The 133538-nt window shown below is 36.4% G+C and overlaps 3 protein-coding genes and 1 long non-coding RNA gene across 5 annotated transcripts; 1 reads left to right on the forward strand and 3 right to left on the reverse strand.

The window, feature by feature from the left end:
- The first annotated feature begins 17028 nt into the window (after positions 1-17028).
- On the forward strand, positions 17029-18208 carry LOC114357595 (uncharacterized). The gene is made up of 2 exons (XR_003656315.1): positions 17029-17105; positions 18162-18208. It is a non-coding gene; the product is annotated as an uncharacterized LOC114357595 (long non-coding RNA).
- A 44600-nt stretch (positions 18209-62808) lies between these two features.
- On the reverse strand, positions 62809-67980 carry LOC114357594 (maltase A1-like). The gene is made up of 10 exons (XM_028311298.1): positions 67905-67980; positions 67610-67758; positions 67234-67413; positions 66979-67136; positions 66294-66872; positions 66083-66190; positions 65851-65998; positions 65395-65590; positions 63794-63931; positions 62809-63081 (listed from the first exon to the last, which is right to left on the reverse strand). The coding sequence occupies exons 1-10, from the start codon at positions 67907-67909 to the stop codon at positions 63012-63014; spliced, it is 1731 nt and encodes a 576-aa protein (XP_028167099.1). The 5' UTR covers positions 67910-67980; the 3' UTR covers positions 62809-63011.
- Positions 67981-70261: 2281 nt separating this feature from the next.
- Positions 70262-76376, reverse strand: LOC114357592 (maltase 2). 2 transcript variants are annotated; one of them, XM_028311296.1, is made up of 11 exons: positions 76139-76376; positions 75566-75745; positions 75098-75255; positions 74746-74871; positions 74063-74518; positions 73558-73665; positions 73003-73153; positions 72180-72278; positions 71253-71349; positions 70808-70945; positions 70262-70381 (listed from the first exon to the last, which is right to left on the reverse strand). In XM_028311296.1, exons 1-11 carry the CDS (start codon positions 76305-76307, stop codon positions 70315-70317), a joined length of 1749 nt encoding a protein of 582 aa, XP_028167097.1. In that variant the 5' UTR covers positions 76308-76376; the 3' UTR covers positions 70262-70314. The 2 variants fall into 2 exon arrangements, with proteins under 2 accessions (XP_028167097.1, XP_028167096.1); XM_028311295.1 differs by lacking the exon at positions 72180-72278 and having other exon boundaries at positions 71253-71457.
- A 2117-nt stretch (positions 76377-78493) lies between these two features.
- Positions 78494-108327, reverse strand: LOC114357593 (maltase 2). The gene is made up of 12 exons (XM_028311297.1): positions 108316-108327; positions 107677-107835; positions 106433-106612; positions 104943-105100; positions 104540-104665; positions 103611-103867; positions 93575-93773; positions 92905-93012; positions 90800-90950; positions 86827-87022; positions 78907-79044; positions 78494-78563 (listed from the first exon to the last, which is right to left on the reverse strand). The coding sequence occupies exons 2-12, from the start codon at positions 107831-107833 to the stop codon at positions 78494-78496; spliced, it is 1740 nt and encodes a 579-aa protein (XP_028167098.1). The 5' UTR covers positions 107834-107835; positions 108316-108327.
- Between the last annotated feature and the right edge of the window lie 25211 nt (positions 108328-133538).

Consider the following 133538-nt stretch of genomic DNA (forward strand, 5'->3'; position numbering starts at 1 on the left):
CACGCTTACAAAACGCGGTCGGCACAATAACCGCCCCTAATTATACAGCCGACTGTACTCAATCTCACTAATGGCCACTAGACCAGTTTACACGGCCAAGCAACGTCAACAAACTACTCCAAGATTAGAAGTTAAGGGTGCAGGCCAATTAAAAAATTAAGGGACTACTTACTAAGTAAACAACGAAATGCGTGAGGTGTTTACGAGCAAATCGTCAATGACCTTATTTCTTTCAGTAGAGCATGGTGGTAATGGCAGAAATCATGTTATGCCTATATTTAAAAAATACTCAATGGGTACATCATTTATGTTATTTCTAAATTAAATAAACATTAACTTGAAAGTTTTCAAGTCCGTAATAATAATATAAATGCGAAAGTAACTCTGTCTGTCTGTCTCGCTTTCACGCCTAAACTGCTAAACCGATTTTGATGAAATTGGCATAGAGATAGTTTGAGTCCCGGGAAAGGACATAGGATAGTTTTTATCCCGGTTTTTGAAACAAGGACACAGTTTTCTGTGACAGATAAAATTCCACGCGGGCGAAGCCACGGGCGGAAAGCTAGTACAAAATAAATAGACATACAAAATTACTTGAAAGAACTTTATTAAAAGTAAGTGTCAATACTCATTCATGTCGTATCTACTCGTATTATCTACCAAATACAATAGTTAATAGGTAATGCATGCATCATTTGAGTGTAGAGCGTGCCAATAACGAAAACCACGGGAAATGCAGTAATAAAAGCCAAATAAGGTAATTAAGTCTGATATTATAATGTAGGGTTTACTTTTTACCAAAATTATCATTTTTATTTGTTTTTCAAAAATAATTAACTAATAGTTTTATGGAAAAAAACACGGAATAATTAATCTATGTGTTTTATTTCAGTGACAGTGTCTCTGACCGATCAGTGAAAAATGTGTTGTGTGAGACTGTGAGCGGTGTAAGTGCAGTGAACTAAAAATGGAGAGGAAACCGGCCAAATCGCCGACTGACGGGCAGGAGGGGCAAGTGCGACCTATGACTGACCAGTCACCGGACTTGTCGCCCGACCCATCGCTCGATGGGTTAAGAATCCGGTGCGACAGTGCCGCCACCATGCGGGAGATCGCGTCAAACCCAGCGACGCACGGCAGCGCCACTCGACAAGTGGTTAGCGGGAAGGTTTTCAAGAAGTGCAAAAGCGCTACGTTTCAGATAGATGGCGCCACTTACACCATTGGTAAGTGAAAGTTTTGCGATCAGTTTTCAAATGCGTTGTTTTCTAAACTTTGGGAGATTCTTTAAAGCCAGCAAGTTGTTTTCAATTTGAATGGAAAATGTTTTTTCAGGTATCGATCGATATTGGCCTCATCGTGGAAGTGGTTGATATTGAACACCATTCACCAATAATTCTAAAGCACAACTTTTTTAAAAATCATTCGAGGTGACGTTATCGACTTGTATTGCTCTATAAAATCTATGGTAGTCTCATTTCAGCAGTTTTAAAAAGTACGTCAATTGATTGGTAATGTCAAAATAATACGATAATGCAGTATGACCACCATAATGTGCGTTCATTCTGTCCATTACATTCTGTATAAAGCGACTACTGCCTGTACTGTATACTTAAACTAATAATTCATTATTAGTACCTATTTATAAAAAATAATTTGAACTGTGTGACTGAGTTTCTAGCGTTGCTTTTTCTCAGCACTGGCAATAAATGACGTCCCAGTATTAATACTGGGACGTGTAAAAGTGCTTTTTAAATGCGTACTTGCATAAATAAATGAGTTTCATGAGGGTATTTATAAGTTTTTTAATACCTAGTAACATCCAACAATGATTTCTCGAGTCGCTAGAGTAAATATTATCAGGGAAAACCAATATATTTGTCAATAATAAAAGATAATATTGAAGTTTCCATGTCATAATCGTAACTTTGAATAAATTGAGCATTGTTTCATTATTAGTTTTCTCTTATGTTATGTAATAAATAACAATAAAAGAAATTGCTTTTACTGAATTATTAGGTAAACATGGAAATATAAGTTGAAAATTCTTACGTGTTTAGGACACATTTTTGCCTTACCAGAGACTAGCTCTGCTTGCGACTTCGTACGCAAAGTAATTTGAATATTTTTTCTCGTTTTCGCGACATTTTTGTCGTAACGTGATGGCACATAGTCTGTCTTCCTCGATAAATGGGATATCCAACACAAAAAAATTTTTTTTTTTTCAAATTGGACCAGTAGTTCCTAAGATTAGCGCGTTCAAACAAACAAACTCTACATATTTATAATATTAGTAAAGATTTATGTGCAGTGATAGATTATCAAGGTGTTATCTATGTTATAATAATGTTTTGGATTTCATACCATTAAAGGGAACCAGGAAACTCCTAAAAGAAAATCCCAAGTCGTAAACGGGTTCTCACATATTTTATTCAAATCCCTGTGCGATTTATGCAGATTGAAATTCGACTGCTTCAAAATTGTTTACTGTTGAAAAATATACTTGAGAAAACCTTTTGTATAGTGGCCAGCCACAAGACTATTATGGGCCCTTTCCCACGACCGTATCCCGTTTTCTGCAGGTACGGCTTTTTGCGGTATTTGCAAAAAAAATGCGGGAATAGCTATTGGGAACACTTCTAGTAAACAATACATGTAATCAGACTGGACCCTTTTTACTGGACCAGTTTATTGACATAATAAAAATCCAAATTCGAATGAATCGTTTTTTTGCAGGACAGTGCAAACGGGATGTTCGTGTGAATATTGAAGCTGAGTTGCACCACCTAACTTTAACGATTACCTGCGTTTTTTGTATGGAGTTTGACAGATTTTTGACGATTGTCAATGTTAAAGTATTTATATATTATATATTATATATATATATATAACTTTTCTTTTCAAAGGTTTTGAAGCCAACAAACAAATTGACAGTGTTTATACCGACTTTCGTAAGGCTTTCGACAGAGTGGATCATATGATACTTTTGGAAAAGCTCGCTTTCAATGGGATAAGGGGCAACCTTTGGCGTTGGTATAGGTCTTACATCTCCAACCGAACTCAGAAGGTAGTAGTTAAGGGTTTCGAGTCAGAATATGTCAATGTTAGCTCTGGGGTACCACAGGGTTCGATACTAGGACCACTTTTATTTATTATCTTCATCAATGACATAAGTGATTGCTTCCATAATTGTAATTTCTTGTTATATGCAGATGATTTAAAGATATACTGTAGAATGGAAAACCATGAAGATCACATCAAGTTTCAGGATGACTTGAATCGCCTTTCTAATTACTGCTACAGAAACAAACTTAATCTTAGCTTGGAAAAATGTAAGGTAATCACATTTACAAAAAAACGTAAAATAAATATATTCCCNATAGGTAAGCATGGAAATATTAATTGAAAATCCTTACGTGTTTAGGACACATTTTTTCTTTACCACAGACTAGCTCTGCTTGCGACTTCGTACGCAAAGAAGTTTGAATACTTTTTCCCGTTTTCGCGAAATTGTTGTCGTAACGTGATGGCACATAGTCTGCCTTTCTCGATAAATGTGATATCCAACACAAAACATATTTTTTCAAATTGGACCAGTAGTTCCTGAGATTAGCGCGTACAACCAAATAAACAAACTACATCTTAATAATATTAGTCGAGTTTCATGTGCAGTGATGATATTATATGAGGTGTTATTTTGGATTTCATACCATTAAAGGGAACCAGGAAACACCTAAAAGAAAATCCCAAGTCGTAAACGGGTTCTCACATATTTTATTCAAATCCCTGTGCGATTTATGCAGATTGAAATTCGACTGCTTCAAAATTGTTTACTGGTGAAAAATGTAGGTAGCTTGAGAAAACCTTTTGTATAGTGGCCAGCCACAAAATTATTATTAGCCCTTTCCCACGACCGTATCCCGTTTTTTGCAGGTACGGTTTTCTGACGTATGCAGGAAGCGAAACACTTCTAATAAACAATACTTGTATTACACTGGAGCCTAATTTTTACTGGTCCAGTTTAATAACAAAAGAAAATTCCTCAGTTTTTTGTAGAACACTGCATACGGGATGTTCGTGTGAATATTGAAGTTGCACCACCTAACTTTAACGATAACTGGCATTTTTTGTATGGAGTTTGACAGATTTTTGACGATTGTCAATGTTAACGTAAGATGGTGCAACCCAGCCTTAGTATTAAAACACGTATTACTATTAAACGAGATCCTGCAAAAAACAACTGCTAACCAACACTATAATTTTGCCGTCTAACGTACAACGCTATTTGGATGGTAAAAAGCCTAAAAATAAAAACAAAATACAACTGTTGGGAAATTCCACAGCGAGTTTATCTAGTAGAACGATAATACAAATTGTTCGGCCGAACTGAATGGCTAGCCGCACGCGAACATTGGCTTACCGTTGGGGTAGTCCAAATAGAACAGCCAACCTTTGCCTAGGGGCGCAAAAACTAGGAAGAACAAAGCCTCGATCAAAATATTAATGTTACGAAATCTTGTAACTGAGAATGATGTTTATTTGCTACACCATAATATTGTCATTTAAACTTTACTGAGGGTGAGTTGCACCATCTTACTTTAACTTTGACAAACGTTAAAAATCTGTCAAACTCCATACAAAAAATACCGGTTATCGCCAAAGTTACGGTCAAATTTAGGTGGTGCAACTCAGCCTAAGTATCTACTCTACAATCTACATTTTTACATTTATATGTAATTATCAGTAGTTAGGTAAGTAGGTTATAGCTAGAGATGATACAGTTTATTTTTCTACTCTCCTCATAATTGTAAACAAACTTCCAAAATGTGTTTTTTTTTCTCTATGTTACTTAGTGACCTACATGTATACTTTTCTTGTACCTCTACTATGTACCTCTGTTCTAAAGGAGAATATTAGGGGTAGCCAAGGAAAATAAAATCATTTTCACAATTTTCCGACTCCGTAATTTGCAGTTTTGTTGATTAGAAAGAAAAGAAAGAAAGAAAAAATATTTATTTGGTACTAAATGATACACATTGACATTACAAAGTAAAAATAATACAATTGTTGTACCAAATTGGTCTCTGCTCAGTATGAGGCCATAACGTACTCGGGAGCACGTTACGGCCACTGGTATTCTGCAGACACCATGAGAGGAGGGGCACGTGGCCCACAGCGAATTAAACCACATCAAATAAATTTAACTTTAAATTTGGCTCATCTCTTTACTCTGTGGTGCTGACCAATTAAAAAGCCTGTGTGTAGTGTGCCTACATGAGTTTTTGTAATTCGTGTACTGTAACTAAGTCATTGTTTACGTGAAAAATACTGCCGATGTTTCACAGAAGCTTCCAATTACGTCTAACACTTTTACGGGAAATCCTCTGTAATTGAATGATCAAACGAACTTACCAAGTGAAGTTCGATCTAAATTATCCTGACGACATATGTCACAACAGGTACGACTGTATCGAGTTGACTAATGAAGTGTATTATAGAGTGCCTACAAAAGCAAATATGAGATCTACACGTTGTAATGAGTTGTTCTCAACTACAGCTTGTCGAACTAATGCCGGACTACGATGTCCCATAAACAGAATGTCATTAACGCACAACAAACTTTTCAATGATTTGGACATTTTTGCCTCTACCGTTGATAAATATAGGAAACTTGTCACAGACACCCTAATTGCCGAATTAGACAAATAAACTTGACTAGCTTGTATGTATCACTAACTTTTGAGTTGTATAAATTAAATGGTATTAGAACGAGTAGAACTAGAGTATGCGCCGGATGCCTAGACAGGCTCCGCCCCATTAAACATTTGTAATCTTAAATTGTGACCAGCGTTGTTGGATTCATGATAAGCACTATCCATAAAACTAGCTTTTAAGAATACATATTGTGAATCTGTTTGCAGTCCAAATTAATAAATAAAAAAAATAAAAAAAAAGTTAGATGGTGAAACCCAGCCTTAGTGTTAAAATACGTATTACTATTAAACGAGATCCTGCAAAAAACAACTGCTAACCAACACTATAATTTCGCCGTCTAACGTACAACGCAATTTGGATGGTAAAAAGCCTAAAAATAAAAACAAAACACAACTGTTGGGAAATTCCACAGCGAGTTTATCTAGTAGAACGATAAAACAAATTGTTCGGCCGAACTGAATGGCTAGCCGCACGCGAACATTGGCTTACCGTTGGGGTAGTCCAAAGAGAACAGCCAACCTTTGCCTAGGGGCGCAAAAACTAGGAAGAACAAAGCCTCGATCAAAATATTAATGTACTAAATCTTGTATCTGATAATTAATGTTTGTTTGCTACACCTTAATATTGTCATTTAGTAGGCGCGCACACCGTTGATTTTTAGTTGGCCGATAGTTGTGCCCGATTTTAAATTGTATGAAGAATCGGCCAAATCGAATCGGCGTAGTGTGCGCACTCCCATACATGCCCATACTGATCAACTGCCCGACTAAACTATCGGCTGACGAAAAATCAACGGTGTGCGCCTACTCTTAAACTTTACTATTTCCTCTACAATCTACAATAATACAACTTTTGTCAGTAGGTACCTATGTTATAGTTAAAGATGATTTATAGTTAATTTTCCTACTCTCCTCATAATTGTAAACAAACTTACAAAACGTGTTTTTTTTTCTCTAATATGTTACTTAGACCTACATGTATACTTTTCTTGTACCTCTACTGTGTACCTCTGTTCTGAAGGAGAATATTAGGGGTAGCCAAGGAAAATAAAAAGATACAGGCCAAGAGCTTCCCCGTTGCGGATAAAAAAAAAATTACAATTTTCCGACTCCGTACTTTGCAATTTTGTTGATTAGATTAAACCACATCAAATAAATTTAGCTTTACGTTTGGCTTATCTCTTTACTCTGTGGTGCTGACCAATTAAAAAGCCTGTGTGTAGTGTGCCTACATGAGTTTTTGTAATTCGTATACTGTAACTAAGTCATTGTTTACGTGAAAAATACTGCCGATGTTTTACAAAAGCTTCCAATTACGTCTGACACTTTTACGGGAAATCCTCTGTAATTTATTTTAAGTTACTTTCATGATCGATGAAATTTATTTAAATGTTAACATATTTTATTTACGTTCTCCTAATTTGATAGGAATGCCATTTTTACAATTTGACTAGCTTTCCGCCCGCGGCTTCGCCCGCGTGGAATTTCGTTTGTTAAATTTTCCTGAATTTTCTTTGCTGTAAACCTCACGGAGCCCGAGACCTTTCCAACGAATGCAAAACCGTGGAAATCGGTTCGTGCGTTCTGGAGTCAGGAAGGAAAACCCGACTTATTTTCACATTAGTAGTTATACTTATAAAGATAGACAGATAATACTTTATTGTACACCACAAAAAAATAAGAAACAAAATTAATAGAGGCTGACAAAAGTGACTGAGCCATAATGTTTTCCCGAAGTGGTGGTAGGGCAAGTTATACATATTTGGCAATTTGGGATGTGTATATAAGCACCCTGGAAAGGGCCTAAGTACTGAATAAATAATTTGATTTGATTTGATTTGAATACACAAAAGAGACAGCACAATTTAGGCGGTCTTATGACTACGAAGCGATATTTTCACGACTGTATATGGAAAGGACATAGTTTTTTAAAATTTAATGTGTTGATTGCCAGCACAAATTTTAATAGAGAGTCCAATATCTACTTGGTATGTTAATTACTTATAAGTGCTAGGATCTTACTCTTATAATTTATTTTATTCCAAGGGCTCTCCTAATTTATGTTTGAATCGGAGTGAAAAAGAAATGGAAATGTGAGGTAAAATGTAGAAGAAGCAAAAATTAAGGTCTTGAGGTACGCTTCGTCGGCTCTTCAGAAAAGTATCTAGATTTTACGAAAATGTTACCTGAAAATTCAATATATGTAAATTCAATTTAATTTATATTATATATGTAAATTCAATAATTCAATTTATGTAAACTGAAAATTCAAAAATTTTTAAAGTATTTTTCTAATCTTATTTAAACTCTAAAATAACCCCTAAGTAAAGTTTCATTAAAATATTGACACTTTTTTATTCTCGTGTGTAAAGGGTTAAAGCTTTTTACTAATGGGACTTGATAAGGTTTTTTTTATTAAAGTGAAGATCTTAATAAATATTATTATTAATAGAGATGGTGAAGCTTTTTAGTTTTAAGGTAAGATCTTACTCAGCATTATGTGAATATTATCTAGCTAGATCTAACATATTATGTTACTTTCTTTATAAATACACTCAGCGGCACGGAATTTGGCCCAAGCCTAAATAATCAGATACGAGGCCAAATAGGTGTTGTATGCCTAAGTTTCGTGTGACATGTTAACGAAACATTTGTTTTTGTTAATTTAAGAGGCTAGATTCATAAAAAAATCTTCTGTTTAACTTTTGTGACTCTAGAAACGCATTTCGTTGTTGTAGCGCAAAGAGTACGGGTAAAGTTTAAATTCGATATTAAATGTTGTAGGGGTTGGGCGTTTTGTTTCTTGTTTTTAAATTAATTTTAGGGTTATTCTCGTATCCATTATTTGAGAATAATGCCCATTACTCCAGCTCAAGTTGCTCAAATAGTGTTGCTTAGAAGTCGAGGGCGTATGCAGCGGGAGATGGCAGAAACTTTAAATTTATCGCGTAAAAACTTAAAATATGCGTTAAAAAGGCATGGCCAGATAGCCCTTTACACAATAAGACCAAAAAGTGGGGAATTAAGGTGTATGTCAGCGCGCGATGACCGGGTTATCGTACTTGCAATATCAAGAAATCGGGTTCTCAGTACGTTTGAGATACGCCAGCGTTTACAAACAGCAAGCCCAATGAATGTCAGTGAGCACACAATAAGAAGAAGGGTGGAGCAACGTAACCTGCATACTTGAAGACCAGCTCAAGGACCAGAAAATCTCTGATACCTTCGCGAAGTGTGACTTAGGTTTCGTAGAGAACATGCAAATTGGACACAAGGCTAATGGAGTAAACTCTTTATGAAAACTGTCTGTTTGCGTAGTAACTCTTCTCCGCACCTTCTCCATACACTTCCACGGCCGTCTGGAGCTCTTAAGGTGACTCTGAAATCATCGATCCATACAACTTGACTCCATTAGTCTAACGTCCAATTTGCATGTTCTCTAGAAAATGTAAGTCGCACTTCGCAAAGGTATCGGAGAAGTTCTGGCCCTCGAGCTGGTCTTCGAATATGCAGGTTACGTTGCTCCAACCTTCTTCTTATTAGGTATGTGTTCACTGACTTCCCTGGGCTTGCTGTTTGTAAACGCTGGCGTATCTCAAACGTACTGAGAACCCGATTTCTTGATATTGCAAGTACGATAATCCGGTCATCGCATGCTGACATACACCTTAATTCCCCACTTATTGGTCTTCTTGTGTAAAGGACGATCTGACCATGCCTTTTTAACGCATATTTGAAGTTTATACGAGATAAATTTAAAGTTTCTGCCATCTCCCGCTGCGTACACCCTCGACTTCTAAATAACACTATTTGAGCAAATGGAGCTGGAGTAATGGGCATTATTCTCAAATTATGGAAACGAGAATAACCCTAAGATTAATTTGAAAACAGAAAACAAAACGCCAAAGCCTTACAACATTTAATATCGAATTTAAACTTTCCCGTACTCTTTGCGCTCCAACAACGACATGCGTTTCTAGAGTCACAAAAGTTAAACAGACGCATTTTTTTATGAATCTAACCTCTTGAATTAACAAAAACAAATGTTCTGTTAACATTTCATACGAAACTTAGGTATACAACACCTATTTGGCCTCATATCTGGTTTTTTAGGCTTGGGCCAAATTCCGTGCCGCTGAGTGTATTACTAGCGGCCGCCCGCGACTTCGTACGCGTGGATCCCGTTTCAGCCCCTAAGGGGTGGAGTTTCGTAAAATCCTTTCTTAGCGGATGCCTACGTCATAAAATTTACCTGCATGCCAAATTTCAGCCTGATCCGTCCAGTGGTTTGGGCTGTGCGTTGATAGATCACTATGTCAGACAGTCAGTCAGTCACCTTTGAATTATAGTATGCCTAGTTTGTAACAAATATCTATAAATCTAAATTTAAATTTACAATGCCCTAAATACTAGTAAAGTAATGAAAATCATTACAGATGCGTAAGCGAATTTCAATTCTATTGTTTTGAGAAACAAAACATCATCCCATTAACTATTGGTTTTACTAGAAAATCACTTTCAACAATGGAATTAACCGATCAAACTGAAGGGTAACCTAATCCAGTTTTCTTAACCCATCAATCAAGTTGTTTACCTCACAATTTCCCTAGAAACCAATTTCATTTTATCTGTTGTAGCACAATGATAATAATTTTATTGTGGCAAGTGCGTCACTAAGTAATAAAGTCACTTTGATTCAAAATTAATCACTTTAGTGGGTGTTGTGACGTAATTACACTCGCCGGCTAACGAGGTTCCTGGCCATTTTGCCTAATTGTTTTTTAAGAATTTTGTTGTTTTTCCCACCATTTTGTGGCGCTTACAATCCAGCTTGAATAATAAATAAGTGCCTAACAAAAGTAATGATAAAGATCTCAAATACACATCATCTACACTTTGGACTGGATTTGGACACAATTTGGATTTAACTAGGCCTCCCACTAGGTGGACCGACGATCTAACGAAGGTCGCGGAAAGTGCCTGGATGCGGGCAGCGCAGGACCGATCATTATGGAAATCTTTGGAGGAGGCCTTTGTCCAGCAGTGGACGTTATTTGGCTGAAACGAACTTTATTTTGGGAATATTTTTTATTCTAATTTGTTACCTTTTAAATGCTAATGTTGCTTGCCTATTAGACGATTATTGACATCTCTCAAACTTGACAAGCTAAAATATTTGCAAACGGAGCCGCAAGCAAATGCTTTTATAATAAATCAAGTTATTTACATACCAAACATGACGTTAATTGACTCTTATTGTTACCCCATTATACTGCCTTCAGTCAACGATCTCACGAATACACGTGAAGTCTCTACAAAGCATTAAATTAGACATAATTTATCCATGTGAAATATGTATGTGTGTGTATATTGGTCAAGCGATATAATGGATTTTTAACAACATAAACTACAACATAACTACTTACAACAATAAATGCTTTGGAGGATGATTGCAGGCGCTATTTATTTACAAGGACGTACAAATATGACTATATTTTTTTATATTATTATGTTGTGGATTTTACTATCATATTTTTTAAGGTGTTCTTTTGGATTTATACCCTGGTGATAATGCCACTCACTCGTACTTACAGAAGTACTTTACTAAAGGCAAATGGAAGCAAATGGCTTATATTGTTTGGGGAGCCCTTATATTCGCATATTTGTCCCATAATTGCTTTTTACGACATCCACGGGAAGAGTGGGGTTTTTAACCGACTGCAAAAAAGGAGGAGGTTATTATATGTTCGACTGTATTTATCTTTTTTTTGTTATACTCTGCTGGAACGACACAGGTTAAATATATTAGGGCTGGGTTATGGCATCATTTTACTTTAACTTTAACAAACGTCAGAAATCTGCCAAACTCCATACAAAAAACACCGGTTATCGTTATACTTAGTTACTGATAAAGTTAGGTGGTGCTACTCAGCTTAGAACTTTTAGATTTATCTACTAAGGCTGAGTTGCACCACCTAACTTTGACCGTAACTTTAACGATTTTGTATGGATTTTGACAGATTTTTGACGTTTGTTACAGTCAAAATAAGATGGTGTAACCCAGCCTTAGCCTACAAAATGCACTGTAAAGGTAGGTACTGACTGACGTTATAAGGCGTAATGTAACATATTACAAAGCGAGCATACCTACGTGTAGTCAGTACGGGGAAACTAGCCAGGAACAAGCAGGTTACACAGTTTTTTAGCACAGCGTAACGTATCATGCTTGCTTCTAAAGTTTTATTAACTTTGTGGATAAAAAAAAACGCCGGTCAGTACCTACCCTATAGGTCTAGCGCCAGGCCTGTTCATCTCCGCGAGTTTACATCGAAAACAAAACACGCATGATGGCCCACCTACAGGATACTATTCGACAAGGCCTCACATACGAGAGAACATTGACTCACGCACGCGTATTCTTGTGTATGATGGAAGAAAATAAAGAAAATGGTGTACTAAAATAGGTACTGTGTAGTATTTAACTGCCTAAATAATAATAAAAACACAGAATGTACTTTTTTAAGTTGCCTCAAGATACTGAGAGGTAAATAAGTAGTTAATATTATTCATGATAATTCATGCTAAATCATGTATTTCCTCCGCCATTTTCCGCAGTTTGGCACCTCACGTCACATCATTTTACCGAAGTCAGCCATATAGCTTCGGCGCAGTGCCGATCACTGACGTTTGTCAACAAAATGGTGCTTGACTCTTGAGACAAGCTAAATTACACCATATTGTTAATGACATTGAGCATACATTTTTTTAAATACCTTCGCGAAGTAAAACTTCTGTACGTAGTACTTATTATTATTCTGTGCTAGCGCTTAAATCAGTCAGTGTCTGAGGTATAGGAACGGCACGGGAGGGTGCTTTTGGAACGTCAAACGTCAACGAGACTTCAAATGCGCTTCAGATTTGTATGCTCTGTCACGTCATAATATCCCAATGTCAACGTTCCCGTGCCGCTCCCTACCTCAGTACGGCTAGCACGAAAAACTTTCGAGTTCGAATCGTTTGCGTTTTTGAATCGCCATCAAAAGATTTAGAACAAAAACTACAACAGCGCCCTTGTGAACGTGTCGTAAAGTGAAATTAGTATGAGAAATGGTTGCACGAAACTTACGAGTATTTTGAGAATCAAAATTGTCACGTTATCGTTTAATTCGATGGTTGAGTATCGAATTTTGTTGAATACGCAAACGATTCGAAGACGAAAGTTGTTCATGCTAGAATTAAGCACTAGACCTAAAATATAGCTTATATCTCTCAAACAAATACACTAGCACTTCTTTTACCACAGTAAATTAAGTATGGTCATTATCAGTCCCATTTATCACAAGTACAAAGGCTCGTTATTTATACCGATCGTTTGCTATTGTTGAGACTGTTTGGAATGTTTTCTCGCCTTAGGCTATACTCAGCTAGGGTTACCATCTAACCCTGAGTTTTATTGAAACTGTAGTAAGTTGAAGCACGCTATCATCTTCAACATCATCATCATTGGCTTTTCACCGAACTAGTATCTTCATCATCATCATTTCAGCCATAGGACGTCTACTGCTGAACATAGGCCTCACCTGATTTCTATAATGACCGGTTGGTGGCGGCCTGCATCCAGCGCCTTCTTGCTACCTGTATGAGGTCATATAGGCCTTTACGAGGTGGTCGATCTACCTCTATAAATAGCACCAGCAAGAATCTCATCGAGTGTATTTCCATGAAAAAAGTGGGAGTGTCAGTGGTCCTAACGCTCTGCTGGAACAACATACTCGTAGCGAACTTAAAAAATAATGCTTATCAAGGCAGGTGTTTGACCACAATCTCACCTGGTGTTAAGTGGGATGCAGTCTAGGATGGTACATTATCTACCCTGTAAGTGCCTATTCCCTATAAACGCCTTGAAAAGGCCCGGATTATAGTCTTCGGGAAAGACAGAAGCAGGAAGCAAATTCCAGTCCCTATCTGTTCGCATTATAAAAGAGTCATCAAAACGATTAATGCAAGCTGATGGCAGGTGAATATTTTTCAAATAGTGAATTTAGTTTTAGTTAATTAAGACAGTGGATAAAACGTAGTATTTTTTTATCTGAGATAATAAGCCAGGCTTTATTAGATGAGATGTTGAACATCCGGAGAAATCCTATTAAGTACTAAGTGCTAACCCTGTCCACAGACTCTAATTACATTTAAACTAATATCACAATCTCTTTTAATGCCAAAGCGATCACGATTTCGATAGCTGTGCTCAAAAATTTATTTGTTATCTTCATTTATGACTACTACTACATGCTTTATGTCTCTTTTACTTGATAATAACAAAATGTTTTTCATTTCAGGTAAGCCAGTTCATTTGGATCGAAGCACAACTTGCAACTCACTCGTAAGTCTATAACAGAGGTGGCCAACTTGATTAGGCATAAGATCCATTGTTTACTAACGAAACCCTGTGCAGTCTACCACTTACATACTTCTTGAAATCCTAAATGAAACATCATAGTTTAGTACACATCATGTAGTAGTTCACATCACATCAAGCGCGAAGCTAAAGACCGAACGCGATGAAGGACTTTTGTGGACGCCCTCTGCCCATCTAGGGGACATACTATGTCCTATTAGGACCTTAATGCCCGTTTTCACCATCAATCCCTATTTTTTATGTGACCCCTATGTAAACAAAATTCCTGTTATTTGTTACCATAGAGGTCACTTAAAAATTAGGGATTGATGGTGAAAACAGGCATAAGTCAAGTAAGTCATGTAGTAGTTGGTAATTACGTTGCGTAGTCGACCGGTTGGCCACCCCTGGTCTATAAAGTAGTCCAAAACAGGTACTGCCATCAGTTTTATTTTTCGTTTTGATGAAATACTTAATCAGACAAAAACATATCCTAAAGCAAGATTCTTATAATCTATTTTAGAACAACAACCAATATCAATTGAAAACTCATATCGTTTGTAGAATTGCTGAAAGCCCGATACTCGAGTTGTTAGCACGCACTTCTCGACGAGTAACAACTTCAACTTTGTTAATACAGATCTGAACTTTTGATATAGCTAGTTCAACAATGTAGGTAGGTGGGAGTTTGCTTGAGAATAAATATAACTTTATCCTAGGCTCTAGGTATAAGGTGAGAAAGAAAGAGAGAGAGCTTCAGTGATAATATTTCAGTTTAAAGCCAGACAGCTTTTTATACAGCGAGGTTACCAAGTTTTTTTAAGTAGTGTTTTATGTAGCTTAAACATTCCTACTTTATATGTAAACAGAATGTAAGAATCTAATAAGAATATCATACAAACAGAATATTTTTTGAAAAGAATAACTTGCATTCTTCTCTCTTTCAGAATTTTTGAAATTGCTTTCATAATACTTTGTTTTCCCTAAGTACAATTCGTACTACAATTATTTTCTATAATAAGTAGGTACCTTTAATCATATTCTTGGCATATTCTTCATAGTTAATTATTCTGTTTTAGTCCATAATTTAAATAAGTGGATCACGAACTGCAAGAATTTTGGTAAAGAAAAATGCACTTTAAAAAGTATTTGTTGAATGCAAATAAAACAGTTGACTAACGACTTCGTTTTTTGAACCGACGCCAGCATTTCGCATTAACGGTTTTTGGTATGTCAATTACACTGCAGTGGTACAATGCATTAAAAAGAAAATATACGAGTCAACTCGGAAAGGGATCAAAACCGTATTGCCTTTCACGAGCTGTCATCGCCTTTCGCGCGCTGTCAACTGGGAGGCGAGACGTTTACGTTGCGGATAAGTGTGCATTGCAGACATACCGCCTTGAGTTGATACGGTTACGGTCCCTTTCTGGGTCGATAAATATGCTACGTCCTGAATTATTACTACTTCCTAATCACGTTCATGTTTTAACAAACTTAAATCTTAACACAAAGAAACTAAACACAAATTCCTTTGTTACCTCAATCTCAGCTGAGGTCTGATACAAAAGTTCGAATTTTTACATTGGCGTTCAAAGCAGTCAGTTTTATAAACAGTCCCGCTTCCAACGGAGCAGCATGGCATGATGATGGGCGCACTAGAATTACAAATCCCAGTTGCGGTCGCAGGTTGGAATATCAAAGGAAGCCAATTAGGTGATGAGCTCGACAATGGAGTTAGATGTTTGTTTTTTACCGAAAAAGATGCAAGCTCTACTTAGCTAACGTTTTTCTCCTTTCCTCTAATTTATTACTGTGCCCGACGGGGCCTCCATACTGACTTATATTATTTTGAATATAAATAAATAAATAATAAATATTCTAGGACATTTTGCACTAGGCTTCTAGTCCCAAACTAAGCAAATCTTGTATTAAGGGTACTAGACGACGGATATAAACATACTTATATACTTTTTTTTGTAAATACATACTTATTATACATAGTAACACCCAGACCCATCACAGAATTAACATTAACATAATTAACATCCTATTAATTTTAATGTGCTATTCCATAGCAATAAGGAATTTGAATTTGAACGACTTAGTAATCACACACAGATTATTACAAAACTATATTACTACGTTCTTGATAAAATAAGCTTAAAATTAAATATTAATATTCTTTTACTATACTCACTTTTCCAATAAAAGAAAACAGCGAGTCAACCGACGGTAAACAATTAACAACAGACTAATTCATCACTAAGGACATCGAAGCTAATGGATTTTTTGTAATCTATTTAAGCTTTATCAAGTGTCTACTATGGCCAATTAATTAACTGAGTACCGAACCCAAAATACCTTGAACTAGAAAACCTTTTTAGTACATTTCCAGGAATCCCTAATCTGTGAAAAGTTTTTCAATAAAATAAGGCATTGTGTATTGTTTCAAGATACGCAGATGAAAGGTTATGTTAAATCCTTAACAAGATCGTTATCTTCGAGTTGTAATGCTTATTGAAGTTACAGGTAATGAGGTTGCTCATCAGAGATGTTCCAATTTATTGTATTTGAATTTGAAATAGGAATCGGATAATTCTTTTTTGTTAACGTCAAAAATATAAGTTACATCAGTCACAAAGCAGTCAACAGAGTGTAATGCATAACACTCAAAATCGAATGACAACCAATCGAATAAAAGCTGTAACATGCTTTGAAAAGTATTCTCCGATACAGAGCAAAGTCCTTCTTATCAACGCTATTTTTACGCGAAGCCCTAAATACGAACATTACTGGCCAGATACAAATTCCTCGATGTCCCGGGGATTTGAATTTGGAACTACAAGTGCTCAGTAGGAATCAACACCTACCTGTGGCGGCTGTAGCATGTGGCTCGGACGACAGTCGCGCGCAGGCTTCCACGCGGTGCGGTTGTGTGCCGTTATGCCGCCCTAGGCCGTACGAACCTCCGACCATGTTTCCCACCCGTGGTAGGTTACAGCTGGCCGGAAAAATAATTGCTAAATTAAAAAAAAATACAAAACTTTTTTCGAAATCATGTGACGAGTGCGTGTGTTAGGAGAGCGTTTTTTGGGAATCCACACCACCTGTTGGTAGCGATTTGGCCAAGTCAGATGGACAACGTCACAAAATGTTTACAAATGGACTCCCCCCACCCTTGAAAGTGACGCAACGTTTTTATGGGCACCGTGAGCGTTACCATGGCGGAAAAACAACTCGCGTGAAAATAGATTTCCGTGTTTCCACCTGTGTTGGACGTTCATTGCAGTTGGAACTTGAATTATGGTCCTTCCAACTCGGGAATTCACTTGGTGTATAATTCAAAAACTCGTCGGAAAATTTCGTAGTTACATTGTTTCAGAAGGAATTCCAAAAGTTTGCTTCACAAAATGTTAATGAACAGCCGACAGGGCCCCATTGATAGTTCATTAACATGCGGCTGGTTTGGATAAACAAAAGAATTCTTGTTCCGTAGTTTTGCAATTACGATGGACAGTTAAGTAAATCTAATGGAAATTAGATGAAAAACATATGCCAAAGCTAGTTCTGTTAGCAATTTGGAAACGGTAAACACTATAAGTAAAAACTTTAAGGGCAATTTAAATCATGCAAAAACCATATCTAATTATGTATATTTTCAAATACAAGTACCGGTTCATGGACTTGAAACAGTTTAATATCGCAGATTGGTTTGACGCAACAACCAGTAAAACCAGTTACCGATAGATTTAACTGTACAAAAATAAATAACTATTACTATATCATGGGGCAATTTTAACTTGATTAATTTTAACTGTCATTCACGAGTAGTCGATAATTTATTATTCAATTTAAATAATGTCTAACAGACTTTATTGCCATTACCGTAATACGTCAATTTGCGAAATTGAAAAGATGTTTTATTTATTTGAAATGACCTTTTTGGTGGTTTCATTCCAATTTTAGATCATTTACGCAGATTGCGTCAAAAATAGCCCGAATTATAATCGCCGTTAAGCTGTTAATTTTTATTTTGTTTACATTAGAGTGGAGCATTGATAACTAAACGCAACTATTTACGAGCTGGCTGTAACATATCAAAATAGTATTAATAGTAAACATATCTGGCGCGTGTGAACACGAATTTTAGTGAACAACAACAGTGACGAGTGATTGTGATTGATAACGGTGTTATTTGTGACTATTTGTGATTGTGGAGGTGATTTTTGTGATTGTGGCGGTGATTTTTGTGATTGTGGCGGTGATTGTTTGTGATTGTGGAGATAGCGTATGATGTGATGATGCGACGAGGGAAAGCCTTGTTGGAGGGGAGCAGGCAAGGGTCTGTCGACGGCAGCAGTAACGTGGGCAATGATAAGGAGCTGGTGCACAAGTGTCACAGTGATCCTGGGGGCGGGCGGGCGCTTGGGGCGGCGCCCCGGACGATAAGGCACCGGTCGGCGTCAGGCGCCCCGAGGAAATGCGTGCTGACGCTGGATGGGTATTCCTATGTCATTGGTAAGTCTCATTTGTTTTTAGTTCGAACTGATTCTTGAAGCCGTAAGGTTTTTAACGCCTTTTCTATAAAAAAAGAACATGATAAACGGGACGAGAAACGCTGAGCTATCCATAAATATATCGCGACATTCTTTATCGATAACTCTTCTTTGGTCTATTCTACAGCTTCAGCCTGTAAATGGTTATTGTTGACCGATGTCAATATACAAAGGTAATTGTTTAACTTGGCCGCTGCGATACAAGCTTTCTAGCTGAGTGCAGAGACCGCCAGAATAAATTGTACATGTGACATCTTTTAGAAATAAATTATTTTTACTTTTACTTTACTTTGTAATGATAAAATCTACTCTTACATCTGCTCTACTACAGTGTTAAGCTTTCTCATATCGGGCTAGTGATGTGTCAACGAATCGGGCTCCCATTTTTTTAGAATTTACTAGGTCAATTGGTGAAATGAATTTTAACACAAGATGTTGCCTAATAGTCCAGTCATTAAAGCATTATAGATGGAAAACCGTGGAACACAATTTCTGACCTCGGGACTTTATTTAGACTAGTTAGGAGGTGAACATAGCAAAAGTCCCCGCCCTTAGCCCTTGAGCCGGCGGGAAGAGGGGGGTTTAAAGGTACCACTTTTCGGTTTTTTGCTTAATCCTCGGAAACTATGCGTCCTAGTGACATGACTACAATGAACCAAAAAAAGCTTATTGAATTTGCTACAGGTGAGATCGTCAAGTTTTTCTATATCTTGTATAGTTTTCGCGGTATCTACTCTAGAAGGTCTGTAATATTGGAAATTTTATTTTTGTCTTACATGTTCCCATCGACTAAATCAACATTGAGCAAATATTTTAGACATGCGGAAGCATGTTAAGCCTAGTTCCAGGGAGGGGACTGCACCGTGCGTATACTTAGACGAACCACTTGGAGCCACTTTTGACTCCTCATCACTCAAAAAGTACTGTGTGTTAACACTTCAAATTTGGCTCATGTGTTGAGACTTGCAAAATAAACATCAGCTTCAAATTTCATAAATATACCTCAAACGGTACTTTAGGTATTGACGTCCAAAAATCTACATGGCTGACCTATAAGACCAAATTCTAACCACTTCCAGGTGACCTAGAAGGTTCAAATTTGGCATCCAGATAGGTAGTTGTGTAAATACAAAGGAACAAATAAAAAACCAGTAAATTTTAACATTTCACAGGTGATAGATAGATTTGAGTGTCCTAAACGTCGATTTTTGAACGTCAATACCTAAAAAACCGTTTGAGGTATATTTATGAAATTTGAAGCTGATGTTTATCTTGCAAGTCTCAACACATGAGCCAAATTTAAAGTGTTAATGCACAGTACTTTTTGAGTGATGAGGAGTCAAAAGTGGCCCCAAGTGGTTCGTCTAAATATACGCACGGTACAGTCCCTTACCTGGAATTAGGCTTAACATGCTCCCGCTTGTCTAGAATGTTTGCTCAATGATGATTTATTCGATTTTCTCCTGTTAGGAACATGTAAGACAAAAATAAAATTTCCAATATTACAGACCTTCTAGAGCAGATTACGCGAAAACTATGCAAGATATATAAAAACTTGACTCTCTCACCTGTAGCAAATTGAATAAGCTTTTTTTGGTTCATAGTAGTCATGTCACTAGGAAGCATAGTTTCCGAGGATTAAGCGAAAAACCGAAAAGTGGTACCTTTAAACCCCCCTCTCCCCGCTGGCTTAAGGACTAAGGGCGGGGACTTTTGCTTTGTTCACCTCCTAACTAGTCTAAATAAAGTCCCGAGGTCAGAAATTGTGTTCCACGGATTTCTCTCTACACCGTCGTTAAAGCATTCATTGACTGGACTATAAGCTCAAAATAATCCCAGATTCTAATGTAAACAATGAATTACAGAAACAACTTATGTGCGACGTTATACTTTAAGTAACTATATTGAACAAGAATGTAGTTTAATGCCTTGATTAGAGTGATTTGATTAGTAGGTTAATGACTTCATCAATTGAAATGTTTTTGATTAATTAACTTGCGTCGTATCAAAATACTTATCGAATCATTAACTTAGCATGTTTAAAGCTTAGTAGGTAGGTAAGGCTACATACTGGGTAGCAAATAAATAAACATTAGTGACCCTGACTTTTTATGACGCCTTTTAGGTAGATCGATGCATTACTAGAATGAATCGTAAATATTTCAAAAGTTGGCTTATCTGAAGTATTATTACTAAAATCGTTACAAATATTACAGCTGATTATGTAAAACAGGGACTTTCGTATTATATCAAATGCTTGTAGTTTCCTAGCGTTCTTCAAATGCGTATATATGCATTGTTTATGTAAAATGTTAAATTAGACTTGCCGTGCTCTACATTTTTTCACTAATTCTCTAAAAAACACAAAATTCACACGTCAATAAACTTATTTCAGTAAAAAATAATAACCAATAAGAGCAGCTTCAGAAGCTCAGTTTAATTAAGCCATAATTATAACTTTTCAAAGCCCATCACCCTAATTATCAATTATAAAACTTTGAGAGGGGAAAAGGAATCAATCAATTCGGGAAGAGATGCTTACATCTGTAATTGGCAAGCGTACTTAATTTTATATTATCTTTATGGAATAAAATTATTCTCCCAAAAATATTTGTTTAGACGTTGTCCTTTTGGCTCTGCATTGGTATAAGATTTTAAACTTTCGCGGTCCATTTTAACTAAAATAAAAAAACACGGGTCTCAACGCGACATTTTTTTTCTCACTCACGCATAAAGATCCCGCGTTGAAACTTTGAAACCCATGTTTCTCTATTTTGTGCATTGGTAACCAATGAGTTGAACAAACTATTGCATGATTAATTACATTTAAATAAACATTAGATTTGGCATTGATAAGGATTAATATCAATATGAAGTAAAAGCTGTAATCTGGTAAGCGAAGTAAACGACCTCTAAAATCAAAATAAAAAAAAAACTAACATTCATGCTTGTAGAGTTATTGAATAAAGCTTTCCCAAACTAGAAAATTCACTCCGAATTCGACCTTTTGGTACACAAAAACGAGAAAAGTGACATAGACATTTCCACTCTAATATTATAAGATAGCCAAAGTGTATCCTTCAAAAAATCCACTCACGCAACTCATCCCAGCCTAGGCACGCAGCCCTCTAGGGAGAGAGTTGCTTCAAGCAATAGTTGGGGATATATCTAGGGCTTTTTGGGGCAACTTATGTCACTCGCACGTTCGTGACGGTCAGTCGTGAATCCCAGTGGTGAATGGAAAAAATTTGTGACGTGAGTTTTGTTTTTTGTCGGATGATTTTTCTAAAAATAAATAGGGACTAAGAGCAATGTTTTTCAATTACTACTACGAGTATATAAATAAGTACAGTAATGTAATGTCATATCGTTCCAATTTCACGCAAAAAATGTTTTTAGGTTGGTCCAAAAGCACTATCATGCCTATATACTTAACTAAAGTAAGAATCCCTACTCAGCAGTTATGCCTTATTTATTGCAGATTCAAGCTTTTCCTATACAAAAGGTACACAATTAAACGTAAAAGCTCTCGGTTACTCTCTTATCGAAATCCCTTTGCAAAGTGTTTAGACTTATTTAATGAGCAAAGGCCATTATGCAACGAATATACCTTACTAAATTATTAATAAACATTAATAATGCCTTGTTGCTCATCGTGCAAATATTAATTGCTTGGTGGGAGTCGAACCTTTGACCAACCTTTGTAATCCCGGCCTGAAACCACCGAACCAAGCGGCCATCTTTAAATATTCACACTCTGTGTCGGTTTTACCTGTTGTAAATGTATAGCCAAAATAAAGCCAACGCAATTTCAAATAATACCTACCTTGCTCTGTTCACATTCATATTCATTCGGTATTTAGGAGCTTTCTAAGTAGGTATACTTCATTTATTTCAGTTTCTAAGGTTATTAAATGTTACAACTTCAATAAGATGTTTAAAATAATAGTTCACTTCTGGGCGTAAGCCTTCCTCAACAAATGCAACATAATATACTATTTCAAATTATGTTTGTCGAATCAATTCATTCAAAGGTTCCATTAATGACACCTCAATTGAATCCTCAAATCAATCAAACTCACTCACTGACTGACTGACTGATCAGGGGTATTTTTGGGGTATTTAGAGGGGAGAGGGGTAAAATTGTTAATGTTTGTTTTAAACTAGATTTTTCGACTGCCAGCTTTATTATATTTTTTGAACCAAAAAACAAAATGGCGGCACTTTTTGAAACACCAACTTTTTTGTTTTCAGTCCTGAATTTTTTCTTTTTTGGGAGTTTGTTGGGGTTGCCAAGGTGTGCTAAAAAAATTGAGAAAAAATTAGAAAAACAAAATGGCCGCGCCGCCATCTTGGATTGAAATTGCGATTTCGGGGTGTTTTTAGGGAGGTGTCACTCCGAGATGCGCCATTTTTTTTTTAAATTTCTTTTGAGTTTTTGTGACTTATATAGTCTGCTTTAAGGCCACATTTACAGATTATCAAAAAACAAGATGGCGGCTGAGCCGTCGGCCATTTTGTTGCGATCAAAAAATTCCCAAACTTTGGTAGCAATTTTCCGGCAGATGGCGACACCGGAGTGGGGTACAATGTTCCGGGCGATTGTTGGTCTGTTATTCGAGTGTTGCCATGAATCGGAAAAAACTACCATTTTGGAAGAAAATTTTCCACCACGGCCCCGGATAGTAGAAAATGGAAATTTCCAGAAATTCCAAAAACTTGGTATGCAGTCTGGTGACATTTGGGGACCCGAATGACATTTCACCATTTTTATCAAAAAAATCTGGCAACACTGAAAGTTATGGGGAAAAGTTTTTTTTGCGACATGGGTGTCTTTAAAGTTAGTGACAGACAGAAAGAATAATGGTAGAAAAAAAATAAAAATGACGTTTGGTCGGATATAGATTTATGCCATTTGATGCACCCGATTTTATAGTATTTTCAAATTAATTTTTCATTTGAAGATTGAAGATAGATATTTTTTCTTTTTCACACAATAATAGTACTATGTTTCTTCTTAAGTATAAAGTACTTTATGTTGCCAAATGACTTTTAGATTATGAGATGTGACCTGTTTTCTTGCAGTAATTTTTTCGAATTTTGACTATCTTAGACATGATAAAAATGCATTTTGATGAATTAAACATCAAAATTTTCTCAATACACTTTCTTCTTCAGGGTATGCTTATTCTAATGAATACATTCTATCTTCTTACTTAGAAATAATTTTGTTGTAATATTAGTTCAAAGTTGTGCCTTCGCGAGATACCTGGAAATCGGGCTTTCGAAATTTGCTGTTTTCGTAGGCAAAAATCCAATTTGAACGAGATTTTGTCAATAGACATTCCGTAAAAACGTATGATAATTACGATGATATAAGTCAAAAGAAGCTATAACAATAAATTATATGACTAAAATCATTTCGAAATCTGCCAAATTCTCGATTTCTGCATGAAAAATGTGACAACGCTCTTAAGTTTTCCAGGTACCTATTTGATTTTTCATATTTCACTAAGATAGCCACTTCTGTGATTCTATTTGAATTAATAAAACCCACTCTGAACTCGTACTTGACCAGTTTTAATCACTTTTAAACTGTAAGAAAAAGCGCAACCCACATTCTAAGAAGTTCCCAACTCTAACATGACATAAGAAAGTTTGTCTAGATTTATCTACTTTTGCTCAGCAGCGATTTGTTTCAGTCTCATTCTTTGAACAGGATAAATCGACTCACCTTCTTTATTGTAGACTTAAGAAGGCACTTTTTATTGAGTATCCGATTTGATTCTTTGGAAACTACTGGAAATACTAAATAGGTTTAAGAACAGATAGCATAATACTATTTTTAGCTTACTCTTTTTATCAAAACACTGATAATATCTGATAAAAAAGCTTTCTTCTTTTCAGTGACAGAAAAGTCCCTATAAAATCCATCATTACTGTTGAAGTGAATGCTAAGAGTACTGAGAATTTTCTTTTCAGTATTAGTTGAGAGATGCTCTTTAAGCTAATGAGCTTTTAAGATCAATTTTAATAATTATTTACTCGTATATATTAGTTTTACTTCTGTGTTGTATGACTTGATATATCTTTACCAACGTATAGTCATACATATCATGGATCTCTAAGACTGGGTTGCATCATCTTACTTTGACTGTAACAAACGTCAAAAATCTGTCAAACTATACAAAAAGCACCGGTTATCGCTAAAGTTACGGTCAAAGTTAGCTAGTGCAATCCAGCCTAAGTTTATTGATTCCAATAAGCTGAACTAAATAAGCTTTTATTTATCCACAAGCTAGACACACATCGCTTCAAAAACGCGCGTAAAAGCAACATTTCTATGCAAACCATCGATATCTGTCGCATGGTGTTTTATCCGAGCCATGTAAATCTGTAATTATTGCGTATCTATGTGACCGAGATGACGTCACCGATACGGTTATCAGATAGCAGTGATGAACCGTTAATCGTGTCTGTTTTGATCTACAATCAACAGCACATGAAACTGTATATTTTTATTGCAAAATCAACTTTATTGCAACTGTATTAGACACATAGTGTAAGCTTGATATGTCCCTGTCTGTACCCTTTGAGGCGTAGAGATACTGTCTGTTTTCATTTCGGTATCATTCGATGTAATTAATATCGACTCGTCAATTGAGTGTATCGATTGAAGTTTGAATTACAAAAGCCTTTGAACAGCCAATATTTTTGCACGTGCGATGTTTGGTAGAGCTCGAAGCGATGTGATTCTGGTTTCTGTACACTTTTAATTCAGGACAAACTTCTATGTTTATTTTTCTAATCTATCTTTATTTTGGGACTTTTGTCCGAAAACAATTTCATGTCAGTCCCAGCAGCTTTGCTTCATGGATAAGATAAACTATTAATAAGGACGTACATCGTATATGATGATTTCAAAAAGCTCTAAACAAACCCAATATTGATTAAATATTTTTGATCACATCAAATTCATTAAATTTCGAAGGCTAACTTTGCAACTTGATCTACATACAGTAGGTATGGTACAAAAGTGCCTAATTACAGTCACCTGCAATACAAATTAATTTGACCTTTATATGTATCGAAATAACGCCCATTGCGTAACGATTGTAAGTCCAATTGCGAAATGGTATCTATCTATCAAGTTGATAGTTGATATTAAAAGCAACCTTCCTTATACGGAGGCTCACTTCCCTCGCATACAATGCAACTAGTTTTGGTGTTCTAATACACGTTGTAGGCATCCATTGAAATAAAATATTATTATTTATTTTTAACTAGCTTTTTCCTGCGGCTTCACCCGCGGAAAATTTAGTTTGTCACAGATCGTCATAAATTATAGCCTATACCTATGTTATTCTGGGTTATAAAGAATAATACTGTAAAGTTTCATCAAAATCCGTTCAGTAGTTTTTGCGTGAAAGAGTAACAAACATCCATCCAGACATCCAAACTTTCGCATTTATAATATTGAGTAAGATATTTCCTAAGATTTTTTTAATCAGTCTGCAGATTTAATCAAGTTAATGTATTTCGAACGTGAATCGTTAGATGTGCCAAACTTATTCTTCAGTATAATATTGCCTAAAGACAGATGTAAACTTTTAATCGCAGTGGATGCGACACTATACTTCTAGCGGGTTCCACTGCAACTAGCCACTATGCACACGTATCAAGTGTCACTCTTCGCAATGCCATTGCTTTACATTTGTGCCAAATGCACAGGCTAACAATACTCACATCGTAACAAGTTTTAAAGAGAGCTGGGTTGCACCATCTTACTTTAACCGTAACTATAACGATAACCGGTGTTTTTGTATAGAGTTTGACAGATCTTTGACTTTTGTTAAAGTTAAAGTAAGACGGTGCAACTCAGCCTATGTCTTTATTCACATAGAGCTTGGAGTGAAGCCAGTGGCAAGCATTATTTTTCAAATTGATTCATATTAATAAGACACTATTCATATTTCATCTATTCATTTTATAAATTACTACACGTGTACTAACAAATAAGTATAAAACATTCATAAGTTATTATGTGCTACAGTTCATACTCATTCATAAAACATATTTTTACATACGATTAACACTTTAAAAGAGTATTGTGTTCTGGTTTGACAGTAGTACCATTATGACATACCATCTTAAAAATTGTTAAACAAAAATCGACTGCATGACCAATTAATTCGTCGAACAGTTACTACAGTATGTATACTTCGATGAATAGCTTTACACATATTAAAATTGACACAATGTAAAACAATAAGTAGTACCTACTTACATACATACTTCATGTTGTTATGGCTACGTCATCACAGTCAACGTGCTGTTGACATAAATTATAAAATACTAGCTTACCGTCCGCGTCTTCGCCCGCGTAGAGATTTTCGGTTATTTAGTATAACCTATGACAATCAACAATAATGTGGCCTAAAATGGTGAAAGAATTTTTAAAATCAGTTTAGTAGATCCCGAGATTACCCCTTACAATTTAACAAATATACAATATATTTGTACCTCTTTATAATATAAGTATAAGCTAACTAAGCTTGGGGCTAAGCTAAGATTGGGGCTAGCTCACCGCTCAATTTGAGTCTCGAGGAATTAGTACGTACCTAGTTCCCTGAAATTCGATCATTTGTAACGAAAAAAACTCTATTTTTGTCTGCGTTAAACTATAAAAAATAGTGCGGATAAGTTAATAGCCAATTCCACTTCTTAAATCCTTTCCTAAAACTAAACTATAAATTCAAATTAACTGATGCCTTGCTAGCATATCTATATAACTCTTATGGCTCTAGTCTAGGGGATAGGCTCTATGCATTTCCATTATAATTATCACGATAATGAAACGTGCGAATCTTCTCTCTTAACAATTCATCGACTGCTACTAAACACCTTCTCGCTCTTAGACATATGTATGAGAATACGTATCAAATCTGAGGTTAATAAAAAATTACCATTTAAGGAAAACTTGATAAATATTTGAGAGTTATAGGTACTTTTTATATGTCAAATACCAGAAATACGAAATTTTAACAGCACGATTCGACAAAAAGAGTAAGACTGCACCATTTTACTTTAACTTTAACAAACGTCAAAAGTCTGTCAAACTCCATACAAAATACACCGGTTATTGTTGTAGTTATGGTCAAAGTAAGTTGGTGCAACTCAGCATATTCGAATAACATTCTGAAGTTTAGTAAGGTAATTGCTAATTTATTTGAACGATCAATGGAAACAGACACTCATTACGCGCTAGCACTGCATGCAACACACAACAATGGGCCAGCGCTACCCAACAGCGGTATCTACAAACGATACCGCATTATATGCTAAATGACATTCATTATATTCATATGCCTATCGAATACGTACTTAATGTGAGCTTTTACGCAATCCGTACGTCATTAGAAGCAGGTTAGATAGCCCGGTTTTGAGTTCAATATACGATATAAATGATCGTATCTAAACTATGATACATTTAACTCGTTAACAGGATATCTTTTCGTGATCTTTTTTGTTTTGTTAATGGAGATACATTTTTGAACCTCTGAAGATATACTATTTGCGCCAATTCCTCGTGATGATTTGTACAGTAGTGTACTGTCAATTGAAATACTTTTATGAGTTTTACATAACGCTTAACCTTTTTTGTATGGCTAAGGATCTATGACGTCACCAGTGAGCACGCGCAGAGCAATCAATAGACTTATCGTTTCATTTTTTGAGAACAATTTTTCTTTCTAAGAAAGAAAACGGAATTTCAAAAATTCAGTCGTATTTTTTTAAACACAACATTTTTCAACTTTAGTGTTTAGTGATTCAGACCAATAACTTTCTGCCATTCTGCTTATTTAACTTTTTGGATATCAGTAGGCTATTGTATCTATTAAGCCACTCAAAATAAGGCCTTAATTAGTCTGAAGCTACGATCAGAAATAACTGAAGTGGCTAAAGGAAATTCTTATAATAATTGTTATTGTTTTTGCGAAACATTTCAGGAATACTACAGTGAGACTCAAAAGATTTTAATTGAATTAATTAAAGCACGGACTTTGTAAATTAACCGCTTGTGTTATGGTGTAATTGTGAAGCATTTTAATGTTCTTTAATAAAACATTTAACATACCACAATTGTTTTTGAGACTGATGAGTTATGCGTTAATTAGGTCGAAATTGAGATGACGAAGAAACTTATTTTATTTTTTTTTGGATTGAACAACGAACAATATCTCCATCTTTAGGTACCTACATGAATCCCTTAAAAGCATTATTGAATGGTTGATTACTACCTTCGAACTTAAAGAGGTTATTTCCTTCAAAGATGGACCGATGAGCTCATCAAGGTAGCAGGAAGGAGCTGGATGCAGGCCGTTACCAATTGGTCTATATGGAAATCATTGGTGGAGGATTATGTTCAGCAGTGCACGCCCTTGCTTAGCCTGAAATGATGATGATAAATCGCCTCAATAATATCATCATCATCATCATCATCATCGCCTCAATAATATAGCACTACCTGATAAAATCGAGAGATCGTGCTCTTTGGCGATCCTTCGAATCGGATATAACACGTAATCTATCTACCATTGAAATCTAAAATACATACAATTCCATTTTCAAAATTACCATTTTCATCTGTCTTCTGTATTTGTATACTTCAAGTCCTAATCTGGCTACAACCAGAATAAATACTAAAGCTTTAAGCTTCATGCACTTAACTAATGAAAAACAATGTTTCCACTTCAATTTGAAATGAAATCGAATGAAACTTCCAAAGTTAACCGGTCGGTTTCATAAAGCGGAGTGGCCACGGGTAGAGTTGGAAAACAAAAACAAACAAGGCTAGAAATTGTCAATCTAACCGCCGGGAAATGCCAGCGAAAGGTCGCGTGTGCACGGAGCTTTACTGCAGTTGATGCTTTAAGGCTTTTCTAATGAACTACCTACATAAGGAGGAGAAAAGGCACCAGTGGATAGATTACTTGACTTTGAATGGTCTACTAATTTTGTGAAGGTTTTATTTAATTAGAAACCTTATTTTATTTACCATGCTGGGTAAAATTTACCTTGATTTTTATAGACCTCTTCTTCTTTTAGAGATTTTTGCCAAACTCTATAATTAGGATTAGTCGAAACATTAACACAACAGCGAACTAAATATTCCCTAATTAACTTAATCACTTCAGCCTTTAAAATAAATACAAAACGAATAAATAGGTACGTAAATATAACAAAAATAGCGCGAATAACTAAACTGTTGTTTACACAAAATTGTTATACGCGTTGCCCTATTCGATACTGAGAAAAGAAAAACATACAAAATGTAAGCGTTTAAAACAACAGTCCATAAATTGAACAAGCAACTTTTTCTGTTGAATTTTACCCAAAAGGGCACAGTAACACGGGTAAATTAATACGAAATTGAAATTTTGGGGTCAGCGGGTAAATTGTACCCGAACTGTTGACCCTCGACGTTCTCCATTAACCTTTGTGATGGGTCCACAGTGGATCTGTTAAACGCAGGCTTGAATAAATCTAGCTTCTGTCTTTTGATACAGTAATTAGGTCGAAATTGTAAACAATAGACCTGTGACTTATCATCAATGAATCGCCTTTGTGGTCTAGTGGTAAGACCACCTGCTTCAAACGCAGAGGTCCCGGGTTCGATTTCCAGTGGGAGCAAATTTCTTTTGTTCGGTTTGGTTGGCGGTAGGGCTTGTTCTAAGTCCGCCTGGCTAGCTACCACCATCTTATCTTGTATTCCGGCAGTTAGAGGTAAGATAGCCAGTTCCTCCGTGGTTGAGGATTCCGGGTGAAGCTCGCTTCCATCTTCGGCCTAATCGTCACTTACCATCAGGTGAGATACAGGCCAAGAGCTTCCTCGTTGTTGTTAAAAAAATAATAATATTGGTACAATTTGACTCCTTATAAGCCGCCCAACGTGCCTATCGGTTTCACTCTACTTGATCAGATTAGAGCTTTTGTCTTCTCATTCGTTTCATTCTTGGTAGAGTTGCATTATCTAGACACGTTCGCATGAACAGATTTCTAAATAGTCAAAAATAGCAACAATACCTATCTTTGCATTCTGACAGTTTCTATCACCATCAATTGACAGAACTGCAAAAAAACTTACACGCTCATAGTGCATAGCTTTACTGCTTTTGAGTTCAAAGCGCAAAGCCAGTGAACTAAGCTAGTTTAACTGAAAAACTAACCCGTACCTAAAAACACTGCAAACTTGGAACGCAAACTGTCTGGAATAAAAATCCCTGGTGGAACGTTACAATCGTAGTAAAGCACAGTTTGAAAACTGTTATTGAAGTTTCGCGCTTACTGCNTTTACTGCAGCCGTGGGACCTAAGCTTTGGCAGGCTTTAAATCACCCGTATTAGACCCGTCATGCGGATGTAGGTACCTATTACGTACTTATTATTATTCTGTGGTACTACTAACGAGTATAAATACCTATTACTTACGTTTGTATGTCTAATCAAAGCTAATATTTTTTCAGTTGCGTGAAAAAATATTCTTATTCATAAATTTTCATTAATGTTTGTTGATTATGTATTTACCTTGCTATAATTATGATAATGAGCAACGTGTGTGAGCTTAAGCACTCTCATTAGCTAATTAAGCTAATTCCTTGTCTAATTTAAAATTAGCGCATTCTATTATGGTTTTCCGATCCAATGGGGGCTGTGAAACGACTAATACTTGAATGAAATTTAATCCTTGATATGGTCAATAAAATTTAAATCTGAACTTTTAGCTAATTAAATAAAAATAAACTTACATACAGGATACATAAAACAAAACCGGTAATAGAGATTTACTATTTATTTAAGCTCTCTGCATACTACCTTTTATGTATTCTTTCTTATTTCGTACGTTCGTTCGTTTCAGCCGAAAGACGTCCACTGCTGGACAAAGGTCTCCCCCAAGGATTTCCACAAAGACCGGTCCTGCGCCGCTCGCATCCAGGCGCCTCCCGCGACCTTCACCAGATCGTCGGTACACCTAGTGGGAGGCCTGCCCAGTGCCCACGCTACGTCTTCCGGCTCGTGGTCGCCACTCAAGAACTTTCCTGCCCCAGCGGCCGTCAGCTCTACGAGCTATGTGCCCTGCCCACTGCCACTTTCTTATTTATTTATTTAATAGTATCAAAGTTTTGTACTTACCTAGACAACAGAAATATCTCGCACAAAATTCGTTGTCCAAATATGAACGGAGTATCAAATTCTGGGTCACGTGATACTTCACAGTAACGTTGTACGCGGTTTCGAACGCATTTTGTTTAATGAACGGTCTAATGACTGTCGAGCCTGCCATACGAGTAGGCACTAACAACAAACTTTTATGATAGGCTTTATGGGGCCGTGATAAGGTTGCTTTTGTAATTGGACGTCTTTGTGCTATATTTAGAGAAATAGTGGTTAAGTAAGGGTAAAAATAAATAAGCGAAGAAAACATGAAACTATGTACTATCATAATAATATGTAGTAATAACTTTCGAAAAAAAATTATATATTAATGTAGGTAGGATTATCATCAAAAGAAAATGTTAAATAACTAAAATAAGTACATAAAATATTGGTATGACGTAACAAAATTTTCAACTCTTACATTTAGTTAATTCTAAGTTTATGTAACAAACATCACACTACTCATATTATTTTTTGTTGCCAAGTAACAACTTATAAAAGCTGTGTTTATTTAAATTTGAATTCGTTATCTAGCCACACTTTTAATCTCTAACCCCGATTTAAACACTTTTGATTATCGTTATTCAGTTTTTGTATAGTAAGCAAACAGATGCTAATTTTCTAAACGCATCACTACTATTGGAATTAGTACAATCTAAAAGCACTCATAAACCCCTATTTTCAGAATGCATGTTAGCATGATTGGTAATTTGCTAAGCCGTCACAACACTCGATTATTGCGTCCCGTCGAGTCAAATATAGTCGCCACTCGATTCCTATTATTAGGCATCGAGCTAGTATCGATACTGTTGGAGTATCAAGTTATTATTAGCACAGTGTGATGGCTGACTGTCGATTGCTTTTTGATGCTTTTTCAAATCACAAACTAGTGAGGGAAATTGAATAAGTCATCAAATTGTGTGGTTCTTTCTAGTCCAATTTGTCAAGGAAGGGCTTTCATGAATAAATTCCATTTGGAAAGTTCAATCTAGAGGTCTCTACATACCAAGCCCGGCGGCTTGGTGTCGACGGCATCACTACATAGTTTAAAACAAAGTTGCTTTCCAGTCTGTCTGTCCCTAAGTCGTATGTATGCTTAAATCTTTAAAACTACACAACGGATTTTTTATGCAGGATTTTAATAGATGAAGTGATTTAAGGTGAAGGTTTATATGTTTACTTAGCACCCGTGCGAAGTCGGGGCGGGTCTCTAGTTATTTACAAAAGTATCATGTTGTATAACTTTTGACAACATGTCAAAAGTCGACAACGGCCGGTCAGCGAGCTTGGTGTCTTGACTGCATAAGGTCAACCCGTTCATAAAGAAAATTGAATAGGCCTTATGTGAACAAACATTGTCGTCAAATTAAAGAAATGTTGATAGTTAATTCCGTACCAGCCTTCCCCTTCATGACAGTCATAATAACACATTTTAATTAGCTACAAGGGGCTCAATTATTATGAAATTGATCTAGCTGGGCGTAGTTGTATCAAATTACAACCCAGTCATTATACAAGAGAATATGGTTCAGTTCTCTCACTATGTATAGGTACAGTGTGTTTTTTTATACTTTATTAAACAAAAAGGATTGATTGTGATGTTCAAATGCAACAACTTTTCCTAAGGGAAGGTGCAAATATTTGAATAAAACCTATCCATATAAATTATCATCGGCAATCCGTCATATTTTAGTATGGGGATGTAAGTTTATTTTTATTTTTTGAGAATTTGATATTGGTCCTTTATAAAAAGTAGTTGTATGTAACTTATTAGTAGAATTCACCGTTTTTGTTTGATCAACTATTTTAAAATATCATGTATAAAGCTTCTACTCCTGCGAGCTTTTGGTGTAACTTTCGACCGAGAGGTTATTTAAGAAATGTTAGGCTGAGTTGCTCTACCTACTTTTGACGGTAACTATGACGATAACCGGTGAATTTTGTATGGAGTTTGACAGATTTTTGACGATTGTTAAAGTTAAAGTAAGATGGTGCAACCCAGCCTTAGAGTTGTCTCAGTAATTTCTAGTCCCATGCATCTTTCGGGACAAATCCCACCTCTTGTTTCTATCACTGCAACTCCAGGATCTACAATTAGTCTGCCAATTAACTCAACAGTGAAGATTAATTAGTCTTGAAGATAGCTAACATTCTTGGAACCCGCAACTAATCAGAAGGAGGAATTTCAAACTAAATATCGTCTAATCTAACAAATACGAGCATAATATTACCTTATACGTAAGTATTGACTAACGTCATTTCCCTGAATTAAAACAAGGGTTCTATTCCAGTATCGTGGAAAACCAGCTCATATCGCAAAACCATACTGTTAGAGGCTGGTAGATCTATTCTCATAAATAAAACACTGGATACTTAACTTTCACTTTATATTACCTCATTTTAAAGACAATTTTATCACTTAGCAACAAAAGCGCGTGGAGTCGTCCGCGCGCGTCCCTCTATTCTGACGTTTCTAATGTGACATTGACACTACGTCAATAATTGGCAATAACGACACCGTTATTTTCGCGTTTTAGGCTAAGTTGCACCACCTAACTTTGACCGTAACTATGACAATAACCGGTGTATTTTGTATGGAGTTTGACAGATTTTTGATGTTTGTCAAAGTTAAGGTAGTACTAAGAAGAAATTATCAGTGTTTCTACAAGTTTTTAAAAGGTACTACTGTTCTTAATTTGATTACGAATATTACGATCATAATAGGTAACAGTTACATGGCATTCATCTGTCACTTACGTCTTGCGTATAATAGAAAAGGATATGTAGATATTTATACGTAAAGTGGGCCTATTGTGTTCACCTCCCTATATTTAAACTATGAGTAGGTTACGCGGTCAATTGCACTGTGCACCGCAAAATCGAGCCCTTATTAAAGTTTAAGTGCGTGGAACTGGCCGTATAATAGCACTCTAGGCTAGGTTAAAACGGAATTTGCTTTTCGAAACTAGATCTAATTTACATAAGAATTGCTGTAACTAACCTCTTTTATAATGTTAGACAAAATGCCCGTTTTCACCATCAATCCCTAATTTTTAAGTGAACCCTGTGGTAACACATAACAGGTATTTTGTTTTCATAGGGGTTACTTAACCGCTTAAGTCCCAGACGGCATTCATTAATGTCATAACAATTGATTATCTATTGTGTCTAGATTCGCGGGCCTTGAAGGATTAAAAATTAGGAATTGATGATGAAAACGGGCATAAAGCTGGGTTGCACTATCTCACTTTGACCGTAACTATAACTGATGGTGCAACTCAGCCTAATCAATTTAGTTTTCACTAATCGTCGAAATAATGCTCTTAGAGAGCTTTGACATGTCTCATTATTTTTTTGCCGTAGGTACCAGAGCTTCGAGTCAAACATTTAGCAAGTGCTGAAAAGAAGCTCCGCAAGAAACTCAGTCACCACTGTCTGCCGGTTTGATTATAACAAAAGCAGGAGCTTAAATAAAATACGTAGGTCGAATTATGAAAAGACGTAATTGAATCAATTTTACAGGAGAGACATTTAAAGAAAATTTGAAGCATGAAAAATGCATTTCGGACCCTTTTTAAGTGTCAATATGGCTTCCTGACAAAGTTAATTCAGTTACGATGTTTTGTGAAGTTATAAAATGCATGTTTTTAATAACACGGTGTGTCTCAAAACCGCCATTTTGTAAGATATGCCTTTTCGTGATTCGACCCACGAATATATTCAGTGTACCTACCATGAGTTTACGTTAGATGTGCTCGCTAGCGAGTATGTCAAAAATCTCTATGAAGATTTTGTTTCTTGAAAGTAGCCGCTAGGGGCGCTGCACAATATGTCATACAATGAATGTCATTTTTTTACGCAGTCGCTAGCGAGCACACCTAATGTAAACTCATGGTAAGCACACTGAATGGACTACTTTTACTACATTGTCTGGATTGAATGAACTTCTTTTACAAGAGAGTCATGTTGATTCAAGTTAGAAATGGATTTACAAAATTGGAAACCATCTCAAAGAGATTTGTCTGCCCTTTTCTCACCCTTAGGGTCGGGGTCTAACTAGGCCACGAAGGTGTGAACCCATATTGTAAGCAGGGATGTTATGGATATCCGTAACCGTAACCGAAACTATCGGATATCCGAAATAAAAAAATATCCGTAAACGTAACCGAAACCGATTCAAAAGTTTCGGATAAAGGCGGAGTCTAAATCTGTTTTAATAGGTATCTGTTACTTGTCTGGCATTCCCTAGCACAATCTGATATCCCAGCCTGTTTCACCTTTATCATAGGTGCCGTCATAGTACATAAAGTGGATATGTGGGTCGCGCAGCATCTTGCTATTTGAATTTTACATTTTTATCATTCTAATATCCGTAACCGAAATTATCCGAAGCTTTCGGATAATCCGAAATGATTTCATATCCGTAACCATAACCGTAACCGAAACCGGTATAATAGTATTCTAATATCCGTAACCGTATCCGTAACCGAAACTTCATATCCATAACATCCCTGATTGTAAACACAAATAGAGTCCGCCCTTACTTTTGGTGGAGATATAGCGGTTATTGCTTGCTTTGCAATTTGCAATCCTAGTGTAGGGTAAAAGGTAACTGATGTCTAAATTACAGGCTTGTTGATTTAAGCTTATTTTTCTTTTATCATTACTCATGAAGGGAATGAAATATAACATTCATTTGTTAACATGAATGTTATTTTTCACTTTTAACGTCGTAAGTGGCTATTAGGATTCGTCAATAATACTATGGTTTTGAATTTATTTACCATCTGGGAATCGAACTTAGAGCTTTCAAATAAAGAGTTCAACCGTGGTTCAACTCTCTTGGTACTAAACCACAATAGAAAACAAATACCTACCTACTACTGATAAAAAGCTTCTCAGCATTTTTCAAGCTTTTCATTCTCGGACTTTACTTAAATGAAGAAATATTTAGCACCTTCATTATCGCCTATACCACGTGGAAGAATAAACCAGATGGTTCGCCACTTTAAAACACAACTGGAAATAAGTTTTTCTACCTACAGAATCAATAACTATTTTGAAATAAAGAATGAAAGAATACCCAATTAACCTTTACGTTAGAACTAAACAAAAGAATACTCAATTAACTCTAAGTGCACCCCAATAAATTTCGAGTGCACAATTATTGGCGAGCTTGACAGGTGTGACGCAATGCGTTGTGCAATCGGCGCAACACGTGCGATGGACGATAGTAGAGGTGTTAGGCTGCGTTCACATTTAAGGCATCGTCAAAAACGGAATATGAGCAGCTTCTCTAAATAAATTAACAATGTGACAGATATAGTCGCAGGGAATACTTTGTCAATTAAGTAATGTGCAGTAGATAAAGTAAACTGTGACAGATACAAGTCCGTCTTAATTTTGTACTTGTGTAATTTTTAGCAATCGCGAAATTAAATCTGTCACAAAATGGTACTTTTTCTAGAGGTCAGGGCTCGCCATGAATCTATGGTGTAGGGATAGTCAGCTAGAATGCTTCACTTTTACAATAAATTGTGTATCGTGGGAAAAGAAACGTGCAACAAAAACAATAATATTGCATTATGGCAGGCTTTCTTTTGAAATTTTGGCGGATTACGAATTATCTTTGTTAATAGAAAGGCAAGCAAAACCCTTTTGCAACTGTACAGTCGATAGCACATCAGAAATTACAATTTCGGTACCAAAAAGCATCCCTTTAGCGTTATATCTGGGTGAAATATCGTATTTAATAAAAATGCCGAAACCAATTTGTTCACATTCGATCTGATCACCCGTTCAGTGTGAACAGAGTCTAGCGGTTATAACGCTGGGCAAGGTTATGTGAACGTGGTCAATAGGTGGGTACTTCGTACTATAGGACTGCTTACATACTCGTAATGAGTGCATGCTTTTTAGCGTTTCTGCTTTAAAGTTCTGCATGCCTATTTATTTATCAAAAGAAGGTAAAACGAGGGTTAAGGTTAATTTAATTGAGTAGTTAACCCCTTTAATCCTGGAAACCTAATTAGTAATTAGTTTTCTAGTAACTCAAAAAATTGATTTCGCTTTCAAAACAAGTGATTAGTCAATTGAGTTCACAAACAACTGACATCAAAGTTGTTGCTTTCAGAAAATAACTGTTGCTATACAAAATGTATTCGGAATTTTGGACAGCTTACAAAAAGGTAAAATTGATCAGTAGAGACCTGCCGAAATGAGCGGGTGATGCTTTTTATTAATAAAAAAGAATAGAGTCAATATTTTCATAGACAATATTTTAGTTTCTATTATTATTATGAGTAATAGCTTCGTTATAACCATGACCACCTCTTTCTAAATTAATCATGAGAGTGCAAGTTACGATTAATTAACCTGCAAAGATAATTACGTCATATCAACACACGTACCTACATTAGCGCTCTATTATGGCGTAAAACATGACGTCAACATGTACAATATAAGACATGTTTACCTTATTCATTGCAAATAAAACAACATATTTATAAATAAAAATGAGAAGAGCCATAAAACGTAAAATATCAAATTAAACATACGTAGGTAAACATATTTTTTTCTTTTTCTTGTGAGTTGTAAAATAAAGTGTGTTCTGTCCTATAGGTTTAATACTATTTTCTTTGAGATGAAAATCATAGATTTTTATCATGAAAAATCTCTTCAAATCTCCTTACAACCATTCGAACATACACATCAAAGAATATTCTATAAATGGGAATAGCAGAGCAAATTATCTAACCTTCAATATTTCAATCTGAACTATAATTACTTCTTTGTACAATCCTGTTTAGTTGAAGATCAAAAGTGTGTTTCCAGCACTGAGGTCTTCATTTTCGCCTTTGCGAATGTCAAAACAGTGTGTGAATTATTCAAAGGAATTAATTACAGTTCTTCTGAATCAGTGATTATACAGTACATATTAAATCAGATGAGTGAGTAGGCATAATACAGGGCCCTGAGTAATTTTGCATTTAAATTTTCTTATTCAGACTCTATAGGGATGTGACGTGTACCGTTCGTTGTGGAATAACGATAATAAGAACGATGTACCTTCGACTAGTCGCGTGGTCAAGTCACGTGCAAGCAAGCTTCTGGTATTTTTCCTTAAGAATCAATTTGTAAGATGTAACACCATCTGCGTTTGAACGGTGATTTTTATGAGAAATGAAGAGAATGTTATTAGATTTTTAGTTATGAATATCGTTTATCCTTCGCTTGTTGATAATTTTATACGTTTTACTAACTTGATTCTACTTCCTTAAATGCATTACGGAGTTTTAATCATCCCGCTTTGAGAGAGCACGTGAAAATTCTATAAGACATTTCACATTATGTTTTAGTAACGTAATTCTACTTGCATACGAAGTTTAAATTCATGATGCTATAAGAGAGCACGTGAAATGTACTCTACAAGACCCGTTTTCACGTTCAAAATTAATGAGTTAGCATTCGTAATTGACTTCATCGTCAAGTCAAAAAGCGCACATCACTAATTCTCAGCCAAGTTGCCACGCAGCAGCATTTGCATGATTAAGACGGTAGGGTAGTCATTTGTTTATTTGACCGAGGTGGATTGCTGTCGTAATTAGAAATTGCAAGCCTACCTTACCTTTTAGAGCGGCGCAACCTGTTCCGAGTAAAAACTATCGAAAGCTGCAATATCACACGGCAAATTCATTAACCGTTATAGTTACGAGCGTGGACTTATTTGGAATGATTTGTGATTGGTCTTTAAAATTTCTGAGGTTGCTGCAAGATGTTAGATTATTAAAATTAAATAATAATAACAGTAGATTTATAAATATGACAGTATAGTAGATTTTGACATTATTATTGATACCAATAGGATTTACGAATAATGTTCCTTAGCACATTAATTAGCAAGGAAAATAAAATACCTAAATGTTGAGGCCTAAAAAAATGTAACTTCTTTTTTTTAAACATTAATAAAACTAAACTGAAGTTTGTCAAAGCTCACTGCTTCTCAGAGGCAATAAATTCGTAGGCAACAACTGAACATTCTCAAACTTAATTATTGCATGCCTTGTTTGTAGAGCCAGTAAAAAGCATTCGCGGCATGTGGCACTAAACGTTCGCATAGCGCGAAGGAGTCTGGTGTCTAGTTTAATTACACCTGATTTATGGACTGAGATCTATTCCAGATGAATTGTCGAATTTAGATTTATTTTCGATTCCCTTTCGAGAAGTCTTGTAGACAATTTATGGCCGCTACAAGCTTCTGTCGTCTATTTATTATTCGGTCTTTCTTTTTGTCTGCAATAAGAACATTCTAGAATCAGTAATGTCAGCATGGCTCTTCACATGCCCATTTCGTTGCGGGTCCAATGACAGTTTAACATTCTCTTCACTGTTTGGGTTTTTATTGGCGGTCAAGCTGTAAATCCTGGCTACACGGGAGTTGCAGCGGTGGGTACGAGAGGTGGGAATACTCCCGTAATTCCCAGTTGAAATAGTAATCGGTAGACCAAATCGCTTACAGATGTATCCATATCGGTAGATGCGGTGGACTGATAGTCGAGCTACTGAGCTAGTTCTTTATGAGCTGCTAACTATGGAAGGCCTAGCAGTGTGTTTAATGTTTCTAGAATTGCAAGAAGCTAATGATGTTGATGATGATGCGTCTAAAACAATTCGAATCAGACCGATCTGCTTAGGACTTTTGAATCACCGTCTAGCAGTAAATATCAGGCGAAATATCTACCATGACCTAAAAAATTGCCTAAAAGGTGATTATTATGTTTATTATTAAAACAAAGCATAGGATAAGGCAGAAATAAGAGTAGCTTAGGCTTACGTGCTCCGATAGAGGTCGGAGAGCTTATCTTTGCCGAAATTTGTTTTCATACAATTTAGGTTATTTTTTGCGATACACCCCGATTAAACCTGTGTTAAGAATGTTTGTGTAACGTAATATTTTCTATTTACACTTTAAGCATGTTTTTAAGCGTAACCTACATAATAATGAGACTGTAGTAAACATTCTTGGATGAATAAACTAATTTAGTCTAGAAATATACGTTCGGCTTCGCTTAATGTGTTATTTTCATAATATGAAAGCATATTATGAATTTAAAATCTGAGATACGCCATTAAATGTAGCTCAATCGCTCTACTGAACTCAGGCCCATATTATGACTGAGTTTTGGCAAAATCTTTCAATGTTTGTTAAAATATTAAAATGTTTCTGACAAATATCAACCTGGTTGTGAACTTTATCAAATACAGTGAAGCGTACCATCAATACTGCTTGACGCACACATGAACATAAACATAGCCCCTCTAGCAAAACAATTTTCAGTTTTAGTTTTCAGCAATTACTCGAAAAAATTAATTTGCCATCAACATTTTTGTAATAAAACATTATTCAACGTCAAATTGGACGTCCGAGAATTTCGCGAAATATTTTCCTTTTAATGTCCGTTTTTTTATTTACTCACGCTTAGTAATTTGTTAAGAAAATGTCATTTGAATTTTCATTTTCAGGGCAAAAAGCCGCCTTCAGAAGGTAATTATTTTCGCGTCGCAAATAATTTTCCTCATCGTAATATTAATTTGGGAAACTAAAACTTGTGGCCTAAAGTAATATCGTGCTAGAGGATTTGACATCTAATCTATACTAATATATTCTATACTATTCTATACTAATATTATAAATGCGAAAGTAACTCTGTCTGTCTTGCTTTCACGCCTAAACCACTGAACCGATTTTGATGAACTTTGGCATAGAGATTGTTTGAGTCCCGGGAAAGGACATAGGATAGTTTTTATCTCGGTTTTTGAGACAGGGACGCGCGCGATAGTTTTTCTGTGACAAACAAAATTCCACGCGGGCGAAGCCGCGGTCGGGGTGCTAGTAAAATATAGTTAAAACATAATTTGATATTAATTGCATTTCGAATAGCAAGTGGACGGTCCATAATTGTGTTTGCTGGTTTCTGCCCGCCATTGGGGTTTCAAAATTGGATATGTCGCATTAGATCGTGTAGGCAGAGCTTATATTGAGAACGTACGATAATAACTACTTTTATGATTGCGATTCGGGTAGGCGTTTGTAAACCATTAGATATCTAATCAAATGAAATGATAAAATGTCAATCTCATACGATTTAACCAAGTTTTATGACATTTAACTATCGGGTTACCTTTCTATCTGAACATTAAGTGGGTAGTTTGTAAATACACTCGACAGCAAATAAATCGCACCACCCGCGACAAGCACTTTCAAACGTATGCATCCCCACTTCACGCCAATATTGGTACCATTCAAAAGCCTAGTTCTAAACTTCATTTCAGGAAAGGTTTTTACCCCAAAAATGTTTCTTTAGAAGGATCCAGAGTCACTTCTTCAAAAAATAGATAGTTACGCTTGAGCCAACTTTTATGGCTATAAAACTGTTAAGTTGGGATTAATCGCTATCCATCTGTTAAAGAGGACACGTATGATCATTATTTGGTTTTATAACCATAAAATTTGGTCTAATTGATCCCAGAGGTGAGCCCAAATTGAGGTCCTTTTTTAAGTCACATTTATGGTATATGTTAATCATTTATTAAGAAATTAAATGTGTTTTTCTTTAAGGATATTTTTGGGCTTTCAAATAACACCAATATTGTTGGGGCACCATTATTGTGTCAAAAGAAAATCTTTAAAGTTCGCGTCGCGGGTGGTGCGATTTATTTGCTGTCGAGTGTATTACTGTTGATTCGAAAACTCCTGATCAGATTTTAGTTTAAATATTTCTTGAAATCACATTGCCTAATTTAAAATTATGGGTACAATAAAATTATTTGAATCGATAATAATGTATAATTCTCTGTTTTGTCTAATTTTCTGGTTAGCTGGAAGAGAATGCCACATGGCATTAAGCTCGCGTGTTGTACCACTGTTTTTTATGTGTGCAATAAAGATTTTAAATAAATAATGTAGAGCCTGAAGTTTAAAGCTGGACTCTTTTACAGGATGAACTCTAATATTAATGGGAAATATTAATTAAACAATACACTAATAACGATTCCTATGGAAAATTACATTTCAATGAAAGGGAAATTACTGAGAAAATTCTCTACATTTCTCACAAATAATGTCAAACTATTAGGTACAACAACAATGGCGTAAATACATCTATTGTGTAACATAAATCAATACAGAATGCGAAATATTTACCAGTAACTATGCATTCATCAATATTTAATTTGAATTTAATATTTATATCCATTTGTGACATTTCCAAGGGGTACAATCATGATTTATTATTCTCATTTAATTAATTTACTTGCATTCATGCTTATTGTTTGAGTTGTAATGATTTTAATTAAGGTTTTCCCACTTTATAATTAAAGTAGCTAATGATTATTCTCAGAGGTTTTATTTATGAATTCATTGTTTTGTAGAAACTTATTATTTTTAAGACTATTAATAAATATATTTTCATAAAGATATTTACAGAAGATTTTGTATTCATTTCAAATACTTAAGAGCCGTGGCAACCCACTGCTTGACATTTAAGTCCTAAGGGGTTACTTAAATGTCTAAGAGCATGATCTCCCGTTTTTTCGTCTGCCCACTGTCAGCTATCTTCGTGAGGTCATCTGTCCATTGAAAAGGTGGGCGTTCTTTGATATCGTTTCGATTCGATCAACTACATACGAGTGACATGAAATCTGACACCAAAGGTGTTTCGGCCCACAGCATAGACAACGGTAAGACACCTTAAAATAGTGTTGACCTTTCAGTCTTTACCTAGTCATAGTCCTTGTACTTCTTTAGATCAGCAAAGAAGGATTAAAATTGCGCAAGATAGGTATACCTTATCCACTAATCTCTTTTGAACTAACATCTTGTTTACAAAACTGACAGATTTTTAACATAAAAATAACTTTATCGATAAGACCGTGGAACTATACCATTTAGACTCTCTAAAGAATTTAAAAAATGTTCTTTTCTTTAGCAGGAAAAGTCGTGGAATATTCGTCATTATAGGATTTGCCACATTGCGTGCGATCTGCGATCTGCGGTCTGCGGTCAGATTAAAGTGAATGCAGCCCGCATCATGTATAAGCTAAAAGGTAGCTAATAGCTCATAAGATAGGCCCCCTTAATTAATGTTTATCGTTCGTGGGTTTTTACCAGATCGCAGAACGCATTCAGTGGGGCAAACCCTTTAACAGCGTGGGAAGGGGTAATAAAGAAATCTTTTCAGAAATGCCCCTTTGTGAATTAATAAAGTCTTTCTTATCAACACTGGGGCCAGAAATATTAAATTGACTTCGTTAGAGATGGGAATGAGAAAAAAGCATTTTCCGGCTTTACCAGTAAGCCGGTTAAGCCAAATAAATAATCCATAATCCAACCCTTTCGTTAGTACGATCCTGAATACTTGAAATAATAAACTGTGTGTCCGATTTAGCATTTCAGTACCACCGGCTTAAAATGGATGTGGAGTATTAATATTTAGTGATATGCCCTACCTAAGCGCCAATTTGTTTTTCATTATTATTGGGGCGTAAACATTTTCAAAAACGTTTTCATGCCTTGACAGATACTTAGATAATTTGTGAGAGAGAGAGTGAGAGCCCTGAAAAGAGCCTAAATTATTAATTTTAAATCTAAAGTAGTGATGTCTAATTTGAGATGTCCAGTAAAGATGCCTTGAACAAAAATAAATATGAATTCACATTAAAACATTTAGGTACTACCTTTGCTTTTTACCTATCTCATAGATTTCTTAACCCCTCTTTCGCCAATACTGAATTTTCCAAAGTTGTTTCTGAAATATTTTTTGTGTCATATTATTCATATTGTTCAAGTTCGAAAAGAATATAACACATTTTACAACAGTCTAAAATGAGTTATTTATTATTTTAACATGGCTTAAATTTTTCTTCCATATTTCTTCAAAGTTTTCTCAAGTTATGATGTATCGAGGACCCGGGGAATGAGCGATGGGGTGTTTTCTTTTATAATAAACTTGCAATTTTAAATTAGAGCTTTATTTGCTTTGGCATTATGTTGAAATTTCAACGACAAACATTTTTATAAGAAACTTTACTTTTGTAAAGAAACAGTAATACGTACACAAACCTAATTAAGATTTATAGACATTATAGACTGAATGTAATCCAAGTTCGAGAATATCAGCCTGAAATAGCAAAATGTAGTCAGTAGCTTATCTTCTACACTAATATAAAAAATAGGCGAGTTGTGATCGTTTGTTTGTACTCGTATTGATTAAGCTCCGAAACTACTGGACCGATTTGAAGAATCCTTTCAAAATTAAATTCTTGTATTATCTCTGATGAACTTATTGTGTGGTACAAAGTTCGCAGAGTGCTAGTTTTTTGTATAATTTTAAATTCACTGATGACATACAAACCACAAAATTAATATTACTAGTTCCAATTTCAACCCATAATTTCTTGGCTCTCTTAACTCTTCAACGTAACTTGGCATTAAAGTGTCTAATTAGTATTAATTTAATACTGACATACACAAGATACTCGGACACACAATACCTCCAACATCTTTTGTCTTACATTTTACACTATAAAACGTCATTATACTATAAAGCGAAGCCAACAAAGTAGGTAATGCTAAGCCGCTACAATTCACTTACCGGTTCACAAAGGCGGCTTGGCGTGAAACTAAAGGCTTAGCATAAAGATTCGCGGGCTAATTATACTTAGAAAATATTGTATTATTATACAATTTATTAAAGAGTTAGTTGAAATTTTTAAAGTCATTGGGGGTTATTGTTGGCGCGTATGATTGTTCCCATTGACTAAAATGTTGCAGTGAAGACAATGCATTTCGTAATAAGCGTCTCACTAACTCTTTTTTAATGGAATTGGAATTTGCTGCATGCTGATCTTACTCGAACACATACAATGATGGCAGTCAGGCCTGCCCTAGTCTGCATTAAAAACATTTGAAAACAGACTTTGAACAAGCAGAGGATTTATTATAAACAGTTATCAAAGAAAGAATAGATAGATTAGATTCTGTAGAGGTAAATAAATTAATCATTTAAAAAACTAAAAACACCTTTGTAATAATTATTACTGCATTAAAATTCGCTGAGTTGCCTTCCAGTCCCGTCATCAGACCAGCTCGATGGTACCTCAATATTGTACTGTCATCTAATCTACATTTATTATTATTATAATTGCCAAGTATCATGGTGATACAAAAATTAGAACTGCGTGTAATTCAGATTCTTAGATTCCATTACATAGTTACATACACGACGATCTAATAAAATGGTATTAAAAATTGTAATAAAACATAATTCAAGAGCAACGAACTTGCTATTCTCAAACTTTTGCTATTTATTCTACGCCAAGTAATACAAAGACGCCTTCAAATTCACTTACTACCCCGTAACCGTTTATGTCTAGCTCACAGAGGAAGGATTAGCAGAAGATTTGCGACATGTTCAAACTTGGCAAATGGGTGATATCTTCTCGAAGCGAGAACGTGCCAGCTTTAGTGGTTTCTAAAGTGTATTCTAGGAGAAACTTTTACAGATGTTATATTAGCATAATGACAAGATTTGCAGTTTTGCACTTTTGCAATGTCGCTTACTTTAGAGTAGCTACTTTTACGTGAAAAAGGTTTGTACCTAGTATAAATTATTTTTAAAGAATATAAGATATAATCCCGAAAACCCCTTGTGGTAAGCTAAGTATCCTTCATCATCATCATCATTTCAGCCATAGGACGTCCACTGCTGAACATAGGCCTCCCCCAATGACTTCCACATCGCACGGTTGGTAGCGGCCTGCGTCCAGCGCTTTCCTGCTACNGTAGCAATATGTAGTCAGTAGCTTATCTTCTATACTAATATAAAAAAAATAGGCGAGTTGTGATCGTTTGTTTGTAATACTGGACCAATTTGAAGAATTCTTTCAACATTAGAATCCTATATTATTTCTGATGAACATAGGTGGTACGAAGTTCGCCGGGTCAGGTAGTTCTTTATATAATTTAACATTCACTGATAACATACTTACAAACCACAAATAAATAATTTAATGGTTCCAACTTCAACCCGTAATTTCTTGGATCTCTCGTAACTCTTCAACGTAACTTACGCCCGTATTCACAAACATTACTATGAGGTCTCACAGTGCGCGTGGACGCACAGGGTGACACACGAACCAATCATAGAGCTCTATTCAACGCTGTGCGTTCGATTTGCTGCTTTACTTAAGCAAGCATCGTTTGTGAATACGGGCGTTTGCCTTATAGTGTATATTTCGACATACACAAGATACTCGGGAACACAATACCTCCAACATCTTTTGCCTAACATTTTACACTATAAAACTACATTATAGCGAAGCCAACAAAGTAATGCTAAGCCGCTACAATTCACTTACCGGTTCACAAAGGCGGCTCGGCGTGAAACTAAAGGCTTAGCATAAAGATTCGCGGGCTAATTATACTTAGAAACTATTGTATTATTATACAATTTATTAAAGTGTAAGTTGAACATTTTAAAAAGAGGGTTATTGTTGGCGCGTATGATTGTTCCAATTGACCAAAATGTTGCATTGAAGACAATGCATTTCGCAATTAAGCGTCTTACTAACGCTGCATGCTGATCTTTCTCGAACACATAAAATGATGGCAGTCAGACCTAGCCTGCATTAAAAATGTTTGAAAACAGCTTTGAACAAGCAGAGGAATTATTACAAACAGCTGCCAAAGATCCGTTGAGTGAATTGTGGGAAAATATAGAGTAGAGATAGATCAAATCAGATTTTGTAGAGGTAAAAAAATAGACGGAAATAGACGAAATAGCCCAACGGATTAGCAAGCTGAAGTGGCTATGGGCAGAGTATAATATAGTAAGCAGAACTGACGGCCGATGGGGCAGCAAGGTTCTGGAGTGTAGCCCACGTACCGGAAAACGCAGCGTGGGACGTCCATCCACAAGGTGGACCGACGACCTCATAAAGGTAGCGGGAAGGCGCTGGATGCAGGCTGTCACCAACCGGCCATTGTGGTAATCATTGGGGGAGGCCTATGTTCAGCAGTGGACGTCCTATGGCTGAAATGATGATAATGATGATGAAAAAAAATTGAATAAAACATCATTCAAGAGCAACGAACTTGCTATTCTCTATGCTCAAACTTTTGCTCTTATTCTACGTCAAGTAATACAAAGACGCCTTCAAATTCACTTACTACCCCGTAACCGTTTATGTCTAGCTCACAGAGGAAGGATTAGCAGAAGATTTGCGACATGTTCAAACTTGGCAAATGGGTGATATCTTCTTGAAGCGAGAACGTGCCGAGCTTTAGTGGTTTCTAAAGCGTATTCCAGGAGATTTCAGATGTTATATTAGCATAATGACAAGATTTGCAGTTGCAATGTATGGCGTTTCATAAGTATGGCGTTTCAAAATACCTTTACTTTAAAAAGTACTAGTACTTTTACGTGAAAAAGGTTTGTACCTAGTGTAAATTATTTTCAAAGATTTCAATATTAGATTATAATCCCGAAAACCCCTTGTGGTAAGCTAAGTATCCTTCATCATCATCATCATCATTTCAGCCATAGGACGTCCACTGCTGAACATAGGCCTCCCCCAATGACTTCCACATCGCACGGTTGGTAGCGGCCTGCGTCCAGCGCTGTCCTGCTACCTTTATAAGGTCGTCGGTCCACCTTGTGGGTGGACGTCCCACGGTGCGTTTTCCTACGCGTCCTTGGGGATCCTAAGTATCCTTGTGGGTCCACCCAATAGTCGAGCAGCGGCAGGGATCGAACTCGCGTTTCTCGGATCACGAGTGAGCCAGTCCGACATATTTACCGTTCGACTATTGTTGTTAAATTAAAATGTGTTTGAATACTGAGCCAAAGACATGAAGCGACACGTAATGTGTATTTTAATATATTATTTTATATCTTACTTGTACCTCTTTGTAAAAGGAGCTAGGTAAGATTAAATAAAACAGTCAACGATTAGCCTTACCTACTTTAGTTTCAAAACATTTTATATCAACAAAGAAACCGACAGCTATAATTTATTACGTTTCATTATCGAATGCGTAAATTCTGTTTGCTCGAGCTTAGAACCTAATGCTCTAAAGCCGACCTTTATAGGAGTTTCACCTTTATTTACTTTTGGCCACATAAATCAAGCTGTCAGTACCGAGTTATCGCAAAATGGTAATCTTCGGGATGTAAACCGTATCTGATCTGCTTTAGAGAGCCTTTGAACCTTTTCTAGACTGAGTGGTTTGTTTACGAAATATAGTTAGACTTGCTAAAAAAGAAACAGCGTTCAAACATACGAGTACGTCCTATTATGTTTATATTAATCTTTAAAGATCGTTTTATCCACGAAGACGCGCCCCACAAATTTTTGGTCGAGTGAAGCGTGGAGAGCGGGGTGTTTGATCCGAGCAATCTGAGCGTCATTATTGCAGTGTGCGTGCTGTGCACTCATAGATAAATTTAACGTTTGCCACTATCACTCAAACATTAGCGGAAGAATAGTGGGGCGCGTCTTCGTAGATGAAACGATCTATATGGGACTATTCCCACCTCTCGTTCCCACCACTGCAACTCCTGTGTAGCCAGGATCTACAGCTTGACCGCCACAAAAACCCAACCAATGAAGGTCAAGTTTGTCCCGGGGGAAAGTTAAACTGTCATTGGTCAACCGTCATGAAACGATCTATAGTAAACCTTTGTTTCTAAAGTTTTGTTCGTATGACTTAAAGGGCAATAGTGACTGAGTTTCTTGCGCTGCTTCTTCTCAGCACTGGCCCATTTGTTGTCCCGAAGCAGTGGTAGGGTTGAAGTAATACCAATGAGATGTGTAAAAAAAGATTTTTATAAGCGTACTTGCAAAATAAACGAATTTGAATTTGAATTGTCTGCCAAAGCCTCCAACTTATATGTTTCACCTTATGAATACAATATTGTGATAACTATGCCAATATAACATTCGTGAAATCACACGACACTTCTACGAGTAGCAACAAGCGTCCTCTGTGTGCTTACCATGAGTTTACGTTAAAGGCCGATTCACATTTATCAGTGAAGTCACAGTTCAAGCTCATTACCGGCACAGTGCGAAATATTCTTTCATACAGTTTCTATGAACGCATCCCCACTTGTCAGTGTCAGTGACGACACAGTGCTCTCAATGTCGGTGCCGACACCGGCAATCACGGACGTATTCGTTGACGACGATATTTTTGTCGGATCACGGACGCCGCCGCGGCATCAAAAACAAAATAATTTACTTCATAGTTTCTGAACAAGAATATTGAAACAGCTCTCTGACATTTTAAATTATTCAAAATATTTCACTGACGCAACACTGTAGCACTGATACTGAACTGAGCGGACACTGTGACGGAACTGTGGCTTCACTGATATGTGTGAATCGAGCTTAAGAGTCCTCGCTAGCACGTAAAAAATTACATTACATTTTATGACAGATTGTAGACCGCCCCTAGGGGCTGCTTTGAAGAATTAAAATCTTCATAGATTTTTTTGACGTACTCGCTAGCGAGCACACCGTAACGTAAACTCATGGTAAGCACACTGTTTAATCAATAGTGAAGCCTCATCTTAAATACCATATTTAAAGTTAACATTCAGATGCCTATCAAATACTCTATCTAAACACTATTCCCACTAGTTTCCCGAATTGCTTAATTAAACGTTACAAGCTGTAATTACTTGACTTTGTATTTCGCTAGGGAAATAGCGATAAATGTCGATTTAAATCGAGCAAAATTCTTGTATATAAGTTGTTATGGATTGCTCTGTGACGCATTTAGTGGGTTTGAAGTCCATTAAGTTAAGGAAACTAGTTAAAATTCGGTATAATTAGAAATTACGAGTATCTCTAACAAGTTATATCTTTACATAAGTGTAAAATAAAGCCGCCCTCGCTATCTGTAGATATGCTTTAATCAGCAGTTTTCTTCAGCAATAGATAGAGTGATGAAGAAGGATAATTAAGAATTTTTCATAATGTTTATATTTTACGCTTTAAACACTGAACTAATTTTGAGTCAGGAACAGATTAGACCTTTCAGAAGGACTTAGTGGCCTTTCGTTGCGACTTTTAATAATCATTTAAGGGAATGAACTATGGATGAAAACCAATATTTTCCAATCAATGATGGCAATATGAAAATATCAATCATGATAATGTATTTTAAAATCCGTGATTGTGATTGAATTGTAAAATCAATCGAACTTGGTTACTTTTATAATTTTTCACTTGTATTTTTGCGCTCACTAAATCAAAGCTAATAAAACTTTTATATTTGTTTAGGACAAATTGTATGCGTTCTAGAATTTTTATTGCATGACTTTTGGGAGGTTAATACAAAAGTAGTCAAAACTTTTAAATTCAAATCACAATAACAATTTTGTTTGACAAAACTTACTGGTAAAGTTATGTCCTTACAAATTGGTTTGCGAATATTATGAAATTGTCCTAGCCTGAAGTTAAGCTTGAATCTAGCATTATTACGAATCTAAAGCCTGTCACAGACTTAGCTATAATATATATTAATATTTTTATAGCACACCATATAGTCACAGAAATGTATTTATAGCTGAGTGTGTGGTCTCTCGAAAATTAGTATAGAAAATGTATAGTAATATGCCTAGCTATAAAAATATTAATATACCTATATTATAGCTAAGTCTGTGACGGGCTTAATAATCTATGGTAGAAGTAAAGACAGTAGCAATGAATATGATTTTATGTTCTTATTGTCATCAACTTTCTTGGCTGTTTTTATTCGGAAATTCAGTGGTTGCTTATTAAATATATTACTATCATTTTCGTGTTTCTATTGAGACTTAATCTTACCTGAAACTTAGAAAACTTGTGCTTAGGTGCTACATTTAATCCCTTGCAACCTATAACTGAGTTTAATTCATTTTGTTCACTTAAATACAAACTGAATTTTGGCACATTATTGCCAAAGATATCTTACCTTAAACAGAAGTGAAGATCAAACGTAATGCAATTACGTACAGTCAATGAATCTTGGTAAAAAAGAACGTTCCCCCTTCAGAACTTGATTAGAACTTGGGACCCTATCAACTAATGAAACGTCACCCGTAGCTTGGAACTTTGTACAGTCAGCATAAAATAATCATAGAGCGTTTTTATTTACGTTGTAGTAATTACCAATGTTGTGTACCGAATCCTTCATTTGTTAAATTCAAATTCAATCATTTATTTGTTACCTACTTTATTTCTGTCAAGTTGTTAAGAACCAATAAGTTGTTAACAATCACACCCGTGATTCGTTTTTCAGCCAAATGACGTCAACTGCTGGACAAAGGCCTCCCCTAAGGTTTTCCACAATGAACGGTCCTGCGCTGCCCGCATCTGGGCTTTTCCCGCGACATTTACCAGATCGTCGGTCCACCTAGTCCTAACCCGAANGCGGGATGTAAACCGTATCTGATCTGGTTTAGAGAGCCTTTGAACCTTTTCTAGACAGAGTGGTTTGTTTACGAAATATAGTTAGACTTGCTAAAAAAGATACAGCGTTCAAACATACATCCTATTATGTTTATCTTAATCTTTAAAGATCGTTTCATCCACGAAGACGCGTCCCACCAAATTTTTGGTCGAGGGAAGCGCGGGGTGCGCGGAGTTTGATTCGAGCAATCCGAGCATCATTATTGCAGTGTGTGTGCGTGCTGTGCACTCATAGATAAAAACGTTTGCCACTAAACTCAAACATTAGCGCAAGAATAGTGGGCCGCGTCTTCGTAGATGTCACGATCTATAGTAAACCTTTGTTTCTAAAGTTTTGTTCGTATGACTTATAGAGCAATAGTGACTGAGTTTTTTGCGCAGACGAGTAAAAGAGCTTTTTATAACTTGCAAAATAAACGAATTTGAATTTGAATTGTCTGCCAAAGCCTCCAACTTATATTTGTCACCCTATTAATACAATATTTATTTATTTATTTATTTATTTAACTTGTGATAACTATGTCAATATAACATTCGTGTAATCACGCGAAACTTCTACGAGTAGCAACAAGCGTCCTCTGTGTACTTACCATGAGTTTACGTTGAGTATCCTCGCTAGCACGTAAAAAATTACATTAAATTTTATGACAGATTGTAGAGCGCCCCTAGCAGCTACTTTGAAGAATTAAAATCTTCATAGATTTTTTGACGTACTCGCTAGCGAGCACACCTAACGTAAACTCATGGAAAGCACACTGTTTAATCAATAGTGAAGCCTCATCTTAAATACCATATTTAAAGTTAACATTGAGATGCCTATCAAATACTCTATCTAAACACTATTCCCACTATTTTCCTGAATCGCTTAATTAAACGTTACAAGCCGTAATTACTTGACTTTGTATTTCGCTAGGGAAATAGCAATCAATGTCGATTTAAATCGAGCAAAATTCTTGTTTATATGTGGTTATGGATTGCTCTGTGACGCATTCAGTGGGTTTGAAGTCCATTAAGTTAAGGAAACTAGTTAAAATTGGCTATAATTAGAAATTACGAGTATCTCTAACTAGTTATATCTTTACATAAGTGTAAAATATAGCCACCCTCGCTATCTGATGCTTAGATCTTTTAAACTGCGCATCGGATGTTAATGCAGTTTTCTTCAGCAATAGATAGAGTGATGAAGAAGTATAATTAAGTAGTTTTCATAATGTTTATATTTTACGCTTTAAACACTGAACTAATTTTGAGTCAGTAACAGATTAGACCTTTCAGAAATACTTAGTGGCCTTTCGTTGCGGCTTTTAATAATCATTGAAGGGAATGAACTATGGATGAAAACCAATATTTTCCAATCAATGATGGCAATATGAAAATATCAATCATGATAATGTATTTTAACCCTTANTCGGTCCACCTAGTCCTAACCCGAAATTTATTTTATTTTGAAAAATATCTTATTAAAGTCGTATAAACTTTGATTCCTAGACAGATTTAAAAAATCAGTGCATAAAAAGCACATATTTCCTAGTGTCTCTATCTGTTTAGTGACAGAATATAAACCTAATAATACTACACTATTTAGTGAATTATTAAGGGTTCAATTAAAATGAAACTTTTACAAAAACTTTAACAAACAGTCCAGAAAGTTGATTAGAAACGAACTTGGGACTGTATCCACGAATTAGGAGCCAGCTCAGAAGTTTGTACGCGTGATCGGATTAAGAAAACTTATCAATTGGATTGCGGTTCTATTGTAGGTCTTAGATATCTATCGTAGAGTTTTCTCGGTTTGATTCTCATGACCGCAATTTTAAACTAGAAAAGTTTATCTATCACTTTAGTACCTACTTCAGCGTACGGATTAATTTATAGTTAGAAGGCAAGCAAACGATTTTGCAACGAATGTAACGTACCTACCATTTGAATTGTTTATGTACAGGAAACGTATCTTATGAGAATTTGAACTGCAATCGTATAAATGATCTACAAGTGGTAATTGGAACGTAAAGAAATAAAGAAGATGAACTATCGTTTATTTAAGCTTCAACCACATCAACGCGCTCAGAAAGCCATCGCTGTCGCGATCATTGTCCAATGACAGGTCGCGCGACCCATGACAAAGCGTGATCTGTCATTGGCCTATGATTTCGCCATGATCGCGCCGGCGATGGCGATTTGCACGCGTTGGTGTGGTTAAAGCATAACAAGTCAATTTCGTAAATCATTATCATGCGAATTTTAATTGAATTCTCCAAATGTTTCCCAGTTTAATACTCAGAATGGTGTATATTAACTCGTATCAAATCAATTTTCTCTTTTTTTTTCGCGAGAGTAAATGAAATTACTTACCAAAATTAACTTTTACAAATGTATAGCCCAGAAACTTGGGAGCCTATTAGTTAATTAAACGGAATCCAACTCAGGAATTGGTACACTTTATTGGAATCGACTGTATTGGATTAAGAAAAGGTATTTATTATACAATACGGGTGTTATTAATAGTGGCTCTTAAGTTTGCGATGGCGATCACTTGGTGTCCATAGCCCAATGACAGGACGCGCGACCAATAACAGAACGCGCGTCCTGTCATTGGTCTATGCACACGCAGTGATTGCCATCGCCAACGCGATCTGCACGCGTTGGTTTGGCTGAAACTGTATACAGGGTGTTAGTGTATAGATGATATCAATTTTCTGACTTCACCATACCATTTACATGCTTATGTTAACATGGGCTAGTGTCGGCTTATAAACCCATTTACCTAACACCCTGTAGAGACCGCCTGACCTGGTGGTTCGCGTAACTTGCAATCCTAGTTGTGGTTGCGGGATCGACTCCCGAAGGTGCACGTTATTGTGATGAAAACGGTTTATGGTCATGGTCGTTTCTGTTACATATTGTTAATTTATATGCATCCAACAAGCTAGGGTAGGTTAGTCCCGAGGGAAAGCTAAACTGACTTGCAACCCGCATCAAAATTAGTTAGATGNATTAAAGGTTAACTTCAATGACTTCGTAAAGTTCCACAAAGGGATGTAAGATGTAACTTAACAATAACTTTTGATTTTAACCACTCAATAACTTGTGATTTTATTTCAATAGGACTAAATGAAAAGACACTTAAAATAAATCAAGTGAAATTCACACAAGTTTTCTAAATAGTTACCTACCTTAATCAAAAACTTTAAACAAATAATGCCCGTTTTCACCATCAATCCCTAATTTTTAAGTGACCCCTATCAGGAATTTCACTTAAAAAGTAGGGATTGATGATGAAAACGGGCATAAGGCGTTATGTAGAGTCGATAGAATCATGCCACACATTTGTAGCGAGATAGCACCAACCACAACTCCAAAAATATATTTCCGTTGTGACGTCACAAAAAGCTGACGTCAAACAACAACAAACTCCAGAAGCGCCAAAACACGGAATCTATAACTTGCCTACGAGACAAAGCGAGCACAACGCAACCAGAAGCCCTCGCTAGTTTTTGAGAGGCTCTTCGTTTGTGAGACAGCCCGAGGGCTTTCCTAAGTTACCCGACTTGTGAGAGGGTGTAGTTTAGGGAGTGCTTCAAAGCCGATTATATATTATACAATGTATAGTACACAGGATAGATAGTAAGTTGGGTTGTAGACTTTGGATTTGTTATAATATCGACAGAAGCCAAATTTCAAACTTAAAGTAAGTAAAAGTTGGAATGAGGGCAGATTTTTCAATCGCCGGATGACTTTTAACTGAAGAATAAGTTTGTCACATTAAGGGTGAGTTGCACCATCTTATTTTAACTTTGACAAACGTCAAAAATCTGTCAAACTCCATACAAAAAACACCGGTTATCGTTAAAGTTACGGTCAAAGTTAGGTGGTGCAACTCAGCCTAACAGTTTTAGGCTTGGTTGCACCATCTTACTTTAACTTTGACAAACGTCAAAAATCTGTCAAACTCCATACAAAAAGCACCGGTTATCGTCATAGTTACTGACAAAGTAAGATGGTGCAACCCACCCTGAGTATGGGAAACGGGGACAATTATTATGCCTTTGGTTCAAAATGATTAAAATCTATGCGGCTTAAGAGTATTGGTGGTGTGACGTCACCTATCATTACTTAAAATCGCATCACAAGATTTATTCCTATTTGGATGATTGTTTAACAAAATGGTCTTTAATTACAGACCAATAAGGATTTTTTCAGAACAGATTTCTTCTTTTTAACAGAACAAATACGTTCAAAATAATATAATCTACTACCAAGAAATCTTTTCCGCAATATGATATTATTGAGACCAGAAAACCGAGTGTTTGCTTTTATTACGAAAAAGTAATGTTCACATAATTGCTTCAGATTCCGAGAAAAGCTAAACGTGATAAATGGTCTACACTACTTATTCACTCCGTGAGATTTCCCGGAAAGTCCAATAGGCATCGTAGATTAAACAATCTTAATACGTTAGTGAAAGAGCTCTAGTGTACGGGCATCGTCTAAATATAACATTAGAGAAGTATAGTTACTGGCATTCTGCAAAAGAATAATGTTTAAGTAGAGTCGTTATTTTTCTCTTTTTATCCTTCTGGTGCATGTATTACAAAAAAATATAATAAAATAACAAAAACTGTTTCAAGTAGCACAGCATAATAATTTTAAATAGGTATGCAAAGCGCATGGATTTTATTATTTGCTTTATTTCTTTTTTTTGTTATTGTAATTAATTATGGTTTCACGTTTTGGGCACTTTCCCCCAAGGGAGCGATTTGAATGAATGTTTTTATTTATAAAGCTTGTACCTACATATATTTATTTTATTTTTAACCCTTAAGTAACATCCTTATTTTTGGTTACACTTTGAACACCCTGGGGCAAAAAATACCCCATACGGAAATTGAAAAATGTTAAGTAAATATTTAAAATAAATTAAATTTGTGATTTACAGTGTATTAATGGACTCACTGAATTATACGATTGCTTTAAAAGAACGTCAATCTAGCCTAAAGAAACACCTTAAATCAATCATAACAAAAAACAAATAAATTGTCATTGGCAACTAATAGTCTCCACAATGGTCTTCTAGAAAAATCTTGGAAAGTTATTGTGGGAACCAAAAATTTACATTAATCGGGCATTGAATAGATTTTTTATGCATATTTTAAACACAAAATGAAATAAAACGAAAATTTCTGGCTTTATTATAAAGCAAAATAAAAAAACTTATTTTCTTATAAAATTATGATAAAATATTTAAAAATATCTTTTATTTATTTTATTCGTAAAATTTTTTTTCAAAACACATCAGACACGCTGAATTACTACGTAATTATCACTTTTGAGCCCTATTTCTGTGTCGAATTTATGAACGCTCTGTTCTGAGGGGATGTCTTCAAAGTTCGAAAAGTATCATGTAAATAGGCTCTAATTATCTCTCTGCGTTCTAGAGACAATGTGCTACTTAATCGTCATATAAATATTTATTGTTTAAATGTTGTAAAAACCTATTAATAACATTTTAGGTGATGATAAATTAAAGTATGCGTAACTAACACCCTGGGGTAAATTTCTGCCCCACCTACCTCTACAAGCCAAACGGATGATTTTTTCACATCCCGCATCTACGAGCTCAAAGCGCACACTCTGGATTGAGAATACACAAAACGACATTGCACTAGCTACGCTAGAAAAAAAGATATGTCAATTTTTATGCGCCTGGGGTAAAAAATTACCCCACGGTGTTACTTAAGGGTTAATTAAAGTATAATTACTAATAATCTAATTTATAAGCTTGTTTCAGTATAACAATCAGTTTTTCTTTTTCTCTCTCCACCTATAACAAATAGGCGATAGTAGTTATGTATTCTGTGATAGTAGATCCAATAGACCTAATAGGTAGATACATGGTTACTTGATACTAATTTATTTGGCACCCTGCTGCTTCTAACAAAATAATTACACGCGTGAGAAGTGTTATCACGTTCTCAGATTTCTAGGGCTGTCAGTAAATCAAACATTGGAAATGTTTTTTCTTGGAACTACAATCGATAATTGGAATACAATTAAGCAGCATCTATAAATGTTTGAGTTTGTAATAGAATAGGTGAGTCTATAAAGTGGCGGTTTTCGTAAGAATTAAAAAGAGGATTTAAATTGACTTAATTCAGGTTTGCGACATCATAACTGAACTCAACAACATATTGATTAACACAAGTTACCCAGGTGCAACATAATACAAAAAAATAATATTTCTTCTCGGAAGCAGCATCCTTAACCCAAGAAAGATGAAACGAGAATGTATCAAAGTCATTTCTTCAGGGTTTCGCTTCGTTCTCATGTTGACAGCCCTGCATGACTAACCAAGACGGAGTTAATTAGTACGCTTCCATAGAGGCTGTTTAAATTAAACATCTCCGAAGGTATTTACGCAAGAACACAGTTTGTACGCGATTATTCCATTACGAGAGTCGGCAGTGACTTGTGGTGTGATTTTTGGATCACGTGGTTAATTTCAGGGCTGTCAAGCGCTACTATGATTTCTAATTTCGTTAAATATTTCAAATAAGACCTAAAATTAAAGACTCGAATGAATTCCAAAGACAAGTTTGATGTTGGTTCTATCCACTCATAATATTGTAACATAGACATGATTATTCATCAAAAGTGATACCAGTTTTGGTATCACACAATAAACCATAATTATACTTTAACACAATAATATAATTTGATGACTAGATAACTATTATTTTATTTGCTTTGAATTCAATTTAACTACATAATAATAATATGTGAACAAGTCTACGCGTTACGGTTAGAAAAACATAACAGAAAACTTACTAATAACCAATCCAATCATTTCAGGTGTCTCTATCTCAATAAATAACTACTTCAAACACTATCAAATCTTAACGTATTCGCAAATAATGATATATTATGAATAATGCATGATTCATGTAAATAGATATGTTAACACATCGAGTGAGACCCCTAACACGTTAATGAATGTATGTATGAGGGGAATGTAACAAGCCTTATTTGATTACTAACGAGTGTGTGTCTATCAGAAAGAAATGATAATATATATTCGTACGTGTTTCTTTTATCATTTCGCGTGTTAGAATATTATTTATCTAACATAAAAATAAATGTCTAAATGTAGACCTGCAGACATTATTTTGACTTCATCAATAAAATTATCATTATCCATGCTCCACAAAATGGGCCTAACTACGGATGACAGCTGTCGAGCATGTGGAGAACATGCGGAGTCCATGAAACACCTACTCTGCGAATGTGACGCGCTAGCTAGAACTAGAATGGGTCTCCTGGGGTCGGCTTATCCGACGCCAGAAGAATATAGGTCCTTCTCACCCAAGCACTTGATCCACTATATGGATAGGATCTTTGTGGATGAGGGGGGATAAAGGTATAGGGAAGCACAAAAGATCCCAATGGGTCGACGTGCACTGCGCCCATGCGCGGCCCAAAAAATAAGATAAGATAAGATAAGATTATCCATGTTGATTCGCCGTCTAGACCTATTATGTTGTTGTTGTATTTTAAGACAGTCAGACTATTTTTTTATTGGAAACTAGCTGTGCCAGCGACTTCGTACGCGTGAAAACCCGTTTCGCAACATTTTTCATTATTGCTCTGCTCCTATTGATCGTAGCGTGATGTTGTATAGCCTATAGCCTTCCTCGATAAATGGGCTATCTAACACTGAATTTTTTTTTTAAATCGGACCAGTAGTTCCGGAGATTAGCGCGTTCAAGTAAGCAAACAAACAAACAAACTCTTCAGCTTTATAATATTAGTATAGATTTGTCTTTTATTACGACTTCATACGGTACTTAATCTCCACATTTGGTGGACCAACGATTTGGTGAAGATCGGGAAAAGCATCTAGATGTGGGCATCACAAGAATATTTTACATTATTAACAATTAGCAAACCCAACGAACTTCGTACCACCTATGTTCTTCAGAAATAATAATTATAGGACTCTAATGGTGAAATTACTTTTTCAAATCGGCCCAGTAGTTTCGGAGCCTATTCAATACAAACAAAGTCAAAGTCAACATTTATTTATTTGTATAAGCCTATTGAAATAGTACCTACTTAAAAATTGACAAATATTTTGCTCTTAAGGAGCCTCTACAATTCTACATGTCTTATAATCTTTTCACCCTACCAGCGAAAGCAAACAATAAAATCTTTCCTCTTTACAACTTTTTTTTGATTCTCAACGAGGAAGCTCTTGGCCTGTATCTCCACGGAGGATTTTAGTAGGATTAGTGTAGACTGAGGTAGATGATCTAATTCTAATGTTTAGTTAGCTTGATATGCCGTAGCTCTTTCAACTACACTCGGCATCAAATAAATCGCACCTCCCGCGACAAGCACTTATCAAACGTATGCATCCCCACTTCCCACCAACATTGGTACCATTTGAAAGCCTAAACTTCATTTCATTAAAGGAAAGGTTTTTACCTCAAAAATGTGTCTTAACAAGGATCCAGAGTCACTTCTTCAAAAAATAGGTAGTTACGCTATAGCCATTTTTTATGACTATAAAACTGTTAAGTTGGGATTTATCCCTATCCATCTGTTAAAGAGGACACGTGAGATCTTTATTTGGTTTTATAACCATAAAAATTGGTCTAATTGATCCCAGAATTGAGCCCAAAGTGAGGTCTATTTTCAAGTCACATTTATGGTATGTGATAAATCATTTATTTAGAAATGAAATGTATTTTTCTTTAAGGATATTTATAGGGCTTTCAAATAACACCAATTTTGTTGGGGTACCATGATTGTGTCAGAAGAAAATCTTTAAAGTTCGCGTCGCGGAAGGTGCGGTTTATTTGATGTTGAGTGTAGTATGTCAGACATAACATTTTACCTTCTTCTATTAGGACTACTCATGACGTGTACATAAGACGCCAAAGTGTTAAGCGTCGTATACCATCAAATATTTGGTTGTGTCCCGACAGACAATAAAGAGGCGTGTATGATGTCACAAATGGCGATGGGTGATGTAGCGATGTATGACTTCACGTGGACAAATAATAGGATGTTCGTTGCGTAATCTTTGGGAGCATATTTTATTCATAGATCGTAATACGTATTACGTAAACCACATTCAGAAAAATTGCCTACATCTATCAAACTCATAAGTATGAATGAAACTAAAGGAGGATTTATAGGTATTTGTCTGTCTGTTCTTTTCAGCACCAGCCCATAATATGTTATCCCGAAGTGGTGGTAGGGCAAGCTATATTTGGAACGTGTATAAGCGCCTTGAGAAGAGCCTAAGTACTGAATAAAATCTTTGACTCTAAAAATTGCGTGTATTTTTGAGGGTAATTTAGTATGGGAACGTCAGAAGCCATCACGATATGACACTAACTCTACTTTAAACGTTACCATACTAAGGTGGGGTAGTGGTGATGATGATGATGGTGCACTATCATACTTTGACTATAACAGACGTCAGTTCTGTCAAACTCCATACAAAAAACACCGGTTATCATTGTAGTTAAGTTAGCCTAACCATAATATGAAACTGATTCCGTCCTGAGGTGTCACAACACAACACATTCAGGCAAACAGAAAACCACCATGTATTCTGTTGACCACCAAAATGTAGGCGCCATTTGTCAAACCATTTACGTTAATGTACACAAAAATACAGTATTCATAAACCAGGCCTGAATATTACGGGAAGGATCGCCCAAATCTCGCACAGGACGTCACTCATGTTTTATTCATGTACGCAAATGAAGCTGTTATTATGGATAGTGGGAAATTCATATAACTTCCCAGCATTATTGAAGAGGGAAAACATGGGGACATTTTTAAATATTTTGTCAGCGAGATGATCCCAGTTATAACTTAATAAAGTGTTGATACATCTGGCTTGGGAAAGAGTTGGGTTTATGAATACGAGCAGTAGTAGGTACGTGGTTTGTATTTTTATGTTATCAGTGTGTTTACCATTGTTCAGAGCCCCTAGCGGCTACTTTCAAGAAATAAAATCTTCATAGATTTTTTTGAACTCCAACTCTTCCCGCGGGTGTCGTAAGAGGCGACTTAGGGACACTACACATCAAACAGAGAACGGGCAGCAGCGCTCTCTGAAAAACATCAATATTTTAAACTGCGATCTCCAACTCGCCTGCCAAGCGTGGGGATTATGGCAATACCCTCCACTATAGTGAAGGAGGCTCATAGTCCAGCAGTGGACTGTAAAGGGCTGTTTATGATGATGATGATGAGATTTTTTTGACGTACTCGCTAGCGAGCACACCTAACGTAAAGTCGTGGCGTGGTAAGCACACTCTTACCATAGGTTAAATTCTGCTTACTTTAGGGTTAGGTAATTGGTAAAATAGTTTAAAATAAAAATTCAATTAATTAAAAAACTAAATCTTTATTTTAGTATTTATAAATAATTTAGTGTACGTATTTAAACTACGAGTATTTACAGTATTTTAACTGTCAGCTTTCTAAAAGAGTTCTCTAAAACGAATTTCTAAAGCATTAATCAAAATTTTTACTTAATCAAGGAATTTTACTGTAAATTACAAGCTACGTCATAGTCAAAAACAACAAATTAATTTGCAACCTTCAGCACAATAGCTTCGTAACCTTCAACATGCAAATGGTCAGCGTGGATTTCTTCCCTGAAAAGAATAGAACATTAATTATTAGGTACTCATTAAAATAGGCCTTTCTAAACCGCCGGGTATTATTCCCCACTTAATGAAGCACTTGATGTCGTTCCCTGCGTGCCCAAACAACTGCACGCAGGAAGATTAATGAATGCAATGACAACGCCACTCTTGTAGCGGAGTTTTGCGCTGACACTGTATAGGTTTGTTGTCGATACGACAAGAAGAAGAAGAAACTGTCTGGTTAGCATGTAGGGCGTAGGCCAAATTGTCAATTTGTCTCTGGTAAATTGGAGGGAGTTGGATTTGTCCAGCAGTGGACGTCTTTCGGTTGAAACGAACGAAATTGGAGAGAGTCGTGCTCCTTCTTAGTTCTTAGTAGTGTGGGCAGGCCTCCCACTAGGTGGAACGACGAAGTAAAGGTCGCGGGAGGTGCCTGAATGCGAGTGGCGCAGGACCGGTCTTTGTGGAAATCCTTTGTCCAGCAGTGGACGTCATTCGGCTGAAACGAACGACCGAACGAACAAACAGAAGACAGTAGAGACTAAATTAAGACCAAATAATGAAGATTTTTTGAAAGATTTTGCATTAAAATTTATTCTATTCATTCATTCAACACAAAACCTTTAGATGTGGGGGAGTTTAACTCTTTAATGATCGTCCAAGGCTTTTGATGTCGCTTTTCATATTAGGATGATGATCAAGATTGAATGTTTTTCCTTACCCGGCCTTCTTTGGTGACAATATGCTACTCTCGACCACCTCCATGTGGCCGGTGACGTTTTCAAAGTACTCCAAGTTGATCGTGTGAGGGTTGTCTCTGAAGTTGATTATGATAACGTAGTTCTCACCCTTGTACCACCTGTAACAAATAAAAGAGTTAGAAGAAGTACCTTCGGCCTGATCGTCACTTACCATCAGGTGATTCCTCGTTGTGGATAAAAAAAAGAAAAAAGAAGAGTATTTAATTTTAAAAGCACTTGATACTTTTGAGTGTTATCGCATCGGCCGTGGGTTTAAGATACGAGTAAATAAACTTAAACCATTACTTCAGAGCTACAAAGTGTCTAAAAATACTTGATTCATAGATTATATTGTAATAATATTCGTTATCAATAAAAATCCAGGCTTGCTATTTGTCTTGACTGTTAAAGTTTATAATAATAATAATAAATAAATTGCAGTGGTGGACCAACACCAAACAGTAGAAATATATTATGTTCCTCAAAGATGTATATTTAGTTAATTCTTATAAAATTACACTCCATTAAAAACGTTGCAAGATTTGTTACTCTAAATAGACGTCAGGTTCAAAGATATTGTATTTTGTCTAAACAAAGGGATCTCAAATTGCCCCCGTTCATTAGCAATAACTGTAACAATTACAAGAAACAGCCGGGTTTTAATCTTTTCCTACCATTATCTTTCATTAACCTTTCTCTTTGAGAGATTGGCCACTGGTTTTCCTCGAAGAGCCTCGAAATTTCAAACAATCAAAATTAACCCTTTTTTTGAAAAAAAATATCATTGATTTTGAAGCTTATATTCTTTCACTGAAGTTCAAATTGGTGGCAGTTTTGCCATTACCAATAAAGAGCTTAAAAATATCTGCGCAATAAAATGTATTTTTTTCGAGAGTGGAAATTTTTCAGGTCAAGTTCAAGAGAATGATAGAATTATCTTCAAATATTATGATGCCACTGATACGAAGTAGCCTTGAACAATGATTGATAAAGGTTCATAATCTTTATCAAGATCAAAAGTTCTCCATAGAACTCTTGTCATGTCTAGATAACAATGTGCATTCGTCAAAACATTGGGTTTCTAGGCATCCAAAAAACATGATATCTCAGATTATACAAGATCAGTGTAATCTGTCTGACGCTGGGGAAATTTGCCATGAAAATGAAGGTAAAATTAGTTTAGTACATAAAAAGTTTTTTGAAGTTCTTTGAAATTGCATGTCTATCTGTGAAGTTAGATGGAAAACAGATCGTATATAGGTACCCGATCTCTCTTAATAATAAAAGTTACACCCTAGTTAAACCCTGGCTTAAGTTGTCATTTAGTATGAAAATGTCATTTTAATCCAGTGTTCATCCTAGGTGTAACTTTTTATTAATAAGGGTAAAGTTTGTTGAACTCGGTTAGATTTCATTTAGGTATGAACTATGACGGTGAAGGTTAACAATATTTACAAGGAAATTATACGTACCGTTTTCAGTTTTAATGATTTGCCGTGAGCACTTGACCATTTTTTTAAATATTTTGCGATCAACCACGTAAATATTATTTCAGTAACATTAGATAAAAACATATTCTTACCTCCTGAACGCAAAGACATCATTGTTGAACGCAACCGACTCATATCTGCCATGTCTGAACACAGCCTCTTTGCGAAGAGATGACAGATGTTTGTATATGGTCAGGTGAGATTTCTCTGCTTGCCTCTGTACTTCCACGTTTAGTGTTTCATAGCCTTCAGCAACAGGTAACCAGGTCTTTTGAGCAGTAGAGAATCCTAAAAAGTTGATCAATTGATATAATAATCTAAAACAAATTAATGAAAAAATTGAAAATTCCTCCCAAAACCGTTTAGGCTAGCTTTGGAATTGTACGCCAAATCCTATAAAACCTTCATTAATTTGTTTCTAGTAAATTAAAAGAAACTCATGATCCTAAGAAGTCTAAATGACCTGATGATGGTATGTGATCTATTTATAGGTATCCTTACTTTTATACCACACTATCTCTGTGAATAAATAATCTTTGAATCTTTACCAGCATTGACATCTGCGCTCCACTGGAAAGGCGTTCTTTCAGGATCTCTTGAAGCTGTCACGTAGTTGATGGGGTCAGTGTTACAGCCACTAGGGTCTACGGTATCTTCCCAGCTCACATACCCGTCAACCATGCCAAGCTCTTCACCCTATAACAAGTTATCAAAGCAGTAGAGGCTGTATTTGGCAAGAAAGTAAACGAGCATAATATCTTATTTTTAAAGTTTATTTACCATGTACGTAACAGCTATTCCAGGAAGCAAAAGTACAATCATGTTGATACCATCAACCACTTCTGGGCTGAATCTTGATGCTACTCTGTTGTTGTCATGGTTTCCAGCCTGTAATGTAATAAAATAAATAAGTAGGTATAAGGTAAATAGGGTGCATTAGTACCCTTTTCAATCATACTGGAAAGAATTTTGTAAAAGGATGTTTGCTTACCACCCAGTTAGCGTGTTGGTCAATAGGTTTGAAAGTCAAAAACTTGTCCAAAGCGTATTTGATTTCACCAGCAGTAGATTCACCATTGACGTCAGTTATGAGAACGAAATTGAAAGGCATTTGAGCACCATCACGTTCACCATCACCAAAGTACCTCATCGAAAGCTGAGGGCTGGAGTAGGCTTCGACCATCATGACTCGAGTCAAACCATCTTTCTGTTTGATCTCCTCAAATACTTCCCTCCAATCGTAAACCACACCGAAGGTTTCGTTTTGATCTTTAGTGTAAATGTGATCTAAATAATCGTAGTGATCAGGGTCTTCAGTTTGTCCTGTTTTTGGCTCATCAGGGTACACTCCACCGTGCTTTGCTTTGTCTGCTTCAAACAGATGAGCAACGGCGTCTACTCTGAATCCAGCAACACCTTTGTTTAGCCAAAATCGGATTATGTTCTTCATTTCTTCGAGGACATCAGGGTTACGGAAGTTAAAATCTGGTTGACCAATCACAAATTGGTGAAGATAGTATTTGCCGACTTCTTCTCTGTATTCCCAAGCACTTTTACGGAATACGCTAACCTGTTAAACATATTTTTCCCGTTTTAATTGATATTAAGTTTTTAGTCAATACTCTACTTTCTTTTGAAAAATAAGTAATGTAAGGATAACTTAAAAATAAACTTACCCAGTTGTTGGGAGGGTTAAGTTTTCCAGTTTCATCAACTACTCCGTCTTCCCACACAAAGTAATCGAAATACTTTTCATGACCTTTCAGGGCTTCTTCAAACCACATACTTTCATTGCTGCCGTGGTTTGGTACGAAATCTAAGATTACCTTGATATCTGGAAACACATTTTTTTATACAAAATTTATACATTTTTAATTATTTTAGTAGATACTTACGTAACGCATAAACATTGACAAAAATTAATATCTTACCCAGTTCATTTGCTTTTTCAATAAGCTTGTGGAAATCTTCCATGGTTCCGTACTCATCTTGAATTTCGTAAAAATCGGAAATGTCGTAACCAAAATCGTACATTGGCGATTTGAAAATAGGAGAAAGCCATGTTGCTCCGACTCCCAGCTCTTTCAAGTACTCCAAGCTTTCGGTAATACCTGAGGGTCAAAGCATAATGATGTAAACAAACTCTTTGATGCAATAGAGAAAACTAAGTAGGTAAGTACTCAAGGTGTATATATTCCTAGGTCCATAATTATATTTTTCAGGACAGCTACATTCCTTCACCTGCTTACAGATTCAGAAAAAGGTTGAATGCAAAACATGTAAAAGTAAAAAAAATCTATAACTTACCATTCAAGTCACCGATGCCATCGCCATCACTGTCCTTAAAAGATCTTGGATAGATCTGATAGAATATGGTGGTTTCCCACCATTCCTGCTCATGGGATTGAACCAGAAGGAATGCCAGTGGCAAAAGCAACAGGCTCTTTAATTTCAAACTGTAAATAAGCATTTTGAATTAATTAATATAACACAATGCACTTTCATTTGTCTGCTTATGGCAGCTAATATAAAATCCGTTTCACCAGCACAAAGCAATCTTCACATGAAGCAACTCTATATTAAATTCAATAAAACATCTTACCCCATGATGGCTACCACTAAAGATGATGGATACTTTCATTGCAGCCTTTATTATAGGGCAAAATATCTCGAGATTAGGATTAAGATAGGATGTTTGTGATAAATAATAGTCTGCTAACCAATTGCTTATCTTTATCTCGAAGCGCGTGTAGTTACAGTTGAGATGAATACAGTAGGTTCATGCACAATCACACAATGAGAACCTACTCACTACGTAGGCTAGATTGTGCTAAAGCCTGGTCCGTGAGCACGTAGAATTTTGTCCAATGACCCCAAGCTACCCATCCTTATCGCTCGCGCGTAATTATATTGCTATCGCGACTGTGCGACGGGCGCCCGCAGTGATTTTGCGAGCGCGACAGCAACATAATTACGCGCGAGCGATAAGGATGGGTAGCTTGGGGTCATTGGACAAAATTCTACGTGCTTACGGACCAGGCTTTAGTCATGTTTGATTTAACTTAAAAAGTTTATGTGGCAGTTGACATCTGTCATTCTATTTATCAGCTTTACTGTAATCCCTTTGTGTATTCGTTCCCAATTTAATAAGGGCTTAAATCTAAATAATACTTTCTTTCTTTCTTTCTTTTCAGCCAAATGACGTCCACTGCTGGACAAAGGCCTCCCCCAAATAATACTTATCTGAAAGAAAATTTTCAAAAGGGTACCTATAGAATTAAATAAGTGTACCTAGTTGAATAACTAAAACCTTTTGGCATAATTCTGCATACAATTTCAGCTCATTTATGAACATTATTCTGATTGGTAACTCGGAGTCAACCTACTGTACGTGATTTTACTGTAATGCCGCTGTCCAATGCAGTGGGTTTTTGAAAATTAAAGATGGTCCGATAGTGCCACTTATGACTGAGGCTGCAAAAACAAAGTACAGTTGCATAATATGGAAAAGTACGAATCAGGCGATTGGGCTGATACGATCTGAATTTTGATTTTGAAGTCTAAATCAGATCAGTCGGTCAGATTGGCAGTTACGAGTAAATGAAAAAGTGCACCAGTCATAATAGAAACTCATGTGATAAGTGACGTGAGGTCTAGACTAGACCTTTTTTCGATTTAAAGATAGTCAGAGGAGTGCAGACAGTTCGCATGATACGAACTAGCAGATCGCTTCGCTGGCTACTGCAGTTGATGTAAGTGTAGAACAACAGTCCTTTTTTATGCATTGTGTATTTTTAATTTATTTTTTAATTTGAAATTTGAAGCCACGATAGCCGAACGATAAAGGGGTCGGACTGGCCGACTCGTGATCCAGGGAACGCGGGTTCGGTCCCCGCCGCCGCTCGACTAATATTGTGGTGAACTCACTCGTGAGTCGTGACACACGCATATTTAGCTTAGTACGAGGGGCTAGCGGGAGTATTAGTAATTAATGCAATAACATTTTTTTTTAATAGTCGATTTAAAAATACTGCATTTTTACAGGATTAAAATGTATTTCTCCGCAAGTTTCATTTGACTTGCAAATCTGACATCCCGCTTGTTTTGTCAGCGCTACTTCGCATTTCATCTAGCCCTATCAGTAGGAACGGGATTCAATGCTGTTCAAACTACTTTTGCCCAATTATTTAGTTAAATAGATTACTCTTTATCGTGACCCATTTATTAAAATTATCTTAGAGAAGAGTATTGGCAAATTATGAGAAATAATTTTATTCTGCTTTCCGTCAGAAAGTTAGTGACTGACTTGGGATGGACTCTCGGTGAACTAGTATATTCATTCTAATATCGGTAAGTACTAAGTATACCTACCATACTATAAAATTTTTTTTCTTTCTAGTATTTTTCATACTGGTTCGCTCTTGATTTCAGACTCTCATTTTACAGAGTAAATCTGAAATTACAAATTCAAAATCTTAATAACTACCAATGAGACTTTTTTCATCGTATTTGAACACGCCCCAAAACCTATGGCTTCCTAACATCACAATATTCTCATCTACTTAAATGTTTATATTACGTTACTTACTGTGTGTGGATGTGTACTTACCTATATTGTGTGAAAATGTTTAAGTATATTTTAAATTAACTTTTTCTTTCATTCTTCACCTTACTTTCTGTGTTTGACCAATAAATATTATCTTTTTAGGAATAAATCCGTGTAAAACTGTGTGAAAAACCCTACGCAGAGGAGTGAAAATATTGTGATTTATGGTGGAGTGAGCAACGCCCATATCTACTAATGGTTCGACCAAACCAACGCGAGCAGACCGCGTGCGCGATGGCGGTGGCGATCAGACTTAAACGCATTCATCGCTATTGCCGTTGGTTTGATCGAACCTTTAATCGAAAGCTTTTTTGGCTGTATGAGTTCGTAGCATTTTAAGTAATACATAGTCATTTAGGATTTTTATGTTTATTGCATTTAAATAAATAAATAAAAATACATTGATCTAATTCAGTTTCAGTACGATTCCTTCATAACCAGCAACTGGCAGTGCTGAAGCAGGGAATTTGGCTCTGAAACAATGAACATTTTTTTTTATTTTTACACGCCTATTTTTAATAGGAAACCTAATTTTGTTTTTAATAAGGTTATGATTTATTTAACAGTTAACAAATTATTAAAATGTTAAATGCAATAAAATCTCTTTTCTTACGAAATCACTAAATGGACTGATTTTTAGGTTTGGTGGAAAATTTGTGGACTCATGCAAATAGTTTTATTTTTTAAATAATAATAAATTGTATCACTGGGCAATTCACGCGCTTTCTAATCTCCAACAAGGCCAAAGTTTGTACTTTTTTTACAAACTTGCACATCAGACAAACATTTTTGTTGCAATATCACCCGTATTACAACTACTTAGGATACCAAAGTGATGATGATGATAACATGATGTGCTAATCTGATCTAAAACACCTAAACCCAGCTAAGATACTGACCCTTCTTCCTTTGGAGACTGGATACTTCTCAGCACGACCTTGACGTTGCCGTTGACGTTTTCGAAGTAGGTCAGGTCCACCACATGCTCGGCTGCCCTCATGTTCACTACCACTAGGTAAACATTCTTCTTGTCCCATCTGAAAAGAGTCGGGTATTTAGGAGGGGTGTTCAGAAAGTAGAGAATGCGATATTTCTAGCCATCACAAAAATCTGAAAAAAATGGGGCAGGTACTTTACTTCACTAGAAACTGGTAAAAATGCATTTAAGTTCACTATTGCGTATAAATTACTTTCACCTGACCACGATCAGTCGGATGATTTTCTTGACTTTCCAAAAAGGCCTATAAAAAGGACACTCGACAATTCCTAAAATATCAGGTCCCTGAACTACTTTTTAAATTCCAAAAAAAGCTATTAACGTAGTTGATAGTATGGATTCCTTACCTCCTAAAAGCGAACACATCTTGGTTCAAAGCCAGCGAGTCGTATCTTCCTTGCCTGAAGACGCTGTTCTGGCGAAGAGCTGCCAACGCCTGGTAAACTTTCNAGACCTTCAGGTGAGACCGGTCGGTTGCGTTCTCCACCTCCACGTTCAAAGTCTCGAAGCCATCGGCAACTGGTAGCCAGGTCTTGTCGCCAGTTGAGAACCCTGGAGAAACGAGTCATCATCATCATCATTTCAGTTTAAGGACGTCCGCTGATGAACATAGGCCTCCAATAATTTCCATTTTGAGTTGAGAAACGAGTAACTTAGATAAGTCTTGTTATAAGTGTTTATTACAATTAGTTTAATTTTTGAAGGCTTGTGTCGACACGACAAGAAGAAGAAGTTTAATTTTAGCTATAAATAGGTTCTATATTGTTCTAAACTTAGGCAATTACGTTAAGTTATTAAAACATTTATATATTTATTAAACAGGTACTCCTACTTAAAAACTGGATAGTGTACTTATTATTACTTAATTAAATATTTATAAGGGCACGTGTACGATTAACCATGACCGTATATTTCCAGTTTTTCGTCTAAATATTCTGCAGGAAATTAGACGGCCGTTTGGTGTAGTGGTTCGAAACGTACTACTATTCCGGAGGTAGCGGGTTCAATTCCCGCACAGTACAAACATTTGTGTGCATGAACATATTTGTTTGTACTGGGTGTTTTCTAGTATAATAAGTATGTATTTACAAAAAAAAGTATTTAAGTATATTTATATCCGTTGCTAGTACCCATAGTACAACCTTTGCTTAGTTTGGGACTAGAAGCGCAGTGTAAAATGTCTAAGGATATTTATTATTTATTTATTTTTGAGTTCAAGGAATTTGTGAGTGTCTGATCTTATTCTGATTAATTTAATTATCATTTACCANAAACTTTCAGGTGAGACCGGTCGGTTGCGTTCTCCACCTCCACGTTCAAAGTCTCGTAGCCATCGGCAACTGGTAGCCAGGTCTTGTCACCAGTTGAGAACCCTGGAGAAACGAGTCATCATCATCATCATTTCAGCCTAAGGACGTCCACTGCTGAATAGGCCTCCCCCAATGGTTTCCATGTTGAGTTGCAAAACGAGTAACTTAGATTAGTCTTGTTATAAGTGTTTATTACAATTAGTTTAATTTTCGAAGGTTTGTGCCGACACGACAAGAAGAAGAAGTTTAATTTTAGCTATAAATAGGTTCTATATTGTTCTAAACTTAGGCAATTACGTTATGTTATTAAAACATTTATACATTTATTAAAGAGGTACTCCTACTTAAAAACTGGATATTGTCATCATCATCATCATTTCAGCCATAGGACGTCCACTGCTGAACATAGGCCTCTCCCAATAACTTCCATATCGCACGGTTAGTAGCGGCCTGCATCCAGCGCCTTCCTGCTACCTTTATCAGGTCGTCGGTCCACCTTGTCAATAGTGTAATTGATCATAATTAAATTGTTACTTAATTAAATATTTATAAGGGCAAGTGTCCTCTAAGCCGTGACCATATTTTTCCTGTTTTATGTTTAGTTCCTTTCCATCCATCCATCCATCCTTGGGGAGGGAATGGAGAGGGAATGGCCCACCAGTAAACGTCATTTATCGAAAATGACGACGACGACGACTTTTATTAGAAATCCCAATTAGTCTCTTTTTTGAGTTCAAGGAATTTGTAAGAATCTGATCTTATTGTAATTAATTTAATTATCATTTACCAGCATTTTTGCCGGCATTCCACTGGAAGGGGGTTCTCTCCGGGTCCCTGGATGAGGAGGCGTAGTTGATGGGGTCGTTGGTGTTACATCCAGAAGGGTCCACGGTGTCTTCCCAGCTGACGTAGCCGTCGACCATTCCCAGTTCTTCTCCCTAAAATTATTACAGTAATAATAATTTAATAAACAATTTAAAAATGGTTATGTTTCTGGAATAATGTTTTTGAAAGACTTTAAACGTCGCTGTTTATCTGGGGCACGGCAGTGATTAGAATTACCCTTCAACGGCCAATTCGCTTGTTTTGGCGGCGCAATTGAATGCAGTTCTATTTCTTTAAAAAATAAAGGAATGTTTTCTTTGAGTAAAATTTTCTATCTACAATATTAAGAGTACTTTCCCTCCAGGTGGCATTTCAAAATTCCACCCTGTATACTAACTTAAACAGTCCTGTGTAATGCAACGCAGTAAAAGTGTTACTGGAGTTTAACGTGTGTTTATTTTATAATTGTAAAAGTAGTTGACCTTCTACTAGATAATAAATAGTAGTTAAAAATTACCATGTAAGTGACTCCCACTCCTGGCAGAAGTAGGACGATCATGTTGATCCCATCCACCAGAGACGGGCCGTATCTAGTTGCCATCCTGCTGTTATCATGGTTTCCAACCTTCAAGAAGAATTCAATGATTAAGTGACATATTTGATAATATGAATGAAAGATAAAATCAAAGTAGTCAAGTTACAGAATAATTCTATCAGAAAAAACGAGATTAAAATTCTCAAGCAGAATAGTTGAGGCGGCTCTACAAAATATTCGTAAGTACCATTTTAAGTTATTTCATAAATATTTGTGGACTATACACTATCAAGAAGAGAATACAGAACCTCTGGATCACCATCTTAAGACCCTTATGCTCAAACCTAGTTAAATCATACTCTCATATCATTTGTTTGTTCTACAAATCACCTTTCTACCTAAATCTTCTAGTAACGTTAAGCGTTAGTCATGAACTGTTGAGTCACGTGCAATACATCACTTTTACGTAATCAGTAAAATATCTCACCACCCAGTTGGGCTGCTTATCAACCGGCTTGTAGGTGATAAACTTATCTACAGCCCTCTTGATATCAGCCGCTGAAGATTTAGCGTCAACATCGGTGATAAGATCAAAGTTAAACGGCATCTGTGCTCCTTTTCTGTCTCCCTCACCGAAATACCTCACTACATCTTGTATAGTAGCATACACTTCAGTCATCATGACTCTGGGTAGACCATCTTTAGCAGCAATTTCGTCGAGAACGTCTCTCCATTCGTAAACCATGTAGTAGGTTTCTTCTCTGTCTTTTGTGTAGATGTGAGAGAGATAGTCGTGCGATTCGGGGTCGACGTCGGTTCTGCCTGAGAGAGGTTCGTCAGGGTAGACGCCCCCAAAGAGTTCTTTGTCTACTTCGTATAAGCAGTTGACAGCGTCTACTCTGAAGCCGGCCACGCCTTTGTTGAGCCAGAAGCGGATGATGTTCTGGAAATGTTAAGATCTTTCGTAAAATATATTATTATTGCTTATACTGGTTACCTACTAAGTACAATTTCCCAAAATCATATTTTTTATCTATCAGACGCCATAGGTAAGAAATTAAATTGAAAAAAAAAAATACAAAACTAAATAAATACTAAAATTGTTTACTAGTAATATAAAACCGCAGAGTCATCATTATTTGGACTCTATACTATCATTATATTGCTTACCTTCATTTCTTCTACGACATCAGGGTTTCTGTAGTTAAGATCAGGCTGTCCAATGACAAATTGGTGCAGGTAATATTTGCCAACCTCTTTTCTGTACTCCCACGCGCTTCCACGGAAGTGGCTTCTCTGTAATATAATAATTATATCATTAGGTACTTCATTCATTCATAAACACTAATGTGAAAGTGACTGAATGATTCTATGTAGATAAATGAATCACCAGTTTTATCGTAATTTCGCCCACATAGGTCATCCACCGCCAGACTAATTTAACATTTTGATAACCAAATTTTCATAGCAATTTCAAACTAAAAAGTTTTGCTATCACTATTTTTAAATCACAAATTCTCACCCAGTTGTTAGGCGGGTGTCTTATCCCATTCTCGTCCACGACTCCGTCTTCCCAAATAAAGTAGTCTTGGTATTTCTTGTTGCCAGCCAGTGCTTCTTGGAACCAAACGCTTTCGTTCGAAGTGTGGTTGGGTACCAGATCCAGGACCACTTTGATGTCTGCGCAAAAAAAAAGTGTATTAAACACCGCTATTTTAAAACATTTCTTAAGCCAGGAAGGATACTCATTAAACACACACTTTGGGATCAATGGTAATAGCGAGGAAAAAAAAAACCAAGTTACTACTATCATAATGCACCACCTCTCTTTCCTTTCACTGCAATTCCTTTATAGGCAGGATCTACAATTTGGCTTTCAATTAAACCCAATGACATAAAATTTAGTAGACCCAGACATAGCTTACTGTTTTAGAAACCACAACGAATATAATCCGAATAATACAAGTAGAGTTCGAAACTTTAAACTTACCGAGAGAATTGGCCTTCTGCACCAACGCTTCGAAGTCCTCCATAGTCCCGTACTCATCATGCACGGCGTAGAAGTCCGCAATGTCATATCCAAAGTCATACATCGGCGACTGGAACATGGGAGACAGCCAAATGGCCCCCACACCCAATTCCTTGATGTACTCCAATTTTGAAGAGATTCCTGGAATAATTTATTTACAATGAGAGCTTTCTAATTTGATTATTGGGACCCTAATGCGATTACGTTTCCAATACCTTTAAAAGGTTTTGAGATCGATGTTAAATTCTTCAAGACGTGTAGGACTAGGTAGGTACCTAATTTGTTCAGTTGATTAAATAAGGGCCAGTCTGTAAGTAACTGATTTTTGCTTGATTGTAAAATTAATTGAAATTAGAAAAAACTATGAATAATGTCAAATTGTAATTTGCGTTTTGCATTACATTTACTCGTTTAAATAGAATCATAATTACCTAATATTTTTTACAATTTTTCTAACTTAAAAAGACAATCAACTCAAGTGGATAAAAATAATAGTGACACATTGCACGCAATTACATACACAAAAATACATACCATTCAGGTCACCAATTCCATCCCCATTGCTGTCCACGAAGGACCGAGGGTATATCTGGTAGAATATGGTCGTCTCCCACCACTCCTGTTTCTTTTCGTTGTCGTCCTTCTTCAGGAGACCACCACAGCACAGCACCACAAATAGTGGCAGAAGTATAACCGCCTTCATTTTGAATTAGTTTGCGTCTTGTTACCAGTGGTCTGTGATGAGACCACCTACTGAGTTGCTGTACAGATGACCATTGATTTATATGTTTACGATAACTCAGTTGGTATGTACAGTCTACAGTACATAATACTGTACAGTTTTGTTGCAAAACCACTCTTGTTGTAACGTCTTAAGATGCTATAAAGTTAAGTTTCCTGTGCTGTCGTTTGTACCCATTTATCAATGAGTTGAGTGGACCGATATCACTGAGACGAAATGATTTAACACTAGACTTTAAGTACGGTGAATAATGTTGATAGGTACTTTAATTAGTTAATTTGTAATCAATTAAGTTTTATCAGGAATGCGGATAAAACCAGAATGCATTCCAAAACACAAATGCAAGTGTCTCCAAAACAGACGGTCTAAATAGGTTGGAACATGGTATAAATGCAGATTACAATCTACAACCAAGTGGTAGTCAACAAAACCACATTATGGCAGATCAGGGGGAAACTAGACTTAGAAAAATTGCTATTTATAAATACACCTAATTGTNGAGGTAACTAACTCGTAAGGGTGCTTTGCTGCAGATATGCCGCACTACGTTATAAGGTATTTTTGTTACTGTTTAAAAGATTCTATGAGTTCAAGTGGTATGATGCAGAACTGCAATTGAGCGCCGTAAAGGGCTAATTGTATTATAATATAATAGTAGGTAAAATGACATATTTATATGGCTTAATTAACATCTTCTCTGTAAAACTTAAAAAGGCTTCTTTTACTAGAATTTTGACTTAGAGAATCCTAACCAAGTTAATAATAGTAATATCAAGTTATGTCAGTTATTAGTCATAGAATATAGTATGTTAGTACATAAATAACATAATCATGCGAGAGGAACGTGAGAAAGGCTGACATGTGACATGTAAGATAATAGCAAAACAACAAAACAACACTTTAGATAGTTATGATTAATAACAAAATTAACAAGTGTTAGGTTATCGGAGACTTTCCTAGTCCTTACTTTAAGTGCGGAAAGATTTTAAAACTTGTTTTTATTTTTTACTAGCTGACCCGGCGAACTTTGTTCCGCCTTAATGGCAATAAATAACGGGATAAAAAGTATCCTATGTCCTTCTCCTGGCTCTAAACTACCTCCCTGTCAATTTTCAGCTAAATCGGTTTAGCCGTTCTTGAGTTATAAGCGAAGTAACTAACACGACTTTCTTTTATATATATAGATAATTAGTTTTTAGTGTTTAATGTAATCTGTACTAATTATAGAGACCACGATAATTTGTTTGTTACTGGCAATAATAACAAATATTGGCTGAACTATTTTGTAATTTAGAAGTAAGATCATCATCATCATCATCATCTCAGCCATAGGACGTCCACTGCTGAACATAGGCCTCCCCCAATACTTTCCATGTTACCCGGTTGGTAGTGGCCTGCGTCCAGCGCCTTCCTGCTACCTTTATGATGTCGTCGGTCCACCTTGTGGGTGGACGTCCCACGCTGCGTTTTCCGGTACGCGGCCTCCACTCCAGAACCTTGCTGCCCCATCGGCCGTCAGTTCTGCGTACTATGTGCCCTGCCCATTGCCACTTCAGCATCACCATCCGTCGGGTTATATCAGCGACTTTAGTTCGTTTACGGATCTCCTCATTTCTGATTCGATCTCGTAAAGAAGTAAGATAACTTGTATTTATAAATAATTAAATTATAAACTATTTTTATAATAGGCCTTACAAACAAAAGATAAATCTTTCTGTTTGTCTCCCGGATTGTTAAAGTTAACATACAATTTCAGTTACTTAAGTTTGTTATAACTAATCATAAAGTTAATCGATTCTTCGAATACAATAACAAACAATAAGACATAATTGATGTATGTACTTGAACTGATATTTATTTAACGTAAATCTTCACACGTCAAACTCATATACCACACAAACAAAACCCTTAAGATAAATCAATTTATAGAAACATTTATCACGTTTCACATTCCCTACTGATTCTTATCATATCTCACCATGAAAATTATCATACAGAAGGTATTGAATTGCTCAATATGATGAAAGAACAACTGAACATTTTTAAGTTAAGAATATTTAGGGCATTAAAAAAACAAAACACTGTTATTTTCATTTGTTTTATTTAACATAATCTTCTTAGTGACGTCATAGGTTGTTTATGATCAGTTAAACTTGCATTCGGAGAACCAAAGCCTCGTCTGCAGCAAGATCCAAGTAACTAGCTTGAACGTTGTCACTAAAACAAAAGAATATCAAATTGTGATTTTTGCCAATGTGGAAAACCAATAGCTAATAGCTTAGCTTTTTTTAAGAATATATCTGTTCATAGCGGCGCGGCCGCCCGCGACTTCGTACGCGTAGATCCGTTTTACTCCCTTAGGGGTGGAGTTTCGTAAAATCCTTTTTAGCGGATGCCTACGCTATAACATCTACCTGCATGTCAAATTTCAACCCGATCCGTCCAGTGGTTTGGGCTGTGCGTTGATAGATCAATATGTCAGTCAGTCAGTCAGTCACCTTTGAGTTATATTATGCACAAGAATTTGTTAGTATTTGCAATCATAAAAAACCCGTATTACCTATAAGTTCTCGAAGATAGGACACTACTGGCTTCCACCTCCAGCTGGCCGAAGATCAAGTCGAAAGCAGTCAGATTGACTATGTGGTACGTCCTCCCAACATTCATGACAACGACATACGTGTCATCATTGTACCATCTGAAAATAAAATCAATTCAAAAAATTTCAAACTCATTTCAAGAAATAACAAATTAGAATTTGCTGAAGGTTAACACTTAATAGTATTGGCTTTGTTAAAACCGTAAAATATTTTAAATATTCCATAGTCAACAAACTAGAGAGATAAATAAATAATAATAATCATCATCATAATTTCAGTGTCTACTGCTGAATATTATATTAAGTGATTCCCAGATTGATCCGTTGATACTTTGATAGCGACCTGCATCCAGCGCCTTCTTGCTACCTTTTCAGGAGATATAAAATTAAGAATAAGAAGACGATCTCGTGAAGGTCGCGGGAGGTGCCTGGATGCGAGCACCGCAGGACCGGTCTTTGTGGAAATCCTTGGGGGAGGCCTTTGCCCAGCAGTGGACGTCTTTCGATTGAAACGAACGAACAAACGAAAATTAATAACAAATCATTCAAGTGTCAAACATATTATCTCGATTTTTCCAGAACGCTTTTTTTGTTTCGAAAAGGTACTGAGATAATAAAGGAAAAACGTTATCATAATGTGTTATTTTTGACAAGATAGTAGGTAGGTAACACGGCATTAAATTAGGTAATCATCTTGATGCAAATGCATCTTGTTGAGATAAATTCAAATCGAAACCACTCGAAAAGGATCAATGATTGCATTACTGTCACTGGGGACTAAAATGGATCGGCAATGTCATGATTATGATGACATTGGTTTTTCTGGAAAACGCCATTGTTTTGTCATATCAGGACATTATTCTCTTCCAAATCGCTCACAGATCATACCAAGTTAAAACGGTCGATAGAAACTCTATTTTAGATTAATTAGTGACGCTTCTCTATCTCCTTTCTCTCTTTTTTTCATCATCAGATCTTTTATTCTCCACTCTAGAAGTACCAAGCTCTCTCTTATTTACCAGAGACAAAAAGTACTTGGCCTACACACTCGACACTGGTCAGATGGGTTGGGGAGGCATTATTTGTACCAATAAGCCGGCTTTTATGTTGATACTAACGCCACTCATCCAACGTGTAGATCTAGAAAATAGGTTAGCCCAAAGTTGGTACCAATACTATTCTTAACACGATTTTATCTAGATTCACAAGTTAGATAAGTGGCGTTGGGACCAATGGTTGGGCCAAAATTCAAAGGCATGGAAGTAATGGCAAACCTTTTAAAAGCAAACACGTCGTTGTTCAACGCCAAAGACTCGTATCTGCCCAGGCGAAAAGCTGGTCGTATGCGCAGGTTCGTCAGGGTTCGGTACACCTGGTAGTGAGAGCGCACTGCGGACCGCTGGTTGGCTACGTTCAGATGCTCATGACCTTCGGCCACAGGCAGCCAGGTCTTTTCTGCTGTAGAGAATCCTGAAAGAAGATGCAAAACAAAAGAAGCATTTATTAGTATTGAGGGAGACTTGCCCAGCTCACACTACGTCTTTCAGCCTAGGAGCGTAGGACCGGTAGTTCTAGAAATCCGAGGGATAGGCCTTTTTCCAGCAGCAGTAAACATTATTTGACTGAAACGAACAAACAAAAAAGTTAGGACGTATGTTAATAACCCTTCTCTGGTAATGTTGTACAGGTTTCTGGTTGTTTAATTTGGAGCACCAAATGACGCTTTAATGTCGTGTAAAATGTTCAAGTATTTTTGAGAGGAAAACGCCAGTCCACGTGAACAAAACTCCCATAGTTTTTGTTCTAATTTCGACTCTATTAACTTTATTTTTACCACAATAATAAATTCAGAGGGCATAATAAAAACCTTTTAAGGTTTAAGGATCGTCACAAATGGATTTCACTTATTCGTTCGCGAATCCGTGTTTCGTACTAACGCGATGTAAATTCAGGCGAAGTAGGGCGGCATAAATGTATACAGAGTGTCCCTGACCAGTTATCCCAAAATATTATACACATAATGTTATTCTCATATTATGCTCATACCAGTTCTTACTGGTTAGAACAGAATGCTTAAATAAGAAAACAAAAGTCACCCATAAGGCAAAATAATTTCAATCCTTTCTAGTCTAAAAGGAAACGGATTTGATTGTAAATTGTCATTTTATCCTTTGACTATTTTTTCTAAAAAATACACTGCAACGAATTAACCAAAAGCTTAACTATTGTCTTGTTATTTAGGTGCTAAATTTTTTATTCTAGTAAAGGTACTCAAATGCATTTTGCACGGCCTATAAGATATTTTGTTTTCCCATTTTTCCTAAGGCTCTCGGTCAGAACACCCTATATGGGGGTAACGTTATCCGATTATGGAATTATGCGTAGCCCCCGGCTTGAGCGCGACACGATGTCGTATGGGTAAAATGGAGTCATCATTGTCAGTGTGCTTCGGAATGTTTCCCCAGAATATTGTATTTTTATAGTAGGTAAATAAAAGATGTGATCTTCCAATGTTTTTGTGATCTGTCTGTCTATTTTATCGACATAATAGGATGCCATATTTAAGGCGAATGTAGCCCAAAGAGGTTTAGGCATCTGACTATCGATTCCAGAGGACTCTACTTTACTCTAACGCTGGACTATCTGTGTACAAAAAACTATAATTATTTTAAAAAATGCCACGACCATTATTACAGGTCTACAACGTTGCACTTTCCAGAATATTATGAGTATGAATTGCAGAGGTTACAATGAGAACAACTATTATCTGTTTCAAAGTAACTCAGTTCTCATTTGTTAGCATGTTTGCTAGAGCTTGTTCACGTGGACTATTATGAATGTCGGGCTTTTCCTAGAATAAAGACATCAGAATTCAGTTACATTCTAATAATATAATAGCTAATAGTTTTATTTTTCTTTATTCAGAAAACCACAGCTCTTTATAAAAAAGTTAAATAAAAGGTTTTCATCCTCATTTTTAGCTATATTTCTTAAGTCTGTCCACTCGTACAGCAGAGCGTTCATCGAGATGTCACAGGACTTGACATTTGCGCGTGATCTCGACGCTCGTTGACCTGACGCGTTGACCCCCACTTCACTTGAAATATTACAAGGGGCTCTAGCTGAACGAGGCTTTTTATTTTGAGTTAGTTTTTGACAGCTAATTCCACTGAAATAAGGTCTAGTATTTTTACATGGAGGCTTGGTAGAGTTATGTCTGTGGTCAATTAATTTATGAAACGTGTTAGGTAGGCACCTAATATTTTAGTTAAGAGTATAAAAATTAAAAAATCTATTGCATTAAATGAGAATTTCGTTTTCTACACACCTATTTCCAAGCTTAAAAAATGTTTGAAATGCATCATTTATTCAAAAATGCTAATAACTGCATAATCTTCTCCGTAAACCACGCTTTAAATAGGTCTATTGTCTACGGTATGGTTAATTTGGTCATCTTAGACTGTTATTTATAGAGCGATTTCGTACAAAAATATAAAGGTAACTAGGACACGTACGATAAAATAGGTTTCGTACTAAAATTACACGTTCGCGGTTTTGGATGCTGAACAACAACAGCGCGGGAAAATGTGTTTTAACCCAGATGGCGCCATCGTCGTAAATGACGTAAACGCCAACAATGCCCACGTCATGTTTACTAACAGAACGCTCATTGTCCGATGAAACTAGGCTCTACATATGCCTGAAGGGGAATAGGCACTTGATACGAATATGCTGCCAATGAGACTTGAAATGCTAACATTCCATTTTGCACTTCAATGGCTCAATTGAAACTATAATCACACATAGAATGCTATTGAATGCTTAATAATGAAAATAACTGATAGGTAAGTACATGGAACCTAATGAATAATCATATCAATTTATGCTCTTGGTAAAAAATCAAGAGATTCTGAGCGCGCTAAAAATTTTACGCGATAAATCGAAATATCAGATGATGCCGCGGGCTGAAGTTAGTTCAGAATGAAATGAAAACTCTGTTGCGTAAAGATGAAAATCATCATAACTGAATGTAATAAGATATTAAATTATTCACTTCAATTTTGATTTTATTGAGTCACCACTTGATCAAGATAAAATCCAATTGACATTTTCTGTTCAATCACAAGACGCGTCTTCACCAATTACAGCAATCTGAACGCGCCTTTCAGGAATCGCCATCAAAACTTACAAAAATCGATCTTATTGCGAAGTAATCTTCATGTCAGAAGGCGATCAGTTGCTTTGACTGAGATGTAATGAGCAGGGTGGCCTAGTAGCGAGGGCGGGTCAAGCATCCGATACCGCAAAATATTCATTGGGTTGGGTTCTGACGCTGTCCGTCAATTTAAATATCTCATTCATAGCAGCAGAATGATAAACGAAAATAATATTGTTCAATTTATTGATGAATTCGTCAAATAATTTTCGACAATCCTTAAATTGTTGCTATGGTATTCCTTTTGTAAGATTTTTTTACTTTAATGGTTGCCGAATTGATTTAAAACCTCAAACCTGTTTGCGTATCACATTTGTCAAATATTTAGTATTAGAAGTTTACTATAGGTATTTTAGATGACGGCAATCGTAGTTGTATTATTTTGGACAGTAAATGTATTGGATTGAAGTCTTTCAATGTAGATAATAAGTTGTCTATTTCCAAAATAAATGCTACTTTATTATCTCTTTGTATCTTTAGCCTAGGCGCAGACTACCGATTTTTAGTTGGGTCGGGCTGTTAATCAGTATGGAGATGTATGAAAGTGCGCAGATTACAGATTTGTTATCGGCCGATTCTTTATACAAATTAGGCTGGGTTGCACCATCTTCCTTTAACTTTGACAAACGTCAAAAATCTGTCAAACTCCATACAAAAACCACCGGTTATCGTTATAGTTACGGTCAAAGTTAGGTGGTACAACTCAGCCTTAGAATCGGGCCCAACTATCGGCCAACTAAAAGTCGGTGGTTTGCGCCTAGGCTCAGTAAGGTCCATATAAAACCTTTATCCCTACAAAACTGAAAATTGTAGCTTATAAATCTTATCCTATTTTATCAACTAAAACATTTACCTTCATAAATTCCTTTCACCCAAAAGGGTCGGGTAAAGAATATCCCGGGCCTTACCTGCATTCTTCCCGTTGCTCCACTGGAAAGGGGTCCGTACGGGGTCCCGGGATACCTCGATAAAATTGACCGGGTCGTCGGTGTTGCATGCAAGGGGGTCCTTAGTCTCGCTCCAAGGGACAAATCCATTCACCATACCTATTTCTTCGCCCTGAAAGGTTTCAATGTAATAATTGTATGGACAGCACACGTGGCGTGGGACTAAGCTCTGTGCAGTAATTTGCAATAGATGCTATTTTGCAATGTAAGTAAGTGGCTTTTAATCAAATTAAATTAAATTATTATAATATGCATTGAAGTAAGAATTATCGTAATTATTAGTTTGGTAATAAGTAAAAGAGAAAAGTACCTATGGGATTGGCTTTTCAGTGATTGATGATTGTTTTTCAAGTATTTTTGAATGAAAGCTCAAGTATAAATGAAATCTCAATAGCCTGTGATTGGTTAGAGGCTTTAATACATGAGGGAGGCGCTATATTTGGCATCAAAGGTATTTGTTGTTGTTGTTTCAGCCAAATGACGTCCACTGCTGGACAAAGGCCTCCCCCAAGGTTTTCCACCAGGAAAACTTTGACATTTAATGTAATGGAATGAAAGTTGTGGTGTAAACCCCGACAAATTAATTAATTAAGAATTAAACCCAGCCAAGTGCGTGTCGGACTCACGCACAAAGGGTTCCGTCCATACCATTGATTTTAAGATTTTTTTTTAAATTTAAGTTATTTTATATGAAAGATTACGAGGTATTAAGCGGGGAGCCCCCAATTTTTTTTTTATTGTTGTTGTTGTTGATGAATTTCATACAAAAATATGAAAGTAAATGTTACCATATACGTGATAGCGATTCCAGGCAACAAAAGAATGAGCATGTTCATGGCATCGACCAACTCGGACCTGAACCGAGAGGCTACTCGACTCTTGTCGTGGTTCCCGATCTGGAAGAAAAACAACCATCATTTAAACCATATAAAATTCATCATCATTATCTCAACCATAGGACGTCCACTGAACATAGGCTTCCCCCAATACTTTCCATGTTGCGCGATTGGTAACGGCCTGCGTTTAAAAAAAAAATTTTTTTTTACCATTGCAGCACATTGAGCTTGTAACATCTTGGGTAGTTGTATTAAGTGATATATTATTCAACAAAAAAGTTTAATGTATTAAAACTACTTTTAGTTATCTTCTTCTAGTTACATACAAATAATGTCTGTAAGATCTAATGAACAGTCATAGGCATTATGATGAATGACAATAACGTGTTTCTTTTTCAGACAGTGAAATTGAATCAAGCCGTAATGTTCTAACCAAACTGGGAACAAAATACACTGTCACCCGTTTTCACAAACATTACTATGAAGTCTCACAGTGCTCGTGGACGCACAGGGTGACACACGAACCAATCACAGAGCTCTATTCAACACTGTGCATTCGATTTGCTGATTCACTTAGGCAAGCATCGTTTCTGAATACGGGCGTTAGATTCTCAAGTCAGATACATGCTACTTTACCACCCAATTGGCTTGCTTCCTCAAAGGTTTGTACGTCAACCATTTGTCCACAGCGTACTTAATATCCCTCGCATCCGAGTCCTTATCCAGGTCCTCAATAAGGGCGAAATTGAAGGGCACATGGGCCCCCGAATGGATCCCTTCGCCGTAATACCTCACTGCATTTTTAATACTTGTGTACGCATCTGTCATCATTACCCTGAGGAAGGAAAAGGAATTGTATATGAGGCGTGTTCAGGATACAAAGGAATTAAATAACGGTAGTACAAAGTGATTTTCCTCGACAGAGTTTAAGCTTTATTGCTTCAGAATAAGATTTGGAATCAATTGACTTAATTTTGTGGTTTAATGCTGATGAATGTATATTTTAGTGTTGGTACACGTGGATTATGAGTTAATGAATCGATGTGGGCGGTTGTGTAAGCAAATATTAGAATAGAAGCATGGAAGCATAAAGAGCTGATTTGAAGAAAGATAAAGGATTTCCCGGAAAAAATCTTTTTTATTTATTTATTAACGCAATGTTAATTCAGAAATGCCAAAATTTGAATTGCTTTTTAGTAATTAAACATTTACTATTCACTCTTAATTAATGGTAATGGTTTTAAGTGATTTCTATCAAAAATAATGTTTGCATTTAAATTGAAATCTTTTTAAATCGTTTGCCTCCTGTCACATAAAGAAAAAATAATAATCTTCTGTTCCTAATAATAATAGAATATTTTTTAAGTCTCTGAATACGATACGGGTATTTCGCCGAAACAGTAAATTTTCTGTGTCCAGGCAGGCGAACACATGTTTTTTTATATTTATATGTATAAAACTATTTTTATGGGAAAGTTAATCAAAAGTTTTATTTGTTTTTGCTATTACAATAGCAGAAACTACAAATAATACCATAGAAAAACTTAACACGTTGAGTGCGAAACCAGGTCTATAGACCTTGTGTACGTCTCGCTTACCGTGCGGCTAAGAAAATTGCAGTCTTCCTTGTCGTGCGAAAGGCATAACTTCAATTGGGTCCGGTGTAGGAAAGTGATGAATATATATCTATGATGTATTCTTAAAATAGAATCCAATGATGTACCTACCTTAATACCAGGTTTTTAGACNAAAAATAGGTTAGCCCGAAGTTGGTGCCAATACTATTCTTAACACGATTTTATCTAGATTCACAAGTTAGATAAGTGGCGTTGGGACCAATGGTTGGGCCAAATTCAAAGGCAATAAGAAAATGGTGGCAAACCTTTTAAAAGCAAACACGTCGTTGTTCAACGCCAAAGACTCGTATCTGCCCAGGCGGAAGGCTGGTCGTATGCGCAGGTTCGTCAGGGTTCGGTACACCTGGTAGTGAGAGCGCACTGCTGACCGCTGGTTGGCTACGTTCAGATGCTCATGACCTTCGGCCACAGGCAGCCAGGTCTTTTCTGCTGTAGAGAATCCTGAAAGAAGATGCAAAACAAAAGAAGCATTTATTAGTCCGTGAGGGAGACTTGCCCAGCTCACACTACGTCTTTCAGCCTAGGAGCGTAGGACCGGTAGTTCTAGAAATCCCAGGGATAGGCCTTTTTCCAGCAGCAGTAAACATTATTTGACTGAAACGAACAAACAAAAAAGTTAGGACGTATGTTAATAACCCTTGTATGGTAATGTTGTACAGTATGTACAGGTTTCTGGTTGCTTCATTTGGAGCACCAAATGACGCTTTAATGTCGTGTAAAATGTTCAAGTATTTTTGAGAGGAAAACGCCAGTCCACGTGAACAAAACTCCCTTAGTTTTTGTTCTAATTTCGACTCTATTAACTTTATTTTTACCACAATAATAAATTCAGAGGGCATAATAAAAACCTTTTAAGGTTTAAGGATCGTCACAAATGGATTTCACTTATTCGTCCGCGAATCCGTGTTTCGTACTAACGCGATGTAAATTCAGGCGAAGTAGGGCGGCATAAATGTATACAGAGTGTCCCTGGCCAGTTATCCCAAATATTATACGCATAATATTCTCATATTATACTCATACCAGTTCTTACTGATTAGAACAGAATGCTGAAATAAGAAAACAAAAGTCACACATAAGGCAAAATAATTTCAATCCTTTCTAGTCTAAAAGGAAAAGGTTTTGATAGTTTGTCATTTTATCCTTTGTTTATTTTTTCTAAAAAATACACTTTGCAACGAATTAACCAAAGGCTTAACATTGTCTTGTTATTTAGGTGCTAATTTTTTTATTCTAGTAAAAGTACTCAAATGCATTTTGCGCGGCCTATAAGATATTTTGTATTCCCATTTTTCCTAAGGCTCTCGGTCAGAACACCCTATATGGGGGTAACGTTATCCGATTATGGAATTATGCGTAGCCCCCGGCTTGAGCGCGACACGATGTCGTATGGGTAAAATGGAGTCATCATTGTCAGTGTGCTTCGGAATGTTTCCCCAGAATATTGTATTTTTATAGTAGGTAAATAAAAGATGTGATCTTCCAATGTTTTTGTGATCTGTCTGTCTATTTTATCGACATAATAGGATGCCATATTTAAGGCGAATGTAGCCCAAATAGGTTTAGGCATCTGACTATCGATTCCAGAGGACTCTACTTTACTTTAACGCTGGACTATCTGTGTACAAAAAACTATAATTATTTTAAAAAATGCTACGACCATTATTACAGGTATACAACGTTGCACTTTCCAGAATATTATGAGTATGAATTTCAGAATTTACAATGAGAACAACAATTATTCTGTTTCAAAGTAACTCAGTCTCATTTATTAGAATGTTTGCTAGAGCTTGTTCACGTGGACTATTATAAATGTCGGGCTTTTCCTAGACTAAAGACATGAATAGCTAAATCCCAATAATGTGTATGATACATACAGCTAATTTAAAGGTGATCTCCTAATATGAATCTGTAACAATTTATTTTGTTTAAATATAACTCATCCTCGTTTTTTAGCTAACATTTCTAAAGTATATGCACGCGGGCAATATAATAAGTCGGGCTGACACTGTCCACTCGTACAGCGGAGCGTTCATCGAGATGTCACGGGACTTGACATTTGCGCGTGATCTCGACGCTCGTTGACCTGACGCGTTGACCCCCACTTCACTTGAAATATTACAAGGGGCTCTAGCTGAACGAGGTTTTTTATTTTGGGTTAGTTTTTGACAGCTAAACACTGCTGAAATACGTCTTATGTCTTATGGTGGTCATAGTCTTTTATATGGAGACTTGGTAGAGTTCTGTGTGTGGTCAATTAATTTATGAAACGCGTTATGTAGGCACCTACTTTTTTATATTAGTAAAAGTATTAACGCTTTAACGCTTAACCACGCTTTTAGATAGGTCTATTGTCTATGGTATGGTTAATTTGGTCATCTTAAACTGTTATTTATAGAGCGATTTCGTACAAAAATATAAAGGTAACTAGGACATGTACGATGAAATAGGTTTCGTGCTAAAATTACACGTTCGCGGTTTTGGATGCTGAACAACAACAGCGCGGGAAAATGTGTTTTAACCCAGATGGCGCCATCGTCGTAAATGACGTAAACGCCAACAATGCCCACGTCATGTTTACTAACAGAACGCTCATTGTCCGATGAAACTAGGCTCTACATATGCCTGAAGGGGAATAGGCACTTGATACGAATATGCTGCCAATGAGACTTGAAATGCTAACATTCCATTTTGCACTTCAATGGCTCAATTGAAACTATAATCACACATAGAATGCTATTGAATGCTTAATAATGGAAATAATAGATAAGTAAGTTCAACATGGAAGCTAATAAATACTTATTCATCTCAATTTATGCTCTTGGAAAAGATCAATTGGAACAGAAATCAAGAGATTCTGAGCGCGCTACAATTTTTTTGCGATAGATCGAAATATCAAATGATGCCGCGGGCTGAAGTCAGTTCAGAATGGAATTTAATGAAAACTCTGTTGCGTAACGATGAAAATCATCATAACAGAAAGTAATAAAATATTAAGTTATTCACTTCAATTTTGATTTTATTGAGACAGCACTTGATCTATGTAGATGAAATCCAATTGACATTTTCTGTTCAATTAGGATGACGCGTCTTCACCAATTACTTACAGCAATCTGAACGCACCTTTCAGGAATCGCCATCATAACTTGCGAAAATCGTCTTCATTGGGAAGTAATCTCCATGTCAGAAGGCGATCAGTTGCTTTGACAGAGATGTAATGAGTAAGGTGGCCTAGTACCGAGGGCGGGTCAAGCATCCGATACCGCAAAATATTCATTGGGTTGGGTTCTGACGCTGTCCGTCAATTTAAATATCTCATTCATAGCAGCAGAATGATAAACGAAAATAATATTGTTCAATTTATTGATGAATTCGTCAAATAATTTTGGAAATCCTTAAATTGTTGCTATGGTCTTCCTCTTGTAAGATTTTCTTACTTTAATGGTTGCCGAATTTATTCAAAACGGTCTCAAACCTATAATCACATAATTTTGTCAAATATTAAATAGTTTCTATTTGAAGTTTACTATCGATATTTTAGATGGCGACAATCGTAGTTGTATTATTTTGGACAGTAAGGCTGGGCTGTACCACCTTACTTTAACTTTGACAAACGTCAAAAATCTGTCAACCTCCATAAAAAACGCCGGTTATCGTTATAGTTACGGTCAAAGTTAGGTGATGCAACTCAGCCTAAACGTATTGAATTGAAGTCTTTCAATGTAGATAATAAAGCTGGGTTTCACCATCTTACTGTAACTGTGACAAACGTCAAAAATCTGTCAAATTCCATACAAAAAACGCCGGTTATCGTAATATTACCGTTAAAATTAGGTGGTGCAACTCAGCCTTAGTTGTCTACTTCCCAAATAAATGCTACTTTATTATCACTTTGTATTTTTAGCCTAGGCGCAGACCATCGATTTTTAGTTGGCCGAAAGTTGGGTCGGGCTGTTAATGTGGGGATGTATGAAAGTGCGCAGATTACAGATTTGTTATCGGCCGATTCTTCATACAAATTAGAATCGGGCCCAACTATCGGCCAACTAAAAGTCGGTGGTTTGCGGCTAGGCTCAGTAAGGTCCATATAAAACCTTTATCCCAACAAAACTGAAAAATGTAGCTTATAAATCTTATCCTATTTTATCAACTAAAACATTTACCTTCATAAATTCCTTTCACCCAAAAGGGTCGGGTAAAGAATATCCCGGGCCTTACCTGCATTCTTCCCGTTGCTCCACTGGAAAGGGGTCCGTACGGGGTCCCGGGATACCTCGATGAAATTGACCGGGTCGTCGGTGTTGCATGCAAGGGGGTCCTTAGTCTCGCTCCAAGGGACAAATCCATTCACCATACCTATTTCTTCGCCCTGAAAGGTTTCAATGTAATAATTGCATGGACAAACACACGTGGGACTAAACTCTGTGCAGTATTTCGCAATAAGTAGATGCTATTTTGCAATGTAAGTAAGTGGCTTTCAATCAAGTTACATTGAAGTGAGATTTATGGTAATTAGTTGGTAATAAGTAATAGAGAAAAGTATGGGATTGGCTTTTCAGTGGTTAATTATTGTTTTTCATGTACTTTTAAATGAAAGCTCAAGTATAAATCAAATCTCAATAGCTTCAAGTCTGTGACTGGTTAGAAGCTTTAATACACGAGAGAGGCGTTGGCGTTAAAGGTATTTAATTCCAGGAAAACTTTGACTTTTAATGTAATGGAATGAAAGATGTGGTGTAAACCCCGACAAATTAATTAACAGCGGGTAGTTTTCGTATGTAGTCACAATCAGGTCAACTTACTAATGGATTTCGCACTTCATTACTTTAGGTTAAGGCGATTAGAGTCCTCAATGACCTTGAGCGTTTGACCTTCACGCTTCGCACAACACCCGCGCACCCCGCACAAAAACTCCGATTTGACACCGATCAAAATTACACGGGCATAGGTAGGTACAGAATAGAAGCTCTCCTCATACATTACTGCCTATTATTTTAAACTTGAATTGATGAACCTTGATGTCGATGTCATTCAACACAAGCGCAAGTGATGGCCCGAAATGTTCTAAACTAGCGCACCGTATAGTAAGGTATTTATATTTAACAAAAATCACAAATCCATGAACATTTTGTATGGGATAATATTTTTTATTTTATTTTATTTAGCTTACAATTTATGTTGTGTGTAAACTATGAATTAGTTAGACCCATTTCCTGACGACAACCGATTGAGTTAAAATTTCGGATACACATGCAATTCGGATGATAATGTAATATTACGATGACATGGAGCTGATCTGATGATAGAGCTGGAAAGTCAGTGACCCCATAGGAACTCCGGAATATAACGACTCCATCGAGTTGAGACTCGTTTGATTTGTATTTATTTATTTACATTAAGTACTAACTATGTAAAGTTACGGTAAACTACTTTACAAATCACGAGTACCTACTTCAATTCTATATGTAAACAGGGTCTGATGTTGGAGCTGGAATGTGGATCGCCAAAGCTACGGTCAAAGTTAGGTCACGTCAGGTGGTGCAACTCAGCCAAAGAAAAAATTCATTTTGATCGCTAATGTCAGTTTGCAGCGAGTAACACAACCTCCCCGTCTGAAGGCCAGCGGCCGACTGCCGCCCGCACCCCGCGAAGGCCCCCTCAACAGCAAAACGTTCGGAATTTATCAAAAGTAAAATTTATGAATGAAAGTAATGTTCGATTGAAAAACGCAACGTGTCATTTAAAGATTAAAGAATTCGTAATCTATTCGTGCAAAAATCTTTAAAATTAACATAGCCGTTTGGGAGGAGTAGGGAATTGAAGTAAAAAATCGATGTCCCGTATTTATTTTTTTAATCCACAACAAAGAGACGTAGGAAAAATTCAAACGTGTCAAATGTAGTCCTTGAACTGTTGTATAACATATATTTTTTTCAATTATTTCTGTCCAGCAGTAAAAGAGGAGTAGGCTTTACAAAATGACCATTTCACGCGGATTGAGGACACTAATCGCCTTAAGGTTCAAAATTTAATTTTTATTTTGTCTTTGGTGACTATAGGACTTTTCCCAACTCTCATCCCCACCGCTGCAACTCCTGTATAGTCAGGATCTACAGCTTGACCGCCAATAAAAAAAAACCGGCCAAGTGCGTGTCGGACTCACGCACAAAGGGTTCCGTACCATTGATTTATTGTTTTTTTTTTTTTAATTTAAGTTATTTTATATGAAAGATTACGCGGTATTAAGCGGGGAGCCCCCAATATTTTTTTTATTGTTATTGTTGTTGATGAATTTCATACAAAAATATGAAAGTAAATGTTACCATATACGTGATAGCGATTCCAGGCAGCAAAAGAATGAGCATGTTCATGGCATCGACCAATTCGGACCTGAACCGAGAGGCTACTCGACTCTTGTCGTGGTTCCCGATCTGTAAGAAAAACCACCATCATTCAAACTTTATAAAATGTATCATCATCATCATCATCTCAGCCATAGGTCGTCCACTGCTGATCAATCCCCCAATACTTTTCATGTTGCCCGGTTGGTAGCGGCCTACGTTTATAAAATTAGTTTTAAATGCCATCACAGACTACAGCACATTGAGAGCTGATGTAGTTGTGTGATATTGTTCAACAAAAAAAGTATAATGTATTAAAACTACTTTTAGTTATCTTCTTCTAGTTACATACAAATAATGTCTGTAAGATCTAATGAACAGTCATAGGCATTATGATGAATGACAATAACGTGTTTCTTTTTCAGACAGTGAAATTGAATCAAGCCGTAATGTTCTAACCAAACTGGGAACAAAATACACTGTCACCCGTTTTCACAAACATTACTATGAAGTCTCACAGTGCTCGTGGACGCACAGGGTGACACACGAACCAATCACAGAGCTCTATTCAACACTGTGGCAAGTTCACTTAGGCAAGCATCGTTTCTGAATACGGGCGTTAGATTCTCAAGTCAGATACATGCTACTTTACCACCCAATTGGCTTGCTTCCTCAAAGGTTTGTACGTCAACCATTTGTCCACAGCGTACTTAATATCCCTCGCATCCGAGTCCTTATCCAGGTCCTCAATAAGGGCGAAATTGAAGGGCACATGGGCCCCCGAATGGATCCCTTCGCCGTAATACCTCACTGCATTTTTAATACTTGTGTACGCATCTGTCATCATTACCCTGAGGAAGGAAAAGGAATTGTATATGAGGCGTGTTCAGGGCACAAAGGAATTAAATAACGGTAGTACAAAGTGATTTTCCTCGACAGAGTTTAAGCTTTATTGCTTCACGATAAGATTTGGAATCAATTGAGTTATTTTTGTGGTTTAATGCTGATGAGTGTATATTTTAGTGTTGGTACACGTGGATTATGAGTTAATGAATCGATGTGGGCGGTTGTGTAAGCAAATATTAGAATAGAAGCATGGTAGCATAAAGAGCTGATTTGAAGAAAGATAAAGGATTCAACGAACTTCCCGGAAAAAAATACTTTTTTGTAACAAAAATTAACGCAATGTTAATTCAGAAATGCCAAAATTTGCATTGCTTTTTAGTCATCAAACATTTACTATTCACTCTTAATGACTAATAAAATAAGCAAGTAAAGTACGGCCAAATAGCAGCGATACAAAAGATCGATACGACTGTCGAGTTGACAATATGTTCTGTCTCTTCCCATCTTGTGTATTTGTCGTAATGTCTCGTTCTCCCGCCAAAATATGTCAAAGTCAGACGACTTCTGGGTTCACCCATGACATTGGGTTTGTTTACATTTGGTTTCGCTTCTCGTTGGCCCTACTTTATATTTAATAGTAATGGTTTGAAGTGAATTTCCATCAAAAATAATCTTTGCCTAATAAAAATAAAAATCTTCTGTTCCTAATAATATAATAGAATATTTTTTTAAGTCTCTGAATACGATACCTGGTCACGTTATTCCGTAGAGTTATAGCATCGAAAACGTCTCTGAATTGAGACACCATTTCATAGGTTTCTTCTTGGTCCTTTGTGTAAACGTGGTCCAAATACCCGTAGTCGTCTGGGCCCAGCCCTGGTTTCCCAGTGAGGGGCTCATCGGGGTACCTTCCCCCGAACACATCTTTGTCGGTTTCAAAGAAATAGTTGACAGAATTGATTCTCATACCAGCCACTCCCTTTTCGAGCCAAAATTTTATGATGTTCTGAAACGCACACATACATATAAATATAATTAAAGACGGTGTACGAAATTACTTTCAATTACTTATTGCTTTCCATAAGTTATGTAATCGTTGTAGAACTTAATATTCGGACCTAATTATGAATCCTGTCAGGAACAGCGTGATTGTGTAATAGAAAGGAAAGGAAACCTACCTATTTTGTATCTAAATACATACACGAAAGTAAATAGAACCTATTTTGTAACTAAATACACGAGGCTATAATTAATTTATTGCGTAAACTGATATTAAAACACTTTTGTCAGCACCAGAATAAATGTATTAGAAAGTTCCATTCTGTATTTTTTTTTATTTGAAGCACACAGCATTAATCCAAGATTGATGCCTTCGACCTTAGAATCGAAATAACGACAGGTGTATTCCAAATACACGTGTGTGTGTGCGACCTTACATGTTACACGCGGGAAGAGGCTTAGCAGGAGCATTTAAATGATTGATGAGATGGAGATGGAACGTCAATGGAACGCCCTGATTTTGAAAATGGAATTTAGGTAAATTATTTCAATCATTGGTTATTTCGATTCTTATTTATGGTATTTTAGGTGTACTACATATTACAAAGGTACCATCGGCAACAGTGTTAACTATCCTTTGCCTGTTAGTGGTCTCGTTCTATCGCAAAAAATCACCATTTGATGAGAGTAAGAGCAAAAACGGAAATGGATAGTTAGTTAACAGTGTGGCCGTGTGTACATTACATAAAATAGGGATCACACATAATGTAGTAGTATTAGGCATTATTTTAATCGACGCTTTTAGTAGGTACATAGATATCAACATTAATGCATTACCTTCATTTCCTCAAAGACGACAGGGTTTCTGAAGTTCAGATCTGGTTGTGCCTCACCAAATTGATGGAGGTAGAATTGGTCTCGACTAGGGTGATAAGTCCACGCGCTTTTTCTGAACACACTGATCTGTAAAAACGACATTATGAGCTAAGAATAGGGGAAAGAATATTCCAAATCAGCAACCAGTTTATGGTTGTCTAAATTCGTTGGTAGATCCAAAAATATAAGTAGACATTTAAAGAACACCATACTCGTATGTGCCAAATCTTGGTCTAAATTGAATTGAATTGTGGAAACCTAAGAGGTCCCATAAGACTGCGGGGTAACAATTGATTTCTATGTGTCTCGATTAGCTGGTACTTAAAGGGCTGCAGTTTTTAATTTTCATTTAATTTTCGTTACTAACCCAATTATTAGGCGGTTTTCTATCACCATTGTCATCCATGTGACCATTCTCCCAGATGTACCAATCATTGTAATACTCGTCTTTGCTGGCCGACTTGAGGAACCATTCACTTTCGTTGCTCGTGTGGTTCGGTACGAGGTCTAAAACTATTTTTATGTCTGAAAATTCAAAACATGTTTTAAAGATGCTCAAGAGCAAGGTGCGTTAAAAATATCCTGAGAGTGATGGACCCATGGAATTTGTGATTGATTTGAAATTTTTAACTGCTGTTGCTTTACGGGTACTCTCAAAATTCTGCTAGTGATAAAAAAATGTGTTATGACTTCACCAATAAAAATTTTGTTTAAGCCAAAAACCGTAATCTAGAAATGAAAATTCCTTAACAGGATGATACCACAGGATGATACGCATTATCTAACAACATACCCAAACATGTGAAACATTGATTATCTTTTAGGCAGGTGTAGACATTGTTTATTTTTATCCAAGCAAACATTAAAACTCCGATAAAACTTCAAATAAACAAACTCGTACATGACAAGTTATCGCAGAATCTTGTTAGGAAACTTGAATGAGTGATTTGAGATTCTGGTTCTCAACCTGAGGCCCGCAATGTAAACTGTGGTGAAATCCATTATCCATAACGAAATTTCGCTTCATAGTACACCTTCTACGGTAGATTTAAAAGATAGAGTTACTACGTGATCATGGCGCTTGCAATAAATAAGGTACATGGTAGCAATCACCTCAATAATAATTATTCTGTTAGTGACCATGAAATTTTAAAACAATAGATAGAGTTACTGTCAAATATCAAACTCTCATCTGTCCAGAGTGAGAAGTGTAAGAAGTGTAAAATTAGAGACGATCCGTCTTTCTGCAGTGGAGACTGAATGTCCTGATGATATGATCTAACTAAGATTTTGTTACTTAGGGGCCCGCCACTCAAAAAAGTTGAGGATCACTGATCTCCAGTATAAACAAATTTCGCCAGAGTCGAAAATTTTGATGATTCGTCTGAGTAATGCATAAATTTGCGTAATGGATTGAGCAATGAATAATGATGAGCTCACTTAGTGCGTGTTCGGGACGATTCCCAAGTGTTGCGGGTGCAAATGTGATTGTGAACATTCAGGTTGATGTGAAGTTTTTCCTTTGGCAGCCAAAAAACTCTTACAAAGCACATCGCGAAAATAAGCTTTCATGTTTTTGATACGTTAAAAATGTCTCAGTTGGCAAAGCTGTTGCACCCTACAAAAATAAGCTTTGAAGTTTTTGATGTGTTAAAAATGTCTCAGCTGTTGGAAAGCAAAAGCGAACAAAAGGTCATCGGTTGACGGTCCACCTAAAATTTTCAGCCGAACCGACATAAAAATCGTGTTTAAGTTTATTCTAAAAGTCAGCAGAATTTAATAATTAACTTTTTTTCATTTAATGAGCTGATTTTCAGACATGGTTTAATTGGATTCGTAGGAAAAAGAAAAAGAAATAGCGCAATCAAAAACACTGCCTGAATATCGATCAGTAGATAGCGCCAGCTACCTACATACAAGAGCCGCGATTTTACCGAACGGACATTCAATAATTTCATCATCATCATCATCATCATCATTTTAGCCACAGGACGTCCACTGCTTAACTTAGGCCTCTCCCAATGACTTCCACATCGCATGGGCGGCCTGCATCCAGCGCCTTCCTGCTACCTTTATCAGGTCGTCGGGTAGACGTCAACGCTGCGTTATTCAATAATTTACAAAAAAAAAGTGCTTTAATGAACTTACCTAGTTCATAAGCCTTTTTGAGCAGCTGTTCAAAGTCCTCTAAAGACCCATATTCTGGTTGTATGGAGTAATAATCCGATATATCGTACCCAAAGTCATGCATCGGCGATTTGAAGATGGGAGATAACCAAGCAGCGTTGATACCAATCTCTTTCAGGTATTCTAATCTTGAAGTTATTCCTAAAAGTAAAAATAACTTTAACAACAGAACGGCAACTCTTGCACAAAAACAAAATTACGAAAAAATGCTCTAATGCTTATCCTTTATTATCTTCTATCGTGTGGATATTAACATAATCACAAAGAGTGTTATAGCTACTGCCAATAACAATATACTACACTAGTGCCTATATTGAGGCAGCCTGTATTACAAAAAGGTCAAAGATAAAAGCAGTGCAGGAACGGTCATTGTGGAAATCCCTGGTGAGGCCTTTGGCCAGCAGTAGAAGTCATTGGGCTGTACCGAAAACACATGGGAATAATCCCACCACTGCAACTCCTGTTTATTCAGGATCTAAAGCTTGACCTCATAACGAATTTCATCAGAAGAATTTACTTAATTAGGGAGGAAGGGACGAATACAAAAAACTCACCATTTATATCCCCAACTCCATCGCCATCGCTGTCCATGAAGGAACGAGGGTAGATCTGGTAGAACACAGCTGTCTCCCACCAGTCCTGCTTCACGTTCACATTCTCGTACCTCGCCTCGGCTATCACCACCAGACTTGCTGCTATGATCTCCCACATTGCTGGAAATTATGGTGATGATGATGATTTTATCTTTTCAAATTATTAGTAGTTACAGCTGGTGGAGTCTTTGTAGTCCAGAGATAACTAGAAGTTATCCAAAAGGTAAAAAGAGAAGTCTATATAGTAGAACTTATTAAGGAGGGGATAACAGACCGAATACTATTTGAGTAGATAATATCATCGTAGTATTATACACGCCTGAGGACGACGTGACGTCATGAGTCCAGAGAAGTATTTTCACTTCTTTATCTTCTTCTACAAAATGTGATAAGTAAGAGTGATCAATCTTTAAATCAGGAGTTTGCTTTTACTACCTCACGCACTGTCCCCTAACTGAAAAAACACCCTTTTCTTCGCTCTGTTCTCTCTAACTCTACTCTACCTCACAAAATTTCTAAAACAACGGTCAAAATAATCACCTGCACCCACGAGTCAACTCCTGCGCAAGTGAGATGGAAGCATATCCTCCAGCCTTTATATAACTAGCCCACAATGATTGTTTAAAAACATTGGCATACACTTCCTTGATACACCATTCATATTTTGCCGTGATGTCATTCAGTTTTTAAAACTACATGACAATAGAAATGATCTGTTTATTGTTTGGATTTTTAATAATGTCAGTTAATTGTGTTATAAAAAAACAATATTTTATTTCATTCTTGTTACAAACTTCTTCTTGCTCAAAACACGATTCAAACTCAAGCATGGCTGTGATTGGAATTGTAATTTTCAATGTGCGAGGGGGTTTACCGCGAAGATCAGCTACGTAAGCCATCTTCGGGCACACCAGCGCTGCCAAGACATTTAGGAGTCGGAGTGGTCGCCATGGCCGAAATCGATCGGATGGATCATCATCATCATCTTTACTAAAATTTTACACTTTTGTAATTCTGGACGACGGCACATCAAGCTTGTACTGCGGCATATTGTTAAAATATTATTAGTTCAAATAATCTAGGTGCTATTTTGTAACAAATGTAGAGCCTGATGTGCTGTTAACTGTATTTGTATGTAAGTAAACATTTTTTTTTTGTTTCAGGTAAGCAAATTCCACTTAAAAGTCCCTGCAATATGCATCAAAGCTGGTTTTGTAAGTTTTTATTTACTAGAATTAGGCTGAGTTGCACCACCCAACTTTAACAGTAACTATAACGATAACCGGTGTGTTTTGTATGGAATTTGAGAGGTTTCTGACGTTTGTTAAAGTCGAATTAAGAGGTTGCAACCCAGCCTAACATAATTTAATACGTACCTAAGTTACATCAACGCGATATTTAAAATTATATAACTAATAATAAAGTTCAGGATTTTGTAATATTGATCATTAGGCCTAATCATAAATAGGTAACGAATAGAATCATCATCAAACCCATGTACTACAATTTCTGCGCTTTCGCATGCGAATTGAAATTCTAACGCATCAAAATATGCCCCCGGCAAACATTCGTACGCCAGCTGACGTCGGCCGGTGTCCCTGGCGGCTGATATTTTAATCCGGGCTTAAAATTTAATCCTCATTACACTATCCCGGCGACCCGGCGACTGCACGTTGAATTCGGTGGATTAATACATTTGCATTTCAACTGAGTGTATTTTCCATTTGCCTTCGTTTGTTTTTTATTGTTGGGTTTTTAACTGACTGTGCCAGAAAGAGGGTTAAGCAATAATGTCGTTTTGATTAACTCCAAAGAATGTGGAATGTCACCTAAGAAAACAGCGAAGACCTCTTGCCACAAAAACAATAAAGAGGGTGCATTTAGATAAAAGAATTCACTAAAAGAAACGCGTAAATTCTAATGAGTATTAGCGATGAAAATTATGTTAAAACCCTTTGGAAAAATATTTTTAGGGCCTATACACACCACCATTTTTTCCTACAAACATTACGTCCGACAGCGCGCTAAAAAAACTTCGTGTGCATAGGCTCTAAGAAGAAGAGGCGTATGTGATAAATAATAAAGAAATATTTTATCAAACCAAGTATTCTTACAGACTTACACCCATTTCGTGTATTTTCATTGCTAAGCAAAAAACAAAATCATCCTAGAGAATGTTCGCGCGATTAAATTCCACACATTTTGTTGCTCGCCACGAAGCTATTATCGCGACCCATGTCACATTCCTCGGCTGGGTCGTTGTGCTTACAAACGTTTAATTTCTTAGGCGCTTGGTAATACACTAAAATATTAAAGACTTGCTTTCCGCCCGCGGCTTCGCGCATGTGAACTACATTTACTACATATTTTACGGAACCCTATTTTTTCCAAAATAAAATTTAGCCTATGTTACTCGTGGATAATGTAGCTTTCGAATGGTGAAAGAATTTTTAAAAACGGTCCAGTAGTTTTTGAGCCTATTCATTACAACCAAACAAACAAACAAAGATTTCCTCTTTTTAATTTTAGTGTAGATAGTGTAGAGAACTGTTTAGTAGAACAATAAATTTAAAATTTTACCACCTAGTATTAATTAAGACATTTACTAAATATTTTAAAAGATTATCCTTGTGAGTGTAGAAAAATAGATTAAAAAATAATGCAGCTTTGTAAGGTAAGTATAGACAGAGCATTTATGGCGCATTTTCATTAGTCGATAACTCGTTCGGTATACAGCATGCGGGGACTCCCCGCATGCGAGATAACGACCAATGAAAGTTGCAAGTCGATACGCGTTCGGTACAACGCCTGCGGGGATTCCCCGCATGCTGTCTGAATGTGTACTGAGCGTGCTATCGACCAATGAAATTCATCATTCAGATTTTCTGACGCGCCATGCCTGTTTCAGTTTTTTAGTAAACTTCGCACCCAGATTGCGGGCCCTGCGGCACGCGTTCCAGAAATCTCCCGCACGCCGCATGCGGACCCTATCGACTAGTGAAATTGCGCCATTACTTATAACAGAACAACGAGCCACTCTTTGAAATATTCTAGTGGCACCCTGTCATTTTACCTGTTCGTACGTTATAAATTTTTCTAGTGTCACCCTGTCATTTTACCTGTACGACGCGCGGCATAAGTTTTTTTCTGTGAGACGATTATTCAACAAAAATGTATAAACTGAGTTGCACCACCTAACTTTAACCGTATCTATAACGTTAACGTAAAGGTGTATTTGTATAGTTTGACATATTTTTGACGTTTGTTAAAGTCAAAGTAAGATAGTGCAACCCAGCCCTGTATAATAATATGAAACGTAATTTACTCTATACAAAATCGGTCTTATAAATTTGAAATAAGTACACTTTGGAACACTTATAATCAGATTAGGCTCGCCAACTAAGCTCGATAATAGATTCGGGGTGTGGTTTTGGTGCATTACCCTACTTTGGGTATCCTTGTTAACCTTAATAATAATTAGAAAAAAATTAGAATAAAAGTAAGTTTTGTATGAAGGTAATCATTATGAAACTTCACATGGATGCCATGTATAATCATACATCTAAATGTTCCCCCTGAATCGTTTTATCAATTGATAAAAGCCGTATTAAAATCCGTTGAGAATTTTATAAGCTCTATGCACACAAACAAACAAACAAACAGAGGGCTTTATTTATAATGTAGAGATGATACTCTCGTATGAATCTACACTCAAACAACGCTTGAAATTAGAGATTAGTATAAACATTGAAATTCAACCAAATGGAAGAGCAAGTAGGAAATGAATTTTAACCCACTAACCTACCCATTTTCCACAAACTTGACCAAAACCAAACCATAATAATAAACTGTCTACTACATGGACTGTCTAATGTACTAACTCCCGTATTCACAAACATTACTATGAGGTCTCACAGTGCGCGTAGATGAACCAATCGCCCACACATGAACCAATCACACGCCCGAATTCACAAACATTACTATGAGGTCTCATAGTGCGCGTGGACGCACAGGGTGACACATGAACCAATCACAAAGCCCCATTCAACGCTGTGCGTTCGATTTGCTGCTTCACTTACATAAGCAAGCATCGTTTGTGAATACGGGCGTGTCACCGATAAGTAAAGATCTATTTGAAGAATATCTCCACAATTTTTCCGCTTCCAAAACAGATAAAAGTTGGCCAAAAGACAGCGTTTCTGGTAGCATATGGTAGCAGATATTGGCGTGGTAAGGACGTGGAAATTTTACATCATGAATGCGGATGATAAAATGTGACCTCTCATGAGACTTGCGCGAAATTCCGAGCTTTATTTAATATGTTTGTATGTTAGTACATCCTCATTTACATTTGAAGTGGTTTTTATAGTGTTCTTTTATAGAAAAAATATTTAATAGAAATAATTTATAGGACGGGATTTATACCATGTCTGGTAAAACACAAATGATTTACCTATGAAAACATAGATAAAAGATTATTCTTATCAAATGTAGAGCGTACTATTTTCAAAAGGTTCCTATTTGATTTCTGTAAGTATTTAGATAGGTACATACTACAAATCTATGTTCAGATAATTTTAATGTTACATAAATATGTAGTTCAACTTATAAATTTTCCATTGTACAGTCTCATCAGTGCCTCTACCATGAGTTTACCTACCGAGCATCTCGCTATCGAGGGCGTAAAAAAATGTATGGCAAATTGTACAGCGCCTCTAGCGGTTAGTAGCTGAACCACAGCAAAACTAAAAACACTACCATGAGTTCATCTCAAATCGTTAGGTAAAAAACCTATCTAAATGAATACGATAGCGACTAAAGTTTTTATTAAGTTTCATACAAATAACTTACCATGAGTTGCAATTTTCAAAGATGTCATCGAAAAATACCATAGCTGTCACAGTAACGTAACTCACTGGCTTATTGACGTGTGAAAAGCAAAATAAAATTGTGGTTTTAGGTCATTTTAGGTGTTTTCTTTATTAAATTATGTCGGAAAGAAGTTTATTACGATGGAACATGTTATCAGCATGTNTTTCTAAAACGAATTATGACACCCCTTTTAGATATATTAGCTTAGTTTTTGTTACTTAATACAATGGGAAACTAAAAATAGTTAAAAACAAAAATATATTTCGTACCAAGGAAATTAGGCAAAATTGACCATTTTTGGCGAAATACCCATACCTGGTCACGTTATTCCGTAGAGTTATAGCATCGAAAACGTCCCTGAATTGCGACACCATTTCGTAGGTTTCTTCTTGGTCCTTTGTGTAAACGTGGTCCAAGTACCCGTAGTCGTCTGGGCCCAGCCCTGGTTTTCCAGTGAGGGGCTCATCAGGGTACCTCCCCCCGAACACATCTTTGTCGGTTTCAAAGAAATAGTTGACAGAATTGATTCGCATACCAGCCACTCCCTTTTCGAGCCAAAATTTTATAATGTTCTGAAACGTACACAAATAAATATAATTAAAGACGGTGTACGAAATTATTGTCAATTACTATTGCTTTCCATAGTTATGTAATCGTTGTAGAGACTAAAACTTAATATTCGGACCTAATTATGAATCCTGTTAGGAACAGCGTGACTGTGTAATGGAAAAGAAAGGGAACCTATTTTGTAACTAAATATTATGACTATTTATTACGTAAACTAATATTAATACACTTTTGGCAGCACCAGAATAGATTTATATAGAAAGATTCATTGTATTTGTAGCACACAGCATTAATCCAAGATTGATGCCTTCGACCTTAGAAGCGAAATAACGACAGGTGTATTCCTAATATACGTGTGTGTGTGCGACCTTACATGTTACATGCGGGAAGAGGCTTAGCAGGAGCATTTAAATGATTGATGAGATGGAGATGGAACGTCAATGGAACGCCCTGATTTTGAAAATGGAATACCGAAGATTTGTAAATAGAACAACCGCAAGTAGGTAAATCATTTCAATCATTGGTTATTTCAATTCTTATGGTAGGTATTTAGTCTGTACTTACTTATTACGATATTACAAAGGTAAATTACATAAAATAGGGATCACACATAATGTAGAAGTATTAGGCATTATTTTAGTCGACGTTAGTAATAAAAAACAACATAAATGCATTACCTTCATTTCTTCAAAAACGACAGGGTTTCTGAAGTTCAGATCTGGTTGTGCCTCACCAAACTGATGCAGGTAGAATTGGTCCCGACTAGGGTGATAAGTCCACGCGCTTTTTCTGAACACACTGATCTGTGAAAAACGACATTATTAGCTAAAGAAAAGGGAAAGAATATTCCAAATCAGCAACTAGAAATGATTAGGTATAAGGTTGTCTAAATTCGTTGGTAGATCCAAAAATATAAGTAGACATTTAAAGAACTCCATACTCGTATGTGCCAAATCTTTAAATCGTGGAAACCTAAGTGGTCGCAAGACTGCGGGGTAACAAATGATTTCTATTGTGTCTCGATTAGCTGGTACTTAAAGGGATACAGTTTTTAATTTTCATTTCATTTTCGTTACTAACCCAATTATTAGGCGGTTTTCTGTCACCATTGTCGTCCATGTGACCATTCTCCCAGATGTACCAGTCATTGTAATACTCGTCTTTGCTGGCCGACTTGAGGAACCATTCACTTTCGTTGCTCGTGTGATTCGGCACGAGGTCTAAAACTATTTTTATGTCTGAAAATTCAAAACATGTATTAAAGATGCTTTTCACAAGAAAAAGTGAAAAATATAATAGCGTAAAAAATATCCTGAGAGTGATGGACCCATGGAATTTGTGATTGATTTGAAAAAAACTGCTGTTGCTTTACGGGTAGTTTAAATTGCTCGAGCAGAAAAAGTTGAGTCTGTTCTCAAAATTCTGCTAGTGATAAAAAAAATGTGTTATGACTTCACCAATAAAAATTTTGTTTAAGCCAAAAACCATAATCTAGAAATGAAAATTCCTTAACAGGATGATACCACATGATACGCATTATCTAACAACATACCCAAACATGTGAAACATTGATTATCTTTTAGGCAGGTGTAGACATTGAACAAGTTTATTTTTATCCAAGCAAAAATTAAAACTCCGATAAAACTTCAAATAAACAAACTCGTACATGACAAGTTATCGCAGAATCTTGTTAGGAAACTTGAATGAGTGATTTGAGATTCTGGTTCTCAACCTGAGGCCCGCAATTTAAACTGTGGCGAAATCCATAATAACGAAATTTCGCTTCATAGTATACCTTCTACGGTAAACTTAAAAGATAGAGTTACTCCGTGATCATGGCGCGTGTAAGAAGTGTAAAATTAGAGACGATCCGTCTTTCTGCAGTGGAGACTGAATGTCCTGATGATATGATCTAACTAAGATTTTGTTACTTAGGGGCGCGCCACTCAAAAAAGTTGAGTATCACTGATCTCCAGTATAAACAAATTTCGCCAGAGTCGAAAATTTTGATGATTCGTCTGAGTAATGCATAAATTTGCGTAATGGATTGAGCAATGAATAATGATGAGCTCACTTAGTGCGTGTTCGGGACGATTCCCGAGTGGTGCGGGTGCAAATGTGACTGTGAACATTCAAGTTGATGTGAAGTTTTTCCTTTGGCAGTTATTTTACTGCCCGCCAAGGAATACCAAAAAACTCTTACAAAACACATCGCGAAAATACGCTTTAATGTTGTTGATACTCAGTTGGCAAAGCTGTTGGAAAGCAAAATCGAACAAAAGGTTATCGGTTGACGGCCCGCCTGAAATTTTCAGCCAAACCGACATAAAAATCGTGTAAATCGTCTTTAACTTACTTTCTAGTCAGCAGAATTTAATAATTATCCCTTTTCCTTTTAATGAGCTGATTTCAGATTTTTTTTTTATTTACATTTATTATGTAGTTTAATTTGATACGTAGGAAAGAATGAAATAGCGCAATCAAAAACACTGCCTGGATATCAGTAGATAGCGCCAGTCATCTACCTACATACCAAAAGGATAATTCAATAATTTACAAAAAATATTTACCTAGTTCATTAGCCTTTTTGAGCAGCTGTTCAAAGTCCTCCAAAGACCCATACTCTGGTTGTATGGAGTAATAATCCGATATGTCGTACCCAAAGTCATGCATTGGCGACTTGAAGATGGGAGACAACCAAGCGGCGTTGATGCCAATCTCTTTCAGGTATTCTAACCTTGAAGTTATTCCTGTAAGTAAAAATAACTTTAACGGTAGAACAGCAAAAACAAAATTAGGAAAAAATGCTCTGATACTTATACTTTATTATAATCTTCTATCGTGTGGATCATAGCTATAATATTAACATCATCATAAAAAACCTCTAGGCAATTTCAAGAATAAAGACGTGTTATAGCTACTGCCAATAACAATATACTATACTAGTGTTTATATTGAGGCAGCCTGTAAAAAAAAAGGTCAAGGGAAGCACCTGTATGCGAGCAGTCCAGGACCGATCGTTGTGGATATCTCTGGTGAGTTAGGCCTTATCCAACAGTAGAAGTCATTTGGCTATCTACACTCGATATCAAATAAATCGCACCTTCCGCGACAAGCACTTTCAAACGTATGCATCCCCACTTCCCACCATTATTGGCACCATTTAAAAGCCTAGGTCTAAACTTCATTTCATTAAAGGAAAGGTTTTTACCCCAAAAATGTGTCTTTAGAAGGATCCAGAGTCACTTCTTCAAAAAATGGGTAGTTACGCTTGAGCCATTTTTATGACTATAAAACTGTTAAGTTGGGATTAATCACTATACATCTGTCAAAGAGGACATGTGAGTCGTGAGATCATTATTTGGTTTTATAACCATAAAAATTGGTCTCATTGATCCCAGAGGTGAGCCCAAAGTGAGGTCTATTTTCAAGTCACATTTATGGTATTTGTTAATCATTTATTTAGAAATGAAATGTGTTTTTCTTTAAGGATATTTATTAGGCTTTCAAATAACACCAATATTGTTGGGGTACCATGATTGTGTCAGAAGAAAATCTTTAAAGTTCGCGTCGCGGAAGGTGCGGTTTATTTGATGTTTAGTGTAGTTAGATGGCCGAATAACATGAGACAATCCCTCCACTCTTTCTCACCACTGCAGCTCCTATGAAACCAGGATCTACAGTTTGGCCTCAATGCAACCCAACCAGTAAAGGTTGAGAAGTCCCGAGGTTAGCTACTGTTTTGCAACTCGCAACAATCAGAAGAATACCTATAGGGAGGAAGAGGAGGAAGGAACGAATACAAAAAACTCACCATTTATATCTCCGACACCATCGCCATCGCTGTCCATGAAGGAACGAGGGTAGATCTGGTAGAACACAGCTGTCTCCCACCAGTCCTGCTTCACGTTCACATTCTCGTACCTCGCCTCGGCTATCACCACCAGACTTGCTGCTATGATCTCCCACATTGCTGGAAATTATGGTGATGATGATGATTCTATTTTTAAATTATTTGTAGTTACTCACGGCTGGTAGAGTTTTTGTAGTCCAGAGATAACTAGAAGTTATCCAGAAGGTAAAAAGAGAAGTCTAACCTAAATACTTATTATGAAGGGGATGACAGACCGAAATCTATTTGAGTAGATTATAATAATATCTCGCTCGGTCTGGTGAAGGTCGCGGGAAGAGCCTGGATGCGGGCAGCGCACGACCGATAATAATATAACCGTCGTATTATACACCCCTACTGACGAAGACGTAACGTCATGACTCCGAAGTCACGTATTTTTCACTTTTTTATCTTCTTCTTCTACAAAATGTGACGTGACGAAGATACTTTTACTACCTCACGCACTGTCCCCTAACTGAAAAAACACCCTTTTCTTCGCTCTGTTCTCTCTAACTCTACTCTACCTCTCAAAATTTCTAAGACAACAGTCAGAATAACCACCTGCACCCACGAGTCGACTCCTGCGCAAGTGAGATGGAAGCATATCCTCCAGCCTTTATATAACTAGCCCACAATGATTGTTTAAAAACATTGGCATACACTTCCTTGATACACCATTCATATTTTGCCGTGATGTCATTCAGTTTTAAAAACTACATGACAATAGAAATGATCTGTTTATTGTTTGGATTTTTAATAATGTCAGTTAATTGTGTTATAAGGAACATTATTTTATTTCATTCTTGTTACAAACTTCTTCTTGCTCAAAACACGATTCAAACTCAAGCATGGCTGTGATTGGAATTGTAATTTTCAATGTGCGAAGGGGTTTGCCGCGAAGATCAGCTACGTAAGCCATCTTCGGGCACACCAGCGCTGCCAAGACATTTAGGAGTCGGAGTGGTCGCCATGGCCGAAATCGATCGGATGGATCATCATCATCATCTTTACTAAAATTTTACACTTGAAATTCTGGACGACGGCACATCAAGCTTGTATTGCGGCATCTTGTTAAATATTATTATAATAATCTAGGTGCTATTTTGTAAGAAATGTAGAGCCTGATGTGCTGTTAACTGTACTTGTATGTAATTGTAAACATTTTCTAAGAACGCATTTTTTTTTTTGTTTCAGGTAAGCAAATTCCACTTAAAAGTCGCTGCAATATACCTTAAAGCTGATTTTGTAAGTTTTTAGTTACTAGAATTAGGCTGAGTTGCACCACCCAACTTTAACAGTAACTATAACGATAACCGGTGTGTTTTGTATGGAATTTGAGAGGTTTCTGACGTTTGTTAAAGTTGAATTAAGAGGTTGCAACCCAGCCTAACATAATTTAATACGTACCTAAGTTACATCAACGCGATATTTAAAATCATATCCCACATTAAAATCTACTAATAATAAAGTTCAGGAGCTGTATTTGTAATATTGATCATGAGGCCAAATCATTAATAACGAATAGAATCATCAAACCCATGTACTACAATTTCTGCGCTTTCGCATGCGAATTGAAATTCTAACGCATCAAAATATGCCCCCGGCAAACATTCGTACGCCAGCTGACGTCGGCCGGTGTCCCTGGCGGCTGATATTTTAATCCGGGCTTAAAATTTAATCCTCATTACACTATCCCGGCGACCCGGCGACTGCACGTTGAATTCGGTGGATTAATACATTTGCATTTCAACTGAGTGTATTTTCCATTTGCTTTCGTTTGTTTTTTATTGTTGGGTTTTTAACTGACTGTGCCAGAAAGAGGGTTAAGCAATAAAATATGTCGTTTTGATTAACTCCAAAGAATGTGGAATGTCACCTAAGAAAACAGCGAAGACAAAAACAATAAAGAGGGTGCATTTAGAGAAAGGAATTCACTAAAAGAAACGCATAAATTCTAATGAGTATTAGCGATAAAAATTATGTTAAAACCCTTTGGAAAAATATTTTTAGGGCCTATACACACCACATNTACAAAGATTACGTCCGACAACGCGCTGAAAAAACTTCGTGTGCATAGGCTCTAAGAAGAAAAGGCGTATGTGATAAATAATAAAAAAATATTTTATCAAAGCAAGTATTCTTACAGACTTACACCCATTTCGGGTATTTTCATTGCTAAGCAAAAGTTTAATATAAAATAAAATCATCCTAGAGAATGTTCGCGCGATTAAATTCCACACGTTTTGTTGCTCACCACGAAGCTATTATCGCGACCCATGTCACATTCCTCGGCTGGGTCGTTGTGCTCACAAACGTTTAATTTCTTAGGCACCTAGGCTAGTACACTAAAATATAGAAAAGTATTTAGTAGAACAATAAATTTTACTAAATATTTTAGAGCATTGGTTCCCAAAGTGGGGGGCGCGCCCCCCAGGGAAGGCGCCCCCCTTTAAGCTGGCCATCTGTGACTTAAGTATAAAAAACCTGCGATCGCTGAGAAAATGCATTCCAGACTGCTCGATACGACCAATAAATAATCTTGACTGGAGGAAGGGGGGCGCGGAATTTTTTTATGGTCGAAAAGGGACGCCTCTCAACCAAGTTTGGGAACCAATGTTTTAGAGGGTTAACCTGTAAAGCCATAATATTCGTTAGGCAACATTTGTTGATAAACACTGTTTATAAACTGTTCATAAACAATGTTTCATCATCTCTGTACCTAAACAGTTTATAAACAGTCCATAAACATAAGTGATGAAACATTGTTTATGATACATGTTGCCGTGCTCCCCGCTATGAGTGGAGAGCAAGGTGTGGACGGCCATGTTTCAGAAACCTGTGTTTATGGTAAACTTGTTTCACACTAGTCATATACAGTTTATCAACAAATGTTGCCTAATGAATACATGGTTTTAGTGTTGTAAACAATTGTTGTAATAAACAATGCAAGTTTTCAAGGTGGTTATAGACTAAAGCATTTATTTGTAATAGAACAACGAACCGCTCTATGAAATAATTTCTAGTGTCACCCTGTCATTTTACCTGTTCCTACGACGGCATAAGTTTTTAGACTGAGTTGCACCACCTAACTTTAACCGTATCTATAACGTTAACGTAAAGGTGTATTTGTATAGTTTGACATATTTTTGACGTTTGTTAAAGTCAAAGTAAGATAGTGCAACCCAGCCCTGTATAATATGTAATATGAAACGTAATTTACTCTATACAAAATCGGTCTTATAAATTTGAAATAAGTACACTTTGGAACACTTATAATCAGATTAGGCTCGCCAACTAAGCTCGATAATAGATTCGGGGTGTGGTTTTGGTGCATTACCCTACTTTGGGTATCCTTGTTAACCTTAATAATGATTAAAAAAAAATTTGAATAAAAGTAAGTTTGGTATGAAGGTAATCATTATGAAACTTCACATGGATGCCATGTATAATAATACATCTAAATGTTCCCCCTGAATTAAAAAACCGTATTAAAATCCGTTGAGAATTTTATAAACTCTATGCATACAAACAAACAGAGGACTTTATTTATATAATGAAGAGATGACACTCTCGTATGAATCTACACTCAAACAACGCTTGAAATTAGAGATTAGAATAAACATTGAAATTCAACCAAATGGAAGAGCGAGTAGGAAATGACTTTTAAACCATTAACCTACCCATCTTCCACAAACTTGACCAAAACCAAACCAAAATAATAAGCTGTCAACTACATGGACTGTCTGTGTTAACGCCCGTATTCACAAACATTACTATGAGGTCTCACAGTGCGCGTAGATGAACCAATCGCCCACACATGAACCAATCACACGCCCGAATTCACAAACATTACTATGAGGTCTCATAGTGCGCGTGGACGCACAGGGTGACACATGAACCAATCACAAAGCCCCATTCAACGCTGTGCGTTCGATTTGCTGCTTCACTTACATAAGCAAGCATCGTTTGTGAATACGGGCGTGTCACCGATAAGTAAAGATCTATTTGAAGAATATCTCCACAATTTTTCCGCTTCCAAAACAGATAAAAGTTGGCCAAAAGACAGCGTTTCTGGCACCATATGGTAGCGTATATTGGCGTGTGGTAAGGACGTGGAAATTTTACATCATGAATGCGCAAGATGAATGTGGCCTCTCATGAGACTAGCGCGAAACTCGGAGCTTTATTTAATCTGTTTGTATGTTAGTACATCTTCATTTACATTTAGATCCCGAGTGGTTTATTTCTAGTGTTTTAGGTTGTCTTCTTTTAAAAGAAAAAAAATGAAATTAATTTATAAGGCGGGTTTTATAAAAAAGTGTTAAAACACAAATGATTTACCTATGAAAACATAGATAAAAGATTATCTTATCAAATGTAGAGCGTACTATTTTCAAAAGATTCCTATTTGATTTCTGTAAGTATTTAGATAGGTACATAATACAAATCTATGTTCAGATAATTTTGATGTTACATAAATATGTAGTTCAACTTATAAATTTTCCATTTTACAGTCTCATCAGCACGTTATACTAAAACGCCCTTGCCCTTATATCGAATAATCGAAATAAAAAATATCAACTATAAGAGCTCTTTCAAATTGACGTTTTGAGACGCACACTAAAAATTGTATGACAACTGCGTTGGAATAAAAATGTCAGTCAAAATTACCAACAGAGTGTGCGGTCTTTAAACGCACGACAAACGTCCGTTTCAAAACGCCTAATTTGAAAGCGCCCTAATTAAATTATTTGAACTGTTTGTGTGCCTAGTTCAATTCTCAAACCACATTCCACATTCATAAATTCCCTACAATGCTCATACCTCTTGAATTTCCACCTCGATTTTCCATTCAAAACGCTACAGTACATTTGGATATCTTTTGTCTAACTCCTAACTCGACTGAAACAGTACATGTGTAGTGTACTTCAAAGGGAACACATTTAGCGAGTTTTTACCCTGAGGACTTTAATGCTGTACTTATACCAGGGGAAGCCGAGGTGAGTTGTAACAGAGGAGAGTTGTGAACGACGATTATTGGAAACCATAACTATTAGCGAGTTCGCAACGCAGCAGGTATAGTAAGCTGAAGTGGCAAAGGGCAGGGCACATGTTGGTCGCAATGATGGGGCAAACATAGGGCAAAGATGGGGCGGCAAAGTTCTAGAGTGGAGGCCACGTACAGGAAAACTTAACGTGGGTCGTCCACACACAAGGTGGACCGATGACCTTCTAAAGGTAGCAGGAAGGCGCTGGATGCAGGCCGCTACCAACCGCACGATATGGAAATCATTGGGGGAGGCCTATGTTCAGCAGTGGACGTCCTGTGGCTGAAATGATGATGATGATGAGTTCGCAACCGCGTGCATTTGTTAGCTCGAGACTTGAAATACGCGCACTGTTACGAGCTCGCTAGTAGATAGTAGTTCCAAAAAATCGTCAATGTCACAACTCACCTCTGTTACAACTCACCTCAGTCTCCCCTACCTATGTAGGGCTGCTACAAAATTCATGCAGGGACCACTCCGCATATCTATTATTCAGGACTGCTTAGTCTTTGTTTTACCACATTCACTATCTCAATTATAAACGGCAAGTTTTGACGTACGGTTAAAATGGTTCGCTGAAACTGACGTTGTGGGTTAGCCCTTAAGGGAGATAAGTTTGTGTATCAGAAAGTTTTTAATGAAAATGAGTAAATGAATGTTCATGTTGATATAGAGTAGTTTGAGGTTGGATGATTTAGTTATTTATTCATTCTATATAAATATAAAGTGAATAATAATATTATGATGTAGGTAGTGTGTATGAATTTTCTTATAAAAACATATTGGATCTACTCGTATGTTAATGAAGTAGGTACCTAGTAATTTTTATGCTTGATGTGAAATACGAGTACTTTTCATCTCATGCTGAGTGAGTAGGTACAAAAAATATGGTTAAAGTTTTTTAATTCGTCAGGTTTATTTGACTGCGGCGACATGATGACTTCGTGTCAATCCAAAATAATTGCAAATGAAGCCTGGTCAAAAGAGTTACGTATAATGCGATTTTCTTTAAAAGTCACTCATTTAATTAGGGTCTTTTGTCCTGCCAACCCTATTCGTAAGATTTGAGTCGATCTTTCCGGTATACGAATACAAGTTTTCGATGGCAACTCATGGTAGAGGCACAGCACGTTATACTAAAACGCCCTTGTATCGAATAATCGAAATAAAAAATATCAACTTTAAGAGCTCTTTCAAATTGACGTTTTGAGACGCACACTGATAATTGTATGAAAACTGCGTTGAAACTAAAATGTCAATCAATTACCAACAGAGTGTGCGGTCTTTAAACGCACGACAAAGTCCATTTCAAAACGCCTAATTTGAAAATGTGAACTGTTTGTTTGCCTTTCAATTCTCAAGCCACATTCATAAATTTCCTACAATGCTCATACCTCTTGAATTTCCACCTCGACTTTCCATTCAAAACGCTACAGTACATTTGGATACCTTTTGTGTAACTCCTAACTCGACTGAAACAGTACATGTGTAGTGTACTTCAAAGGGAACACATTTAGCTAGTTTTTACCCTGAGGACTTTAATTCTGTACTTACATCAGGGGAGGCCGAGGTGATTTATAACAGAGGAGAGTTGTGAACGACGATTATTGGAAACCTTAGCTATGAGCGAGTTCGCAACGCAGCAGGATTAGTAAGCTGAAGTGGCAATGGGCAGGGCACATTTTGGTCGCAATGATGGGGCAAACATAGGGCAAAGATGGGGCGGCAAAGTTCTAGAGTGGAGGTCACGTACAGGAAAACTTAACGTGGGTCGTCCACACCCAAGGTGGACCGACGACCTTCTAAAGGTAGCAGGAAGGCGCTGGATGCAGGCCGCTACCAACCGCGCGATATGGAAATCATTGGGGGTGGCCTATGTTCAGCAGTGGACGTCCTGTGGTTGAAATGATGATGATGGGTTTGCAACAGTGCGCATTTGTTAGCTGAGACTTGAACTAAAATACGCTCATTGTTACGAGCTCGCTAGTAGTAGATAGTAGTTCCAAAAAATCGACAATGTCAGAACTCACCTCTGTTACAACTCACCTCGGTCTCCCCTACCTATGTAGGGCTGCTACAAAATTCATAGAGGGACCACTCCGCATATCTATTATTCAGAACTGCTTAGTCTTTGTTTTACCACATTCACTATCTCAATTATAAACAGCAAGTTTTGACGTACGGTTAAAATGGTTCGCTGAAACTGACGTTGTAGGTTAGCCCTTAAGGGAGAAAAGTTTGTGTATCAGAAAGTTTTTAATGAAAATGAGTAAATGAATGTTCATGTTGGTATAGAGTAGTTTGAGGATGGATGATTTAGTTGTTTATTCATTCAATATAAATATAAAGTGAATAATAATATTATGATGTAGGTAGTGTGTATGAATTTTCTTATAAAAACATATTGGATCTACTCGTATGATAATAAAGTACCTAGTAACATTCATGCTTGATGTGAAATACTTTTCACCTCATGCTGAGTAGGTACAAAAAATATGGTTAAAGTTTTTTCAATTCGTCAGTTTTTATTTTGATTGCGGCGACATGAGGACTTTGTGTCAATCCAAAATAATCGCAAATGAAACCTGGGCAGTAGTTTAATGTAAAAGGCGATTGCTGTAAAAGTCACATTTATTTATTTAGGGTCTTTTGAAACGGTCCTGCCAACCCTATTCGTAAGATTTGAGTCGATCTTTCCGGACCAAAGAAATTGTATTACACGGTAATGCGTTTTATAAGTGTCTGAACCGTTCGAGTGAACTTCAAGAAGACACGTCTCTAATATTTATTTTAGGGCGAGAAAATTGGTTTATAGACTATATTGACTATAACATTCAACGCGATAGAGGTCGAAGAGAAGTATTATGTGAGTAAGTGGTACTTTTTGTGTTATTCGATTTTGTTTTAAAGACTTTTTTAAACGTTTTATCTGGTGGGGGTGACTGTCGTCACAGTGCAAGCTCTGATTGGATAGGTAATGAAATGTGGTACCTAATATTGGAACAAAAAAAATAAACACAAAAATATACAAATGCCTTTTGATAAATTATTTTAATAAAATCAAAGGCTGTGTAATTCAGTGCCTGTACCTATACAAAGTACCTAACAGTGATAACAGATTCTAGCAATAGCGATCCAATGACGAAGAAAAATGTAATCTAACAGGAATGCTACTTATTGTGTCTAGAGGTCTAGTCAAATAGTTTTGCGCTCGCTTACAATCTAACCCTAGGGATAACTAAAGATTTGCTCCATAATGTTATGTGTTGCCCAAAGCCTATTCAATCGTAGCTTGTCGACCTTTCCTTAGTTGGAATTGGGGAACATAAACGCTGGGAATTGTACTCCTCGGGTGTGTGTGAATTACTTACATAACGTAGCAAAGGACTTGGTAAAAAATACGATCACGTAACTAAAAAAACCGTCAAGATTTATCAATTAGAGCCACCGCACACAGTACGCAACTTTTAGATTATGCGATAGGCAAGTTAGCCGCTTTTTAGAAGCTGAATAGCGACCACACATTCCGCACCGCACACTTTAAAACGCTAAACGCGGTCGACGCAGCAACAGCAGTCGCTAAATCGCGCGATTTCGATGCCGTGTCCTGTGTGCCTACCATGAGTTTACGTTAGGTGTGCTCGCTAGCGACTGCGTAAAAAAATGACATTTAAATGTATGACATATTGTGCAGCGCCCCTAGCGGCTACTTTCAAGAAATAAAATCTTCATATAATTTTTTGACGTATTCGCTAGCGAGCTCACCTAACGTAAACTCATGGTAGGCACACTGTGCCGTGTCCGAACGCATGAAGTCACGAAATTAAGATACTACATCGACAGAGTCGCAAAATCGCCAATTGCCGATACTACAAGCAACATGTCCGCTGTAGCAGTTACCTACTAAAAAATTATTGTTTAAAAAACTAAAAACACGCTCTTAGTTTAAAGTTCCTATGTCCATCTCCCGACTGCATCATCAGGACCCTGGACACTGGCACTAAAGTGCTCGAAAAGACAAATCCAACGAACCCAAACTGGATGCGATTCCGCCGTTTCTTTTAGGAGTTCCTATGGCCACCTTCCAGTCCCATCGTCTGACCAGCTCTATGGTACCATAATATTGTATTGTCATCTAATCTACATATAATTGGCAAGTTTCATGATGATTCCAGAATTAGAAGTGTGTGTACTGTGTAATTCAGATTCATAGATTCCATTACAAGTTAAGTCGCTGCCTGATAAAAGCGTGTTAAAAATAGAATTTGCAACCTTTTCAAAGAAAGATGTCGCAAACGAATAAATAGGTTAACGTCAGAGCTATAAATTCATCGCTGCTCGAGCTCAAATGCTAGCACCAACGTATCACGGCACACTGTACACTGTCTAATTGCCGTGAATATCTTATAGCACTTCGTGAGCTTGCGCCGTGATTTCGTTACCTTGTTAATTGTTCACGGAGAAACTCCGTGCACCTGTTAATTTGATCGTGATAAATTGTGCTGGATGTGAATTTGATGCATCTTGGACGGATAATTTAGAAGCAAATGCTATTAGTAATATGAAAAAGATCTAGGTCTAGGTATTTTACTTTGCTGAGACATAAAAAGGTTAGAAGAAGGAAGGTAAATAGATATTTATTTGAATCTAAAAGGATGTCTGTGATCAACCAAAGCGTGGAGCTAAAGTAGCGGATTTGTTTATCATGCTCTCTATAAATATATCAAGAAAAAGATTGATATAAAATGTTGATAGGTGAAGTAAGTTTGCTAAAATCGCAAGATAAAAAGAAAAGCAGATTTAAACTTGTTGTCACACCATGATTACGGCCTTTAAAATCATAACGACATGCAAAACATTGTTAAACTAACTTAAGTATTTGTTAATAAGGAAAGAGTACTAAAAAGTTTAAATGCATTTTTCTCGAGTGGGCGAGTAAAGTAAGGCTGAGTTACACCATGTAACTTAACACTAACCATAACGATATTTTTTTGTATGAATTAGACAGATTTTTGACGTTTGTTAAAGTTAAAGTAAGATAGTGTAACCCAGCCAAGTATTTGTATGTCATTATAATTCAAATAGAACGATGTGTAGATTTCTGTTAAGTCTCTTTAAAATTCATTCCATACAACATAATCATCCGATACATTTACACTTAAGAAAACACTCCATTGAACTCGACGAATAACTTCCAACGAAACACTCGCTCAGTCCAATGAACACGTGGAAGAAACAAAAGGATAACGTGTTAACAGCAAACGGGATGATAAAAACAATGTTAGCACGGATGATGGCACATCAAGGTATTGTGGCACCTTTATTTAGTTGTAACAAGTAATTTTTTCAAGGAAAATGTATATTGTAACGGTAACGAAAACAAGAAATGTCACTTATTTCGTGTCTTTTGTAACAGCATAGTTAAAACGTTATATTTTATTGTTATAAGTTATCACTGTATTTATTTCAACATCATTAGTACTTATTAGTGGTATTAGTCCCTCTGTTCCATTCGATTATTTGTTTTTATTCTACTTTACCTTTGTTAAAATAGTTTTAACGCCAATGGTTCTAATTTCCAACGACTCGGATATCTACATAGCTTTCACAGTTCCTCAAAGTTAAATTCACAAAATTAGGCTATTAAATAAATCAATAAAACCCACTACCTAAAGCAAAAACTAATGGACTAGAAAACTTAAATTACAATGAATTCCACTTTGAAGCTCGAACTTTTTGCTATCTCAAACTGTAAGCAACGTCGCAACTTCATTCCTCACTATCTAGTGCTAATGGAACGTGTTCGCGTCGGCCCTCGTTAGGGGCAACAATTTGTCTCCAGAATTTCAGTTTATAGTAATGGCGATGTTTTAACGCTATATACGAACGTGTGCAGACGATAGTACTTCTTGTATGTATATATTTAGGTAATTTTCAAAATAATTAGGTAAGTTTTTAGGTTTATAATTGAATTATCTCTACTACCGCAACTAACTAACTCTATTATCGCAATCGCACAAAACTACTCTATAGTAGTTAGTTATGTGTAAATAACAGGATAGAAACGACACAATTTCGGCGACCAACGAAGGTATCTACCAGATCTATTACAGACAATCCAGGGAGAGGGTACCTACACTAAAAAGTAGAAAAATAATTTTACGTTGATTTATTTAATTATTAATGACCATGATTGATATTCTCGGAGGATGAATAAATCTTGCTTGAATTTCAGTACCTGTGAGTTGCTACGCATTTTTTCGTGCGCCAATCACCTAAATCATCATTTTAAAAAGCCATCGCGACAACAAAAGCCTACAATTTAATGGGCTAGACTTATTCCAGTCACATTTTGGTTTATTTTGTACCTATTCAGAACCTTTTTCCTTGTAGCAGTTTGTCTTGATTAGTTCAAATAGAGATCGGCAGTTTTATCCGTTTGTTTCTGTCCTACGCGATTTCTCGTGTGTTTTAGAGCAGCTGTTTTGGTTTCTTAATGAAAATAGAGTCGTAAAGGTTTTATTTTTGGCTCTACTCGAGTTTTATTGCCATTTTGGTGGAAGTACGTATCTTTAATTGACAATAAAATGAACTTTTCCAACCTTAACACTCCTGGATGTTATGCTATGAAAAACACATCTGAAAGCGGTGTAAAAAACAGCAGTAGCTGACAGCTCACGTGATTGGTTTTCCTATCAAAAATGCGTACTGGCGTAAGTTACATAGTTTTTTTCATGCTTTTTTTGGAGTCAAGCTTTAAATTAAAAATGGGGTACCGATAACTGATACAAGCCTCTAAATAAGATTGACTAATACAAGCTATACTTAGTTATTTAAACACTAGTTGAAATGGAAGCGTTAAGATATAACCTGCACTTAACTTAGTTCAGCTAAGACTACGTCTAGGAACTCAATTTATAGTGACGTCACTGTTCGAATCTTGTTACCGTACGGCGGTTAGTTGATGGATCGGCTATTAACGTGTCTGTGATGCGACGAAGATATTAAGTCGTGAACTAATAATGGCTATTGTGGTTATGGAGGTAAATTAACGTTACATGTTGCCAAGATAATAAATAAGTAAATACTCTAGGACGTTCTGCTGCGACATCTAAGTCTAGCACCAAAATGTTTGTGACTCTTTCACATCTTTCTTCTTTCAAAACCTGTGAAAGACTGAACGGATTTTGTTGCAACTTTACAGTAATATATCAAAATAACTTCATCATAATTTCAGCCACAGGACGTCCACAGCTGAACATTGGCCTCGTCCAATGATTTCCACATCGCCCGGTTGGTAGCGGCCTGCAATCTGCATCCAGCGTCTTCCTGCTACCTTTATGAGGTCGTGGGTCCACCTTCTGAACAAATAACTTAACGTAGGCTATAATTTATAACGATATTTCTGTGACAAACAGAATTTTATGCCGACTGAGTTAATAGGTACAGGTTTATGTTATGCAGGCGTAGAATCCCTAAATTTCTAGCATAACAGTAGAGATCTCAACCAGTGCGCCAAAAGAATTAATTATATTAGGAGACAAAATATTTGAATGTTACGTCAATGGACAGATAGTTGGACACTCAAACTGAAACCTCAATTAGACGTTCCCTCTTTAATTAGGACATATCAATCTAGTGACTTAGTACTTCTTCATCTACGAGTACTAGTAAATATCCCAATTAAAATTAACACGCGAATTCATTAACATTTAACTATCATGATTGGTAGCGATGAAACGGGCGAAAGTTGATTTAAAAGTAGTTTTTGTTGTTTGCCTTATAGATGTGTATATTGGAATTGATGATTTTAAAGAGACTAATGTTGATTAAATTACAAATAAATTAAAGACGTAGGAACGAAACAATAGATATTCCTATCTCAGTTTCCATTACGGTCTTCAAAAGATTGGTGGAATTGAATCATGAATTGTTCGATTGGGTCGATCCTTCTTTAACTTTATTGAGAGAGAAAATTTCTGTATTCGTTGCTATAGATAATAACATTATTTTAGGACAGTGATTTTAGGTTAAATTCTCTTATCATGAGCCAAGACTGTACCTACTTATTATTGTGTGAACTGTGAAGTAAATAGAATCACTGTCTATGAATCGACTTTATTGTTTTATTATTTCTTGACCAAAAGTTTGGTTTCGTACTTTACCTTCGTTTAATACTAGCAGCCGCCCGCTACTTTGTACGCGTGGATCCCGTTTTACCCCCTTAGGGGTGGAGTTTCGTAAAATCCGTTCTTAGTCAGTGATCTACGTTCTAAAAGAAACCCCCATGCAAAATTTGAGACTCCTAGCGCTTTTAGTTTCTGAGATTTTGTGATGAGTGAGTGAGTCAATAAGTCAGTCAGTGACCTTTCGCTTCTATAGATATAGATTAGTTTAAAAACTTTATTTCTCATTTACTTACTAGGAAAACATTTTAAACGTAGGCTGAAACACTTCACAATGAGCGCAAGAAGCACTTACGGAATTCACTAGAAATGTTCAAGATGTTGCTTATTGCAACTCCAAAATAACACATATTTTGCAGCTCTATCAGAAGGAACATCATAAATTCATAGCACGTCACCTACATTAAAAATTCCCATCGAAAAGAATAAAACAGGAAGTTCTGCTCCGTTCATTTACCCCAATTTCCTAAAGTATTCGTGCATTACCATAAAACGTGGTTTCTCGGACGTGATGCCGTGCAAATTTCAATTTTAAATAGCAAATCCTTTAATACGGGTAACGATCGGCGTACCTGGATGTCCGCAGTGCGATTCCTTAAGGGGGCATGGCACTGCCAACATGCTAATATTTAAGCCGCATTAAAATTTAGACACGAGAATCTTTCAAGTTGCGAGTTATTTTAATGAAACTATAGTATTTTTACTAAGTGACTTTAAACCAAATTGTTTGATATTTTGACAAGACCATTTTACTCGTATTCACAAACATTACTATGAGGTCTCACAGTGCGCGTGGACGCACAGGGTGACACACGAACCAATAACAGAGCTGCTGCTGCAGCAGCTCTATTCAACGCATTGCGTTCGATTTGCAATACTTTGTGAATACGGGCGTAAGTTATACGCACGATGGTCGGTCGACAGCACAACAAACATACATTTTCAGTTTTTATACACTGGGCTTTCAATATGAAAGAAAATTGAAAACCCCGCTAATAATCAAAGAAACCTATCCAATACGATCGCTCGAAGAATACTTTAGATATGCAAATATCCCACTAGCGCTTAAGCCGCATTAAAAATCGGCTAGGCACGATTCCTTTGAATGAAAGAGGTTTCTTCATAAATATGCATTCATGTTAGATTTTAGCATTTTTAAAGAGCTTACATCGTTCGTACTTGCTGTAGTTGTGTGGTTAGTGTTCAATAAGGTATAAAAAATATTGAAATTTAGCGTTCGGGTAATTAATTAATAAAGTGAGGCTTCTGAGGCTTTCTTTACTTTCCTTTCAAACATGAGCTTACTTTTCAGTTATGAGATAAATTAAATATTCGTCTTATTGGATGGGTATTGGTATTGGTACATAATAGGAACGCGTATAAATGCCCTTAAAAATGCCTACATACTAATAAATATTTTTTTATTTGCATAGAAACATACTATAAAACTAGCTTGCTTCTTACAATCTTCAACTACCGAAGCCAAAAGTGCCAGTTGACAAAACCATCTTCAAACAACCGCTTTAACTCGCGTTCCTCGTAGAATAGTTAGCTCCATGTCACCAGTTGGCTTACGCTCCTTGCAAGTGTTGCAAGGCTTACAGCAAAGACTGTTTGCGAGCACTCAGAACGATTCCAAGTTGTTGGGACATGGTGATGCAATTTAGGTGTGCTGGTGATTTATTGTTTTAGGTATTGTGGTTTTGGATATTTTAGGTTTAGGTTTAAGTTTCCATATAATAATTATTTAACATAGGTCATCAGTCTTTACATTTTTATTAACTTTCATTTCTTGATGGATGAAAAATACATAGGCTATAAACCGGTCAAGTTACATTTATGCAAGGTTTCATTACGTTCTCATAGACAACAAGTCCATATTACTCGTTCCTCTCTTTTCTAAGATTGTTGTTCTTTTCTCTGCCATTTTATACATACTTATTTCAGAATCACACCTAAAAGTTTTTTAGTGACCTCTACTTTACTAAGGCTGGATTTTACCATCTTAGTACAACTTTACCAAACGTCAAAATACAAAAAACACCGGCTATCGTTATTTGTAGTTACTGTTAATGGGTCATACAACTCAGCTATTACTGCGGATATTTACGTGGACCTTTACACCTCAATAGCAATAAAATATACTTCGTCCAATCTTGAAGTTTTCAATAAATACACGCCAAAAGCATTGTATGTGCTAATTACTCCAAGTAGGTTAATTATCCGAATGCACTTTATAAAAGGTCAGAGTTTAAGCCTCAAAATGTCACGGAGTTAGATAAGCTAAGAGACTAAGGTGCGCGCTCGCGAGAGTAGACTCTGCTAAAGGTGGCGGAAATACAATTACAGGCTCTTACACTTGCGGTGGAGAGGTTAACAAATTTAACCTTTATGCTCTATATCGGGGAAGAGAAATTACACCTATGCGCTTGCTCAGATTCTAATAATATTTTCGTTCGTTCGTTTCAGCCGAATGACGTCCACTGCTGGACAAAGGCCTCCCCCAAGGATTTCTACAAAGACCGGTCCTGCGCCGCTTGCATCCAAGCACCTCCCGTGACCTTCACCAAATCCTTGGTCCACAATCAATAATATTTTATTGCAATTAAATCATGTTGTTGACATTTTCAAATTGCAATTAATACCTTTAGAGGCCACGCACCGGAAAACGCAGCGTGGGACGTCCACCCACAAGGTGGACCGACGACCTGATAATGAAGACGCTGGATGCAGGCCGCTACCAACCATGCGATGTGGAAGTCATTGGGGGAGGCCTATGTTCAGCAGTGGACGTCCTGTGGCTGAAATGATGATGATGATTTAACTTTGAAAGTAAGAATAACTTCGAACGGTAATTTTTCGAAAATTAATAATTACCAGCCATCACTTTTGTGCTCATCGCCCCAAGTGGATATCATAGTTGTTTAGTCGAATTATTGAAGATGTTACTCAATAGGTTCTATTTTAACCAGTAGGCCTAAAATAATATAGTATTACAAAAAATCGTGTGATTTCTTGAAGACTAAAACGTCATAATTGTTTTGAACGTTCATAACAAAGTACTTGTTTAGACTGACTCCTTAAACTAATAGTCCACTCTAGAATAGTTACTTGAACGTGTCTTAGGGAATACCCTAAGTGTTTGTAATATACAAACACTAGCCCCAATTACTAGAGTTTGTTCCCGCTCTCGGGGTATGTAAAGGGTCCTTAGGCCCACCTTTGTGCGCTCAAAGCCTTACTTTTTAATTAACACTCCCTTAGCTCTACGAACACTTAGTTAAGTAACTTGGGTATATTTGAATAGCAAGAGAAGTAGAGATAGGAAATTGCTTTTATCTGAACTTCTTAATAATTTATTTTTCGTTTACTTTAATATCTACTGAAAATTTACTTTTAATATCTACTGAAAAGTTACTGAACATCAGTGTATTAGCAGAAAGTAAGATATTGAGTGGGTGACTTTTTGACAACTTTTTTTTTCGTTGATGAATGTGCTATATTTATTTAAAATAGTTCTCAAATAAAGCTTTTTTCTCTCATATTTTTTTCAGCTTTTTTTTTATATTCAACCAGCTATTGCCCGTAATATCGGTCAGGTGAAGTTCGATTTTAAAGATATTCCTTCTTCATCTACTTGATATCGAGTGGATATGACAACAGCCCTAGTTCTACTTAATAAACCGTAAAGATAATAAATTGAATACAAAAGTTGAAAACCCTTTTCAGAGACAAGATAAATTTAATACTCACCGACATTATTATTCTTAAAGCGATTTCACTTCATCTTAAGTCGTCGGTTTCTTCACAACATTCTGATTCCAGTCCGTAATATTTTGCTCGGAAAATGAGAAAATAGTGGCGTCGTATTAAATTTCAACTGTGCAATGTTTTATTCATACGACGCGCCGCACTTCCCCCAGTAATGAAGCAAATCGGATCGCTTAGGTCATAATGAAGGTTGATACAGAAAAATCACGAATAGTAAATAGGACGGAAAATTGCGTGTGTAAATAGGAAATACAATTCCATAATCAGGACCACATCATCAGCAAACGCCTTTCGTCCACTAGGATCCCCTAACCCGATCCCCCAGGGGATCCCCGTGAACTCGTCTGTTCATCAGAATCCTTTTTAAATAAAAGTACATAAAGTCAGTGTCACACTGAGTATTTTTCTTTAGTAGCATAATTCACACACATAATTAACACATTTCTCAAAAAGTGGACTTCTCAAAATGAGGATAGGTATCTCATAATGTGGAGTTCGCAAAATGGGGATTCCTCAAAATGGGGAGTTAGCTAAATGGGCACGTGTACACTTTGCCAACATTAATCCTCCTGTTTATTAGTAGCATAGTCTTAAAAGAGCTATTTCGATTTTTTCTTGGTTATCTCGTAAACATCTACTTTATGGTTATGCCTCCCTGGTACTTTTGGGGGATAGTGTTAGGGGATCCTAGTGGACGAAAAGAGTAAACGCCTGGCAGTGGTCACCTCTATTCTCCAGTCCCTTTAAAAGAGGGTCCAAAAGAGGGTTCCAGAAGGTCGGTCCTCCGATCGACCCCTGAACACATCCCTTGGTAGTCTCGGCTGCGTACTCCGTTCCCGCATATTAGACCCTCACCCGACGATCGCTGAGGTAGCGATCGATGACTCTCCGGACATTTTTCGGACAGCTTGACTCCGCTAATCGGCAGCGTATCCCCACTGTAACTTACTATACTGTGTTCAAAAGATCCACATCCATAGGTCTTGTTGTAACCAAATGCATTTCAAAACAGTAAAGACTAAATTGGATATTCATATCAATATCAAACATTTCATAGGTGTAGATAGATAATGTTTTCGACTGCATTTAGCATTATTAACTCAGAGGAAAAGTACTTTCACTCGAGTCTGTCTGTGTGTTAAAGTTATGAAATAAATCAATTGCGTCTTTGCATGCAATGATAGTTTTAACTGGGGTCCATATTTGAGAATCTCTCAACACAAACTTTTTTCAGTGTTTTCAAATTACTAACTAAAAAAAGAGAAGGCTAACATGTATGTTAATATGTGTTTTATTTTACTTATAAAGTCAATTTTAAATCTATTATGTGTTTTATTGTACGTATAAAGGCAATTTTTAAGTTTTCATTCCAAACCTTCGTAAAAGACTGAAGTATCTGCTCACCATTACCTACGATCAGACTATACCCTACTATAAACTGTGAACTCCAACATCTGTGGTGTACAAACAGCATTACAAAGTACGGCTCAGCTTTGTGCTAGAGATGCGATGTGGAATCAGGATGGAAAACTGTTCTTTGCCGCCAAATTGCAAGCTTCTAAAGAAAATCCATTTTATCCTGCTTTGAGTATCTGTTCCTGTAAATGATATTTTTACTTTGTTAAAGATGTAGTTTTAGTAAAAGAACAATAAAATTGTAAAAGGTTTTAATGTTATCAACGAGGAAGTTTGTTACAATAAACAGCTAAATGTTTGTTACTCTTTCCAATAACCATTACTTATGTAGGTAGATTAATTTCGATGAAACTTTACAATGTTACTTATTTCCGATTAAGTATTGAGTGACAATGAAACTTGAGAGTTTAAACTACGAACATAGGTTAGTATCTACGTGCTGACAGGTAGAGACTAATTAGAGAGTACGTACAGCTAACTAAAATTAGACACAATTCGAGCTTGGCAACTTGGAATACGAAAACCGATACCTAACTTAGGTAATAATTACTTGAATACTGATAGATTAATCTTTGATAGGATGCCTAAAGCTTCGAAGGACAAACATTTACCAACCAGTTTGTATAGCTAACTAATTCAGATATTGATAGTGCTAAAACTATTTCAGATCATAGAACGCAGTAATGAGAATTAGATGGTAGCATATTTATTTTTTTACATTACATTGACTAGAATCACTCTTCATAAGTGACAGTAGTATGAGTCTTCACTCAGTTCTTAGTCTACTCTGTGTTCGATGGACCGAAGACCTCAAGAAGCTATGAAATGAACGCAGCGTGGGATGTCCACCCACAAGGTGGACCCACGACCACATAAAGGTAACAAGAAGGCGGTGGATGCAGGCCACTACCAACCAAGCTATGTGGAAATCATTGGGGGAGGCCTATATTCAGCAGTGGACGTCCTGTGATTTAAATGATGATGATGAAAAAATGGGAGATCATACTTTGTGACACTCCTTAATATGTAGCCTGAAATGATGATGATCTCTCTCGCTGAGCGTATGGAAATCATATAATAGCAAAAATTACTCTTCTTTCAATTTGCATATTGCTTATGTTAAACTATTTTCTAACACTAAACCTTTTATTCAAAACTTTATGGAAATTATTCCATAATATTACATTACCAAATTCAGCCATGTTGTTTATGAAATACGACATTCTGATCCCTTTGGGAAATCACAACCTGCAACTTTAAAACCGGGCTGCCACAAATAATAATATATTCTGTATATCCAATATATACGAGTACAAGTCTGCCGAGACCACTATATCCAATACTCTTTTATGAGCTGGATATTTAGATGAAGAAATTTCTCGCAAGTTTATCGTTTACAAAATTACTTTTGTATTTTGGAAAAGTAGGGATAATGATTATGTTGAACCGTGGTAAACTTTAGTTTGCTCTTTTTACTATTAACCTTTGGCTGGGTTGCACCATCTTATTTCAACTCTAACAAACGTCACAAATCTGACAAATTTCAAACAAAAACACCGGTTATCGTTAAAGTTACGGTTAAAGTTAGGTGGTGAAACTCTGCCTAAGTATTCTTGAGGGTAGTACTGAGGCAGATAATTATTTTCATCGTCTAATATAAGTACCTATGCATATTCGTATTCATCATCATCATCACAGAAGAACGACCCTCTTTAGCTACCAGAAGCAAATGAAGGATTTTTCCTACACTTGTTTTTGCTGTATGTTTCATCTACCTAATAATACGATTTTCAAGAGGCTTTATTTACTTAAGTTAGCAGTATTATTTTTAATCTTGAAATGTACAGGTAATATTATTACCAATGGCCTCGACCTATATAAGCGTGGAATCGTTTATCAACCCAAACAGTATTTCGAGACGTGAACACCAATATTATGTACCCCGATAATATCTTTCTGACAGCGAATACATTTTTACTTACAAAGTGATAAATGTAGGCTTTTAGTCCGCATTTTGTTTACCATAGTTGAGTATAAGGCTACGTCCACACACAAGCGGAGTTCGACGCGGAGCTCATTGCGGAGCTGGATGCACGAAAAACTAATGCGAACAGTTTTTCGAACTTAGTGCCAAAATGACAATGTGTAAACTCGTTGTAATTCAAATCATTATTGGACTTTAATCCGATTCACTTAAACAAGATCCACTTTTACATTTAAATGCATTGGTGAAATTGATCCGAAAACATCCAATAGGTTTGTAAAACAGGAAGAAAGAAAGAAAAGAAAGAAAAAAAAATTTAGTCCAAAATCCTTAGACTACTTGCAACATTTATAGTTACTTAGCATTGAAGTNATATGCAAATATTCCCACAAGGGCTTAAGCCGCATTAAAAATCGGCCAGGCATTCCTTTGAATGATAGAGGTTTCTTCATAAATGTGCATTCATGTTAGGTTTTAGCATTTTTAAAGAGCTTAGATCGTTTGTACTTTCTGTATTTGTGTAGTTAGTGTTCAGTGTAGTATAAAAAATATTGAAATTTAGCGTTCGGATAATTAATAAAGTAAGGCTTCTGAGGCTTTCTTTACTTTCCTTTCAAACATAAGCTTACTTTTCAGTTATGAGATAAATTAAATGGCTACATACTAATTAAGATTTTTTTATTTGCATAGAAACATACTATAAAACTAGCTTGCTTCTTACCATCTTCAACTACCGAAGCCAAAAATGCCAGTTGAGAAAGCCATATTCAAACAACCGCTTTAACTCACGTTCTTCGTAGAAAGCAAGCTATGTTAGCTCCATGTCACCAGTCGACTTACGCTCCTTGCAAGTGTTGCAAGGCTCACAGCAAAGACTGTTTGCGAGCACTCAGAACGATTCCAAGTTGTTGGGACATGGTGATGCAATTTAGGTGTGCTGGTGATTTATTGTTTTAGGTATTGTGGTTTTGGATATTTTAGGTTTAGGTTTAAGTTTCCATATAATAATTATTTAACATAGGTCATCAGTCTTTACATTTTTATTAACTTTCATTTCTTGATGGATGAAAAATACATATAACCCGGTCAAGTTACATTTATGCATGGTTTCATTACTTATGTCACATAGACAACAAGTCCATGTTATTCGTTCCTCTCTTTTCTATGATTTTTGTTCTTTTCTCTGCCATTTTATACCTACTTATTTCAGAATCTCACCTAAAAGTTTTTTTATTGACTAAGCCTGGGTTGCACCATCTTCCTTTAACTTTGATAAACGTCAAAAATCTGTCAAACTCCATACAAAAAACACCGGTATTATCGTTATAGTTTCGGTCAAAGTTAGGTGGTGCAACTCAGCCAAAAATCTGTCTTACTCCATACAAAAACACCGGCATCGTTTGTCGTCGTTATAGTTACTGTTAATGGGTCATACAACTCAGCTATTACTGCGAATATTTACGTGGACCTTTACACCTCAATAGCAATAAAATATACTTCGTCTAATCTTGAAGTTTTCAATAAATACACGCCAAAAGCATTTGTATGTGCTAATTACTCCAAGTAGGTTAATTATCCGAATGCACTTTATAAAAGGTCAGAGTTTAAGCCTCAAAATGTCACGGAGTTAGATAAGCTAAGAGACTAAGGTGCGCGCTCGCGAGAGTAGACTCTGCTAAAGGTGGCGGAAATACAATTACAGGCTCTTACACTTGCGGTAGAGGGGTTAACAAATTTAACCTTTATGCTCTATATCGAAGAGAAATTACACCTATGCGCTTGCTCAGATTCTAATAATATTTTCGTTCGTTCGTTCGCTCGTTTCAGTCAAATGACGTCCACTGCTGGACAAAGGCTTCCCCCTATGACTTCCACATCGCATGGTTGGTAGCGGCCTGCATCCAGTGTCTTCCTTTCCTTACTTCTTTTCTTTTCTTCCCTAACTTTGAACTAGGTTAAATTATAATTGATTTAAGTAAGAATAACTTCGACCGGTAATTTTTCGGAAATTAATAATAACCAGCCATCACTTTTGTGCTCATCGCCCCAAGTGGCTATCATAGTTATTTAGTCGAATTATTGAAGATGTTACTCAGTGGGTTCTACCTTAACCAGTAGGCCTAAAATAATGTAGTATTGTGAGTATAAATTCTTAGCAATTATTACAAAAAATCGTGTGAGATCTTGAAGACTATTTACGTCATAACGTCGCTTGCCTCTCTAACTGACGTATCTGACATTTTTTTCGAAACTGAGTTATCTACACCATCTTAATCAATTTTGCAAGACGAATCGATCTGTCTAATCGCCTGAAAATTTTGCAAAATGTTAGTTACGTCAGTTAGAGAGGCAAGCGACGATAATTGTTTTGAACGTTCATAACAAAGTACTTGTTTAGACTGATTCCTTAAACTAATAGTCTACTCTAGAATAGTTACTTGAAGGTATCTTAGGGAATACCCTAAGTGTTTGTAATATACAAACACTAGCCCCAATTACTAGAGTTTGTTCCCGCTCTCGGGGTATGTAAAGGGTCCTTAGGCCCACCTTTGTGCGCTCAAAGCCTTACTTTTTAATTAACACTCCCTTAGCTCTACGAACACTTAGTTAAGTAACTTGGGTATATTTGAATAGCAAGAGAAGTAGAGATAGGAAATTGCTTTTATCTGAACTTCTTAATAATTTATTTTTCGTTTACTTTAATATCTACTGAAAAGTTACTGAAAATCAGTGTCTTAGCAGAAGGTAAGATATTGAGTGGGTGACCTTTTTGACAACTTTTTTTTTCGTTGATGAATGTGCTATATTTATATAAAATAGTTGTCAAATAAAGCTTTTTTCTCTCATATTTTTTTCAGCTTTTTTTTTATATTCAACCAGCTATTGCCCGTAATATCGGTCAGGTGAAGTTCGATTTTAAAGATATTCCTTCTTCATCTACTTGATATCGAGTGGATATGACAACAGCCCTAGTTCTACTCAATAAACCGTAAAGATAATAAATTGAATACAAAAGTTGAAAACCCTTTTCAGAGACAAGATAAATTTAATACTCACCGACATTATTATTCTTAAAGCGATTTCACTTCATCTTAAGTCGTCGGTTTCTTCACAACATTCTGATTCCAGTCCGTAATATTTTGCTCGGAAAATGAGAAAATAGTGGCGTCGTATTAAATTTCAACTGTGCGATGTTTTATTCACACGACGCGCCGCAATTCCCTCAGTAATGAAGCAAATCGGATCGCTTAGGTCATAATGAAGGTTGATACAGAAAAAAACACGATAACATAGATTGCTGCATATGATTCTATAATTTCTTCTAATAATGACACACATTTAATACAGTGTTAAGGCACCTATCGTTATTAATACGTAACCAAAATGTCATACTCAACTACGTATTCAAAAAGTATTTAGATTGGATCCTACAGTTACAATGTGAAAGCAGTAGACCAATTAACTATGCTTAAATCTATTCTTTAGATTTATAATGTAGCTTTTAGATGTGAATGTTCAACGTATTAGACACTAAAAATAGCATTCAGTATGCTTTAAGTACCTAAATTCATTCTGTGATTTACTCAATTTTAATGTAGAGCTTCAATTACAAACATAAGCAATTACAAACATAAGTACCTATTTGGTTCGGTATATACGGACTCCACTGTAACTTACCTCTACTGTGTTAAAAAAATCCACATCCATAGCTCTTGTCGAATATACTAAATGCATTTCTCAATAGGAAGCTTACATTATTTGACTAAATTGGATATTCATTTCAATATCAAATATTTCGTTGTAGAAGATAAAAAATGTTTTCGACCGCATTTAGAATTCTTATTTCCGAATATATCTTAGCTCCTAAGTAGGTACTCTTCACCCGAGTACCTATATATTCTAAGAATTAAATTTATTTCGTCTTTGCATGCAATAATGGTTTCATGGATTGTAAGCCTTTGTCAATATTTTCAAATTACCGACTAAAACGAAAGGTTTTTATCTGTACATTTTTAGTTTAGTTTCCATACGTTTGTAGACTGAAGAGTCTTCTTCTCACCATTACGATCAGACTAAATCTATTTATCTACATATATCTATAAAAGTGAAAGGTCACTGACTGATTCACTCACTCATCATGAAATCTCAGAAACTACAAGTGCTAGAAGTCTCAAATTGCATGGGGGTTCCTTTTAGAAAGTAGGTGCTCACTAAGACGGGATTTTGCAAAATTCAACCCCTAAGGAGGGATCCACGCATGCGAAGTCGCGGGCGGCCGCTGGTTCTGCTATGGACTGTAAACTCCACATCTGTGATAAACAAACAGCATTACAAAGTAAAAGCTTTGTGCTAGAGATGGGATGTGCAATCAGGATGAAAACTAGTTCTTTGTCCCGCCAAATTGTCAGCTTCTAAAGAAAATCCTTTTTATCCTGCTTTGAGTAAGTATCTGTTCCTGTAAATGATATTTTAACTTTGTTAAAGATGTCGTTTTAGTAAAAGAACAATAAAATTGTAAAAGGTTTTAATGTTATCAACGAGAAAGTTTGTTAAAATAAACAGATAAATGTTTGTTACTCTTTCCAATAACCATTACTTATGTAGGTAGATTAATTTCGATGAAACTTTACAATGTTACTTATTTCCGATTAAGCATTGAGTGACAATGAAACTTGAGAGTTTAAACTACGAACATAGGTGAGTATCTACGTGCTGACAGGTGGGGATTATAATAATTAGAGAGTACGTACAGCTAACTAAAATTAGACACAATTCGAGCTTGGCAACTTGGAATACGAAAACCGATACCTAACTTAGGTAATAATTACTTGAATACTGATAGATTAATCTTTGATAGGATGCCTAAAGCTTCGAAGGACAAACATTTACCAACCCGTTCGTTTAACTAATTCAGATATTGATAGAGCCAAAACTATTGATGAAAATTAGATGGTTAGCTACCATCTTATCTTATTTCAGCTTATCTATTTCTTACTTTACATGTAACTTGTATACGATAGACTAGAATCACACCTCATGAGTGACAATGAGTGTTCACTCAGTAATTAATTAATTCTTGGTGTAAAGATTGCTGGCTGTGAAAAAAAAATCGACCTCATAAAGGTAGCAGGAAGACGCTGGATTAGAGATGGGTTTGTAGCCAGCTAGTTTGGATAATAACTGATTATTATCTATTAATAGCCATTATTAGCCATCCATTGGCTAGTAACCCTGCTATTAATAGTTTCTTACGTTTTTTCTTCCACCTTTAAAATCAAATCAATATTAAAATCAAATATTACTCAAAGAAACAAAAAAGAACTAAAAAACATCAATGTAATTTATATAAACGACATTGTAGTTAAAAAAAAATCTAAA

This window comes from Ostrinia furnacalis, unplaced genomic scaffold, assembly GCF_004193835.3.
Source record: "Ostrinia furnacalis isolate ACB-3 unplaced genomic scaffold, ASM419383v2 OfSCF3265, whole genome shotgun sequence".
NCBI classification, from domain to species: Eukaryota; Metazoa; Arthropoda; class Insecta; order Lepidoptera; family Crambidae; genus Ostrinia; species Ostrinia furnacalis.

What these genes read in the sequence shown, in the direction of transcription:
- LOC114357594 (XM_028311298.1), bottom strand. An exon ending in TGGCATCGGTGACTTGAATG is followed by an intron (nt 67,414 to 67,609) that starts GTAAGTTATAGA and finishes TTTGACCCTCAG; the next exon opens with GTATTACCGAAAGCTTGGAG. An exon ending in GAATAGCTGTTACGTACATG is followed by an intron (nt 65,999 to 66,082) that starts GTAAATAAACTT and finishes AACTTGTTATAG; the next exon opens with GGTGAAGAGCTTGGCATGGT.
- LOC114357593 (XM_028311297.1), bottom strand. Translation starts at nt 107,833, where the DNA reads ATGTGGGAGATCATAGCAGCAAGTCTGGTGGTGATAGCCGAGGCGAGG. An exon ending in GAAAACCGCCTAATAATTGG is followed by an intron (nt 104,666 to 104,942) that starts GTTAGTAACGAA and finishes CGTTTTTCACAG; the next exon opens with ATCAGTGTGTTCAGAAAAAG. An exon ending in GACGTGTTTGCTTTTAAAAG is followed by an intron (nt 79,045 to 86,826) that starts GTTTGCCACCAT and finishes TTTTATTTTCAG; the next exon opens with ATGGTACAATGATGACACGT.